This window comes from Candoia aspera, chromosome 2 (assembly GCF_035149785.1).
Source record: "Candoia aspera isolate rCanAsp1 chromosome 2, rCanAsp1.hap2, whole genome shotgun sequence".
Taxonomy (NCBI): Eukaryota; Metazoa; Chordata; class Lepidosauria; order Squamata; family Boidae; genus Candoia; species Candoia aspera.
In genome coordinates, this window is record NC_086154.1 from 228,124,711 (window position 1) to 228,268,889 (window position 144,179).

Genomic DNA, 144,179 nt, shown 5'->3' on the forward strand with positions numbered 1-144,179 from the left:
TTCATGATCCAAAAAACAATGTCAGGCATATGCAGAGGATTTTGGTGTGCCAGTGGTATATTTAGTTGAACAGCAAATTTCACCAACTTCCATTCTCCATGTCAGATCACAAGGTGGTTTTGGCATGTGCTGTATTTTGAAACAGTTCTGCCATGTGACCCCAAAATTGCACAGAAACATGATGACTCAGATGTGGCAATCCAGGTTTTCTGAACCACAATTTGCAGCATTTTTCACCATTGAACAAGCTGGCTGAGGCTGACAGAATCTGGAGAGCCCCAAATCCTTCAAACAAAACTTAAACCAATGATGATTCTATATCTGGAGAAGACCATAGGTATAATATGTAGATAGTAGGAGACTATCAATAAGAGTGAATCTGAGGAGGTGGGCTAGAAAGATGGGCTAAGGAGAGCAAAAGACTCTGAGGAGAAGCCAGGAGGATGGTGAAGAGCATTTCTAACATTTGGAGCAAAGATGCATTTATAGTTCCAGTGAATTATTGTGAACAAGAGAAATTTTATTCAGATTTTCTTAGGAGCATCTGGGGGTACATCCACACTGCACTATTAAGCTGCTGCTGTCCTGTTCTTATGCTGGCTTGACTAAGACAGCAGAATAAAATCCTGTCCAGACTGAGACAGCTTGGTAGCAGCTTTCAGGGTATTCAGTCCAGACAGCAGGCTACCATGTCCTCCCCCTGGACAATTCCTCTGCTGCTGGGCCCTCCCACCTTTTTGTTTCAGGGAAGCAATTGCCAGTCACTGCCTTTCCCATGGGCGAGTCTTACTGGACATACATACATTCATATGCATGTGTGTACACGTGTGTACATTATAAACACACACACATAACGATTACATTATATACACTGATTTAGAGGATTAAAATGCACATACATGCAGTCACAACAGCCAACTTTAAAATAAAAATCCTTTCTCACTGCCCTGTTGGTCTATAGTGTCTTCTAGAGCTACCTTTACTAGCACAGTAATGCTACCATACCCTTCAAACATAAGGTTGCTGGTTCAAACCCTGCCATAAACCCTTTTTTTAAATTACACTTTTCTTATTTAAATTATGCTTTTCTTACTACCTATTTTTCCCTGGGCTAAAAATGTCCAGTGGTACACCAGTTCATTATTTTTTCACCCACTTGAGGTAAAAGATTGCTGGAGACAAAACGCTTCCACCTGAAGTGACTAGAAAAGTGATGACATGGTGCACCACTGGATTTAGTAAAACACACACCCAGGGAAATGTCAGTAGCTCATAGAGATGATTTTTTTTAAAATTCTGCCAGATTTCAAACCAGCAATTTTCCACTTCAAGGCAAGTGTTATAAACATTGTGCTATTATAACAGTCCTAGTCAAAGTAGCTCTAGAAGATATTAGAGATCATGGCAACCATTGACTCAATTAAGGAAGCATTCCTGCTTCTGTGTAGTAACCAATGAACTGTTGGGCTTAACTTCTAATGAAATGAAGCACACCAGCCAAAAGGGACAGGAACACTCAAAAGAATGGAGAGAGGAATAGAGTACTTTAAAACTGCAGTAGGAAAATGAGTCCAGAGGTTGTATTTGTGATGGTAGGAGCGTGCACACAGAGTCACACTGTCCATTCCTGCCTTCCAAAAATGGTTGCTGTCTAATTTGGGAAACAGGGCAATTGACAGTGAGCATAAGCTCTGAGACTAGGTTTCTACATGTACCATAATTAAGCAATTAAATTTTAAGGTCATCAAACAGACTGCATCAACTTGAAGGCAAGTGAGATGTCTTTTTTTCTTTAATGCTGTATATGTGCGTAGTGCACTTAATCTCAGGCACAGATTGAGAGCTGTTCATTAATAAACTCTTGGCAGTGTTACAAGAAATGCAAATACTGCACATTCCATTTGTCATTCTATGCTGCAGAAATAGCTTGCTAGCTATTAATAGTGCAGAATCAAGGGTACTACTTTTTCAGAGGTCAGCTGATCATATTTTCACATATATTCTTGGTTTAGGCCAGCAACGAGCCTGATCCATTGCAATAATTTTTGTATCTACATGTTCTGTGAAATCTATGTATGTAGCATCTCTAGACAATCAAAACTAAAAAAATATTATTAAAAACAGTTTAATAGAGCTCCTTGGAGGAAGCCAAGAATCTTAAGTTGGACCTATTCTTTCCATATTGAAGATAAGGAATCAAAGAACAATCTTCTCCAGACCAGAACCGGCAAAGAAATATCTACTATTTTCATAACTTTTATGATAATTGCATATGTTTCAAATACTGAAAATCTACCTGGCAAACATACCTGACATTTTTTTAAAGGTCACCAGAGTCATTAGAGTCATAAGCCTGAGGAAGTCTGATTAAAGTAATAATGAATTTTGAAATGTAGATTTACACATCATGGTAATATTATCCCTCTGTTAACAGGCTGCTGATGTTTTTTCAGTAGAATAATTGACTTTATTTCTAATTTTCTCAGGAAGGCTGAGTCAGGGGACACCTGCTATGAGGTTGTGGGGGGGGGGGGGGAGGAGAGCATGATCATGATCCAGCACACTAGTCTTTCCCAATGGGGTACTCTTGAACTACAGTCTCCAGGGAATTCTGAGTCTTGCAGTTACAACACACCTGAAGGAAGGAAGACTGTGTTAGCTGCAGTATGCTGTGCTGCTGGGTAGCCTGCTTCAATTCATGTCCATCTTGGATGGGTTGTGTGACAATAGTGCTTAAATAATCAATCCTGGATCTCCAAATAACTACAAGAAGGACTTCAAACCCACCTAGATATTTTTTTTTTCCTAATGGAAGTCACTCTAGCCCATTGCTTCCAGAAATCTTTAATCATAAACCTGGATTTTTATCATTACTTTCTATGCTTTTCAGGGTCAAGCATTTGAGACTGATCCGGACAACTTCCCCAAATCCCAGTGATCCCATAAGGAAAAGACTATCTGTACAAAGTTGGTCAAAGCTAATGGAAATGCCTGGCCTGGCCATCTCTACAGTTAAATTGATTTTTGAACAGAAAGCCTCCTCTCTTCCCATCTCCATTGGACTCAATATTGGCCCAGATGTAGCTTCGATATGCCTCTGAATATTAACAGATTAGAATGAGACTTTTTCATACTAACTGTTGGGGTCGAGTCAGGACAAATAACTCTATCGTTTTGGAAATGTTCAGTCTAGGTCACCTGCCAAGTCAACCAATATTGTTTCCATCCCAAGCAAGCTCTAAAGTCAGTTTTAAAAGATAGGATCTAATTTCTAGAAATAATCCAGAAAAATCTGAGATCCTGACATCCCCCTCCCCCAATGTTCTTGGAATATGAATTCAATAGATACAATTGATTTTTTGTTCAATTCAGTTGTATCTATTTGTAATAGTCCAGTGTTTTCTATACCTGGAATTGATTTATTCAAATATGATTTATTAATATATTTGTAATATCATGGTATTTCAGAACTGATTAGGTTGCTGTGTATGCTCAATTGGAAATTGATTTTTTAATTGAAAATTTTAAAAAGAATTTAATTTTTTTAATTGATTTTTAAAAAAATTTTGCTAATCCAAATAATCCAAATGCTTTTCTGTGGCAGCACTGGTATTTCAGAATAGCCTCCTGATGGAGATCAGACTGTTCTCTTACTTGCTGCTATTCCATAAACTTCTAAAAACTGTGGTTTTCAAGGGCTTTTACTTGAATGCATACCTGATGCCATCTGGCTTTCTGTTTTTAATTTTATTCTTTGTTCCTTGTTGTTTTTGTGCCTTTGTCTTTATCTTGGAGCTGATGTGGTTGTCATTATCATTGTTATGATTGCAAGGATTGGTTTTAAGTTCAACGTGGATGTTTTAATTTTGGTTTATATAGCCTCTAAACCACCGAGAGTCATTTGATTTGCGGCAGAGTATAAGTATTATATATAGTATCTCGAATAAAGTTTAAAAGTTCAAATTGTGCCTCATTGAAATCTAAATTGCTATTTTATTGTTGAAGCTATATCTCTATTTTCTCTGCTAACACTTTCTGATATTTCTCATGCATAGCTTTGGATTTCCATGTTCACATTTTTTCCTTGCAGAGGCAGGCTGGAGTGATATATCACTAAATGAAACAAATTGTTTCAGTCTGGAAGAACCTTACTTGAAAAATTAGGTGGCTAGGGGCTAATCTAACTAGCATTTTATCCTAGTACTGTGACATCTGGCTTATTTATGCAACATATGATATACTCCCTAACCCTCTACACAACTCTCTGTTCTGGATTTTCCCAAAGTATTTTTATAGAGGCTCTTCTCATGATCAAAATTTCCATGCATTTTTCAGTTCTGTCTATTTCTGTTAAGTAATATTACAACTCTTACCACTGATTTTAAAGCTATAGAATCAATTTTCCAAGGTTTACCCCTATGTTTCGATTTTATTTCCAGGTGGAAATTGCTCAGAAGTTTTCCTCTATCCCCAAGATTGTTTTAACATTGTGCAACTATATAATAGTGTGGTTGTGAGTAACCACCCATTATCTACATTTTATTTTGAAACCTGCATTCTTGCATAGCTATGGAAATGTATCTGCAGTTACCACATTTTTAGAAGTATCCTGAAATGATAGCACAAATGAAGAGGAAATAAAACTGTTTGGAATCTGCTGTACATTAATTAATTAATAAAAAACTCAGTTTGGAAGTTGAGCTATCTGTGGAAAACCTCCTGCATAGCTCCAGAGAAACTAGATTTTTTTTCCTCCAAAGAAACCAACCTCAAATTGCAGTTTATTATCTTGGAATTCTACAGTTGCCATGGTACTATTTCTGGTTTATGACAGTGCTTGTGCTGCTTCTGTTACCTATTTTTCCTATTCGAACACTATGCATTTACATATGGCATTGAATTGCATCAAAATATAATAAACACTGGACTACTTTCATTAATGTGTCCACCTAGGAGCAAGGGCAACTGAACAAAAGAAATGTGCACTAATGTCTCAGAAACAAAAGGGTCCCCATAGTAGATCTTCCTCAGATTCCTGAAATAATTTCCCACTTTTGAAATCTGATATTTGCAGAGTTCAGGTAGTATTAATCCATTATTCCTTTAGCTCTTGGGATATATAGGATTTCCACTGAATTATTTGGGTGATGTGTTCTGAACGACATTGCCAAGTGTATTCATTTCAGCACAAGACCATGTAATTATCAGATTTTCAGTCTGAGTGGGCCTTCAAATTGTCCTAACTGATCCTCTGGATATTGTAGGTAGCCTTGCTATGAAATACAAGTAGCATACTAAGGTTTACCCAGTCCTCATATTTTGAAGGATCTTTGCTCAGTCTTTTATTTTGTGGAAGGATGTCTATTTTTCAAGATAAAATCTATGTCTCTGCTGAATTGAGCAGTCTTTCTCAACTTAGGCTATCCATGTTATTGTATTCCAGTTCCCCTAACATCCAATCAGAATGGCCAATGATCTCAATGATGAATGGTAGGCAAACAGCCTCTATGACCTAATGCTAGGAAATATGGCATAATCATCTTTTGGTCTGATTCCACTTCATTTATGGCATAATGATGCTGCAATGCATTTCAGGAGTATCTGCAAGGAGTGATCAAAAAGTCAAGATGGTGCCCGTGACCATGCATGCAATCAAAGCCCCGTCCCTTTTTATGTCTGTTGCAACACAGTATAAACAGGGGCAGACTTTGATTGCATGTCCATCTTTTTTTTACTTCCTCCATGGATACCCCCAGTGCATTTGTTAACTTTTAAAGTGCAACAAGACTCAGTTCTGCTTGTTTCAACAACTGAGCTTGCTGTCTGTCTGGACTGGATTGCTGTGAGGATTTCAAGTCCATGTGGAGGTCCAATTCATGCTTTTATGTAATCTAAATTTTAAAAATGGATAATTCTAGTTCTTTCACTTTGCTTTTTAAACTTAGAGTATTCCCATTTAACAGAGCTAAAAAACAGCACAAAAACTGAATAAAACCATACTAAGATCACTACTCTCACTAATATGTGTTTTTTCTTGATCTGAATATAATTTATATTTATGTTATGACTAAGACACTCCTAATTGCTCACACATACTCACACTCTTACGCACTGCTCACAAACCTGCCATGAGACACTTGCCTGCCACCAAGACTGTGTTATGGCAAGAAGATGAAATAGCACATCCCTGGTTGCCCAGGCAACCATGTCACAAACAGCAAATTTCCATCTCCAAATTAAAAGAACACAGTGGCCCAGGTGACAGCACTGAGAACATTGGTTCTCTATGAAGCAATGGATGCCCCTTGCAAAGAAATATTTCTCTATGATTTTGATATTTTACAGGCAAAAATTATGGCCAAGGGAAATGTATCCCACAATTCAGTCAAACATTAAGGAGACATAGATTGGATGAGAAGGACATGTGCCTATGCCAAACATACTCTCGCTCACATTTGCGATTATGGGAGAAACAGGATGGAAGGCATTGCTACTACATCTGAGATTTAAAAAAATCCAGATAACTATTAGATAGATGCAGAGAGCTTTTGATTCTCTTTCTTGCCATCTAGTGGTTGTCTGGATTTTTGCAGGCCAGATATAGTAGCCCTAATTGAAGGGAACTTACCCACATCTTTGTTGGCTGTGCAGCAACCTGGGGCTGGCACCTATTGCTTCATTTTATATTATTATTGTATCCTTTCTTTGTTCTTTCTAGCAATGCTATAATAATAGAATTCACTTTGTACTCTTCCAGCAGAGCACAGAATTGCAATATTTCCCATAATCAGTCTGTGCTATTGACAAACAGTAATTTCCTAAATTGTGTGTACCTCAAGATAATCCTCCATCTGGAGCCCTTTAATATTTATTCAGATTTGGATTGGAATTGTAACAAGGACAAGAATTAACCCTTTCTACTCCCCTATGCCATTCTTCTTATTCAGTTTGCTACCCCCTACTACTATTGTTTGAAAAAATCAATAGGCTGAAGGGCTAAACTAATGAATAAGCTCCAAGTACTTAGCTGGAAGGAGGTAACTACCCAGCGTGCCAGAAAGAGCCACCTGAGGAACTGAGTGGCTCATCATGGGGAAAAGACTGGGTGGGCAAACCTGAAGCCAGTGGATTTAGCTTTGATCCACCTCAAGCCTACTTAAATAGAGCCTTCACATGGCCCCTCCTTGTGAAGCATGCAACCTCCTATCCATCTGTCCATCATGGAGCTTAGGTTAATGCATGTATCTTTCTACAGATCATTTTTGTTGCAAATTGATGGGTCAACATTTGCATTTGAGTCTTAGGGCCCATATGGTCCTGAGAGGCAGGTAGAAAATGGCCTGTATCCATGAAACATGGACCTCTGCAAAGGGGCAGAAGCCAGGAAAGGCTTTAAGACTCAGCTGCTCAGGGGCTCAAAGATTGTGCTTCCCATGCCTATTCCAAGAATATTCCCCATCTGGCTAAAGATTAGGCAGTTCTGTGTCATGCCCAGAATTTGAATGCAGATCCTATGCTGCACTAAACCTCATATCAGCTGTTATTGCCCTCAGTATTTTTCGACCTAAGATAGATAAGCTTCTTATATATCTATAAAGGTAAAGGTTTCCCCTGCAGAGTTATGTCTGACTCTAGGCGGTGGTGTTCATCTCTGTTTCTTAGCCAAAAAGCCAGCACTGTCTGAAGACGCTTCTGCGGTCATGTGGCCAGCATGACAGGCACGGAACGCTGTTACCATCCCACTGAAGTGGTACCTATTTATCTACTTGCATTTGCATGCTTTTGCATTTACATGCATTTAGATTATTTACATTGTTTTGTTATTATTATTATTACATTATTTGCATGTATTTGCATGTTATATATCTATAAAATTTCAGATCTTCATCACGATTTATTTTTAAATATTTGTATTTTAAAATGTTTTTATTATTTTGATTTATACAATGTCTTTTGCTCATAACACCTCAAGATAGCTAACAATTAGAAAGAAAATATGAATAATTAGAAACAAAATAAGCAAAATTTTTCATTCATTCAATTTAAAAGGCCTGACTGAAGGGGAATTAATAGAAATTAGAGATATTGATTTTCTAAAATGCTATAGTTCCTATCTTTAGGAAGTAAAAACTTGTATACATTAATCTGTTTTCCCAACAACATAGCTTGCTGCTTTGCGAATTATTACAACAAGTTTTCTGTATGATGGACTAAACTTGCTGTTCTTAGCTGCCTTCCAAAGACCCTTGGTATTTATAACTTGTTGCCAGATTTCACCTTAGGATTCACAAATCTGACTTTTGCAGTCTCAGAAAACACACAAATCTTCCTTCTATTGCATCAGAACATCTTCTAGTGAATCTTTGGCTGGCAGTTATCTCTCCATTTCACAAAATAAACTCTCCATTTTTTTTAATGGCTATTTATTGGAACGTGTCAAAAACATCCCATTTAATAAAAGTGTTTTCCAAATAAGCCACCTGTTCCTAATCATTTCAGGTCAACAGAATGTCCAAGACAACCATTAAATTTTGGAGGTGCCAATTTGTAAGGAACTTGCAAAATCACAAAAGAGTATGTGCAAAATTTTGAGTTGAATGCCATATTTGAGGTAGATGTCATCTTTTGGGTAGGACAGAAACTCAGAGATTCATATCCCTAATCAAGAAGAAGAACAATTATCTCACAAACTCCAGCAAAGATCTCCAGATCTTTCCCCTCATGAGAAAAATGCAGTTATGAGTACAAAGTGGACTTCAGCGTGTGGACATAAATCCTCCAAAAACGTTGTGACTAGAAAGTCTTTGGGAAACTATTGCTTGTGAGTAGAAGGTAGTCATTCAAATCCTCTCATTCCTACCAACTCTTAAATCTAATGAAATAATATAGCAGATTTTTTTAAAAAACAGTAATCTACTTTTCTACAGCTTTTCAAAAAAAAAATGTGTCAAATGTACATATGTATCAAATACTCAAAAGCTTCAAGAAAGTCCAGATTCAGTTATAGTTACTATGAACGAATTGCTGCTTCATGTCAGAGAGCCACAAGATCTCTTAAAAGCAACCCAATGGGATTCCAGATTTAACCAAATCCAATGTATAGTCCCTGTTGCTATCTTTGCTAAATCAGGATCACTCCCATTGTCTAGACTGGTGTAGGAAAACAGTGAATACATGTGTCTACAGTCACATATGAACATTATAGAACCTCATTGGTATGAACTCATCATTAGCATTATTTATGTTAATATGTTTTCTACTACAGATTAAGGTTACTATGGTAACTAATCATTTTGGCCAGGTGAAGAGGTTGAATTTAATTGTTCCCTTTTTATGTGTTAAGGGGAAGAACTTGCCTGGACTTGTTTTAGTTTCAGTTTCCCTTCTGTGTAGACTTGCAGAGAATATGCAGCTGAGAGAAATCTCTCCTCTCAGCAAACAGCCTTTAAATGTGTTTGTTTTCTGTAAATAAAATTATTTTTATAGAAATGCCTGCTGTGTGACTTTTCTGATCTCTCCTGGGCCAAATGCTTTCTAGCACTCTGCCAACAATTTATCATTACAGTATTACTTTTGTTAATCAAGCTTTACCATGCAGATTACGAAGTTATTGATGGCATTACATAAAAATAATAAAATACTAATATGTAGGACAGGAAATATAGAAGAATGAAAACATAAAAACCAATATCCTAGTAAAATTTTATTTAAACCAAAACTAAGAAAATGCTTATGAGATGAGGAATGTCATAGCTTCATAACAAAAAAAAAACTTTAATTGGGTTTCAGGCTTATATTCCAAGGGGTGGTCCTCTGCAATTGAGAGGTAGTCCTGCAAAATATAGATTTCTTTATTTAAAGAATTCTAAATTATCTTTATATTTCCAGTCAGCTGGGAAACCACTAACAATGATGTTCTGAATCAGGATTCTCCTGGGTAAATGTCCATTTTTTCCATTCATAGTAGACCCCAATGGGTATTTCCTAGTATGATTCTCAAACCCCATATCCTATTCCATGCCCATTAATGCAAGGAGATTCTCTCATGCCTAACTGAGCTTTTAGCAATTCTGCCTTAACTTAAAAGAAAATAATGAAAAAGAAAGAGGAAAAGGAAAAGGAAAAGGAAAAGGAAAATCATGATAAATATAAAATACATGGAACATAAATAGCATGGAATTAGATTAGTATCCAGGCAGTTCTTGAAAGAAAGTGGTTCAGCTCATAAAAATCCCACACAGTTTCCCAATAGAACAGGATAAGCTTAGTATTCTTGAAGTAACAGATTCATATGAGAAACAGTGCCCCAGCAGACACACACACACGCTGTGTTCCTCTGGAGTAGTGTCCTACTAATCTAGAGCTATTTTTCGAATCAAATGACTTACGTAGTAGGCTCTCTGTCACTCTAACACCCTTTATCCTATTCTGCGTGTGCAAACTTCATTATTCACAGAGTTGACCAGGAATTGTATGTAATTTAACATATGATCTTCAAGCTTTTTTCTGGGATGTTGCCATTAAGTCTTTAAAGATCAACATTTAAGTTTTTCTTCTGTAAAGATTAAGCAGACTCAGCAGTTTCATTTTTTAAAAAATGAGTATGTCAAACAAATTAGTGATTCATTAACTAGGTGCTCCTGACATTTTCCAAGGCCTTGTTCGATATTACATTGTATTTCTGCTTGTAAGGAAAACTTCAGCTTTTTCTTCTCTCCTCCAGGATCTGAAGAAGTTTGTTTCTGGCTGAATTGCTGGACTGGACACAGCCTGCCACATGACAATAGGGGACCAACCTCCTCACCTTTATCCCACTACATGTTCCATGTTAAACTGCAGTTTTAGGAGACTGCAGTTTTATCTGCTGAGAGTTGCTGTGTGGCTCAGAGCAATATTACATTTCTTTTTTTAAAAAAAGTGGGAGACTCGCTTCCTGATTTTTCCCTTTTGTCACAGATCACTTGCTGTTTTTAAAATATGCAAAATCTCTACTCAATTCTTCATAACAAACCTTTTCTTACAGCACTGGCGGCATTCTGAAAAGGAGGAGGCTTGGTATGAACATGAGGGGAGTTCCGGCTCCCTGGGTTTTATCATATGCTTAGCTACAGCCCTGGTGACAGTAGGCAGGGTTTTAGAAGGAAGACAATAAGACCCTAAATGCACAGATGAGCCTTGAGCTGCCATCCAAATGCTGCACAGGCATAGACAGGGACTAATTTGTCTCAAGCCCCATTGAAACAGATGCAAACACAGCAATATGATTAAACAAGCGTTTCCTGCCAACACTTCCAAGCCAGCACAAATATAAGGTCCTTAAAACATGCTGGTGTCTTTATGGAGCAGATCTCCTGATGAGAGTTTAGCACAAAGGTAACAGGTAAGAAAGCACAGCACCATGCTCAGTTCCCTGTTTCCCTGTTCCCTTCTTACTCCTACTCTCCCCTGAAGGATGCCTGGCTTTTGTAAAGAGCTTTTAGCCCAGTATACACTGGAAACAGCATTTACTGAACAAGAGATTACACCCTGCGCATGGTTGAAGACTTAACTTTATGCTGCCATTTGGCCATGGAAGCACACTTTGGCAACAGTAATTGGCTCTACTCTGCCAGCAGGCACCACGTACAAAAATGCATGTCACACTGACCCAATGTCAACTTCAAAAAGAAAAACAGCTTTGCTGTGTGGGGGGCGGGAGGATGTCAAAATGAAGGGGATGCTTAACTCTTTCTCTACTTACCACATTTCTACTCTACCTCACCTTTTCACCATGTTTCCAAATGATAGTTTGGCAGCCACAAATTCTCCTTTGCCTGGAGTTTTTTTGTTTTTAAAGTAAGTGCCCATAAGAAAAATACATGAATTTAACAGAGTTAGCTGCCAAGGAGATGGAAGTTAACAGGCACGGTATAAAGACACTCTCAGCAATGCCCTAATTTAGCTATAAATAGGGATAGCTGCCTTTATCAAACTGACTAACATTTGAGATGTTGAAAGCAAGGTCATTTGGTTTTACCTCCCTCTCCTTCTTTCTTAGTCAGAACATAATTGGTAACAAAATTCCTATTTATAATAATTTTGGTCCTATGTAGAGGCATCTTCATTTTACTTTTATCAACTATACAGTACATCAAAAGTGTTATAGTACACTTTGTAGCCTAATCATGTTTCCATTTATTTGATATAGTACAGGTATCATTTGAGTGGTTGTGGACTATTAACTAGAAATAAGAACAGTATAATTACTTGGCTTTCTCCATCCTTCTTTAAAGCATTCACTTTGACTCACAGGGATGAAAACAGCTGTGCTATATTAAGCCAGACCATTGGTCCATCTGCCAGTTTTGTTAGCAGTGATTTGCTGGTGCCAATTCTCCAGGCTTCCTTGTTGAAGTTAAGAAATTCCATGGATTTTCTGCAGACAATGCATATTTCCACTAAGCTATAACTTTCTTTAAATGTCATTTGCATGGCTTCATCTCAGAATGTTTCCTCAGATTATTCTCCATGGACTATTTGTGGCCTGCATGTTAGAAGTTGGTCTGTCCAAGAGTTAATGGATAGATCATAGATGCAAAGCAGTTTATTGATGAATTACCTACCTTTTTCATGGAGACTGAGAAGCAGTTACCAAATAAAAATCCTAAAGAACATAAAAACCTAACCTGATTTTCAAAGGATGATTTACATTATTTCATTGATCAATCATGTACATCTTCATTCACTAAATGCTTGCCCAGTTAAAAAACAAATAACCCATTCACTAAACATCTGCCCAACCACCAGTAATCTATATAGCCATCAATTCCTATAATATTCTTGGGTTGCTTTTGAGAATTTATAACCTTTCCTTTAGCTTAGCATTGTAGAAATTCACTAGGTAAGCAAACTTAGTTGGGAGACTATTTGCTCCAGCTTAATCAATGGGACTCAGTGACTACATAGCAACAAAAGCTATAGAATACTTAAATGTATTTGAAGAATATTGGTGTATTTAAATTCAGTTCTGCCAGCTTCCAGACTTTGTGTCTACTCAACCGCCAATTTGACTATAATGTGGCATAAGGTAAAACAAAATATTCAGACACTGCTTAGATCCTTGTGTTAGCCCCCAAGTTAGGTGTCTTTAGAAAAATGTAGAAGTGCAGTCAATTAAATAAAGAAAATATATTCCAGTTCCTATTTATGAATATAGCTGATTTATAAGAAAAGTAGGTGGCCTGAAAACAATAAACCAAAATACTGGTTCAAACTTTTACATTTTCTGTCAGCATTATCATGATAGGCAGTATTTGAGTCAAAAGTCAAGAGTTGTTTTTGGTTCATTTAGCTGTCTTCAGTTAAAGTCTAGAGATCTTTTACAAAAAATGCTGGATTGCACATTTATGGAATTTTTCCATGAAGTTCGTGAGCTATGTACAGCTATCATGCTATGTACATACATACCCATAATAATTCCTTTTGGGATAAGTAGTGTTATGAAAAAATACAGAAAAAATAAGTAGCAGTAAGCAAAATAAGTTAAGACAGGAGGTAAGAAGAAAGAGGAGGAAAAATAACTTAATCCAGTTTAACTAATTTTATTCACTATACTTCTCTATAACTTTCTATCCTTGCAGAACATTCTTACTTCTAACAAATCTATACACCAATTCATACATTACCTTTTGTTCTTTAAACTAGTTGCCTTCTTTTTCTGAAGAGCTAATCAACCGAACCCTGTTGTAACTTCTGAATAAAAATTGTAAATGTCCTAACTAAATTTTTAAAGCTCAAAATAAAAAAGCTCAACAAATCACATGACTCATATCCTCTTAACTAAAGAGGCTGAGTCAGGTGATTTGTTGAGCTTTTTTATTGAGCTTTAAAAAATTAGTTAGGACATTTACAATTGTTTTCATTAGCCATTAATTTGGTGCAAAAGTGAGATACAAATAAATAAATGAAACAGCAAAATAAGGCAGCATAGCACAAACCCACAATAACTAAAACATCTAATAACAATATTATTTATTGATCAAATAGATTATGGTCTTCCTTCCAGAATTTGAAGGTTCGGCATTTAGAACCTTCATCATAGCTTATCAAGAAAAATAAACAACAATAAAAAAACAATGGCATGAACAACAGGGGTTAAACAAAGTAAGTCTTGATTTATTTATTTATGTACTTCTTTGCCTTTCATTAACACCCCAAGTGGTCCAATAAAATAATGAAAAAGACAATATATGTATGTGTAATCTTTTCAGAAATTTTCCTCTGGCTATGCTTGGCAAATGAAACTTAGGAAAGTGGAAAACTGTTCAGGATCCCACAAAAAGGTGAAGCTGCTTTAAGGTTGACAGCTACTACATTGTGAAGGATCCTCTGAAGGACCTTTTGGAGATCAAATCCAAAGTGCTGCACAGTCCCAGTAGTTACAACGGAGCAATCATCCTAAATCATGGGACTTTGCTTCTTAAGCAAACATGCCTAGAACCTGTCTTGTCCTTTGGGTATGAGATAGAGAGATTTATCTTCTCCCAGGTATTTGAGATTTAGATAATTTAGTTTGGCTTCTAAATGATCCACATAATAGGTTATTGGCTTCTCTGTATTTCATTGAATTTATTTTTTCTGCTCATTTATACGAACAAAATATAATCAATAAATACGTACTAATAATTAATACATAGAATATATAATTCTAAATAAATAGCTAATAACATGTACTGCATAGACTGCCCAAGGAAACAGCTAAGTGATTACCAGAAGGAAAACTTCATACTGGAGGCTTATCTTATCTCATTGGGGTGATAGCCTGTAAATATCCATAGTTCCTTTTCGGCAGCTAACCTGTCTTTTTACTCCACACCATAGCTCCCTCTGCCTGTAATCAGAGCAATAGTGGCATCCCCACCTGGCTCCTATTATGCTCTGAATTTCGCTATATTCTGCCTAAGCTCTCCATCAATATCAAATGCTCATACCCTCTACATCTCACAGCCACTCAAAACAATACAACCAGTTAAAATTATCCACAGCTGCCAAGCAAAATTAACCACATATATGGATAACTCCAGCAACCTCACATACAGAGGCCAGAATTAAGCTGGTGCATATAGGTGGGGTTCATATCGTATGGTTAACTGCTACCCCAAGATAAAGGAGTACATGACAATCAGTGAAAAGCAAAGATGCCTTGGTTGCATTGGGAGCAGTCACCTTTGCCAGCATCCCAGCTTTCTTTGCTAGCCGGTTTCTTTTAAATAGATAAATAAGGTGGGCCAATCAGGGTCAGAGCCACCACAAAGAAGCTGGGGGAGAAGACTTACCTTCTCCTGTTTGCCCCATTCACACAGGCTTGTACCCCTATGCAGGGAGGGGAGGAATTAAAAGCCCCCAAAATAGTACTGCTGTACCTAAAGAAGCCTCGGTTTGCAGGTCACATTAGACTTTCATCTGAAAGTCTGGCTTGCAGAAGACAGAAATAACCCTTTTAAAGTCTTCTGTGTTGTACTGCCGACTGGAGGAGAATAGTTCAGCCCAAAACAAGCCTGGGATTGTTTCCAGTTAAAACTGACCCCCTCTGACCCTAACACTAAATAAACATTTTTGTTTCTGTGCACACTAATCTCATTCTTGACCCAGTTATATATGAACAGGGCCATATTGTAAAAGAAGTTCTATGTAAGCCACCACTATCCCACCCTTCCAAACATTCTTAGTATGTCATCAAGGATTTCATCCTAGCCTTTCCTCCCCATACTTGAACTCTATCTTGGAGACTAGTCAGGTAGCAACCGGACAAGCTGCACAGACAGATTTAGGGCTGAGGCCTGCTTCAGACTGGATCTCTAAGAAGTGTTTTGAGCCCACAGGAATCCAGAGATAGCCCCGATCAGCAGCACCTTAAAGCAGGTGCACCTTGTCCTAGGATTCCTGTCCTCCTTTATAATTGCATGGATGGCAGCCAATTTTGCTATAGAAAATCAATAGGAGGCTGAGTTGCCAATTCCCAATGAGACTGAGAGGGTAGTTTGAACTTTGTAGAGCAAATGTTTATATCCTGCTCTTCTAATTATAAATAAAAGTTCTCCAAGTGGGGATGAGGAAAAATGAACTATATCCTTTTCCCCTTCAGGAAAGAAGGCAAGCTAAGAGTTAGTGTGAGGCTTTGTTTACTAGATGAAAAGGTTAAACACAGGCTTAACAATTATCTAAGACATCAGCATCATAACCACTTAAATGCCTGTGCCTTTAAAATGTGATATTATGGGATGGGTCATTAGTCCTATGTAAGAGAGCTGCACCTTGCCTCAATGAGGTGGGTCATATGATAGAGGTGATACACTTTGCCTCTTTGAGGGATAGTGATGAGGTTATTCAAACTGTCGGGTTATTTATTTGTTTGTTTATTTTTCATTTCCAAGGCCTCCTCTTGTACTTCCAGCAACTAGAAAGGCTTATGCGCAGAAGCTTTTTGGGGGCTATTGGACATGCTAGAGCAGTGTTTCTCAACCTTGGAAACTTAAAGACGGGTGGATTTCAACTCTCAGAATTTCTCAGCCAGCCATGCTGGCTGGAGAATTCTGAAGTTGAAGTCCACACGTCTTAAAGTTGCTAAGGCTGAGAAACACTGTGCTAGAGGACGCCCAGAGGGGATGTGGGGCAATGTCCCAACTTTGTTTGTTAGAAGTGGGCAGGCTCTTCATTATTTTTCCAAGTAGTTTCAAAGAGGAGTTGGGCTTGAAATGATCTCCATGACCATCATAGAGAAACTCTACCTACATGGTCAGTAAGAGTCAACAACAACTTGATGGCACATAATCAAACAATCAAGGGACCCTTTGAAGATCTGCACAATCCTGTGGTTCTTGCCTTCTCACCTGAGGACCTTAAGTTGGTCCTTGTTGAATGGGCAAGCCAGAAAATTAATTTATAGATGCAGGCAAAGACCTAATTTCTACATTCTTCTTAACTGTAATGTAACAGAAGAATCTATCAAATAAGGCTCCAGCTTGTACATATTTGCCACAAGATAATAAACCAAGGGAAAAAACTGGTTTGGTTGCCAAATAGGGGAACAGAGGAATAGTCCCTTTATTTACTGAGGACAGTCCTTTATCAAAGCATTCTCCATTTGAAAGCCTGGTTAGTCCAAGTCTAATTTAAAGATAAAGATCTATAGGAAGGGAGAATATGAACTCTAAAATCAAGAATTAGCTGGACAGCAAAACAAGCAACCACACAGGTTAGCTGGCTACTGGCTTGCCGGCTTCTATAATGTATTTCTATTAAATTATAATTATTACTATATTTGCATCAATTGTACATAGCAATTTTCTACAGATTTGTATTTCTGATTTTCTTTTTTTATAGTCAGTAAATGGACACCATTTTATCTTTTAGCAAAAAAAGAAAAGCAAACTGTTGTTCATGCCCACATAGGACTGCAACTCTGGGTTACTGTGCCAGAAGAATCATGCACCAAATGCATGAAGAATCTTTCTTTTTTGCATCTCTGTTGCAAACAAAACTGGAGATGCTGAAGCTTGGATACCTAATTTGCTTCTGGGAAAAATTCAAAGTGCTAATAAATATCTATTAAACCATGAAAGGCTTGGACCAGAATCAGTTAATAGAGTGTCTTCAACTGCCTGATCCCAGCTGTTCAGTAAAGTCACCTGGAGAATCCAGTCGCATCTACCACCAGATCATTGGATGGTGGTTTAGTTTTCTGTAGCTACTCATTATTTAGATAAGTGGACTAACACCTCTGGTTGTCTTTATGATGGTTGTTAAAATTATTTTTTGTTTCCAGGCTGTCAGATGATGTTCTAATTGTTTTTAGTGCTTTGACAAACTGATCTGTTGTATGCATGCATGTCACATTTACAGTTTGCTTTTGAGTCACCTAAAAATAAGTGAGATGAGGAATAATAGAAAAAATACATAATAAACATTTGTTTATATATTATATAAAGTTAAGAAAACCATTCTAAACAGAACGATTGTTTGGATCAAAAGCCAAGGCATATACCCAAATTTAGATACGACAGTTCTATTGCTTGCTAAAACTAACCTTCTAAAATAATAACAAGATTGCCATAATATTGAGAGCTCGAGAGATCGGGAAAAATTAAAACTCTCTGGGGGGAGATATTTTGAAACCTGTCCCCAAAACTTTCTACATTCTAAAAGTTGAGTTATCTCAGTATTTCTACCAGTCCTTCTTATAATGGCTTGCTGCTTTCACTTTAATTGAGAGGCTTGAAGAAATCTGATGGTTCTTTATTTATTTATAGCTTGTGCTCACGTTTATGCAAATAAGGAACAAATCCTGTGGCAAGCTTAAAAAAAAGAAAAAAAAAAAAACCCCAGAGATCTGACTGACTGAATGCACAAAAGAGCAATTGCAGATCTTTTAATGCATTCTTTTGGGGGGGGGGGGGAGAAACAACAATCACAAGGCAAAAACTTTGCAATACAATTGCCTTGAAAAGGCAACAAATATTTCTCACAAAATAAATATTGTCCATTCTTGTCAGCCTTTTTCCCACCTCCTTTGTGTTCCAAGAAATTGCCAGTAATGAAAACAGAGCAGAGCCAATCAAATTGTTGTGTATAATACTGCACTGTGGAAGCTGGAAACCCTGCATTTCAAGTAAGTGTTATGCATTATTCATAGCCTATGCATGTTTATGTAAATTAACAAAGGCGGAAGTGTATGGTGAAGCAGCATTAGTAGGTGAAATAATGATGGGGAAAAGTACTGTGCTTAAAATATATGTTAACGAAGATGCTGTCCTTAACTTACTTCATTAACATACACACATGCACATACATATATATTCAAGAGATTACATCCTATGAAAAAATTGAAATACATGATCTTTTGCTTAAGAAGCTTGCATTTTTCATCCTTTCTCCAGATTACAGCTATAAGATAGAGCTTCATAAACAGTAAGAAAAGAAAGGTTTGTATGCATCAACATTATTGTCAAATGTGTGCCACCCTAAAATATGAGAATGCCTCAAGTGAGAGCCTAAAATGTGATAAAAATAAAAAAGGGGCATTGAACTTTGGGATGTAGTTAAAGAAGAGGTAAACTTATGTCTTGGTAGGATCACGAGACAAGGTGTAATTCAAACCGCATCCCCCCACCCTGAAACAGAGTGATTGGGTTAAGATAAATATTCTACAGACACAAAGAAAAGCTGTTTTCTCTTTCTGTCTATCTCTTCCTTTCCACAGTCAGTGATAGGAGGAGCAAGGAGGAGAAAGGGGAGGAGAAGACAGACTTGATTGCAATGTTCATTTGCAGGAGCTCTGTGCTTTGGAATTGAATGTGTGGCCTTCTGCAGCTTACTGACATATACAGTATAATTTTGCGTAGGTTTTCTATGCATACTGCATTGTGATTTGATAGAGGAAAACAGGATTTTTCAGCTATCTCTTTCCACTTGCTTTAAATTTGCTTGAAGCTTAGCATTTGAAATGTTGCCTCTCTTGATTTTTCACTCAAATTAAATACAATAATCTTCCAAAATGCAACTATTGATATGTATATATTTAGTTGTTTAGATATTATTCTTGGCCTGACTTCCTACTAAACTCATTATATCTCTGTGTGTAATATATGAGGGAGAGACTGAGAGACCATAATACATAGTACTGAAAAGCTTCTCCAACAAAGGAAGATTTTGCACTGCATCTGAATATTCTCAGGACTAGATCTGATCATACCCATAGGCTATACAGGAACTTGGATGTTTCTTTTTCATCTCTGATATGCATTGATCTAATGCCTACTAGAACCTGAATAGGGTTTCTTTAAGGGAGGGAGGATGGATGAGATAGCTGTGATAAAAAATTTTGGGATTTTCCAAATTGGATTTTAACATGTATTGCTTCTAGATGAATATCAAACTTGAATTTATAAAGGTACTTCACCACAAGACACTATGCTCTTCACCATATTCTTTTCATGCTGCCATTTCAATAGTAAGCGTCCCATTGCTCCTCAGCATGCTCAGTCTGAGTTTGAGCAGGGTTTCTTTGTTTTCTCCTAGAAACTTCTGTGCTTCAGTAAATGTTGTGTTCCTGCCAATTCTGTGGATGGATAATGCCATTTTGGCTAGATAAGATGGTGAAAGAATATTAACATAGATGTGGGACTTCTAAAATAATTCAACCACTTCTTCAGTGGAACTATCCTTTCAACTCCCACTCCACTCCAACCATTTACACTTACCCAAATCTGCTCCAAAAGTCTTGCCAATCCTTGAGGGAAGTCAGGTAATTGTAGTAACTTGAACCAAAGGCAATAAATGCTGGGTAGACATTGCCAATGGGGAAGGCACATTTCATGCTGATATTCAAGGAGAGGTGAGCAGCACTACAACTCAGTGTTACTGAAAGGCCTAGAAGAATTATATTTGTTTTCCTTCATTTGGGGCCAGTACCTTACTGTATTTCACTGTTATTAATTAAAAGGTGTGGAGTTTATGTCACAACACTTTCATCAGTCTGCCTGCCCCCCTTTCTGACCCTCAGGATGCTGCTGAATGCATGGTCATTATTATTATTATTATTATTATTATTATTCAAATTTTGTTACCGCCCATCTCCCCCAAAAGAGGGACTCTGGCGGTTTACAACAAAACTAATACTATAACAATAAAAATCCCATAAAAAATAAAAACAAGTTACAAATATAAAATACAATATAAATAATTATAGAATCCAAGTGGCTATAAAAATTCCAGTCTGGTGGGAGGGGCTCTAAGTTGAGAGCCACCCCCAAGAATGGCTACCCACCTTCCTGCCCCAAGTGAGACGGCAGAACCAGTTTTCAGGGCATTCCGGAAGGTCAGGAGTGAAGGGGCCTGCCTCACCTCTGGGGGCAAGATGTTCCAAAGAACAGGGGCCACTGCAGAGAAGGCCCGCTTCCTGAACCCTGCCAGATGAAATTCTCTTACAGACGGGATCCATAACATGCCCTCTCTGCACGATTAGGTGGGGCGGGTCAATGTTATGGGGATGAGACGGTCCCTCAGGTAACCTGGCCCCATGCCATATAGGGCTTCAAAGGTGATAAGCAACACCTTGAATTGGACCCGGAAGCAAACTGGCACCCAGTGCAGCTCGCTCAGTAAAGGTGTTCTATGTGCCGAACTAGGGGCACCAAGAATAGCCCGCGTGGCTGCATTATGGACGAGCTGAAGCTTCCAGATACTCTTCAAGGGTAGCCCCATGTAGAGCGCATTGCAATAGTCTATATGGGAGATGACCAGGGCATGAATGACTGTTCGGAGGGCTTCTCGCTCCAGGAACAGGCATAACTAGTGCACAACCCGAAGTTGAGCAAGGGCCCTTCTGGCCACGACTGCCACCTGCTCTTTGAGCAGGAGTCGTGAATCCAGAAGAACCCCCGGATTATACACCGGGTCTGTCTGGGACAGTGCAACCCCATCCAGAACTAAAGATGACAATTTCCCGGAAACAGAGGAGCCGTCAACCCACAGCCACTCCATCTTACCAGGGTTCAGCTGAAGCCTGTTGTTCCCCATCCAGACCCCTACAGCTCCCAGACACCAAGAAAGGGCAGTCACCACATCACTTACCTCACCTGGGATGGAGATATATAACTGAGTATCATCAGCATATTGATGATACCTCATCCCATGGTGACGGATGATCTCACCCAGTGGTTTCATGTAGATGTTGAATAAGAGAGGAGAGAGAACCGAACCCTGTGGCACCCCACAACGGAGGGGGTCAAGGGTCGGATCTCTCACCCCATATCACCAATGATTGGGACCAGCCCTGGAGGAAGAAGATGAACCAGTGCAAAACCATGCCACCCACCCCCAACTCCCTGAGCCGCCCCAAAAGTATACCATGGTTGTTGGTATTGAAAGCTGCTGAGAGGTCAAGAAGAGCTTCTGTCATGCCTACTGTTTTGATGTTGCTGACATCCTCAAAAGGACAAGCATCACCCTGGCCCTTTTTAGCATGCATCACATGCAAACAAAAAGGGTTGGGCTTCAATTGCCCTGTTGACCCGCTATTTTGATGTTGTTGAACACCGCCCCCCCAACCCACTGATCAGTAATACTTTATCCCTTTGTTCTTTGCTACAGAATAGGAAAGAGGGACATTCTGAGAATGGCCATGGTCCAGCCCTGAAGCAGGCATCTTTCATCTGGAACACCAAAAATCACTTTTTGTTTTGTTGACTTCTGAAAAACTAGCAAGCCACTCCAACAATGGCTGTATTGGCATGAATTGGAGAACATTTGTTTCTTTACATCTTTAATATCTGGGCATTTCTGATTAATCTTGTTCAAAAAAAGCAGCCATTTGGTGAGAACAGACATAACATGGTGTCTAAATTCCAAAAGTGGCCATGGACCAAAAAGAGTTGATCATCCTGATCTATCTGTGAGGGGAAATTGCGAGTTACAGTCCTTTGCATTGTTCATAAGATATCGGCTCTGCTCTCATTACCCCCTTTTTAGTGAATAGATTAGTCAGTATGGTGACTTTTACTATATACCTAATAACATCTGATGGATCTGAAGCTATCAGTTATTCTCAACAGGATAAAACTCTATGCTGCTGCTTGCAAAGTTAGGCAAATATTGTCCCAGACTATGGCTCATTTATATCATATAAGTAACTGTGCCATTTGATAGATGCAACCAGTAAGCTTGCTATTGATTTTCCCATGTGGATCAGTCCAATGCTGTGAAACTACATACTATGAAGAACGTTGCTGTACATATACTGATATGCTGGGTTGTTTACTTGTTTGATGAGGGATTGTAATATATATACAGTGTATCTAATTGATCTATTCCACTTTTCTTTTTTTTTAATTAATTTTTCAAGATATAATTAAGACACATAATGCAGAATATAAGACCAATAGAATACAAGTCTAAGGACACTTTTCTTGACTTTGGTCCCCACAAGATGCTGATGCCTGCATGAGTAATCTGTGTTACAGATACTATTGATCAAGGGTGCTGCTTTCACCTAGCAGTTTTTCCTCTTTTTACCCCGCTCCCCAATCCCTTATAAACCACTTTGAAGCTAATCTTCAATCATCTTCATTTATGATGGGCTAAAATATTGAGAATAAGCATGAACAAACATAAAAGAGCCAATCCGTTCTCCTTCCAGCTGACCTATAAAATAAAGTAAAGATGCTCCAAGTGAAGCTGAACTGCTAGTGATTACATGACAGTCTTCCTGGCAACAATGGAAATGGTTTGCTTTTGCCTTCTTGCAGGGTGATTTTTTTTTTTACTTCCTAGACTACACTCTGGTATTCCATGGTATCTCATCCATGTACCAACCCAGACTGACTCTGCTTAGCTTTGGAGTCCAGACAAAATTTGCCAGTTGCTGTGGCTATTAAGACAGCTGGTTTACAGTATATAGGAGAGTTGAAGTGATTTGGAATAACAAACCCACCCTATCCCTGGTTTTGGTACATATATTAATTTGTATGGCTGTTTGTATTTAGCTGATTGTGTACACACACACACACACACAGAGATTGTTATGATGGAAAATCTTCCTGCTGTGAAAGTGCTATTCCTTCACTTCCTATTAAAAAGCTTTTGCTAGGTCTGATGCTAGAGGGATAACATGCCAACATTTGCTGAAACAGGTGTTGAGAACAGCTGGAGATTGCAGTATAGAGTATCTATGGCCCTTTCTCCACTGCTGAGTTAAAGTGATCTCCATCCATCCTTGAATCAGGAGAAAAGTCTAGCTCAGTGTTTCTCAGCCTTGGCAACTTTAAGATGCGTGGAGTTCAACTCCCAGAATTCTCCAGCCAGCCATGCTGGCTGGGGAATTCTGGGAGTTGAACTCCACGCATCTTAAAGTTGCCAAGGCTGAGAAACACTGAGCTAGTGACATGAAATTTCACTAGTCCCTTTGCTAGTCTCTTTCCTGCCCATCCTGCCTCTCTTCTGCCTCAGCCCTGAATGATGCTGTCCTGATTATGTGTGCACATGATAAGCCAAGTGACTGATGGACTCCTCCACCTTAGCTCCCTTCCCTCTTTTGGACATCACCAGCTCGTGGGAACAATAGCTGCCGGTCACAGCATCGTGGCAGAAATGAAGCAGGGCTGACAGCAGAACTCTCTGTTGCCTCTTGGTTATTCCCTGTGCCCCTCTACCCTCAACTGTTGTAACCTGAATGAGATAATTAAAAAAAAAATCCTCAACAAAGCAGGTTAAGTCATAAAAGCACGTTTATTTGGTGTTTCTCTCCAATTCCTTTTCTTATCTCATGACAGCAACAGATACTGATTTCCATATTTCTCTGTTGCTTTGTTTGGGAAGCAGTTCTGTGTATAGGTGGAATGGTTGGTCTCTTGGTTCCATTTTGATACTATTTGCACTACACTGGTAAGGTTCATAGAGTTACAGCATTCACAGCAGTGCTGGCTGAACAGTCAAACATTATTTAGCAGTTTAATAGGCCACCACCCCAACACTGGTGTGTCCTGCTCATTAGGGCAAAAATAACAGAATGGTGACAGAAGGGGTTGTCTGTGGACCAAAGATGAGGCAGCGTTCTCACATCAGTTTGAAGCACTCAGTGGGTGACGCTCTGATCCCACATAATGGGTGGTGAACCTAACAGATTTTACATACCTCATGACTGTCTTTGGATGCTGTCAGCTTATGGGGAAAACTGACTTTAACCTGAGTACAGCTAAGGATGACCTGAGCTTTTCTCACTCAAGGTCTGGGGATCAGAAGAAGGGGACATTGCAAAAATAAGACATTGCCAGACGTATTTGTGCTGTTGTTAGGCACGGGGAAATGGGTTGGGAGTGGGGCAGGGAAGAGAAAGAGAAGGGAACATAGTAGCTCCTTTGAGTTGGGAAGCTGGAAGATGGGTGAAGCAAATCCAGGTAACTGGCAGTGATGGTGGATTTTACAGGGAATGAGAAACTGGTCAGAAACTGACCAGGAGGAGTAAGATCAGATAAGATCACCCATAAACCTGTATGTTTGTATGTATGTATGTATTCATTTTTCAAATTTCTATCACTGCCCATTGCCCACTGCCTATCTGGAGTAGACAGCTATAACAAATTTACATACAACAGGACATTGTATGTAAATTTGTTATAACTGTCCACTTCAGAAGACTCTGGGTGGCTGTGAGGTTTCAGCCCGAGTCTGACTCCGAAAATGAAACTTATCCGGAGTCAGAGGGGGAAACAGAAACTGATCAGGAGAGGTTTGAAAAAGCAGAACCAGGAAGTGACTCAGCAGAGTGGGAGAAATGGCAAATGGAGATTGGACAAGCTCCAGGGGGGGGATTTGAACTGTCCAATCAGCGCGCGAGACAGGAGACCAAAGAAGTGCATGAATCAGAAAGCAGCTCAATTGGCTGCAGGAGAGAAAAGACACAGAAAGGATCAGCATAAAAGGCAGATGTGTGAACACCAAGCGGCTGGAGACAACCGACCCGTCGAGCTCACAGCCCATGCGGAAGAGTCCTTACCTGCGTCAGAAGCCTTGCCTGTAGCCAGAGTGGAACCAGTGCCAGCATCTTCTACCTATGTAAAATTGCCTTCTGCACAAGCTGCTCCAGAGGATCCTCCTGCCAGTCCTGCCGAGCACAGCCTTGCATCTAGCTCCAGACCTCGTCACGATGTTCCAGCATGATCCAGGTGTGCACCCCACCTCGCTCCTAGCTCCCAGCTATGCCTAGGATCTCCAGTCCAGTCCAGTCGTGCTTCAAGCTCTCAGCCTTGCCCAGAATCTCCAGTTCAGTCCAGTCCAGTCCAGTTGTGCTTCAAGCTCTCAGCCTTGCCCAGAATCTCCAGTTCAGTCCAGTCTAGTCTGGTCATGCTTCAAGCTCTCAGCCTTGCCCAGAACCTCCAGTCCAGTCTAGCCTTGCTTCAAGCTCTCAGCCTTGCCTAGGATCTCCAGTCCAGTCTAATCATGCCTCAAGCCCTCAGCCTTGCCTCAAGTCTCCAGTCCAGTTCAGCCTTGCTTCCAGTTCCAGTTCTTGCCTAGAATGTCCAGTCCAGCCCAGCCCAGCCTAGCCTCCAGAACCAAGCCTTGCCCACTGGTTCCAGTTCAGTCTTGAGGGACTGGCAGGGACAGGAGGAAGAGCCACCACCAAGATAATGGTCAGATAAAAGATTTGGGGCAGAAATGTAACCTGAGAAATCTTCTCAGACAAGACTCTCCCTAGTTCTCATGAAGAAAAAGGGAGGGAGGGGGGAAGTGCATTCAGACTTGCAAGATTCTGTTACTATATCTTTAAAATAAAAGTAGTATTGGCCTTCATGACTTTGGTTTCCTAGTTGGGTTTACCTTGAAGGGCTCACAGGGCCATGACAGAGAAGACACACTTCCTTGGTCCCACAAGGTGACAACATTTAATAGAGGGGACATCGAGCACACCCTCTCTCTTTCCTCCTGGCTGAACTAACAGACAGGAGGACCTTGTCCACTTCTTCAGGTATCACAGAATTAAATTCAGTCCAGATAACCTAACTTGGACTTCCCCAGTCAGAATCCAGCTCAGAGCAAATGTGAGGGACTTTATCCTCCAGATAGTATGAAAATGCCTAACTGTGGCCCTGAAGATGATCCTGCAGCCTGGGCCCCCCAACAGGCAGAGGCTAAGTCTACATAGGGCTGCTGGGCTGCTATTGGCAGATGCAAAAAGGGCAGAGAAATAATGTTTTCCTGCTGTTATTACCATGATGTAGGCCCAAATATGGGCTCCCACTCATGTTTGGTTGGATCAGGGCCGCAACTAGGGTCTGTGTCACCCAGGGCAAACATGGATTCCATGCCCATTTTGGTGCCCCCCCAGCATGGTGCCCAGGGCGCGTGCCCCACTTGCCCCCCCCCCCCCCGGGTTGGATTCATTCTTTGGCCTTCTCCAATAGCACTTCTGGTACTTCATCTCATGGAACTCCTTGGAGAACCAAAGAGCACCCCACAGCTGGTGCACAGAGAGGGACTGCATAGGATTAATCTGGTCCAAAGCCTCAGTCGCTTACTTATTCCAGGCTGCAACCAAGGCCTTGGCTGAAATGCCAAATAATTCCTCAGGGAAAGCCCCAAGCTCCCTCTGGAACCTAGTAAGGTCCATCAGTCATCTGGGGTGGGCCAACCTAACAGGCCCTGTCTGGGCAAAACAGTCCCAGCTTTGCTCTAGATCAGCTGGTGCTTATTCAGCCTTCAAAATGGAGAATGTAGATATATCCCAAATCTTTTAGTTCTGGGGGTGCTAAATTCTTCCTGGGGAAAATAAGTTGCTTACTGCATCCTAATATGCTTGACAACAATGCTTATATCTGTCCGGTGGATGAAGACAATGGGATTTTCAAGCAGCAATAGGTGTACAGTAATACCCTGCTGTCCTCCCTAGATGGGCTGATACCAAGAAAGGTGGCTTTATATTCAACTATATCACATATTGTCCACTTTAAAATATTGATTCAGAGCCATGGCTAAGTGTTGTTGTTTTTTTTAATTGTATGGCATAGCAGTTTGGTGTTCATGCTGCTTTTTCTTGCTGAGAAATCCTTGTGAGGTCCAGCAGCCAGATGTGTAGACTATTTAGCCGTGACAAGTCATGTTGCCCGGGGTGCACCACAAGGAGGCTAGTCTACATTGCACTGAGTTGGGCTGAGACAAAGTGACTGGCCCAGGGTCACCCAGCTAGCTTTCATGCCTAAAGTGGGACTAGAACTCACAGACTCCTGGTTTCTAGCCCAGTGCCTTAACCACTAGACCAAATTGGCTCTAAAGTGGATAAGTGGTGAATTGTGCATTTCATATATACAGTTCTAGTTCTTTTCTCCACTATGCCTAACTTGTCAATAGAATTCAGAAGGAAATCCTTCTTAGAGATCTGAGAAGATGAGTTACCACTAGTCAAAATAGACTCTACATATTGGATGGATCCACTGTTTGATTTGGCATAAGCTTCATGTATTCAAAAACACCAGTAGGAACAAAAGTCAGTTTGTACATTTTGATCCAGCCATCTTACATGTCTTTCAAGCAAGCTGGATAAAATAGCAACATGTTTTCCCATTTTAATTTGTTGCTAACATATTTCCATATAAGAAGGAAGGGAGGGGGGAGTGCAGTTGTCAACTGTCTTTTGAGTAATGCAAGGATTTATTTATAGGTGTAATTTTTCAAAAGACTGTTCCATGTGTAAGGATGGAATTGCTGGAAAATGTTGGCAATTATTTTGCAAGCTGTGGTTTCTCCCTTGCATGATGCTACAGCTTATTTGCATACAGTATGATTGAAAATGAAACTCTGACACACAGGATTTCACAAATATCAAGCGGGGTTGGGGGGAAAGCCAACTTACAACAAATAAATGCTGCCACTTATAGATCACAGACAGTGTTGCAACTGCTAAGTCTTTCAGCCATTTGCTTTGTTAATACACATTTATGAATATTTTATTAAAATAAATGTATCAATTTTTAACACTTAGGTAGCAGACAAAAGAATATCTTGGCAAAGTCCACAGTTGGTTGATTTGAAAGCTGTCCTATAGATGGAAGATGTCTTTTGCAAACTAAATAAAATAGAACAATGAAAAAAAATGTTTGTTTTTCAACTTGTGCATGGATTTATTGATCCCATGCTAAATCAGAAACTGAAAACTGCTATGGAACCATTATACTAGCCTTGAACATGTGTTCTCCAAATTGTTCCCTAGAACTCACCAAGAATGAAATGTTATTCTATGTTATGTTCACATAGATCACTTACAGAATTCTGAAATTATCTTACCGATATTGTAAAATTTTCAGGATTTCTGTGAGAAGCAGTATAGAAATACCTCTTATAGAGAATAAATAACAAGGGTCACAATCCAATGGTCTGATGCTTATTTCCTTCTCTTCCATGCACCCAGAATACTCCTATCCACAGTATCTTGCCCTCATCCCAGTAGCAGGCAGCCACTGAGCAGAAAGTTATATTCATACGGTAGGTAGGTATGTCTAAGAGCCAAACAAGATGCAATGCCAATTGTATGAAAGTAATTAATGTGTGTATTGTTATCTCTTTTATTTTTTTTTAGAGAAACATGTGGGGGAGCTAAGAGAAACTCACAGCTACTGTGATAAATGAGGAGACATGGTTAATTCTCTCCTATTATATAATTCTGTACCTCTTATTTAATGTTTAGAGGAAGCCCCTATAGGTTGCAGTGCAGGCTTTTTCTTGAAATGCAAATAGCAACTTCAAAGGGATATTTTTTATCAGATGGTGCCAGGGTGCAAAATAGTTCAACTTATGTAAACCATTCTTGTTGATGCAATTGCAAAAAAGGATGTTTAAAGGAAGCTGGTTGCCAATGCAACACTTGGTGGCTCCCTACATGCAGCCCTAGGTTCCTGCAAAAAGAGGTGTTAAAACAAGAAAATGAAATCCTACAGAACCTGAATTAAAACTTGAATATGTATCTGGAATAAACACACTGAATACAAAAGTCACCACACAGTAAAATCTTGCTTGGCAGAATGACCCTGTTGGCCTGACACAAAGCTGCACTATTAATAGGTAGCTTGGCTTGCTCAAAAACTCTGTTGGACTCATCTGCTGGGTGGCTCACACGGAGATATGTCAGCCTATGTGTGGACCTGCCTGCCCAAACATCTCCCTGCCTGAGGTGTGCACAGGATGCTCTCTTCTGGGGAGGCAACTGTAGCCTCTTTGCTTCCCTGAAGCCCAATCCAGCTACATACACACCTGGCAATTATGATAATACCTACTTGTCTGAGAAAATGAGACCCCTAGACTTCATCTGTATTCAATTTTTTTTAATGATCATTCCATTTTTGAGCTCAGTTTATTCAACTTTTAAATATATATCTTATTGAAAGTTTTAACAGCAATAATAAGAAGTAATACAAACTAAAATAGAACAGAGAAAAAAGAAAAGGAAAGAGAGAAATAAAAGAAAAAGCTAAAGTGCAATAAGAAAAAAAGAGAAAGATAAAAAGAAAGATATAAAGTTATAAAGGTATAAAGAAGTGGCTTCTGATATTCGTCACAGCAATTATAAGTACAATTTTAACCCCTCTCTCTAAAATTATATCATGAGTCTCTTCTCTCAGCAAGTTCTGTCAATTTCACCCACCATTCCTCCATGGTGGGTAATGCCAAACCTTGCCATCTTTGTACATATAGTGATCTCACCTCAGGAACTAAAATGATCAAGAGTGGAGACAGCAGGCATCCTTGTCTTGTCCCTTTTTGAATCTCACAAGCTTTTGTTAGTTCTCCATTAACAATTATTTGTGCTTTCTGTGAAGTATAAATTGATCTTACCTATTTAATAAAATTATCTCCAATGTTCATATGTTCCAGAACTCTAAACAAGAAAATCCAATTCAAATTGTCAAAGGCCTTCTCTGCATCTAAGCAGATAAAGCAGCTTGTTTTTTGTTGTGTTGCTCCAAATACTCCAGAACATCTAAAACATTTCTAATATTATCTCATAATTGTGTTTTAGGTATTGATCTTCATGAATAAAGTCCTGTAAAATTATTTTCAACCTAATCAAAGAGAATGTTGTAGCTCAGGGTTGAACGGTGGAGTCCTTGGTGCTCTCTGAGCCTTGTTGTTTTCTTGCAGACGTTTTCTTGCCAGACTAGGCAACATCTTCAGTGTGAGTAACTGAAGATGTTGCCTAGTCTGGCAATGAGACATCTGCAAGAAAACAAGGCTCAGAGAGCACCAAGGACTCCACAGTATTTTCAACCTTTCAGCCAAAATTGTGTATACAATTTGTAGACATTATTCAATAAACATATTGGTCAATAATTTCTTGTTAAAGTCAGGCCTTGGGCTTCTTTAGGTATTAATGCTATATTAGCCTCTTTCCAGCTATCAGGGATCTTTCCGTTCTGTAAAATAATATTCATCATTTGTTGTAAAATTTATAAAAGCTCATTCTTATAACATTTATAGTAAGAGGCTGGCAGCCCAACTGGACCAGGTGCCTTTCCTGTTTTAGTCTTTTTAATAGCTTTACACAATTCTCTTAACGTTATAGGTCCATTCAAAACTTGTCTCTGATTTTCTGTGATTTTCGATAAATGCTTTTTATATAGATATTCATCTACTTTTTCTGAGGAATTTTCTTGACCTTTATATAAAGTAGAATAATACTGATGAAACACTTTTCACATATTTGCATTATCTTTTATTACAGTATTTCCTTCTTGTAACTTTAGTATCACTTTTTCTTTTTGCAATTTATTTGCTAATCATTTCCTCAGTTTATTTGCAAATTTAAAATTTGGGTGGGAACATTCTACCATCTTTGGTGGACATGTCGGAAGGCGAAAAATTTTTGGAATCAGATTCATAATTCAGAAAATATTAAAAATTAGAATAATAAAGAAACCAGAACTGTTCCTACTAGGTATTATGGATGAAGAATTGGAAAAAAATCATGGAAATCTGCTTCTATACATGACTACGGCTGCTAGAATGCTATATGCTCAATATTGGAAAGACTCAGGAATACCATCAGAAGAGGAATGGACAATTAAACTATTGGACTTAGCCCAAATGGCAAAATTAATGGACCTGATGAGAGACAAGAACACTGTCAGTTTTATGGAATTATGGCAACCATTTGTGGACTATTTATTAGAGGCTGAAAAAGATGAAGTTATGATTATGGGATTTTCACAATAAGGATATTATGGAATAGAAATAATAGAAATTTATATATATAATCAGTAACAAGAGAATAAAGTATTATAATCTAGATATTTCTATAACTGGGTTAGGCAGAAGTCACTTTTTTTCCCTTTTTCCCTTTTTCCCCTTATTTCTGGTATGTATATATTAATGTATAAGTTGTATGTACACATGTTGTTACTCTTTTCTTTCCTTTTTCCTTTTTTTTTCTTTTTTTCCCCTCTAGGGTCTACTTATGTTTGGGGTATTTGTTATTAAGGTTGGTTACTATAGTGTTGATTGGTCTGTATCTAGAAATCTGTTTGTGTTTGTCATTTTTTTCTTTGTTTTGCATAGGTAATCTTTATTTCCATCTCTCTCATTGTTAACACAGATAGATGCCTCTGTAGAAGCTTAAGTTGGTAGGTAATAGTTGTCCTACCTGGGGATTTTTTAAATTCATCTTCCTTTTTTTAAAATCTCATTTGTATTTCCTCTTGTCTTTTCTTTTTAAATTCACTATTATGTTGTATAAAATATCCTTTTACAAAAGCTTTACTTGCATCCCAAATCATTCCTACTTCTATACCTTTATTAAGATTATTCTCAAAAAAATGTTTTAACTTCTTTTTTGCAGTCCTCCACTACTGTTTCCTTTTGTAACAACATCTCATTCAATCTCCAGCAAAAAGAACCATTTTTCCTTTTAAAAGTTAAAGTCACCGGGTTGTGGTCTGAGAAAGTCTTTGGTAATATCTCCACTTTATGAACATATCCAAAGTCTTAGAGATCCAAATCTTATCTATTCTTGAAAAAGATCTATGTCTTTCAGAAAAATAAGTATATTCTTTTGAGTCACCATTTTTATATATCTATACATCAACAAGCTCCAAATTATCCATTAAATTAAAAAAAATGGCCTTGTGTATTTTTAATATTTTTCTCAGAAGTTCTATCTTTTTGTGGGGAAACCACCCCATTCCAATCTCCCAGGAGACACCAATTTTTCATAGGGAAAGTCCAATCGTTTATCCATAAGTCCTTTATAAAATGCTGTTTTATCTTCATTTGGGGCATACATTCCCAATATCAAAGTCTTAGCCCCCTGTAGGTTAACTTCTACCCCAACACATCTGCTATTATCATCAGTCAGTATAAATTTTGGATATACAGTAGTTGAGGATTTATATACAAACAACTCAATTTCTTTTCTTTTTTCATTCCTGCTGAAATAAATTCTTCACCCAAATTATTTTGACTCAAATATTTTATATATTTTTTCCTAATATGTGTTCCTTGTAAGCAAATCACATCTTGTTTTAACTTTTTCCAATAATGAAAACGTTTTTCCTCTTTTGAGGAGCATCGGCCATAGTTACGCCAAGATTTTAGAAAAGTCAGTTTATTCAACTTTTAATATGGTGCGAGCAATTAAAATTTCATCCCAAAAACACTAGCAATCAAAATGGAATTGTCTATTGCTTTAGGATTGAGGAATGCCACCAGTATTTCTAGTAGGTCTCTTAATGTTTGCCAGACCTGTAGTATGTGAAAGAATCAATTGATTCTGATATCAGTTATTGCAGGAACATAAGATTTAAATTTGGGGGTTGGCTTTCATCTGTAATTTACCTATCATCTACCTTTATAATATTATTTGCATGTATAGAGAATATGGGAAAAACATGACATTAGATTTCACGTTTCAGACTTATCAGACTATCATGACCCCTTGCTGAAATGGAAAAAAATCAGGCTATACTGCTTGGTGAAACATTTCAATTTCAGTCACTAGATGAATGATAATACGCAACAATGGGGTATAGCCTATAGATTCAGCCCTGCTTCTCCCTTGAATGTGTTTCATATATATGCACTGGAAGCAAAATCTGGGGTTGGATTTACACATGACCAAGAAGTATAATCAAAAAGAAGAAATGGTATCTTGGGACAAGAACTGGGAGCAAAGAGCTGGAATAGTCTAGATATTTTGATGTAGCTTTGTTCCCCCCAATTTTTTGCAGGGTTATAGGTGGAGATGAGAAATTTTCCCTTTTCAACCTGGTACAAATTCCATGATTAGCCATTTCTTGGGAAGAAACAAGCTTGGATAATCTTGATTTTTTTTAAATTTATATCCTGCTTTCCTACTCAAGTGAGTAATAAAGGCAGCTAACAAAAGAAAACAAAATACCACTGAAAGTTTAAAAAGTGCAAACTGAATTATTAACATCTTAATGAACAGAATTGTTTTTTAGGCCATGGTTTATTCTGTGGTCTCAATAACTAAGAATCTGGTACCCAAGTTTCCTTTTTTTCCCCTTCTCCTCTCAATGTTTGTTTTAGCACCATACCTTTTAGACTATAACCCACAGGGATTGTCAGTGTTCTGGTTTTTGTAAGTCTCATACTGCAGTCTCTAGAGAAGAAAAGACCAGGGAGCATAGGGGAAAAGGTGCTTTTTTGTTGTTGTTACTTATAAGGGAAAACAAGCATGTATTTCCCCATCTCAGAATAGTTAAATTTTCTCCAGGCCTTATCTGATGAGCGCGTAAGATTTGCAATGAAGTACTGTACATACTTCCATTTTCTTTATGGGATGTTTACTTCATAACAAATTATCCGACAAAACTTTTCATAGAGCTTAGATGCATGTAAGCAGGCTCATAACCTTTAGATAACAGCCAAAGTTCTCTGGGCACATGCCTTCTGAAGAACTGCTGTGCATGGATACCAGAGCCATTTTCCTACAGGAGCATGCTGAAGCTCACTCACCTCCACAAAAGGTAGAAAAGAAAGGAAGTGATATAACTAGGTTATATAAATATAGCAATCTCTTTCTCCCCCCTTCTCTTAAGGGCTATCCCAAGGAAATAGGGATAACCCATTCCCAAATTACATTTATCACACTTTGAGAACCTGCAAGGAGTGTCATTATGTTTTTAACCATCTTGTTAGTTAACTTAAATCTTTTCCCAGGACAATTGGAATCACTAGGTAAGCAACATAATTTAGGAACTATAAAAGTGATGGTGGTGTATACATTTTTCAGAGTTATTGATATTAATTGTGGTATTTTACTTAAGTTGGCTACAATGAGATGCAAAGCCTCATTTAGCTCTTGCCCAGAAACAAAATACCACTGAAAGTCATTCATGCAAAGACTAAAGACAAACATGTTATAATCAGCAAAATAGTAAGAAACTCATCAGAACCAATTACAGAAATTGTAATGCTTTCTGTCTTGCTAACTAAACAAACTGCATAGATCAGTGGTTTCCCAATGGTGAACCATTTGCCCCTTCCCTCCGCTCCCCCCAGACACTGATAATTGGTGATATACTGCATTGGTTCCCACAGCAGTTGGAAGAAGTACACTAATATATGTAGCTGCTATTTTCAGAATGTAGACCTTTCTGCTGGTTTGTGATGAACAGCAGACTAGAGTTTCACAAAGACACCACGTATTTCCTTTTTTCTATATCTCTATTTACATTTTTGCATAGCTCTGAGAGATGAACTCATTTAGGAAACTGAAAATAGTAGTCATAGTAGCAGTAGCAGTAGCAGTAGCAGTAGCAGTAGCAGTAGTAGTAGTAGTAGGTTTTAAATCATGATTTCTTACAAATATTCATTACAAGCTGGAGGATAACATTTGAGATTAGGCTCCTTTGTTTTGGTACAATTAAGGTATTTATTATTCCGTAAGTCATTCATCTTGGAAAATATGGACTATTCTTTAAAGGAGGTAACTATGAGTTGGCCTTTGACAAATTTTCTATAAACCATATGATTCTGGCAAGCAATTGTACATAGGATGCAAATCTCTCTCTTTCAAGCAATAAGGCAGAATGAGTTGTGACACCCCAGAACCATCCACTGCAGCATTTTATAACTGATCACCCACTTGTGATGGTATTCCCAACACATTCTCCTTGCACTTTTTCCAAAAGAAGAGGCCACAATGGATTGTGCATGTCATATCTCTCCACCCCTCCCTTTTTTATTATTCTTGTCATCCCATAAACATGGAAGGCAACTGTTTGCCAAGAAGAACATTGATGGAGGCTCCTTTTGTGATTTGTGAATCTTGGCTTTTGAATTTTTAGGGAAAATCTCCATAGACAGAGGATAGGAAGGATTTTCCTGTGCACACATTCTACCTCAGCATATAGTAGAAGCCCCCTGGATTCTTTCAGACTGTTTAGGGTAAGTTTTTGGAATACTGTAATCAGGTGATTCCAGTCTCATTCTTGCACATTAGTTTCAACAGGTAGTTCTGGGGGACTTCTCCTTGGAACATTGATGCTATAGAGTTCCACAAATCTTTATATAATTCTTCCATTTATTAACATTTGGACAAGGCAAATTGGGAGAGGTTTTTGAAGGTTAGAACTGACCTATTTGAATGGTACCACTGAAGGTTATACAGCCAGGGGTGGGAAAGCTGTGGCCCTAAGTTGAATGCAGCTCTTAGCTCCTTTTGAGGAACATCTGACAATGATAAGCACATGATTTTCTATGCTTTCCAATAAAAATAAATAGATTTAACATATCCATTTCACTTAATCTTCCCAATGAAAAAGGGGTGAAAATCCCTCCACAGAATAGCCAAAGTAACTTGAAGTTCAGAATCTACTAAACCATAATAATAAAACTGGCCACTTCAAATAATCATGCCTTTTATCTTCTAGAAAATTTGGGCGGGGGGGAGTTGAAAACAGAAATATTTAATATATCCTGTGGATATGTGACTGAAACAATATATAATTGTTATACATTTTACACTTGATTCATATGAATTGGCTAAGTCTGGTGATTTAATGATCTTAGTAATTGTGATTTTTTCCCCATTCCTGCAAATGTAACACCCATCATAACCAGAACTGGGACAAAGGGATATCTAGAGTCAGTTTGAGTTTGGGTGTAGACAAGAACAATACAGCTGAATCTTTAGATAAATGATTAGCTGAAAGCAAAAGGTGTTGCATTCCTATGGTTTCTGAATTCCAGCTTTTGTGAATAAAAGACAACATGGCCAATGGTCAAAACTTATGGGAGAGGTTATTCAGTAGCCTCTGGAGAGCCATTCAGTTTCTCTACGTCTGGTCTACACTCTTGCTGCCTGGATTCAGGGGTAAGATCAGTGACTGCCACATCTGTTTTAAGGGTTTACTTACTCCAAGCAAGCAACAGTACACTATACCTTACAGCTTGTGTGTTTTGTTTCTCACCCCAAGGAAACAAAACAGGCAGTATCACACCATTCATAGTAGTGGTAGCCCTCAACAATAGCTTCCTTTATGCCATTCTGTTTCTTCCTATGCAATCTCTTGAACAACAACAGAAAAAATAATAATCTTATTCCTATTTAATACATTATACAGGCAAGCAGGGTAGGGGGAGATTCCTGTTGAGAAAACATAACCATGGCAACAACAGAGCCAGGGAGGGTGGCTACTTGTGAATTTCAATGTAATCAAGGCTACGGGAAAATGAGAAGAGTTTTTCTTTTACTCCAGAACAGACCTGTTTTTCAAGTGGAGGAGAAGGAAAACACTTATCAGTAAGGCAGCTGGTCTGATTCATGTTGGTGCTTTATTATGAATCTGAAAAACAGGCAGTTGAGTCATATTTAGTATTTATTAGGGAAATCCTCTCATGCATGTCACAGGATTTGGAAGTGAAACATTTTTAATGCATAGGCTGGTTGGGAATTCTTGGAGCTTCTGTTCCAGTACATGTGGAGGGCAACATTCATTTAAATGTAAATAATTTGACATCAATCTTTGCTTTAATCTGGTCCAACCACTACTTTTTGGAGTGAGGTCCTTGGCTTGCTTCTCAAAGGCCAAGTACTATCCTTGCCTCAGGGGAAAAAAAAAAGTATCTCTGACTTAGCATTAAATCATGTCTTTAACAGGAGTTATTACAGCAGCATCTATCCATTTTACTTCTAGATGATGTAGAATATGGCACTAGGCACTCAGTTTTGCATGCAAAGGATCTCAACCTGCATCACGTATTTTAATACATTTACTTCCCAGCGGACAACTTATTCTCAAAACTGTTCCAGAAGGTAGGTTAGCTTGACAAAGAGTAACTGGCCCAAGATTAGTTATCATCAGAGACAAAGGGATTTGAACTGGGTCTCCCTAGCCCCAATCCAACATTCAAAGGAATACCTGTGAAACCAGTAGAATGGCAGGGAGAATGAGGGACCCTCTTTTGTATCCAGTAACAGCAGTAGGGCTTCTTACCTGTCCCTTAACTGTCAGAAGTGGAAACAAATAAAATACTGTGTATGTAAACTAGCCTGTATGAACCAAATATAGTTTTTAATAGAAGAGTAAGCAACCTGAAGCCATAAAGCATGGAATCTGGAGAACCACAGTAAGTACCACCCACAGGCATCCATAAGGGACAGGGGCAGTGATTAAATGTTGCATGATATCATGACTCAAATGCTGTGATTTATGTACTTGTACCTGACATCAGGACACAAATATGAAAGGATGGGCTTTGCATCTTGATATCCCCATATATCATCATTGTAGCTAAGAGCAGATGCCTATGGCACCACCTGTTTTTAATGTCAACCAGTCTTAACTGCCACCTGCCAGGGACAAAGCACAGCAATCCTGAGCAGGACTGCCAGAAGAAAGAGTCTAAGTATTTCACTACTCTCTGCCTCACACATTGCCAGTGTCTCAGAGAGATCCTGCTGAAGATTACCAAGGATGAATGCACATATGGGTGTTAAGTGTATACATGAATGGACCGCAGCCTTTGAGAAACCCAAGGACGGAGCATCTTTTGAATTCCCCACACAAGTCTTTTCTCATTGATCCTATGTTAATATCATTCTTTTTTTTCCCCAGTGTTTCTGGCTAACAGAGGTCCAAGGCTGTGTAAAACAGCAGTATATGGGGAAACCCAAAATACCAAATTAATTCTTGGGACTGATTAGCTTTACCACCGTGAATGGAACAGATCAACCCACCTATTTCAAATACTAAACTTAGATTGAGTGGAACCCCTTCCATCTCTGAGGCCTGGAATTTTTATTCCAATTCCTCTGTCTAAAAAATGCCCCTGGTATGGGCATAAAGGTGAATGGGTGCACACACATGTGGAACTCCAGATTGAGCAACTAATGATAGCTTTGGAGCTGAAGGGATCACCTTATCCATGTCTTAAAGCCCTTTCTTGGTATAAAGTAGAATATTTACTTTAGGTGCAGAGTGCATGCTGCATCAGATATATCAAGTACAAAATGTTTTGATACTGGTTCTCTTTAAAGAGCCAGTTTAATGTAATGGTTAACACTGCTAACCTAGGAATGGGGATACCTAAGTTCTAGTCTTCCCTTAGGCACGAAAACCAGTTAGGTGACGTTGGGTCAGTCATTCTCTCTCAGCCCTAGACTGGGAAGTTGAAAAACATCCTGAAAGAAAGTACTGGCAAACCACTTCCAAAAAGTGCATGGATGCATAGTCATCAGGAGTCAAGATTGACTCAGAGACCCATAACAACAGCATATTTAATTTACCACATTTGTTTAAATCTGCAATGAAGTAAGTTTTTTTTTGAAACACATTTGTAGAAGGTAGATGGCTGAATTGGCTGATTCCTGAATTCCAGCTTTCGTTAATAAAAGACAACATGGGCAATGGCCAAAATTGATGGAAGAGATTATTCGGCAGTCTCTGGGTAGCCATTTGGTTTCTGGTCTACAATCCTGCTGCAAGGAAAACAAGACATTATTATTTAAGAAATAAATAAGAAACAAGGAAGCACAGACATTCTTATTTAAGAAATACCTCAGCAAAATTCTGGTAGATCTTGATATAGCTCAGGTAGCACATTCTTAAAGGCATAAGTAATTGGACAATTTTCATTAACTTCCAAATTTGCTTTGCTGTTCCACCATTCTCATAATTCTGATCAAATATTCTAGGACATGTAATGCTTAATGGCAAAATAAAACATCTTCATAGATTAAGAACGTTACACATGATTGGCCAGAGCAACTGATTAATAACTTTTACAGCTAGTTATGAAAATGAGATTACAATACTGGTAAAATTAACACTGCATTTCTAATTCTCTAGCCTGTGGACAATTTGCACAACAGGCAATTGAGCCATTGATAATTAACTAGCACATTTCAGTTTCCAGTTTTAATTTTCAGTGGTGCATCTTTCTGAGTCATCCATTAAAGCTGTACCATTAAACAAGTACTGAGGTTTTATTTATTTGCATTATTCCCTCCTACCATTAATGGCTTGGTAAAGTTTATAAAATAATTTTTGCTACTGCTGCCTTCAAAACATTGAACAAGATCAGTATTGCTTTTTACAACACCTTGAATAAATCATCCACACTGATATGCTATTTCTAAAAACACAAAGCATACAAATGACTTCTACCTGCGTTAGGAATCTGCAGCGTAAGATATGTCACGTGTTTGATATACTGTAAGTGTGAAGAACCTGTGACTACTTGCTTTCTTAATTACACCTAGAGCTTTCCCATCTCTGGCATACTTTACCCAATAAATGTTATCCAGCTTATCTTAACTTGCACCCTTTAAAGGTGTTGGGGCAAAAGCTCTTTGACATATGCTGACAATTGGTGTAACTGTGGTGCTATCATTTCCATATTCCAGAAAAGTGGAAGGTGCCTTTGCCAATATTGTTTCTGTACTGCAGAACTATTACAGTATTATTAGTGATATCGTATTGTACCTATTTTTGTCAGACAACCCAAACCTTTTTCATGTGCCCCTATTTATCCCTTCCTAACTGGCAAAATGTGACATACTAATATACAAAACCAAGCCAAAAGTTAAAACTTGGAAGCAAGAATTTTTTTCTTGGCAGTTAGGAGGCACAATAACTGCGGAAAGTGTAGACACAAATAACCCTTTCATTACCTTTAAACATTTGCTTTGGGGAAAATGGACAGCTTAAGGCTGAAGCTCTTCTGTATTTTCACAAAATATTAGTTATTCCAGCCGCTGAGATCAGTATGATCACATCATCTGAAAGCTGCATCCTCTGCCATTTGAAGTTACGGTTATTGTGTTTCCTTCCTTTATAATAAAGAGATGAGTCCATAAAGATTTTTTATTGCTCGTCTAATTTGCCCAAATTGCCTATCATAGATCTATGGGGGAGTGTGTGGATATTATCCTGCTCTAATAAAGGCGGTAAGTGAAACCTGTTCCGCCGGAGGCATCTTCTAATGAAGTCCCCTTTATGCCTCCATAGACAGGACATTAGAGCATCGCAAAATTTTGCTTTAGAAGGATCAAATCTGCAAATTCCTCAAAGATCCATCTATGGCAGAGCTACCCACCCGGAGGGAGCCTACTATTAGCTTTGATAATAGATAGCTGGTAGCCCAGCTGCGCAGTTTTCCTCTTATAAAAGGGGGGCTATGGAACCGCTTTTGGAGACAGGAAGTCCTTTTTGGAGCCGCCTCCCCGGGAATTGCGTCCATCGGAAAAACTAGGAACCAATCGCTGGCGGCGCTGAAGAAGACGAGGAGAAAAAATCCACTTCGAGTTGCGCCTCACTGTAAAACCCTCTTCTTTCCGCAGCGCCTCATCCAGTAGAAGGAGGAAAGCCTTCCTATTCTGGGACCCACCTGATCTTTGCACTTCAACTCCCACAATTCCCGGGCTGGCCTCGGGCATTATGGGAAATGAAGTCCAACCTGTCCAGAAGACGACAGGTTAGGGACGCCGTTGTTCAGAGCTGCACACCTTCCCACACAGAGAATGGGGTTTATTCTCTGCAGGCTGCGCCCTGGGAGTCACATGTTGTTGTAGTACTGCCGGGCACTTCCGAAGCTTCCTTGGCGAGGACGTCTGCAGTATAACGGAATTTCCATCCCAGCCATGCCCGGCGCACCGCCGAGGTCGTGCGCCACTGGACCGGCGGAGGCGCTCACGGTCAAAGCTGCGCGGATTGTCCACGCGGGGTCTCCGCTGACCCAGCCTGCGCATATCCTCGTGGGCTACAACTCTCATCCCTCGAAACCAGCAAGGCTCTACTTGGATGTGATCGCGGTGCCTTCTATTCTTCGACTTTCCAAAATGCGAATTGCGACCACCCCGGAGAACCAAACGGACCACCTTTCGAACTGAGCGGGTCTGGTTATTGTCCTGTTTCGACCCTGGACTTGAACGTGCAGGCAACTGAGACAAGGAATCCGGGAAGAATGTACGGGCGAAGAAAGCTAAGCGGGGATCCAGCTTCCCAGCAGCCCTTTTCTCGCCCGCAGCGCAGCGGTCAAGTCCTGAATCACGCGGTGTGCTTTAGCTCTTGACTTTTTATCTCTATCTCTCCACTCGACGACGTCCCTCGGCTCCTATTCTAGAGTTAAGGACCAAAATTTTATCCTGACACTGGCGGGATTCCCGTGCTGTCAGTTGATTGAACTGAGACGCAGGCGAGGCAAATCAGAACATGCAGCAGGTTAGATTGAGGCTGCAATCCTGCGGATAGTTAATTGAGAGAAATTCGCACGATATGACAATCCAGGGTGAACTAAAGATGATACATCGAATTAGCCCAAATTTCGGGAGCACTGGATCATACATTCACTACGCGGGCTCGGTTTGTAAACCACGATAAACTGAAATAGCGGGTTTGCTAATAAGTATGCAGTGCGCACCCGCGAATTTTTTTCCCTCTTTGCTCATATGTAAGGCTCCCTTTCCCGCTGGATCTCCACTTTGAGTAAAGATGCCTAGGCTGCCCAACAGAGACACGTTGCTCTGTATTGCCGCATACAATTTTCCGGAAGTGCGAGCTTAAAAAGCGACTCTTCTTTTTCTTATCTCTTGGAACGTCTCAGCGAGAAACCCGCACGATTTCAGGGCGTGCCGGGGAAAGCCCACCTCGCTTTGGCGCAGGGCACGCCGGGAACTTGAGGCGGGCTCGTGGCGACAGTGACGACAGCGGGGGCGGGGCGGGAGGCGGCCATTCCCGTCGCGGGGCGTTTGGCCGTTTCCGGGTTGAGGAAGGCGGTTCGTCTGAAAGGCAGCAGTTGGGCGAAGTTTGGGTTTGGAGGTGGGGGTCGTTGCGATGTACCACAGCAGCACGCAGAGGCGCTACTGGACTTTCCGTAGCGAGGAGGAGTTGGGCCGCCGGCGCTCGGACGCCAACCGCAAGTTCAGATGCAAAGCGGTGGCCAATGGCAAGGTAGGAGCGGGGGAGGCCAGGCCGAAGTGCCAAGGAGCTCTCGAGCTTGCTTTCCTCGGGTCTCTTGGATCACGCTCTGTAAGATTTCTCAGAATGGCACTGTATGTACTAACCCTAACCCAGCATGCTGGTTGGGGAATTCGGGAAGTTGAAGTCCACGCATCTTAAAGTTGCCAAGTTTGAAAAACGCTGGTACGTAGGTTCCACTTTCCCTTAAGAGCGGGAGAAACAGATGTTACAGTATACCATGCCCCCATGAATGGAGTTTTACTAGACTTCCACCCCACTCTTGGCGGGAGGGGATTTTTTCTTTACACAGTGCATATCCTGGGCGTATTTTTCAGTTATGTTGATCACCAGGAGGATAAACGCTGTAGGGTTGTATTCTAAGGACTGCCCTATATGGCAAACTTTTCCAAAGTTAGATGCAACTATGTGGAGTTATAACTCCCATTGCCTTTAGCTACAGTACCTGGGGATAATGGGAGTTGTAGTCTTGCACATGTTGACAGCACCAGGTTGGGGAAGGCTGATGTAGAGGATTATGCCTTAAATGGTTCCACCTAATAGCTGTAGCCTCTGTTAGTGAATAGTGATCTCCCTTTTAAGATGCATGTTATTCTTTCATAAGGTTCAACAGACAGACTCCTTTCTTCTTGACCCACATGAAGAGCTGATAATTTGTAAATATTATGAAAAAAGATTAGCAGATTTTTGCTCTGTATTTAAACCAGCAATGCCCAGATCTGTTGTGGTAAGTTGTTGAACTTTTTACACCTGTTTTAACTTTTCTGTTCCAGAGAAACCAGTATCTGCTTGTGCTTACATGAAATGTTTCTGTTGTTGTTGTTTATTCATTTAGTTGCTTCCGACTCTTTGTGACTTCATGGACCAGCTCACGCCAGAGCTTCCTGTCGGTCGTTGACACCCCCAGCTCCCCCAGGGACAAGTCCATCACCTCTAGAATATCATCCATCCACCTTGCCCTTGATCGGCCCCTCTTCCTTTTGCCCTCCACTCTCCCTAGCATCAGCATCTTCTCCAGGGTTCCTGTCTTCTCATTATGTGGCCAAAGTATTTCAGTTTTGCCTTTAATATCATTCCCTCAAGTGAGCAGTCTGGCTTTATTTCCTGGAGGATGGACTGGTTTGATCTTCTTGCAGTCCAAGGCACTCTCAGAATTTTCCTCCAACAGCACAGTTCAAAAGCATCGATCTTCCTTCTCTCAGTCCTCCTTATGGTCCAGCTCTCGCAGCCATATGTTACTACGGGGAACACCATTGCTTTAACTATGCGGACTTTTGTTGTCAGTGTGATGTCTCTGCTCTTAAGTATTTTATCGAGATTTGTCATTGCTCTTCTCCCAAGGATTAAGCGTCTTCTGATTTCCTGACTGCAGTCAGCATCTGCAGTAATCTTCGCACCTAGAAATACATTCTATCGTTTTTTGGATTGTATCCAAGCACTGCTTTAGCTACTTTACTATTAATTACGAAGGCTACTCCATTTCTTCTGTGGTCTTCTTGTCCACAGTAGTAGATCTGGTGGTCATTTGATGTGAAGTGGCCCATTGCAGTCCATTTCAGTTCACTGACGCCCAAAATGTCTATCTTTAATCTTGACATCTCACCAATAACCAACGGTTATTCACGGTTTAGCTCATGGCATCATTGAGGTGCTCAAGCTCCAGCACCACGACAAGGTAACGATCCTTTGCTGAAGAATGTTTCTGTTAAGTATGATTTAAATAGAACCCACTTTTTAATGTTCATGACACACACAAGTATAAGTTAACCACACAGTCTGGGTACATATAATAAACTGTGGTAAAACATTGGCTAGTAAATAGTTGAGGGTGTACATAGCCAATTAATTCTTATTCTTTGTAAGATTTAATCTGTCCCTTTCTCAATTTTCTAAGTTTAGTGTGGTTTGAAAAAGTTGTCTTTTCCCAATGCAGAATATTTTATTTTGTGCATTATCATTAGTTAATAATTAGTAATGTTTATTTGGAATGCTGAAAAGTTTCTAAGAATATGCAGAATAGTTCCCCTTCCCAGTGATTACTACTGCCTTTCTTCAGTCATGCATAATCAGAGGTCATGGTTGGCTGTTCTGCAGTTGATGGCTTCATTCCCATGAATTCTGGTCCACCATTATTTGTCCTTTAAGTACTTTCTTGTAAAATAAAGGTTCTTTTGAGTTGAACTTGATTCCTGGTGACTTCTTCTATTGGCTGCTCTCCTTCAGCTAAAAATAGCTTGGTAAATTTTGTTAGGTGAGAAGAGAAAGGAAAGACTATGCATCAAATGTCAGAGCAGCAGTTTTTCCATCAATTTGCAGTATTGTCACAAAGGGGCTACTGCTATAGTTTGTGCAGCAGATGCCCAGCAGAGATGCACTGAAGATCATGACACTGTCAAATAAGCTAATTATCCTGCCATACTGCTAAATTCCACCATAAGAGACCACACCTCAGCTTTGTCAGGAGTCAGTAGTAGTAGTATTCTGGAAAAACTACAGCTATGAAGAATCTAAACTTACCTGAGATCATAGGCATGTGGGCTTTACTGTATTTGTGAAGTATGCTGCTTTTGACTCGGAGCAGAATCACTGATCTAATGTGCTCTTTAGAAGGGAATTCTAGTGTCAGTTTTGCGCATTGTACTCTTTAATACTTCAGCAAAGGATCGTTACCTTGTTGTGGTGCTGGAGCTTGAGCACCTTAATGATGCCATGAGCTAAACCGTGAAGGGCCACCCAAGACGGGAAGGTCATGACAGAGAGGTCAGACTAAGTGCGATCCCTGGGGAAGGTAATGGCAACTCACCCCAGTATTCTTGCCGTGAAAACTAAATGGATCAGTACAACCAGATATATGTCGGTATACCATCGGAACATGAGACCCCCAGGTCGGAAGATGGTCAAAATGCTACTGGGGAGGAACAGAGGATGAGTTCAACTAGCCCCAGACGTGATGACGCAGCTAGCTCAAAGCCAAAAGGATGGCTAGCGGCCGACGGTGCTGGTGGTGAATGGCGAACCCGATGTTCTAAGGATCAACACACCATTGGAACCTGGAATGTAACATCTATGAGCCAGGGCAAATTGGATGTGGTTATTGGTGAGATGTCAAGATTAAAGATAGACATTCTGGGCATCAGTGAACTGAAATGGACTGCAATGGGCCACTTCACATCAAATGACCACCAGATCTACTACTGTGGACAAGAGGACCACAGAAGAAATGGAGTAGCCTTCGTAATTAATAGTCAAGTGGCTAAAGCAGTGCTTGGATACAATCCAAAAAAAGATAGAATGATCTCAATTCGAATTCAGGGCAAGCCATCTAACATCACAGTGATCCAAATATACGCCCCAACCACAGATGCTGAAGAAGCTGAAGTAGAGCAGTTCTATGAGGATCTGCAGCACCTCCTGGACAACACGCCTAAAAGAGATGTTATTTTCATCACGGGAGACTGGAACGCTAAGGTGGACAGTCAAATGACACCTGGAATTACAGGTAAGCATGGCCTGGGAGAACAAAACGAAGCAGGACACAGGCTGATAGAATTTTGCCAAGACAACTCAATGTGCATAACAAACACCCTCTTCCAGCAACCTAAGAGACGGCTTTATACATGGACTTCACCAGATGGACAACACCGAAATCAGATTGACTACATCCTTTGCAGCCAAAGGTGGCGGACATCTATACAGTCGGTAAAAACAAGACCTGGAGCTGACTGTAGTTCTGATCACGAACTTCTTCTTGCACAATTTAGGATCAGACTAAAGAGATTAGGGAAGACCCACAGATCAGCTAGATATGAGCTCACTAATATTCCTAAGGAATATGCAGTGGAGGTGACGAATCGATTCAAGGGATTGGACTTAGTAGATAGGATCCCGGAAGAACTATGGACAGAAGTCCGCAACATTGTTCAGGAGGCGGCAACAAAATACCTCCCAAAGAAAGAGAAAACCAAGAAGGCAAAATGGCTGTCTGCTGAGACACTAGAAGTAGCCCAAGAAAGAAGGAAAGCAAAAGGCAACAGTGATAGGGGGAGATATGCCCAATGAAATGCAAAATTCCAGAGGTTAGCCAGAAGAGATAAGGAATTATTTTTAAACAAGCAATGCACGGAAGTGGAAGAAGACATTAGAATAGGAAGGACAAGAGACCTCTTCCAGAAAATTAGAAACATCGGAGGTAAATTCCAGGCCAAAATGGGTATGATCAAAAACAAAGATGGCAAGGACCTAACAGAAGAAGAAGAGATCAAGAAAAGGTGGCAAGAATATATAGAAGACCTGTATAGGAAGGATAACAATATCGGGGATAGCTTTGACAGTGTGGTCAGTGAGCTACAGCCAGACATCCTGAAGAGTGAGGTTGAATGGGCCTTAAGAAGCATTGCTAATAACAAGGCAGCAGGAGGCGATGGCATCCCAGCTGAACTGTTCAAAATCTTGCAAGATGATGCGGTCAAGGTAATGCATGCTATATGCCAGCAAATTTGGAAAACACAAGAATGGCCATCAGACTGGAAAAAATCAACTTATATCCCCATACCAAAAAAGGGAAACACTAAAGACTGTTCAAACTATCGAACAGTGGCACTCATTTCACATGCCAGTAAGGTAATGCTCAAGATCCTGCAAGGTAGACTTCAGCAGTTCATGGAGCGAGAATTGCCAGATGTACAAGCTGGGTTTAGAAAAGGCAGAGGAACTAGGGACCAAATTGCCAATATCCGCTGGATAATGGAAAAGGCCAGGGAGTTTCAGAAAAACATCTATTTCTGTTTGATTGCCTATTCTAAAGCCTTTGACTGTGTGGACCATAACAAATTGTGGCAAGTTCTTAGCAGTATGGGGATACCAAGTCATCTTGTCTGCCTCCTGAGAAATCTGTATAATAACCAAGTAGCAACAGTAAGAACAGACCACGGAACAACGGACTGGTTTAAGATTGGGAAAGGAGTACGGCAGGGCTGTATACTCTCACCCTACCTACCCTACACATCATGCGCCAAGCTGGGCTTGAGGAATCCAAGGCTGGAGTTAAAATCGCTGGAAGAAACATTAACAATCTCAGATATGCAGATGATACCACTTTGATGGCTGAAAGCGAGGAACTGAGGAGCCTTATGATGAAGGTGAAAGAAGAAAGTGCAAAAGCTGGCTTGCAGCTAAACCTGAAAAAAACCAAGATTATGGCAACCAGCTTGATTGATAACTGGCAAATAGAGGGAGAAAATGTAGAAGCAGTGAAAGACTTTGTATTTCTAGGTGCGAAGATTACTGCAGATGCTGACTGCAGTCAGGAAATCGGAGCAATGACAAATCTCGATAAAATAGTCAAGAGCAGAGACATCACACTGACAACAAAGGTCCGCATAGTTAAAGCAATGGTGTTCCCCGTAGTAACATATGGCTGCGAGAGCTGGACCATAAGGAAGGCTGAGAGAAGGAAGATAGATGCTTTTGAACTGTGGTATTGGAAGAAAATTCTGAGAGTGCCTTGGACTGCAAGAAGATCAAACAAGTCCATCCTTCAGGAAATAAAGCCAGACTGCTCACTTGAGGGAATGATACTAAAGGCAAACTGAAATACTTTGGCCACATAATGAGAAGACAGACACCCTGGAGAAGATGCTGATGCTACGGAGAGTGGAGGGCAAAAGGAAGAGGGGCCGACCAAGGGCAAGGTGGATGGATGATATTCTAGAGGTGACGGACTCGTCCCTGGGGGAGCTGGGGGTGTTGACGACCGACAGGAAGCTCTGGCGTGGGGTGGTCCATGAAGTCACGAAGAGTCAGAAGCGACTAAACGAATAAACAACAACTCTTTAATAAATGAAGTTTTCAGTATCTCCAAGTAGATTAGCAAACATACTATTTTTCAGTGATCCAAATCAGACATCTATATGAAATAACAGATAAAACATAAAACAGATATAACAAAAGTTAAGAGCACAACTAGAATCAAAAGATTTAGTCTTAAATATCTGTATCTACAGTATAAACATAAAAGTTTATAAATATTTGATTATGTACCATCAAGTTGTTTTCGACTCCTAGTGACCACATACATTTTCTTCATGAGGATCTATCTTTAATCTGTTCTTTCAAGTCTCCCAATGGTGCACTCATTGCCACTGTAACTGAGTCCATCTACCTTGCTGCTGGCTGTCCTGTTCTCTTTCCTTCCACCTTTCCCAGCATTACAGCCTTTTCCGGAGTGCTGGGTTTTCGCATCATGTGTTCAGAGTAGGATAATTTGAGCCTGGTCATTTGTGTCTGAGTGAGAACTTTGGGTTGATTTGTTTGATGATCTGTTGGTTTGTTTTCTTGGTTGTTCACGGTATTCTCTGGAGTCTTCTCCAACACCAAAGTTGAAAGACGTCAATACTCTTCCTATCCTGCTTCTTTAAAGTCCAAGTTTTGCTTCCATAGAGTGTCACAGGGAATACCATGGCTTGCACAATTCTGATCTTTGTGTGTATAATAAATGGTTTGCACATCTCTAGCGATTACTTTGAACTTTTGCTCCAATAATATTGAGGCCTTTGATTTTGTATAGAAATATTGGACTTCAGATGATAATATAATTACTGCATTTAGAAAGTGATGCCTAGATCATTAAATTCTTTGTTTACTATGTACATACTTTTCTATAAGTTACCTGCATGCCTGTATGCCATTTAAGCCATTATTCTTATAAACCCCAGAAAAAAACATGTAGCATATGCCATTTATGCCATTATTATTCTCAGGGAGGGCATGCTATGGACCCTGTCAGCAAAGGAATTTCATCTAGCAGGGTCCAGGAGGCGAGCCTTCTCTGCAGTGGCGCCCGCCCTTTGGAACATCTTGCCCCCGGAGTTGAGACAGGTTTCCTCGTGCTCGGACTTCCAGAAGAAACTTAAGACCTGGTTCTGCCAGCTTTCTTGGGAGGGGGAGAGTGATAGCTCCACCTGGGGATGGCTGGCGCCATAGCACCGCTTAGTGATTGTGTTCCATCTCCACTTGGATTTTACATTTGTTTTTAATGTATATTTTAATGTAATTTTTACGTGGCTATGTTTTTAATGCTATTTATTGTAAACCACCCAGTCCCCCACTGGGGGAGATGGGCAGTGATATAAATTAAATAAATAAATAAATAAAATATAAACCCCCAGAAAAAAGCAGTATATATCACTCAATTTCTTTGTGTATGGTATTTATCACTGTTATCATCTTACACAAGCCAATATGGTTTTATGATGACAGTCAAGTAGACTCTTAATTTTATTAACTAAAGCAGAATATCCATTAAATGGTAATGGGATTTTATGAAGGTGTATTTTATGTGTTTTACACATGCATAAATGATTAACAGGATTTTATAAATGTGCAGAAGGATATAGTATTGTACATGGACAGATTTTATCCATTGCATCTGAAGTCCATCAAAGACCTGAGATCTGTTAAATCAAGTGTTTATTGTAGCAGATCATCAGTTTACAGTGAATTTTATTCTTAGCCAAATAATTTATATATAAAATAAAGAACTTGATTGCTGACAGATGCTCTTATCATTGGTACAATAGCAAATAGTAAATAAGCCTATTTCAGGACTGCATCTTTTGTTTCATAAATTTCCTTCCTGGCTCTACTGAACTGATTTTTTTTTTTTCTGAAGAGATGTATCTAGCAGTATGTTATTTAGTTTTCCACTGGCATTTTAAAATGTGTCTTGCATTTATTTTTATATTTATAAAAAGTAGCCTCTGTGGTCTAATATGAATGAACTTTCCAACTTTTGTGTGCTTTTAGGGTACAGCCTGCATGTATTTCAAACGTTTTTACCTCAATAACTCAGTAATGGAGTATCATCCCCGCATAATTATGTGAGTAACTCTTACCATTTATATTTTGAAATTGATACAGATATGTTTATTAACTTTTGAAGCTTTAACTATTTTTTTTAATCTGTTCAATCATTTCTGATTCTTAGAGAGTGCCTGGACAAGTCCCTGCAGTTTTCTTTTCAAGGTTTTGCCATTGCCTTCTTCCTAGGGCTGAGAGAGTGACTGGCCCAAGGTCACCCAGCTGGCTTTGTGCCTAAGGCAGGACTAGGAGGACTAGTCATGGTCTTCCATTTTCTAGCCTGATGCCTTAACCACTGCACCAAACTGGCTCTCCTTTAACTAATAGGAAACAAGAAATATTCAGGGCTCATTTTCATATTCCAAGATGAAAACTCCATGTTTTTCAGGAAAATGCTTTTGGTCTGGAAATTATTTATATCATCTCACATACATGGATAAGCACTTTTGTTACAACCAAATGATTGTGTTTGTTTTGTTTTTAAGGTTAACCTGTGCATTCTTGGCTTGTAAAGTAGATGAATTTAATGTATCTAGTACACAGTTTGTTGGTAACCTTCGTGAGAGCCCAGCAGGACAGGAGAAGACTTTAGAACAGATCTTGGAATATGAATTACTACTTATTCAGCAGCTGAACTTCCACCTTATAGTACATAACCCTTACAGACCATTTGAAGGCTTCTTGATTGATTTGAAGGTATTAGACTTTTTTTTTTTTTTGCTTACCAAGTTAAGCTTTGACTGCAATAACTGCATTAAAATGTTACATGAATCATACGGAAATAGTTAAATTTTTACAGCGGTACTGCTAAGTTCCTTTTTCTAAGCTAATGTATTTTGAGAATAGCCATACTATGAAACATAAACACTAATGTTAATTCAGTAAGCCCATCTTTAGTACCTAACATTTTCTTTGTTTTGCATGTTTCAAAAACTTTCTTCAGTTTAGAAAAAGGTAACTAAGCACTGCATTTAGATCTGAGTGCCAGAGCGATGTTGGAAATGTCGAACTGTTTGTCCTGGTGTGTGTGTGTGTGTGTGTTTGTGTGTGTGTGTGTGTGTTGGAAATGTCGAACTGTGTGTGTGTGTTGTGTGTGTTGTGTGTGTGTAAGGAGAGCATTCTTAATTCCTCTAACACCAAAGTAAAATCAGAGTTATGTGTAATGTATAGAAAAAATAGTTGTTGCAAGTTTTATGCCACCCTTAAACAAGTATCAGGTAAATGTTGGTAAGGGATTGGATGTCATAATCAGCTTCAAAATCTAACGGCTTTTTTTTTAAATCTTGAAGAACAAGGTAGACGACTTTTTGGTTTGACTTTGTAAGCTCAAAATTTTGTCAACTATGCCAAATCAGTTCATGGAAACCTTGGTATTATATATGATGATTCTGAAGTGGGTCAAAAAAGCCAAAGGGATAGATAAGCTTTTCAGTTTCTTTTCTTTTTATTCTTGTGCTTGAAAACAGGGAAATGCTTTAGTTCCTCCCTTTCATTTGAAATGTTCCTTGAACATGGGATTGGAGGAAATTGTAGCAACAGATTATTCCAAAGTGTTATCGTCTTTATTTTCTAGACCCGTTATCTATTGCTTGAGAATCCTGAGACGTTGAGGAAGACAGCAGATGACTTTCTTAATCGGGTATCTTTGACAGATGCATGCCTTCTCTTTACACCTTCTCAGATAGCTCTCACTGCTTTGGTATCAAGTGCATCCAGGGCAGGATTTAATATGGAAAGGTAAGTAGTTTCTGAATATTTAAGCAATCACGTAAACATCTGCTGCCTATGTGGGAAAAATACAGTCATTCTGATAGGCTATGAAGAGAGGTATGGATAATGATAACTGCTGCAACAATTCGGTCAGAAGTATAGCCTAAATTCCAGGATTTGATTTGATTATCTGAACAGTTTTATATAAGAGATTGGCAGTGCTAAATAATTTTTTAATTCTGGTGTGCTGTATGTAGAATTCTGCGTGTGGAATGATTACTTTTACAGCTTTTAAAAAAGTTTTTTTGACTTGTCGAAATAAGTGACTGTGTACATTTACTATTTTGTGTCTAAATGTTGTTGTTTTGCTTGTGGAAGATTATATCTAATTTCTTGAGTACCTTAGGTTGTGGAAATACTTTTCTGATATTTTAAAAAATTACATTATCACTTGTGCATAAATTGTATTTTAAATACTGTTAAAATATCTTCCATTGCCTATCATGAAATGTTAGCAAAATGCCATTCTCTTTATGATCTATAATTTAAATGGTTCTTTTTAGTTATTGTTCGTTTATTTTTGCTAATTTTCTGAATTTTTTTATAGTTACTTGTCAGGAAACCTAATGCTTAAAGAGAACAAAGCATCCCTTTCGCAGCTGCTAGATGGAATGAAATGTAAGTTATGATGCTGACAATGAGAGAGTACCTAAATACTTATTTTAAATATCCTTGATTCTTTAGAAGGGAAAAGGTAAAGGGCTTGATATGATTTTAAGAGTTGTAAATGTTTATTTTTGATGTTTCTAACTGAACAAAAGGACCCATGTTTTTAGAACAAAAATATACCAGGTTTGCTTGTCTGTTTTGATACTGAGTTTTATGTTGCATGATTCCAGAGTGAGTTTCTTTAAGTACTATCAATTCTGTAGTCCAGGAGGCATTAAAATGCCAACATCAATCAAAGATAAAATGGGTTATCTTTCCTTCCGTGCAAGAGGCATTAGCCATGTGCCACAATAGAGGTGGGCAACCTTTTGCTAGCCAAGGACCACAACCTGGAGGGGGGGCACATCACTCAAGATAGGATTAGGTTTGGGAGAGGAGCTCTGCAAGGTTCTTTTTTTTTTTTTTTTTTACTGGGATCACCTGTTACCCACCTCAAGATGGTGAGAAGCTGTACTTTGGTGACCACTGTCCATTATTGCTGAAAGCAAACAGGGACCAGGTCCATGGTCACCAAACAGGGACTTGGGGGCCACTCTAACCCATTCCTGTGCCAGAGGAAGGTATTTTTCCTCAGCTAACAACTTTGTCACCTATATAGTACCATGCATCAATGATGAAAAGGTGCTTCAAATAATGCATGGGTGCCTATATAGAGTGTCAGCAATGTGTCTTTTCATGGGAACTTAGTGCAACTCTAGAGGCAGCTGTGCAGTCCAGGGAAATAATGGAACCCTCTTAAGGAGTTGCCACCAAGTACTTTGTGAATGTATTGAATGCTCTGAAGCATCTTGTTTGTTTGAATCCAACGTGCTGCGTAGCCCTATGCCCCAGGATGGAGCAACATTATATCAAGAGAGCCACTGTTGTCTTTATTTCTTTTAGTGATTGTGAGGGCTGCATTGGTTAAATATACTATGGCTTGAAGAAATGAGATGGAGAGGAAGAATTTGATAGCACTCTTCAGATACTGGAGTATTGTTTATGAAGAGAGTCAGGACTTGCTGTCCATCATCCTAAATGTGGGACTTTAAATAATATTCTTAACCTATAGGAAGGCGGATTCCAACTGTTTTTTTAAAGAAACTTCTGAACTCTTAAACACTAGAACCAAATATTTAGGTACATGGTGGCTTCTACTTGCATGTATTCAGGTAAAGTCTGGATACGTACTGAGAAAAGAATTGGGTTTACCTTCCCTAATATGAATGTCCTCCAAATGCTTGAACTTGGAATTAGAGAATTCCCTAGTTTGCATCTGGAGCATGCCCATTTGGATAAGGTTGCAATAACCTAAAGTTCATCAAATTTAGCCTCATTTGGATCATATAAAGCCTGCCTACAGCTATTCTGTCACAATCCCTCCCCCCCACAAATCCCTTGGTCAGTTTTGTAGGAGCAAATAGGCTAAATACAAATGCCACTTTGATAGAATTTGTGACCAGCATGTTTGTTTCCTTAGAATTTTCTTGATCTGCTTTTGGTGTTGGTAAGTGACATAATAATTCATACATACATTGTATAGTATTTTGATAAGTGTTTATTTCATTTGTTTAGGCATGAAAAATCTGGTAAAAAAATATGAGCTACCACATTCTGAAGAGGTTGCTGTTCTAAAACAGAAGCTAGAAAAATGTCACAGTCCAGAACTTGCTCTTAATACAAATACGTAAGTAGCAATTTAAACCTTTGTTAACTTCCTTGTATGTTCTGATGACCTGATTTCTGGACAGCTTGTCATCTCTTAGGAGCAACAGAATATGAGATTTGATAGTTTTATTTTGTCTTTTGGAAATGTGATATATACAGTTGTAATCAAAATTATTCAACCCCCATTGCACATCAGGTTGTCTGTCAAAGTGTACAGACTTTCAGCTGTTTGCAATAAACAAATCAAACAAAAGCAATTGAAATAGCTCAACACAACGAATGCTTCAAGTGGTGTCCCCACATTCAACTGAAAATGCACCTTATAATGACTTTTCCAGTCTCAAAAATTGTTTAACCCCCTGAATAGAATCCATCATAACAACACACAGACAGGTGTTGTCTCAGGCACACCTGATGCAACTAATCAAGGGCTTCATTAGTTGTACTAGGTGTGCTTGAGCTGGAACACAAAAAATACCTGAACTGGCTAGGGGTTTGTTGAGTGTCACGGTTGACTGCATGTTAGAAATGCAGTATGGCTAAGTCAAAAGAATGGTCCAAAAAGGTAAGAGAAGAGATCATCGCCCTTCACAAACAAGGAACGGGATACAAAAAGATAGCGAAGGCACTGAACGTTCCTAGAGACACCATTGGAAGCATAGTTCACGAGTTGAAAGTTAAAGGAACAGTGGTTACACTACCTGGACGGGGCAGAAAAAGGAAGCTGTCAATGGATGCAACCAGATTTCTGAGAAGGCAGGTGGAGAGAAACCCTTGAGTGACTGCAAAAGACCTGCAGCAAGACTTGGTGGCAACAGGCACTGAGGTTTCAGTGAGCACAGTAAGGCATGTACTAGACACAGAAGTTTTCCATGCCAGAACTCCAAGACATACACCACTACTGACCCAAAAGCACAAGAAAAGTCGGCTCCAATATGCTCAAAATCATATAAATAAGCCACATAGGTTTTGGGATTCTGTTCTGTGAAGCGATGAAACAAAACTGGAACTTTTTGGCCCGATGGATCAGCAGTATGTTTGGAGGAAGAATAATGAAGCATATGGTGAAAAGAACACTCTGCCTGCAGTTAAGCATGGTGGTGGCTGGGTGATGCTCTGGGGCTGCTTTGCATCCTCTGGCACTGGAAACCTGCAGTGTGTGGATGGCAAGATGGATTCATTGAAGGATCAGGAAATCCTAGGAGAAAATGTTATGCTGTCTGTAAGGAAGCTGAAGCTTGGGCGTCATTGGACCTTCCAACAGGACAATGATCCCAAGCATACCTCAAATTCCACTAAGGCTTGGATGCAGAAGAAGTCCTGGAAGATTCTACAGTGACCATCACAGTCACCTGATTTGAACCCCATAGAAAATCTCTGGTGAGATTTGAAGGTGGTGGTTGCAGCACACAAACCCAAAATATGACTGAACTGGAGGCCACTGCTCATGAGGAATGGGCTAAGATTCCTCAGGAATGCTGCCAGAAGCTGGTGTCTGGCTATGCATGTCATTTGCAGCAGGTCATAACAGCTAAAGGGTGCTCTACTAAGTACTGAAGATGCTTGCCATGAAGGGGTTAAATAATTTTGAGACTGGCGAAGTCATTATAAGTTGCATTTTCAGTTGAATTTGGGGACACCACTTGAAGAATTCATTATGTTGAGCTATTTCAATTGCTTTTGTTTGATTTGTTCATTGCAAACAGCTGTAAGTCTGTACATTTTGACAATCAACCTGATTTGCAATGGGGGTTGAATGATTTCAATTACAACTGTAATCCTTTAATAGCCTCTTGCTGTATCAAATTAAAAACCCAGGCTCTTTTCCTGGTTTTTGTCAGTATTCACTCCTGAACAAGTTCAGGCTTAAACGTATAGAATGATGAGGGTGGTTAGCAAAAGATTTCTTGTAGCACAGTTGTAGAGGACTTTAGAACATTAGTTTGCCCCATTTAACAGTAACATTAGAACTTGCTTGGATGTGTAGGTATTTTTTCATGCAACATTCCTCTACTAAGTCTGAACCATTATTTCTATAAATGGGAAAAGTTTATTTTCAGAAGAACACTTGGATTAAATTGGGGTAGGCTTTATTCTACCGAGGGTTGTACTCTCTCAAGGTAGTCTGTTGGAGGCTGCATGATAGGGGAAATGAAACAAGCAGTAGATGGGACAAGAGATAGAAATGGGTGGGGATGCTCACTCTCACACTCTTGCCCCCCCCTTTTTCCCTAAGTAGCAGCCTGTAGGAAATAGTTGGATACCAAAGGCCCAAGATGATCTCTTTCAGAAGGCCTCATAAAAGTAGTAGAAACAAGTTGTCAAGATGTATTTCTGTCAATCTGAAGGTTAATTTATTGATCTTATTTTTTTCCAACTTCGTTAGCATCAGTCCTCTTTGCATTATTTTGTAATTCCATAGAGTATCAATGGAAAACATTTTCTGTATCTTATGGAGGTAGATTCCAGTCTACAAAAGTATATGCCTAATGAACTGCTAGCACTTTTCAATTACCTCAGAGATGTTTTTAATTTATATTTTTAAGGGATTTATAGTATTAGACATGCTCTACCTGCAGCGGGGAAGTATCCAGAGCCTGGTGTGCTTCTTTTGCTGCTCTCAGTAACTGTCCTGGTTGCCATCTGCCTGCAGAAGATTGCTATGGATTTTCCAGGGTCCCTAATCCCTGGGATAGCTGGACTCCGTCAGTCCCCCTCTCTCTTCACCTTTCAGAATGGCTGAATAGAGCTAGAATCAGTTGGGGTTGAACAAACCTTCTGCTCAGTTGTTAAAATGTTGTATTCTTTTTAATACCAAAAAGTGGGATTGAAGAAAATAAGTTTAATAGTGGAATATATCCTCTTAACATTTTCCTGCTATGGAACTGTTGATAGGAAAAAGAGGAAAGGCTACGAAGATGATGAATTCATCATAAAAAGATCCAGAATGGAGGAGGTTAGTAGATTTTATACCATCTGATTAAATGTGCATTTAAGCTGTATTTTTAAAGCAAAAAGAACACTACTTGTTTTTAGATGGTAACTGTATCATGTCAGAGGTAACTTTTTCTCATGCCAATTTGAGTTTTTTTAAAACTAAAACAAATCAAATAATGCCACATTTTATTCCTCTTATCAGAGCAAATCTCTGATCAATTTTTGTTGGTTTCATTGTCTCATAAGAAATGAAGCAAGGGCTGAATTTATAAGTGTCTCTGGATTCTTTACTAACATTTCTACCTGACAGCTCAGGGCACTAACCTATAATATTTGCTGCCATTTTTTAATCTTGTTTTTATTTTAATTTAAATTGTGGTTTTAACAGGTTTTATGTATTTTGTTTTATTATGTAGGCTGCCCAGAGTCACTATGTGAGATGGGTGGCTATACAAATGTGATAATAAAAAATGAAATATCATGGATTCAAATGGACAGGGCCAGCTTCCAGATACCTTGCACAGCAACTTACGGGTTTATAGATATTAATTTTATTAAATTAAGAAAGGTATACCTCACTTTTCCCCACCAAAACCAGAATTGTTTAAAGCAACTTAACTAAATATTACAAAGTCATTAAAATAATTTTGCCTTATTTACAAAAAAGCTAAAAGTAGCAGAAAACATGTAGATAATTAAAACTCACACACATTAAATTAGCACTTCAGCTGTTAACAAGTGCACATTTGTATGTTACACAACTAAATGATTTCTACATTCAGCACACAATGCTAAACTAGAATATTTAAGGGAAAAAAACCTACAGTTCATGTTTGTTCTACCTTGAATCCAACTCTCTGTGAAAGAAATCTGAAATTAAATTTCAAGCATAATAACAAGGTCAAACTTAGAAGCTGATACTGTAGTATATATTCAATTGCTGGGTAAAAATTAGTGATGTATATATTGTACTTTTGGTTTTGAAATGAATGTGACATTAAATACCAAATGTCTTGGAAGAATATGAGCTAAAACAAATCATGGTTTAAACTAAGCAATCAGAAACGTCTCAATATACCACACCCACCTTTTGAGAAGATGAAGTTGCCTTGCACTGAATTCTATCATCTGCTCTGGTCTTTCTGGCTCAGGTGAAACTCTTTTCATGTCCTCTTTCAGTTGGACATCTGGACATGTTGAAACTGAATTTATGTGTACAGTGATTCTCCTACCCTTAAGTGCTTAGTGTTGAAGTTCTGTGATACTAGTTGTTATTTGAAAATACTAAAGATAGGCATGTCACATTTGCTTTACATGAATAGTGACATGCATAGAATTTGCTTTTTGATATTAAAAACATCAGATTTGTTAGTGTGGTTCTTTGATAAATTAAGGAAAGTTTTTCAAAGCTGATGTAGTTCACTCCCTTTTTCTAACTGCTTATTTCTAAGGCTGCTTATTCTTGTTTTGACAAATGTTCATGCAGGAAAAAAATCCTTACATAAATATGATTTAGGGGTATGTTGGACACTATTCTTTTGCAATAAAGGCTTAATTTGATTTTTTTTTTTACTTAGGATGAATGGACAGATGATGATTTCATGGACTAATCTATCTGCATTCCTAATAGAAAATAGAATCTGAATCCTAATTAATATACTTCATTGAAAATAAAACCAGGCAACATGTTGTACTTCTCACTCAGCAGAAAATTATATATTTCTAATATAATAAATCTTTTTTTTTTTTAACAAAGTGACTGGAATACTTGAACTTATTTAAATGGCATTAGTATGACCAGGGGGCTTCACACTGGACAGGGCTCATCACTACTTCTTTTCATTGGGAATTGGCCATCAATCAAGCAACTGTAATAACCATGTTCAAACAAGGTATGAACATAGCTACATTCAAAGTACCTATACAAGTATCTTATAGCATCATAACCCATAATTATTTCTTAAGGAAGCATTAATAATGCATGAAATACTCTTAAGAATGATGCCATGCAGTAATTTTAGACTGCTTTTAGTTTTTTAAAACAGCTTTCATTTTTATAAAAATACACACCTAAATACACACCTCAGAAAGTCTGACACACCAGATTTTGAAAGGTACTTAACTACTCTAGTACAACCCTTACTTGAGGCAGAAAATGTGGGCTATGTTTAGCAAAACTTTTAGGTACCATTCTGGGAGAACTTTCTCATGTTCTAAGGGCTGCAAATGAAGTATCCTGCTTATTGTGTGTAATTTCAAAGCAGCTATGGAAATGTGTCAGTGTGTGTGAACTCTGAACTTTTTTACAAGGCACGCATGGAGTCGGACAATATGCTGTAATTCAGCTGATTTGGAGAATAGATCAAATTGAATCTCCAAATCAAAGCTTTGCATTGACCTAGTAATTAAGTCAGCATGTTGTGCTTAATGCAAAGCATATATAGCTGTGGGAACAGAGAGAAATAGTATACATATAGTCCAGCTTTGATCTACTGGGCAATTTACCCAGGACCACTTTACCCAAGGAGTATGAGAAATGTTTCAATTAAAAAAAAAACCCAATTAGAAATACTGATGCAATTACTTTTTTCCAATTAGTGATTGGAGATACATTTACAAGAACACATAAATCTCAGCTGTACAGAATATTCTGAGCTGATGCTTAATGTCTTACACTAAAGTTGAACTTTTGATACAGATAAGGATGTTCTTTTACAACTAAGATCCTTCCCTACTATGACTGCATAGTCTGTCTTAATCAACATAATGCATTTTATCAGACATAACTATCAAATATAGATCCATGAAGAATGCAGAGCCGTGAATAGGTTTGAATGGAGAGCTTAGCGTAATATGACTTGTTAGCCACAACAGATGATACATCTCTCCAAAAGGATCTGCATTATTAGCTTGCAAACCAAATATTCCTTCTGTAACAAGACCTCAAAATTTTGCTAAGTGGAGAGGGGATTACTTCCCTCTAAGTAACCCCCAGAGTTAGAAATACCCTGCTTTATATTTCAGACTGTTGAAAATCAGTTTGGATAAACAACCCCAGTCCAAGGTTTCCCAACATTTGAGAGCTAGTGGGAATATTTTGGGATTCTAAGATGTTATGGCCACACTCACAAAATGTTCCCTATCCCACTCTTTAATCAGTTCAGTTTACTTGGTTTTTCTGGGAAGGTAGGCAAGGTTCCAAAGAAAGCATTGAGGTGTATCCCTTGCCCCATCATGCTTTTTAAAGAATGCCTCCAGTATATATGCCAAGCTCAGAACACTAGGGATTGGGGTGGGAGAACTTCTATTTCAGGATACCATTTTGCAGATAGCTTTGTTTTAATTAAAATAAACAGGCATGACTGCTGGGGGAGCATCAAGGCAACCCAGGTCCTAATCTGCTTGAGAGCAAGTCTGGCTTTTTGCAAAAGCCATTCTCTATGCTGCTTCAGAAGGCAAGGGGACTTGCCTTCTGAAGCAGGTAAGGTATAACTCCTGCATAACTCCTACTGTCCTAGCACTGGTGATTATGGAGAGCTTGTACTTTCTATTTTTTCCCATTATTCTTCCTTTATGTATCGTGTCTAAAGATGTGAAGTAGCTTATGTTGCAAGATGACTTAAATGTATAGATAGAGAACACACACACACACGGGAAAGAAATAGCCACTCACCTCATCAATATTTTTGTTCATTCAGAATCTAAACTTGAATTCAATAATTATCACAATTTTTGTAAGAACTGTTTTGAAATGGATTCAAACTTATAATTACATACAGATATTAAAGCTTGCCCTGCTTCAGCCGTTTGGAACTGTAACTTAATTTCAGAGTAGATGTTCACTAAGTATTTCAATGTACAGTTAGTTTGTCCTTTGCTTTTCTGTTTTATTTCTACCTTTTGAGTTGCAAGAAGAACAGAGACTTCAAAATTCAGTAATGCAGTGGATCACAGCATATTTTTGAGCCAACAATGGCAGCATGGTATGTAGATGACTTAAAAGTGGCCACCTGGTCTTCCTTAGCCTTCGTAATATGTTACATACCCACTCCAGGTGACAGGAGAGGAGTTTGCATCATGATTCTCTTTCAATGATGGTGTTTTTAGCAGTTCCCGTAGTAGGCAGGAATAGCCTTTCCAAAAAAGAAAGGTCCTAGTTCAGCCTTCTCCTTATACTCTTCCATAAAAGACTAATGGCAAAGGAGGGTTACTACGGCTAAGTGAGAAAAATTATTTTTTTCAGTCAACACTTACGAATGTACACATAAACATATACATGCACATATATCACTAAATTCTGAATTATTAGACAGAAAAATTGAATGTATGCTATAAAACTGTTTAATGAATGCATGCATGCCTGATACAATAATCAATAAATTTACTGAATTCAAATTTACTGTTGTAAACATTTTACAAAAAGCATTGCAATTTATCTGGATACAGTCATTGATGGAAAAATTACTCAAAATGATAAATGGCACATTAAAAAAAAATAAATGTGACAAAACCCAGTCTGCATCTTCTTTCAGCACAACTCTGAACAAACAAAATAGAATGGTATAAAAAGTGTACAGCAAAGATTTCCTCTCAAGCTCTGGAAGCTGTAAATACAAAGTGGTTGAACAATTGTAATATGGTTACAGTAACCAGGTAAATTACAGTAAAAGGTGATCTATCCAGTTATACTTCGCTGTTGAAACAATTTATTGGCAGTTGACTGTAAGTATGTTTTCTGAAAAACAGCTAGACTTTGGCAGCCGGAGGTTTGAAATAACATTAAAGTTCAAAGAGACAGTCACAGCATTTTCTTTGTGGAAGGTGATTTGTACACCAAGGCTCAGAAGTTCTGAAAATTGGTTCCAAAAGTGCAAGTGTCCTGCACGGATAGCTTAAAGCTGCTGGTACAGTCAGTCACCAACAGGTTTGTTGTTTTTTGCATAGTTCACACATCACTGGAAACGTGAAACGTGTGCTATTTTTGGCAAGAGCAAGAGGAAGTGATAATGGTGAAAGTTGTCATATTGGTCATGCTAACTCATTGCAGAAAGCTGCTAGCTACCTAACGTTGTTAGACACTGAATACTGATTCTGCTTTTGTTGAAGCAGCTCTGTAATTGCCAGCAACTTCTTTAGCACATGCTGTTAAAAAAAAAAAGGTAAATGAATAAATTTACTAAATTATCCATAATCTTCCTGGAAGTTTTAAAGGATGAAAGAAATGATGTATACTTTAAATCTCTTTAGAATACTTTTGGATTTTAAGCAAGGAAATTACACTCTAAAACCCTTCTAGCTTGACTAGGCACATCAAAATAACTTGCCCCACAGCTTTAACATATTTAAAGAAAGCAAGTGATAATATGCAATGAATATAAAAATGTAATGATATGTCTTGCAACATCACTATGTAATCATGGATATAACTGAAATATAGAACTGCATTTGAAACATAGATAAAATCAAGACAGCTGCTCTGCTAACAAAAGGCTCACTCATTTCACAGAAGTTAGTTGCATTTGATGATGCTTTGCTAATCCACTTTCTATAGTCCATAAGTGCCACCTCTCAAAGCTGCTCAAGACTTTCCAAAGCCAGAGCAGACTTTCAGAGGGGCAGGAAAAAAGACATTTGGTTTGCTTCCTCTCAATTTCACCCATAAAAGCTTGCAGAGAGTGGAATTCCACCCTAGGCGAACAGGAATTCATCCCACTGACTACAACATGACTTTCAGTAAACTGTTTTACTGATGCTTTCACAAGTCTGTATTTCTGTTTGCATCTTCAGTTTATTCATTTCAGATGCATTCAACTATGCTTCTTTAACTTACACAATAGTTTCTTAAATACTTTAGAAATACAAGTCTATATGAATTCTATATGAATATTAAAAACTCCTGATCCAAGATTCCAAAAAGGATAGCTGTATCATACTTAATTTGTCTATAACACACTTTCAATACAAATACTTAGGAGAACACCAAGTTTGCTAAGTATCACACTGCTTTGGTATTTGGCACATAGAAAAGCAAAAGGCAAGATCAATGCATAATGCTATTTAAAAGGCTGCCCAAAGCAAATTTTCTGATCCAGATTCCAAAAACGTCTGCTCTAAATACAGACCATCAAGAAATAAGGATTTCTCAGAAACCAGGAATTCTCACTTCAGAGATCCACAAGCAGAATTTATTTTATTCTGCTATGCTTCAGCTTTATGATTTGAGGTTCTGATATATTTATAGTTCAGTAATGTACTATGGTTTCTCTCTAAATGAAGGCTATAAAAAAACTTAAGAGGTAATCATATAAACTTTTCAAATGTGCGAAGTTGTAATGGGAAGACAGAATAGCTTTGAGGAACAGCAGGAAGAGCCACAACCAAGACAATGGTCAGATAAAAGAAACCTGAGTCCAGGATAGAACCGTAATCTGAGAAAACACCTCAGACAAGACCCTCCCATGTTCTCACACAGATGAATGGAGGGAGGGGGCAAACACATTCAGACTTGCAAAATTCTGTTGCCATAACCTTATAATAAAAGTAATACTGGCCTGAATAACTTTGGTTTCCTGGTCTGGTCTACCTTGAAGGGCTAATGTCAATACTTCACATATTTCAGTACCAAGCTACGTATGGTACCAGCTCTTACCTGCATTGCCCCTCGCTCATTACTGAGTGTTCGAAGTTCATCTGAATGTGCCACACAGATCTCATGGAGGGCTGCTAGATCACGTGATAAGTCAGTTCTAGAGGATTCTGTAGTGTCTGGAAGCTCAGGTATATTCTTGAACAAAAATAAAACAAAAGCTTATCAACTTTCATAAAACAATACAAAAGTCATCATGCTTTTCTCACTTTCTACTATTATTTGGCAATGTTTGTCCATATAGAGAATGACTACAGTCACTGTCACTCTTTTCCTACAGGCCGCTTAAAGCTTAAATGGCATAATGAGCACTTTTTAAAAATTGTGTAACTTAACACAAAGGTATCACTTTGTTGTTGAATGATGCAGGGACCTCAAGTAAGGACTGATATGCAATGTTGCATTTTAGAAATTACATCATATTGGGCCTTGCTTGAGAAGTTGAATCTTCTATTTTTAATAACTATAGGATGAACTAGGAGTCTACCCTACTTTAGTTAAAATAAGTATGGAAACAGCTACACTGAATTAATATGCTCCATGATCCATACAAGAAAAATACATCCCATGAACGAAGATGGTAATGGGAATATATAAAATAGTTAGGCAGGAATAAGCAGAGAGAGGAACAATTTAAAATAGAGGGATAATATTATTTGAAGATAAAATAATTCCATTAAAATTACTTTAACATACATAAAAACACAACCACATAAAGAAAATCCACATCTGAAGGCACAGCTGATGCCTTTGAGAATAAACAATTAATACTCTGAAGTACATTTCTGGAATACAGGGAAATATTCTTCTTTTCCTATTCTTCAGTAAGAAGATAATAGAGCACATGCTTACAAAACTAAGCACTGTGTTAAGTGTTCTTACCCCAAGTTCATCCAAAAACATGATCATCCTGTGTTTGTTACTCTTGATAAATGGATTTACTCCTTCCATATAAGGTTCCTAAAATTAAATGAGTTGCTATCTTTATTCATCATAAATATATTGTAAAGCATGCAATAGTTCTAAATTTTGATTTCTACATGAACTCCCAGAGCTGCTTAACTACCTTGTTAAAATATTTTAATATCCCTTTTCTATATTATTTAATGTAAATCACATCAAAAGGTTCACATGAGAAAAGGCTAAGTCACAAGTTTTAGAAGCTTTCTAAAATGGTAACTGATAATGATGAGGTTCCTTTCTGAGACTTACTAAACATCTGAGCTCATCCTATTTATTATATAGGAGGAACAGCAAGAGGAATTCATAATAGAAGAGATGGTCTTTAAAAGGAAGCAGTTTTTAAATTGTGAAAAGATATACAGATTAAGGCTATTTCTAAATTGGACAGAAAAGCAAAATGGTAACCAACGTAGCCAGTGCATGGTTACTTTCCAAGACCCGTTACAAGGCATATGTATTGGCATTCTGCATCAGTTCAAATTACCAAGCTGCTTCCATGTGGAACATAGGCAACAATCAAAACTGGAAATAGAATCACAGTTCTGTTTCGCTGGATTTTGTTTTTATATTTGATGAGATTTGAGATAATATAAAGAAGGTTTTCAAAATTCACATATTCAATCAAAATTCAGATTCTTACAATTTAAAAGTATGATTAATGATGTGATTTTTGTCACATTAACTGTTCTCCTTAATGGTTGAGACTTGGTGATCAAGAAAAAATCAACATGATCAAGAACAAGATCTGATACTTAAACTAGTTGTCTCGGTGTTTTTTAATTTCCTGGCTAGGAATGAGGTTAAGTTATGGGCTCATCCATTTCCAGTGATGTTTCTCTGAAATGGCTACAGTACACTAAAAAAAAAAAAAAGCCAATGGGCATGAACATATGATTTATCAGACAATTGGCTAAAGCTAGATTCACACATCAGCCTAATCCATGAAGTGACTTATTTGCTTTTGGCTAGTCTCAGGGTCATAAACTATGGTTTACTGTTTGTTTACTAACTGCAACTAGTTTGATGTGCAAACCATAACAAACCCTTGGTTTGATATTTCAATCTTATTTCAGTTTTGTTACTGTGTCCTGCCCAATCTACAGAGACACAAACACCTTTAAAAGGAAGGAAAATGAACGGGAATACTCAGAACAAGTTATATTTTCTTTATTCATTTATAATATGACTGACTTGTTTTTAGAGTGTCCAACAACTCATAGTTTAATATGATATGTGAACATAGGATATAAGGCAGAGCTGCGCAAATTCTTTTCCCTGATGACTAACTATTGGACTATCTGCATACAAAGTATATGGCAACAAGGATAGGCTGCTTCCTTGTACTCTCTTACTGAGAGTATAATGCACAAATCTTGTTTACCTTAGCTCCAAACTCAACAAGATTTGCCAAATTCTGCACAGACTTGGCGACCAGCGTCAGTGTTCTTGCTGCAGTTGGAGAAGGAGAATCTGTAATGAACAGTTTGAAAATTACAACTGTTATTACAGTAAGGTATAGCAAGCCAACCTAAGTCAAAGTACTTCCTTTCTAAGCCAAGCTAAATCAACTAAGCTGCTTCTGATTCAAGTGGTTAACTGATAGCTCTTTGAAGAGGAAATCCACAAACCACAACACTTCCTTTCCTAGGAGACTGATAATATGACAATAGAAATCTTAAGGATGGTAAACTTTGGCAGATTCCCCTTCCCTAAAATTTCTTTAAAGAAAAAAAAAACACATAAATTTCAAACTAATTGTTTATGAAATATACCAAAATACTGTAATTATGCAACTGCATATTTTTCATTTTCTAATATCTAAGTCCCCATATCAAAACAATTCAAACTGAATGATTGAGTAGCAGCACAAACTTACTATATTTAAAGAAATAAGATGCTGAAAACAAAGGTCTTAGGGAAGTTTAGCAGCAATTTGAGGTATAATGATGATGAACCATGTGAGGTGCAGCAGATCCATATACTCTCATTCTATTACTGACTTTTCTAATAAGAATTATATCAAAAAAACAGCACTTAACCCTATTTAACCAAGCAATAGAATTTTTTTTCAGCACTGTATCAGGAGCTAAATAGACACTGTTGTCCTAATGCTAAATATGAGTTTATTAACATCTAATGCACTCACCTGAGATGATATTAAACATTCTTGGATTTAGAATGGCAGGGCAGATCAGCCGAAGGAAAACAAAGCCACTGAATTACAAAAACAAGAACATGTAGGTGTTTGAAATAAACAAACAAAACATTGTGAAATTACTAAGGTACAAATGGTAACAATAGTAATAGATCATAACATTTCAACCGTTATTCCAAAGCAGACAATTATCCTTTCATTATTTACACCTAATACCTTGTAAAATGTTCCTTACTGCTTAGCAGAAAGATAGAAAAGATCTTCAAAAGCCCTAAAAGTTTTTCAAGCTACAATAATAGCCTATATCACCTTACCAATGTAAAATTTTATCAGTATGAATAAAATTATATAATATGTAGGCATCCAGGCAGTCATTTCATATATGCACTATAGTAATTTACTGTTTAACAAGTAGTTAAATATATTCATCCAGATTCTCAATAGATAAGAAAGACAAAATCTGGTGTATTAGTCTCTCTCTCTCATAGTTTTCTGATGAGGTCCTGTTCCGTAAGTCATATTATATTATAGAAAGGATAGATGAACCTCCACCAGTAATAGGGCTTTCCTTCTGTAGCCTTGTTACAGTAAATTCATGCTTGAGAGTCCCCCTCTTTGGGGGGAGATGGGCAGTAATAGAAATTTAAATAATACATACATACATACATACTGTACCAGCTTCTTTACCCACTAAAGCAGTTACAAAGTCGAATTTCCTAGCTGGAATGTAGGAGCTACTTTCCTAGTTATCCAACCAGTATTTTTCTCTCAAGTTTTTTTTTCTGCCTTTTTATTTTTTCATGTAAACATTTTACATTGTTGTGTTATTTATGAAAAGTGATTTTGTACGTTTTCAATTATATTTCAAAAATCAAACATGAAGCTGAACTTCTCAGTTATAGCATATAACAAACATAGCAAAAAAAAAAAAAAAAACTTACCTAACCACTCTTGTCCTCATGGTTGTGTTGGCTGGCCACTTGCTCTGAACAGATTTTTGTAAACAACCATAAATATACCTTAGTGTCCTATCAAAATAATACAATTAGGATAATATATTTTTTTTAATTTTATCATAGTCAGGAAAACATCTCCAATTCCAAAATTATAGATGACTGATATCCAGGTATTTCACATTCTATCTATAAAATCACAGTAGTATTAGAAAAATATTTTATGAAATATTAGGAAAGTTGAAATAAATAAAATACCAGATCTGACTCAATAAATATATTACACAAAAGCTTTAGCAACATAGAACTCTTCAGAAATTCTACTTTTGGGTAACAGACCACTAACTGAAAGATATAGTATTTCTAAACAAACGTAAGAGATTTCTACTGTTCATTTAAGTTTATAGTAGAGATTTAAAAGTGACTTCAGCCTGTAATAACACTTCCAGCTCGATAGGTCATAATCAAGATGCAGGTGAAAACCAGGGAAATTTATTTTTCCAATGTTACAGATGTTCTACTTATACATATACACTCTTACCCACAAACACATTCTGCTAGCGAACAGAATCTAAGAACCTGGCCAAGGAATAACTTTTTTAGAAAGAATTGTATAAGAACAAAAGATGAACAGAGTGTGTTCTAATACATGTGAAATTGAAACAATCAAATTTCAACAGATTTTCCCAAAAAATATTGATGAACTTACGGAGGCAGTATTTCTGCAGCCATGAATATTTTTTCGACTAGCTCTGAAAGAATACTTAGTAGATGTGCTAAGTTAGTATTTACATCTTCATTTTTTTCTAACTTTGAAGGATTCAGCTGAAATACAGGACCAGATATTGAACATTAATTCTTATTCAGAATGAAATCAGAAGCAACAGGAACTTCTTTAAGATTAGAATTACTAAGTACACAGAAATCTTAAAATCACAGAATAAGCAGCATATGGGTTGTAAAGCCATAAAACCAGGGGTTCTTGGCCTTCTTGTGCCATGGACCCCTTTGAGAATTTGGTGAAACCTACAAGCCTTTCTCAGAAAAATGTCTTAAAATGCATCAAATAAAATAAAAAGACACAGACTGTATTACAAAGGAAACCAATTCATATGCAGGTCACATACAATTATAAAAATACTTTAAAGATAACAAATATGTAATATAGTTAATACATGAGCTTCTTTAGTAATCCATTAAAGGAATAATAAGATTATGCCCTTTTTGGGTACAATAATTTTATAGTAAATTTTACTAGGTTTCAAGAGAAGAATAAAAGTATAAAAAAAACAAAAGAACTACAAAAAAAAAAAGTGCAGAAACACAAGAATAAAAATAGACATTAGGTTAGCCCCAACCCTGCTGGCCTTTTCCAAGACCCTAAAAACTTGGTTTTGTGCATGGGCCTGTGGCCCCATATGTGCAATAGAGACCATCTCTTGGCTTTGTTGATGATTGTTTTATAATGCACAGCTGTTTTTATTTTCTATTATGTATTTTATTTGTTTTATCTATTTTAGTGTAAGCTGCCTAGTCACATATGTGAGATGGGTAGCTATATAAATCTAATTAATTAATTAATTTTTGAGTCTGGAGGCCATATTTACTTTGTTGCCTACATGTATCACTGAATGCAAAACTCTATTTCAGTTGGGGGTAGTGAAAATAAAGTAGTAGTATTTTTTCTTCCCACCCAAATTAATAGATTCCTTGAAATCTATGCAAGGGTTCTTAAGGAATCTGTGGACCCCAGGTTAAGAACCCCTGCTCTAAACTATCAATACAGTGGAATAATATTGGAAACAGATGGGGTTTTTTTTACTATCAGTATAACCAAGTACTAATTAGGCCAGTATATGACTTTTTTTGTAGTTCTAGTGTAATCTTTCTAAGATTAATGTACTTGGAAAGTTGACAATGGTACAAAATCATATTGTTAAAAGCCTAAATGATACAACAGAATGGAGATTAATTTTGTAAGGATAAATATCAGTTTTTAGCCATAAAACCTCCTGCAAAAACACTTGGCTTAACTATCTTCATCCCAGAGGCTTATGGTGTCTAAAATTGCTCTACATGAAACAAATGTGCATTAAAAAAGAGGTGTTTCCCAAAGAAAATACATGTATTCATTAGGTAGTAATATTAAATGAAGCTTCTTACCTCACAAGATTGTTTACTCTCCATTATCTTTAAAATAGAGTCCTTTAGAGCATGATGCACAAACTGTGTAGCTGTGGCTTTCATATACTGCTCCATAAGTGTACTTGCCAGTGTGGTGGCACGGAATAAGGTAGTGGCTTCATCTGAACAAAAATATGTGTTCATATACTGGATTCAAATATTACATTTGGCATTTTTTAAAAAACCTGAGTGAGGTTAATGGTACAAAACACATTCTAAAAGGAAAAGATTGGGAATCTTGGAAATAGAGAAATGTCATAGAAAATTACTATTAAAAGATTCAAATGTACCTTCCATGCATATTTCTCTGTCATTTAGAGTTCGCAATAATAATGCTTCCAGTTTTTCATGGAGAAAAATTTTCAGTAAAATGCTAGCCAGCAATGTTCGATCTTGTCCACACACATGGGATAAGGCATAGACCACGTGCAACTCTTTTTGCAGTACCAACTGAAAAAAAAAGGTAAATGCTTTAATATTTTAATATAAAACCATAATGTCATTGTTTTCCATTTTAAAAAAAAGAAAGAAAAAAATGAACAAGCAAAGCAAAATATAGTAGATGCAGAAATAGAGTATCAGTAAGTAGAAAGAAGCTACCAAAGTTCTACAGTTAGTCTCAGTATATCATTGATGGAAATTTAACCATAAAGGAAAAAATATTTTTGACAATAAGGAAAACTATTTTAAAGATGTTTTCGTGTCTCTGAGTCATAGTTTCCACTATTTTGTTTTTTAAAGGAGGAGGAGGAGGATGAGGAGGATATATTTTAAAACATTAAAGGTAAATATTTAGTTTATTACTTCCCCTTTGTTGTACTCTGACTGATACACAATATTTCTAAACATTTACAATTTTCCTGTAGTTCTGATTCCAGTTCTTTGGCCAATTTTTTTCCCCTTAAAAACCATATTTTAAATACTTAAATTTCCTTCCTTTGTAATATGTAATATATATGGAATCCATTTTTGTTTAAATTTGGTCAAATTAAATTAATTATGCTGTTAATTCTGCCATTATTGCATATTCTCCAATATCGTCAGTAACATATGTCATAACATAACATAGTGTTAAGTTTATCTTTGAGGCTGTGAACATGTATCTTTGTAAATTGTGGTATTTTTTGTTAATATGACTTGGAATTACACCTAGTTAAAAAAATGGTTTTATTTCAGATCTGAGTTCTAAAGTTCTCTGAACAGTGCTATATTTCTTTATACCAGTTTTGAGGTTTTTTATGTCTACCACATATGGTAAAATGTTCCTTCTGTCTCATGGCATTTCCAGCATTTATTACAATATGATTTGTCTATCTTGGCAATTATTAATCGAGTTGTATACCATCTATAAACATTTTATATGAGTTTTCTTTTAAGTTACAGCTAGGGGTAATTTTATAGATTTGTTCCATGGTTCTTCCCATTGTGGTCTGGTGACTGTTTCTTTTAAGTTTTGCATCCAGTTTATCATACAATTTTAATTTGTTCTGTCTCTGTATCATATTTAAGTGACACTTTATATATATACCCTAGTATGTGGTCTTGATTCTGTATGAGCACTTCAAATGCTGTCATATTTCTTAGAAAAATTTCTTCCCTAACTTTTGAGGCCAGTTTTTATTCTTCTAACACTTTATAGGTACATAAACCATGGTCATGTTTGAGCTTTCACCAAGTAATTCTTGTGTCTTTAATCTATTCAAGGAATCTGAGTGGACCATATCTGCATATATATTTTTCTTACTCTAATTATCTCCAACATAAAAAGCATTTAAACAAGAGGCTAGCTATGAAATGGTTGGGCTTACTATGTTTCTCATAAGGTCCCATCCAAGCTTTGTCTTATAATATGTCCTTTTAAATTTTTGTCCTATTTCATGTCCCTCTTCCATATATATTTATGAAGTCCAAGAGCTAGGCTCCTTCCAATAATGATGCTCTACAGTTTCGGGATTTTACCCATTATGTCAGCCATCAAAGACAGCTTGTTCTATAATATAGTTTGAAGTCTGGAAGAGCAAGACCACTTCTATCTTTTAAGTTTTGTAAAATGCCACTGTTTTCTGAAACATATCAGTATACAGCTTAAACAAATCTGTGCATCTTCTGTGCAAATTGAGAGCTACACAAAAACAAAAACACTTTGAAAAACCAAAAAAACTTTAGCTTTCTTATATTGACAAGAAACTCTTTAACACCTTTTTCAAAATGCTGTTTAAATTACACTAATTAAATACCTCTTTAAATTCACTGTATTCTTCTTCAGGCATTATTTTCTCCATAGAAAATCGTGCTCGGACACGCAAAGAGCCAGGTTCAATACCTTTCAGAGGTACATGTGAACTGAGCTGAAACCATTCATCTGTTGCCTGTCCTTTCTGCAGTCGGTTCAACTGGCATCGCATAAATACTTGAAATAAAACAGTTCAGGTTATAGTTAGCTTTCTGCAATTCTGTTATAATTAACTGACTTTTCAGAAGGTGCAGTCCCTGGCCAACCTTATCTGGGCTAGAAGGTTAAGCAGGACTTAGATAGACCAGGAAATTCCAGTGAAAAGTGATAATTTTCCAATAATATAGCTACTAACTTAGATCAATCTGTTTAAAAAAACAAGCTTCTGCTACTATTACTATCATAATCATATTTATATGAAAGGTGAACATCAGACACACACACCCAATAGGTTTTTCTTAATCTTTAAGTGTGATTTCAAATTCACATATATTCTTCTGCTGTGCTTACTTATATTTTGGTTATTGTCAGCCCTTCAAGGTTAGGGTTAGGGTTGGTATCCTTCTGGACCAGCTTGGGGGGTTGGGGTGTGTGGCACAGTGTTGTGCTGGGTCCAGTTGGTGTTGATGGGGGAAGAGAGGTCTAGTCTATGGCCCCTATTTTTTGGAGTGCCACAGGGCTCGGTCCTTTCTCCCCTCCTGTTTAATATCTACATGAGGGCATCTGACAGTTTGGGGTGTGATAGACTTTAGTAACACTGCTGGTTCTCAGGAATGAGGGAGCACATTCCAAGGAGGAGAAAGATTTATATGATCTGAAGAGCAAATTCCAAGGAGGGGAGCAAGATAGAACACAGTCCAGAGCTGGAATGTGGGAAGACTAAGAGGTTCATAGTAGTCCTGCCCTAGAGCGTCCCTGGTTATTTCCCCTTAAGTTAGGTAGAGTAACTCTAGTCTGGCAAGATTCTGTCTATACAGTGTGAGCAAATAAAGAACTGAAGTTTGGCTGGATTGATTCCTTGTTGTTCTTGGGCTGGGCCTGACAGGGGGCTGTGAAAGCCTGGATGGGGTGCAACAGGCTTCAGCTCAACCTAAGGAAGACTAAATGGCTTTGGGTGTTTGGACCTTCTTGTGCTGGGAACCTTCCATTGTTGGTCTTTGATGGGGTGTCACTGCCCAAAACAGACCAGGTGCATAATCTGGGATCGTCCGAGACTCCTGCTCCTGCCCTTTGGGTTGTGTGATGGTATGCTCACTGTCACTCATGCCCTTGTGACCTCTCATCTGGACTATTGCAATGAACTCTACATAAGGCTGCCCTTGAAGAAGATTCAAGCTTCAACTGGTGCAGAATGCGGCAGCACTTGGTGAGCTACATTGGTTGCCAGTGTGCTTCTGGGTGCAATTCAAGGTGCTGGTTATCACTTTTAAAGGCCTTCATTGCTTAGGGCCATGTTGCTTGAGGCACCATCTGTCCCCAGTTATTTCTACCCATGAAATCTGGTCAGGAATGCTTTGGGTCCTGTCGGCCAAAGAATGTTGGTTGGCAGAGTCTGGAAGACACGACTTTTCTGCCGTAGTGCCCACCTTGTGGAACATTCTATCTCCAGAGATCAGGATGGCCCCGACCCTGTTGGCCTTTCATAAGGCCCTAAAAACCTAGCTCTGGGCCTGGGGCCCTGAGGGAGCGTAGGGACCATTTCTTGGTTATGCCAGTGATTTGATTATTTATTTATTTATCAAATTTGTCACCGCCCATCTCCGAGCAAAGGTGGTTTACAATATAAAACAATAAATGTACAATAAAATTTCAATATAAAACACATTATAAAACAATTTCAACTCAATTATGAGTTGTTTATGCTAATGATTTGAGTTGGCCGCTATGTATTTTAACTTTTGTAATTGTTTTTATTTTATTTTAACCCTGTTTGCTGCCCAGAGTCACTTGTTGAGATGGGTGGCCTTATAAATTGGAAAATAAATAAATAACTTGTTTCTCCTTTCTTATCACCACAGAGTAGGCCCAAAGTTGGGAACGTACCCATGCTTGGTTAAAATCAGTATTTGTTGTCCTCCACCTGCATTCCAGGCATTGCCTCTGTTGCTTCATCTCCCAAAGCTCCTCAGAGAACCAAGAAGCCAACTGGGATCAGCCAACCAACAGAGGCCACTTGGGAACAATTTTGCCAAGTGCCCAAGATGCTGCCTTATGCCAGCAGCAAACTAGGCCTTCAGCTGACCTGCCTGTAGGATTGTTGGAAAACTCCCCAAATGCCTGTTGGAAACCAGATAGATATGTAAGGCATTTGGAAAAGACCATTCGAAACTGCTCTCTCTTGTTTTCAAACTGTGTCTATGAATCTTGTAAGAGGATTGTGAAATTGCAACTGAGAGAAATGAGTAAAAAAGGTAAAGACCCAACAACTTAATGAGAATTTACAATGAACTATGTGCTAAGAATGATACTATAGGAAGGAGAAAAAAAGCAGCACTAGGTAGGGTGAAAGTAGAAGCTTTTTTATTTAACTTGGGGCAAGAGTCATCTTCCTTTTTGATAAATGCAATATTTTTGAAATAAACTTTTTTTTAAAAAATCAAACAACTTACATATATCTGGATCTTTACTCTTCTTTGTTTTGTTATTAAGACTTATTTCAAACCTGTTGATATCAGAAGAAAGATCACTAGGGAGAAAAAAAGAAAAATCTGATTCATATTTGTATTCCACCTTCACACTGAACATTAAAACACCAGAAAGTTGTTGGCATTTTCTTTAGAATGTCATCAGTTAACAAATGAAAGGAAGCTGCATACTATAAAACTATGATTTCCAATTCCATTTCAAAATAGTTGTTTTTAAAAAATCTATTCAGTTTGTTGGCAAGAAGAAACATGTAACAGAATCTGCATGAAACTTACTCAAACACAAACTCCTCTGACCACACAGGGTTCTGACCTTCTCGTACATGGGTTTTTGCTACTTGTACGCAGTTCAGGTATATATTACAGTAAGGATTAGTAAAATGCTTTGCTGGAAGTGTATGGGCTTCTTCAACATGCAGTATAAGACTGCTGACCTAGAAAAATTGCAATAAGATTTTAAAATTTATTTTACACGAAGTACAAAGTATTAAAAAATTGTACATAAATAATTACATTTACTTTACTGATATATCACGTAAATATATATCTAGAAATACATTAAGAAATCGGGCACAAATGGATTTAATTTGAATGCTATTGTATATTCTTTTGTCTCTATCCAATGTTTGTAAAGAAAGCAGAAAAATGTCTGGATAGTTTTTTGTTTTTTAAATGTGTTCAATTGTGTCAGCTTCTCGAAGACTGCCTGGACAAGTCTCTGCAGTTTTCCTGGCAAGCTTTTTCGGAAGTAGTTTGCCATTGCCTTCTTCCTAGGGCTGAGAGAAAGTGACTGGCCCAAGGTCACCCAGCTGGCTTCATGTCCAAGGTGGGACTAGAACTTATGGTCTCCTGGTTTCTAGCCCAGTGCCTTAATCACTTCACCATACTGGCTCTCAGACAGTATTTAAATACTACTAAAATAAGAACATAGTGCAACATTCAGATGGTGTTTTTCAGCTGTGGGTTCATGTCTGCACAGAGCAAATTCTGAGTAATTGTTGAATGATATTACTGCCCAAAAGGTATATGAATAAAGACAAATAGAACCCAGAACAACAATAAAAGGGAAAAATGCTCAGTTATTGAAAGGGATGGAGTGAGGGAAAGCCCCTACATGCAAAATAAATTTAAAACCATCAAGCTCCTTGGAATGTAACAATCTTCTACAAGATTTTTTTTAAAGTTGTTTCTCCCATCTTTATTATTTTTACAAATAACTCAAGGTGGGGAACATACCAAGTACTCCTTCCTCCTCCTATTTTCCCCACAACAACCACCCTGTGAGATGAGTTGAGTTGAGAGTGAGTGACTGGCCCAAAGTCATCCAGCTGGCTTTCATGCCTAAGGAGGCACTAGAACTCACAGTCTCCTGGTTTCTAGCCTGGAGCCTTAACCACTAGACCTACATACATTGATACTAATACAGGAATCAGTAGAAAGCTGAAGAGGAATATCACCATGCTACTTCTTCAAGCATGAAGAAACTTCCAATGAAAAAATTTCCAAAAGTCTTTCATGGAAAGTGGAAGGCATAAGTACCAGTCCCTATCCAAGCCTGTCTGTAATTCACAAGAGCTCGCTCTGTGCAGATACAGTCTTTTGAGGGAATGTACAGCAACCCTGAATCCCAATGTTTTTATGATTAAAAGAATTTATAGTGACTGATTATATCATATACAGAATTGGGAGAAAGAGAGTAATATCTAAATGCTAGTTGTTCTACCAGATATCAAGAGGCAATCAGTACAATTTGCCATTTATTATTTATAATTACATTGTCAAGAATTTTTGGAAGAAAAAAGCAACCCAATAATACATGTCTAATTACTACAATAATGCTATATACACTTTCTGGGTTAACTTCTCCAGTAAAAATGTCTCATTTATGCTGAATAACTAGCTTTTAGAGGAAAATATACTTAGTCCTCAGATTATACTTTATACATACATATATAGGATGACATCCCACATAATGATGTCCCACTATAATCAGAGACACAGAACACACAGACATGACATCCCATATTACCACAGATATGTGTTGCTCCTTAGCCATGATTATAGAGCAAGAAATAATTTGCTTTCTAGATTTGAATTGGTTCAGTTTCAAATTTAAGTCTAGGTCTTTGACAAATGCAGGTAGTCCTCACTTAACAACCACTCGTTCAGCAACCCAAGTCATGACAGCACTGACTGAGGAGACTTACGACTCATAATAGTGGCCATCGCAGCATCCCTGTGGTCACGTGATTGTGATCTGGGCACTTGGCAACTGGCTCACTATTATGACAGTCACAGTGTCCTGCGGTCACATGATCACCATTTTTGACCTTCACTGCTAGCTTCTGACAAGTTAATGGGGAAGCTGGCAGGAGGTTGTTGTCAGCACTAGACTATTCGAGCATTCACACAATGATAGTCAGGAGACCAGGATCCTTTAACTGTTTAATGAAGCGAAATGACTAGGACAGAGGTAAAGCTGCGAATGGAGAATTCCCACTAAAACATACATTTAAAACTACATTCCCTTGATTGCCTTCCTTTCCCATGAAAGCATGTCACCCCCCTTCCCATCCAGGTGGTGTTGCTGGTGTATCTGGCCTTGATGTGAACCATCATAAATCTGTAGCCATAATAATGCAATTCACACTCGAACCCAACACCCCCTCCCATCTGGCGACAGAGAGTCTACCCCATTGATAAGGAAGTAATGGAAGATGCTCCGATAAGGGGTTCTGTGAACCTTTTGATCGGAGGAATCTGACAGTTGTGCTTTATGACCACATCACTTAGCAATGGAGTTCCCACTCTGAATTACTGTTAAGCAAGGACTACATGTAAGACAGTTAAAAGTACCTATCTTCTTTCTAAAAAAATCAGCAAATTTCAGTGGACAAAGTTCTTCAGTGGAAATATCTAAGGAGAATGGTTTTTTTTTATTTTTCTCTTCGGAAAAAAGTTTAAAGCCTTAATTCCCACTAAGATAACTCTATGTACCATAATTAACTTAGTAATTAACAATGAAGGTTTTGTCTTTTAAAGTAAGAATCAATATAATTAGTGCAATGTTTTCTATTTCTGTTTGTATTATAATATACATCATATTTAAATGCTGCTTCAAGAAAAATGCCAATTAGCATCATAATTACTTATATAACTGCTTTTTCTTAGAATTTGGTTAGTAGGCTAGTTCATGACTTTCATATTGGCTTCGACTTCATTATTAAAAAAGCAATTTAGTAATTGTATGCACTAAAATTGTTAACTCCATCTAATTTCATGCCTTATTTTAACCTTTAAATTGTTTAAAATACATGGTAAAGAAGTCTCTATCATTATTCTGAGAAAAAATGTTACAATCATCTTTATGCAAGTAATACATTAGTTCAACCAAGAACATTTCAATTTCAGTGAGAATACGTTACCTGACGCAGGCGCTTATTAGATGTTCCTGAACTTGTTTTTCGTAAATTGCAAAATGTTTGCAAAACTTTCATCCAGTCCTGCAAGTAAAAGTATCTCAGATCATCAGTTTCCACCCATACAGTGCAATCCTTTATATGTCCATAGATGGGTACAGGATTACAGACAAAACTGCACTTATGTTTAAACTTTTAACAAATATCTAAGTGTTTTAGTTAAGTTTAATTTGTTATAACAGTTCTCTGTTTATTTCTCCTAATGCAGAAAAACAGAGTGATCATAATCAATTAATCATTTAATTACCAGGAGGAAAAGTATGAAGGCAACTGAAGACACTTCTTTCTGACTGCCCTGTTTCTGTAAGTATCTGCTCTTGTTCACTCATAAACTGAACTCTTCAGTCACAACTCTCCCCTTTTTAATAAACTGCTTCTCTAAGCTATATGTCAATCTCATTACAAGGGAAAAGTCCTTTTTTGTACACACACACACACACACACTCTAAACTGAAAAATATAAGAAAATGATACTAACCTTATTAGGAAAGGTTAGCACTGCTATAACCAAAAACCTTGACCACAAAAATTATAAGTCCAAATCACTATATCAAGCTTATTATTACAATATAGTCTAATGATTTTTACCACAGCACATAAAAACATGTCATATATTGCCATCTTAATCATATTACTTCAATAAGTTTCTTTTTTAAAAAACTTACCTGTGCTTGTTCTGGCGTTTCTCCTGCAAAGTAAAAGATGTAATGCTCTTCACTAAAGTGCTGAACTACTATCTGAAAACAGTTTGGCCTATTTAAAGGAAAAACAAACAAACAGAGTTCTATTAACAGAATGCTGATGTCACTCCTGGGAAATGCAGTGTTTTTCACTCTCATATATGTTCACCATTATTACTCTCCTGTTGCAATACATTAAATTCCCTCTTTATTTTCCCAATATACCTATATTTTTAATGGATAATTCATATGCACAATCTCTTCTGAATGTACATTAATAGCAGCATTTAAGGATAAGTGAATATGGACCCCAAAAACTGTATTATTTGTAGAGTGAATTCTGAATGGTCAGTTTTAACTTGTTACAGTCTTTCCCAATCTAAAATGACATTTCATATTAATTTGTTTTTTGGGAAATCAAAATGCACCTACTATCAGGCTTGATGTTGGTATGTTTATGTTCAAGAACTAAGAAACTGAAAAATAATTTTGAAAGATAGAAAAAGAACATAATGTTTTAAGATAATCTAATATTTCAACTGAATGTTACAAAAAATGCACAGCAGAATTTTAATCCAACAATTTAAAACAAATTATTTTCTGTGACTTTTCCACATCCTAAGTATAACAAACACCATCCATACATAGTACCTGTGTTGTAAATAAACACAAGTTACAGGTTTTTTGGGACACTGGCTTCTGTTCTAGCAACTCCTAGAAAGTCTGTTTCATGTCATACACATTATAATACTATCTTTTCCTTAAAGGTAGTCAAAATCCTTAATTCAATTATTCAAGTCCTATCCTCTGGAATAGAGATGGGCAATCCATAGGCCATATGCAATCCCAATGCTAGCAAATTATGAACTTTTGGAAGTGTGCTTTTTCCACTATTTAAAATAAATAGATAAATCACTAAATGGCATGTTAAAACATCTGGTAGTTTTAATGTTCTTTCAGTGACTCAGCCCCTCTCCCACTAAAAAAGCACAAACAAAAATAAAAAATGGGTCATTTTCCTTCTAGTAACATTCATCATTTTCTGGTCCTTGTAAGATTTAAAAATCAATAAAGTGTACAACTCCTGAAAACAAAAAGGCTACTTACGCTGGCTCTAACATGTATCAAGATTTATAACAACACTAAATAAAAAGGAGAAAAAGATAATGAGGCAAATGTATTTTCTATTGTTCAAGAGCCAGCGTAAGTAGCCTTTTTGTTTTCAAGAGTTGTATACTTTACTGATTGTTAAGATCATTGACATTCTATTATTTAAATAAGTTAGCGTACTGGAAACAGAGAAGAGAAAATATAAGGTATTCTATCAATATTAATTACAATATAGAATATCAATATTACAAGCATTAACATTATTTGGCTTTTTCATTCAAAGTTGAGTATAACATTAAAAAAACCATTGCGTCTTGCATCAAATAATTTGTTATGTAATAAAGATTTTGGTCTTAAGCTAATTACTTAATATTAAAATTTCCACTATATTGTTAATACACACACATATTAATGAAAGGGGGAAAAAAGATGAATAGAGCAAATTTAGCAAGAATTAAAATACCAAAAAAAATAGAAAAAGAGGAAAAAGGAAAAAAAATACTATTAGGTTTCTGACTTCCCCCTTTTTGAACATTTGCTAATTTGCAATATTTGTAGACATTTAGGCCACCTTAGAAGCCAAACTGTAAGTGATTATGTTTGCCATGCTGTGTGATGTATTGTATGTATGGGAACCATTCTTGCTTCAATTTAGTTAAACTTCTATTGTGTGTCTGTGTGTATTGTTAGTTTTGCCATTGCTGTGTATACTCTAAGTTTAAGTTCCCAATCAGATATCGTCAGAGCTGTGTCTTTCTATTTGCCTCATTATCGATGAAACCATCCCTAAAATATTTGAAAATGGTGGTTATCAAAAATGAATATAGTATCTTACCTGCCAAACAGACTATCATGTACCCCATAGACAGAACATACACTAAGATCTATCAGTCCTTTGGGTTTAGTGGCTCGCTTTTCACTTTCAAAATAAATAAGTTGAGCATCATTTCCCTCTAAAATAAAGTACAAGTTCTTCCACCGCTTTCCTTTACCTGTAAACAAAAGGCAGGATAAAGCATGTGGACTTCCTTCCATCAAATCCCTGACAGTCTGTCTTGTAAAATATATCTTTGTCAATCCTGTACTCATTTGTTTAAGGTACCCCCCCACCCCCCAAAAAAATCTAAATGGAGCTTTAACAATTTAGGAATGTTACATAAAGTAAATGTTTACCCAATCTCAAATTTTGATTGATTACATGGAAGATCTCCCACAGATTGGATATGAATTAATTCATACATTTCTGGACCTTTTCTTTTTTTTATACCGTAACTCTGATTTGTAAAGCTTCAAGTTCTATACATCAGTAAGTAGAAGAGAAAGGCAACTGCAGAAGAATATTAATGTATAAATATAAGCTAAAACACAGTAATATTCAGTTACAATCTGTATACAGTATACAGGCTGAGTAAGTAAGATTACATTATGTATCTACTACACAATATGTATGAACAATTACAAGATTCTGGTCATTGTCAGTGGATGCACAAGTAATAGAGAGCCAGTCTGGTCTAGTGGTTAAGGCAACAGGCTAGAAACCAGGAGACTGAGAGTTCTAGTCCTGCCTTAGGCCTGAAAGCTGGCTGGGTGACTTTGGGCCAGTCATGCTCTCTCAGCCCAACTCACCTTACAGGGTTGTTGTTGTGGGGAAAATAGGAGGAGGAAGGAGTATTTGGTATGTTCGCCGCCTTGAGTTATTTATAAAATAATAAAGGTGGGATATAAAATTAAATAAATAAATAATCCTTGCTTAATGACCACAATTGGGACTGGAATTTAGGTCACTGAGCGATGCAGCCATTAAGCAAAATGTCACGTGACTGCTTTGCTTAGCGACCACGATACCGTCTTTCCCCATTGTGGCTGTTAACCAAGAACTGCAGGTCGGTTATTATTATTATTGCCCCTTTGCAAGCCACTTCTCCAGGAACCGATTCCTACACAGGAACAGATTCCTACAGATTCCTACACCAATTCCTACACAGCCCTGCCCCTTTCCCAAACTGCAAAGGGGCAATAATAATAATTATTTTTTGCACGAAGCCAGTTCCTGGAGAAGCAAACTTTCCAAAGCAAGCTGAAGTGTTTTTTCGAAGGCATTCCTAAGATAGTGCAGGTTTAAGAAGACAATGTAGCTTTAAAGGCTCAAGGAGCCACGTGTTTGCTGGAGAAGCTGGGTCTGAAAAGGAAGACAGAAAAAGGAACCAGGCGCCTCAGCTTAGTCACAGCAACTGGGTGCAAAAGGAGAAAGGTCAGAGCAGGGAACTAGGAAAGAAGGTAGTTGGGGAGCGAATGAACACTGGGCGGTGAGCAATTGCTGCCGCTTGAGGGAGAGAATGAATGCTGGGACACAAGCGCTTGCTGGCACTTGTTGAGGCTTGCCATTCTTAACACAAAAAACTGTGACTACTTACTTTTTTTCAGAAGGTATCCTTTTTTAACAATATTTTTATAGAATGCATCTTTAGTTTTTCGCCGAATTGTATTGTAGATTTCTTTTCCATCTACAACATCGTTAAGCACTTGTCCTTGATGCTGGGAAGAAAAAACGTATGTTAATTTTCCAACCTGAAACACTAGAATTCTACAGTGCATACTATGGCCTACTGATTAGTTTATGCTGCTGCAAGACACTAATTAAGATATGGTATCTTAAATTCCTGGTATAACTTTTGTCAGCAATTTCTATACTTCCCCCTCTCCCTTCCTCTCTGTATGTATTTTTAATCCATTTTCCCATATCCAATGAGGCCAAATTAACAATAGAAGGAAACAGTAAGAATCAGATGAAGTTTTTTCTTAACATTTTAGAAATGTTTATGCTTTAACAAATTGGTTTAAACTTTCACTTACTCTACTTTTATTATTTAATTTTACAAGTAGGATCAGCAGCAAGCGGCTATGTTTCATATTCCGGTTTGGAAGTCCAGCCATTCTTATTCCTTTACTCTTCTCCTAACCTTCTATTCCATTCCTTCCGATTATCATTAGGTATTCTGTATGCACTAACTGTGTTTCCTGGCCTATTTTGGTTTGTTGTCATTTCATAGTTCTGCAAACCAAGGGATCTCTTTGAGATTGATTTCTTTTCCATGTATAACAGTAAATATATTAATAATGAGTGTGATGATTAATGTTTTGCTTTTTATATTTGTTGAGGATTTTATTATGAGTCATATTCTGATGCATGACAATAAAACAATGTGAACTTCGAAAGATGATCAAATAAAAATAAAGTTATAAATGATAAGCATTTAAGTGACCCACAAAATAGAATAAGCTTTTTGGACCAAAAAGCAATTTTCTCACTACTAACATTAATATCAATTACGACTCTGTCGAAAACTAAAGAACAAAGCCAAATATACCTCCTCAAGAATAAATGATAAAGAATAATGACCTATCTTTTCCTCATGACACTGTCTCTTTTTTGCAACTACTGGAACCTTTAACTACAATTAAGCTTTCATGTACTGACTTACCTGCATTGGAACAGGATCTTTAAGATAATAGCCTTCAACAATCTGTTCTTTTTTGTAGTGATCTATGATGTCTGCAATACTGTTAAAAACAAAACAAAACAGGAGTCTCTGAAGAAATTAATGCAATTTTATAAAACTAAAATAGAACGACTATAAAATATAGTTGGGTGCCAAAGTTTAGGCATTTCTGCTCAAATTGTATGTTTTAATGAATCCCTAAGTGAACAGAAGTTGTTCTTTAAATTTAAATGCATTCTTACTATTAATGTGCAGTTGTTTACAGATTCAAAATGAGAAAACACTGAATATGGCAGGTGCAAAAGTTTGGACACTCTTCCAGTTAGCAATCCGTAATGCCTTTCTTGGCAGAAATCACAGGTTCCAAAGATTTCCTGTATTTAGCTAAGACGTTCTATTCCTGCTTTTGTGGAGTTTTCCCACTCTTCCTTGAAGAACTCTTTTAGTTCAAAAATATTCGTGCATGTTTGAGATCTCTTGACATATTTTCACTACCATTCAAGTCGGAAGACCTGACTTTATTTTTATTTATTTTCCCTGTAAGTACTTCATGGCTTATTTTTCTTCCCTGAAAGTACTTCATGGTTAATTTGGAGGTACATTTCAGGTTGTCTTTCTGAAATATCCAACTTTTTTTCAACTTCATCACTGACTGTGGGACATTAGCTATAAATGCTTCATCCTTTTTGTTTTCCCTACAAATGTACCTTGTGTAGTTGTGGCTGAACAGTTCAATTACGTTCTATCATTTCAAAGCACTTTGTTCGAAAATGTGCCAGACTTATCAAGGTTTTCTTTTGTGTACTTTAGATAATGTCTTTTGTGACGAGGTCAGAGAAAATGTTTTCTTCAGACAACTCACCCATGCAGATCATTACTGCCTAACCAACACTGTACAACTACTCCAGTGTCAGCTAATTTTTTCAGCACATTACTCGTGATCTCTGGGTTCTGTTTTGCAGATAAGAGTTGTTTTCAGGCAAGTGCAGAAGAGGTTTTCCTTTGTGTTTCAGATCATGTCTTCACTTCAACAGCTCCATGTGACTTCCATTTGTTAACTTTTCTCACAGCTGAAATTGCTAGCTGGAAGTGTTCATAGATTTTTAAAAATTATCTTCATTTTCAAATGCTCAGATAATTACTTAGAGATGTCTATGGTTACAGAACAACAATCACATCCTGAGAAGTTAGAAAGATCAGAATATTTGTTCATCTGTAGAATTACCTCTAATTCCTTGCAGACTTAATGAGTCAACCACCTGCAGGGAGGGAGGGGCACTCAGCAACAACTTTACAGTAAAAAGAAAGTAGCACTGAATTAACTCGGTGTCTGAATTTCTCCATCTGCCATATTTCCATATTTACTGCTTTTCTTATTTTGAACAATTGAGCATAAACAAGTATGTAGAACACTTGTGTCAGCTTCTGTTCACTTAAGGATTCACTGAAATATTTTGCATGCAACTGTATCCTCTTAGAACTATATTTAATAACACATAATTAATACAATTTATTTCTAGGTATATGAATTTTTAGACTGAAAAGTAAACCACATTTTAAATTTTGCAAAAAAAAAAAAATCTAGTGAGTTTATATATTTTAATGTATTCAATATTTGAAAGGTGAAAGGTCCCCTGTGCAAGCATCAAGTGATGTCTGACCCTTTGGGGGGACACCACTTTCTCAACGTTTTACTGGCAGACTATAACGGGGTGGTTTGCCATTGCCTTCTCCAGCAAGCTGGGTACTCATTTTACCAACCTCAGAAGGATGGAAGGCTGAGTCGACCTGAGCTGGCTACCCGAGAATCCAGCTTCTGCTGGGATTGAACTCGGGTCATGGGAAGAGTTTCGGTTGCAATACTGCCGCCTACCACTCTGTGCCACACAAGGCTGTATATTCAATATTTAGGACCATACAAATAATACTGAACTCTTCAACATGAAACATAGGCCTAAAATAAAAGAAAAAGTTATAAGCCACAAAATTCTAATTAAAATAAATGGTCCGGGACCAAGTTATATGGCAATCTTCACCTGTAGCAGCCTCTCCATACATTAATATCAGGAACAGAAGATGTCTCTTACTGCTCTCCTTTGAGAACAGGTAAGTGGGCTCACACCAGGAACAGTATGTTTTCTACTGTATTCCCACTTTCCTATGGAACGGTTTTCTATCTGGCATTATTCAGTCTCATCTGGCATTATTCAGTCTCATTGAGTACCTGTACTTTTCAAAAGTACAGGTACTCAAGCATAAATACAATTTCTTTCTCCATTTTATTAACTGATTATATTGCTTTGAAATGTCTGATTTTAGTATGAGGTTGAGGGATATTTTAAATGCTGCTTTTATTAGCTGTTGGTTTATTATTAATCTATTCTTATTCTTCTTATTTTTTATGAACTGCCTTGAGAGGGGTTTTCCTCTAAAAGAGAAAACAGAAATATCATATCCAATCTTAATCATATTTACACTGAAAAGTTTGCAGAGTAATTGTAATAGAGAGTCAGGGTAAAATTACATTTGAAGGCCAATATTTGAACAGTTATGGAAAAAAAAACTTGCAGGTCACATCATTTACAAGTCTTTACACCGTGCTTACTGAAATGCACTTGAATACAATCATTCTGCATAGACAATATCAACACAGCATTTTCCTCTTTTTGGCATTCTCAATTATAATGTAAACGTGCAATGACATCAGCACAAAAGAAAAACTGAATTTAAATATCCTAAGTACATAAAACCAATGGTAAAATGTATGATTTAAGTTACATTTTCAGAAGTATACTGCTCATATGCTTAAAGGATTTATTATATATCAAGCTTTATACAAAAAACTGCTTCCCATATTTTTAGAGACTTAGCCCAATAAAACCAACACATTCTACTTTATGAAATCTGATATTTACCAAATCTTTGCTCTCTTATACTATATCTACAAGTGAAGAGGGCTGGGGAGAGGGAAGTAGTATTTTCTGTAGTGGCTGATCTATATTTGAAGAGGTCATCTGTAAAATGTTCTTATGCTCCTCTTTCCTATAGCCTAGTGTTTTTCTCAGAGCGTTAGCAGGCAGCTACAAAGAAGTCTGATTGGAAATTTCTAAATATCAGGTTGACATATATATTGTGGGGAATTAAGAAGGGTACATCCAGCCAATTAGTCCTGCTCAAATCAAAAGGCCAGGAAAAAAAAAAGACAGTGGACCAGGAGCAGGCTCTGGGAGCTGCTAAAGATACCAACACCAGTTCGTTTCCCTACTCTTCTCCTACCCCACCCCCCAGTGGCCTATAATAACTCCATTTTGGTCCATGCTTCACATCACAAATATAGATTTCAGTTCAGGTTTGGGTTGTCAGAAAAAAGCTGTTCTGTGCACATAAGAGATCGTGTATGAAATATTTTGCATACCCCTTCCTTTCCCTAATGGCAATGCATAGTGCATACTTTTTGCATTCAGCAACTGGTTTTTAAAACCTAGCAATTAAAGCAACACATTAATAAAACGTTTGGACAAAAAAATTAAATCTGGTAAAATACTGAATATTTTTAGGTTAAGACTCCTTTGAGCTGAGTTTGTCTCCTGTTAATTATATAAGCACATTTTTAGCAAAAGTATGGAAGCAGTTGGTTTGTTATTACCCTTCTTTTCTGATTTCTCAGTCTAGCCTACAAAGCCTAGATGTCCCTGCGGTCTTTCAGACAAGTGCTAACCAGGTCTGACTATTTAGCTTTTCAAGAGCAGCAGAGATTGGCTAGGTGCTGTTACCTGATGTAGGCAGAACTACCTGCAAACACAGCCAAACATCAACAGAAATATATCATCTGTCACAGAGCAACTGAAATAAGATATATTAAAGAGTTACATAAGACATACTCAAAAGTGTGCCAGTGCCAATTGACCTACTAAATTCTCCTACTATATACTCCAGAACAATTATAATAGAGAGGCAGGATAAAACTGCATTTGAAGGCCAGTGTCTGAACAGTTATGGAAAAAATCTTGCAGGCCACATCATTACAAGTCTGTACATCATGCTTACCAAAATGCACTTGAATACAATCATTGTGCATAGACAATATTGACACAGCATTCTTCCTCTTTTCGGCATTCTCAATTATAATGTAAACATGCAATGACATCAGCACAAAAGAAAAAACTGAATTTAAATATCCTAAGTACATAAAACCAATGGTAAAATTCAGAGCTCTCTGTCTGGATCCTTATAAGCAACTATACATTTATAGTTTTAATAAAACATGTTCCCATCAAATATGTCAAATACTGTAATTATTTAAAATAATATTCAGTTTAGATTTTATGCTCATATTTTTATCAGTCTGCCAATGAAGCTTAGATCTGTCTGTGCATGCTCAGATTGTGTGGGGAGGCCTTCAAGTTGCTCATAATGAATCTCCAAGAGGATCTACTGCTTTGATAATTTGAGTGCTGGATTCGGAAGAGTTAAATACTACTTCAGAAAGCATCCCTTACAGCTTTAACACTCAGACACATCAACTGTTTTCTATTTCTGCAAAAGGTATTTTCATTTTGAAAATTTCATAATGATCTATCTCTCTCTCATACACACACACACACACACGTATATGTAGAATCTGTCCAATAATGAAACCATAACTTGCAACAAGAAATTAAAAACCTTATATGAATGAAACTCTATCATGAACAATACCTGCAGTTTAAAGGTATTAATTTTAACTAACAATATACACAGTAAACCCCACCCCCAAAACCACAACTAATTAATACAAGAGTGTTTTTTGGGGAAGTTGACGTAAAAATAATGGGTTAGGTTCAGAGAAACTTGACTTTTGTAATGGGCTTCTTCTCTTCCCTTTGCAGCTTCCCATGTTTTTCAGGATCAGACCAGGAAAAAGAATAAACAGCTGCTGCAGTAGGAAACAGTTGCTGAGATCCAGCAGGATGCTTTGCATAAGTACATTTCCACTCATACAGTGTACCACAGATTAAATCAGACTGCAGTTTCAGTATCTAAACAATGAGGGTACAAACACAAACTTAAGGTTGAACTATTTTACTTGTAACAGCCACTAAGAATAGCTGCATATTTGTAAAAAGTGGAATATACAGTGTTCTACAGTATAATTCAAGATGGCTTCAGATGAGAATGTTTTCTAAAAAAACCTCTATTTAGTTTTCCCTCATTGTCAAGTTACACAAATCAGATCCTGCAGAAATGGGATGTTTATTGCTTAATTCAGGACTGTGGATTCCTGTTTCATACATGCCAAAGTTTTCAAATGGGAGGCTTCTACTGCCATACCCTTAAGAACTAGACAACTAGACAATGGGCAAAAGATAGTTTACCTTCAAAAAGGCTGACTCTGCTGCTAGCTTGATTTTCAATGAGGATGTCTGGAAGCCAGACAGATTTAATGAAGATACTCAAGTAGCTTGTATGTGGGATATGCAAAAGGATCCAATTGTTTAGCCTCATAACATCTTCCACTTGAAGTTCTATGACAGTCCAATGACCTTCTCAGCTAGGAGAACTTGATACTTTCTCAGTCACACCAGCTGCAGGATTTCTAACCACTCAGAAGTCAAGCTGGAAGCGAGAGAAATTCTCGGTTGGGATGGATATCAATTCCCTGGTTCACGTTTGGCATGTCCAAGTCCCATTATCTGGGTTAGGGCAAATCTTCTTTGGAAGGGAGAACTAAACTTAGCACTACTAAAAGTTATTCAAACACAGTCTTGATTAACATACTTTTAAGAACTTGAAAAATAAGAATGAAAGGTACTCAGTATCAGTGCAGTTTTATGTCCTAAATTTTCTTTCATGTGGAAATTAAGTTCAGTGTCTAGTGATGAAGCAATGATGCTTTAAAAGAAATATAGCACAATCTGCTCTTATGCCCCAATGGCCAAGCCTTTTTTATTTGTTAAGAATAAATTTATTTGTCTGAGAATTGACACATATTCTTACTCATTTTAATACATGTACACAATGTCTATTTCATCTATTATACACATTTTAAATTCTACATCTTTCAAATCATAAATTCTACATCTTTCAAATCATGTTATGATTTTGGTAATTATAATACCCCCCACAAAAAAGCCAAAACCCACAAAAGCACCAAAACCCACCAAATAAACCAACCCTGAAAGAATTCATTATATACCATTAATAGCAATTAACAGAACACGCAACATAACACAAGTTGTAGAATATGTTTGCAACATACCTGTTATAGTATCTGCCCCCCATCATAAACTGATTGTTTGGTGTTGGGCATATTTTGAAACGCTGTATATTTTCACTGGTACGAAAGTAGAGAGAGTAATCCCCAGGTGTATTATCAGAAGGTCTCACAAGAAAGCTTGATACTTGACCAACTAATTATAAAGAAGGAGGAAGAAAAGGTACAGCTCTTAATAAATCTATCAGCTTTATTTCATTAGCCTGGAATTTAGCGTGCAGCAGAGAAAAATTCAATCAGTTGCAAAAAGACTATTGTCATTTTTTTCCTAGGGTACTCTTATTCATTAAGCAATGATAAAGGAGTAAGGAATGTCTAAAAAAAAAAAAAAGAAAGAGAAAAGTCAAGCCCATATGATATATCTTGCCTTGCAAATAAATCCCTCTATACCCTGAAGTATTCTCTAATTCACGAGCAGAACCCTGGCTGAAAGAACATACTTTTATAGTAGACAATTTAAGCAATTACTACAGTGAATAATTTTTAAATGTTATCTTAGACATGAGATGAGAAACTGCAATCCCAGAGCCATATGCACTCCCTCAACTGCTCCTTTGCAAACTATGCTGTAGAACCCTCCAATGAATTTTAGTACTAATTGTGGGAAACTGGCAATTAATTTCCTTGCCATATTGAAACACATAAATAATGTATTAGAAGCCCTAAAATAGGTTTAACCGTTTTTTTTTAAAAAAAGGGAAAATCCCCCATCCCACCCAAACTCCTAAAAAACAGGAAAAATCCTGACCTAAGCATGTATGTGACACTTTGCAGTCCCCATTCTACCAAATATGTTACATGTGTATTACACAACTGTGTTTTATATAGTCTATAATGAAACCTTTTTTTTCTTTCTTTTTTAAAGAAGTCTTAATTCAATCACAGCACTCAGTACAAAAGATATTCATACATTTAGGACTGTGCACTGCTTTGGACTCAATTTCCAAAAAAAATTTGGTTCATGATGAATGTGAACGTTACACAAGTCTGCAGCTGTGTCATGTCCTGAGGTTGTGCCACTGCCTTTTCCAGTTTCTGGAGATCCTAGAAAAGGTACGACTGCTCTAAGGTGTTGCAGACAGATGCTACATTCTGACTTTCATGCTCCAACATTTGGAGATAGAGCCAAAGTGTCATACAGTCCTACATTTCATATTAACAGAAATTCAATTAATTAAAATTCACAAGTACCTGTCATCAGCAAACTGTAAGCCTCTTGTTTTGAAATCTTTCCATGGAACCATCTTAAAGAATACAAAAAAACCCCAGGAAATATTAGTAGCAAATTCTTTGGTTTGCGTTAGGAAACATATCTATAAATGATAGAAGAATGAGCCTATTTTTTAGATGAAAATGCATTTATAAAAACCCAGAAATATAATATTAAAAATATTCAGATTCTTTTATATCAGTTGGATTAAATATCAACAAGATCTTATAAATAATAATTTTAAAACTGTTACTCTTTCCCAAATCAAATATCATATAAATCAGCAACTTCGTTTATATCATGAATTTGAATAATAAATAAATAAATAAAAGACCATCTGGAAGCTATAGGTGGTCCAGAATGTAATGGGGAGTGTTGGGAGCCAGTTAGGTCTAGTGGTTAAGGCAATGAGCTAGAAACCAGGAGGCTGTGAGTTCTAGGCCTGCCTTAGGCATGAAAGCCAGCCGGGTGATCTTGGGCCAGTCACTCTCTCTCAGCCCAACCCACCTCACAGGGTTGTTGCTGTTGTGGGGAAAATAGGAGGAGGAAGGAGTATTAGGTATATTTGCCGCCTTGAGTTATTTGTAAAAATAATAAAGGCAGGATAAAAATAAAATAAATAAAAATAAAATGTTATGACCACATATGACCTCACTGTTTTGCAAACTGCACTGGTTGCCAGTTGGTTTCCGAGTGCAATTCCAGGTGTTGGTTAAACCTTTAAAACCTTTCATGGCACAGAGCCTGGCTATCTGAGGGATTGCCTATCTCCAATTGTTTCTGCTTCTCTGGTACAATCAAAACGACCAGGTATGCTCTGGATCCCCTTGCTTAAACAGTGTTATCTTGTGAGACCCAGGAAGCAGGCCTTCTCTGTTGCAGCTCCTGCCCTCTGCAACAATGTCCGTCGAGAGATTCTTGTGGCTCCCACCCTTGTGACATTTAGGCAACTGTTAAAAATGTGGTTGTTCTCCCAGATCTTGGGATAGGGTGGTTGGAGTAGCACCTTTTTGTTACATTTACGATGTCTGCTGAATGGCCTGTGTATTGTTTTTCAGTCAGCTAGGGTTCTTTTTTACTAGTATCTGGAAATGTTTTCTTTTTTCATTTGTAAGTTGCCCAGAGTCATCAAGCAGTTGGTGGCCTCTAAATTTGGAAATTAAATTAAAATTAAATGTTCACAAAACATTTCAAAGCCAGCCTTATTTCCATTGTTGTTCTTTTATCCAGATGAATATACTTCATTCCTTCCGTCCTATACCTTGTTGTTCAAGCATCTGAACTTCTCCATTGTACTAATTAATCCTCTCAGTGCTAAAATATTGTGACTAATACTGAACAAAGCAATCCAGATATGACTTAAAGAGTCAAAATTGACATATAGGTTTTTTTTCAAGAGTCCTAAAGTTTCACATTATACACTTTAAAATAGCACTAATTCAGCACTCAGCTTCAGTATCTTGCTTTATTTGTATTGCACAACTGTTAATAATTAGGATCAATATGCATCTGGGCATACTTTTTTTCTGGGATTTTGCCTCTGGCATATAAAAAATCAAGAATCAGCATTCTAAAAGAACATATATTTACATTATGTATAATAATTTTACACTTACATTTTGCCTTCATGTGGATCTTCCTCTCTTCCCTTAGGAAAATATGTTACAAAAAGTATGAACACAAAATGATTTTAGTGACCCATGTTATTTTTTCTTTAGGAAAAAAAATAATTAGTGCAATTTTAAAACTTTAAACATTAGGTTGTTCTGAAACTAAGAGAGTCTATCATGCTTCTTCAGAATTAAATGATACTTTAGACAATAAAGCTTTCTGCAAATAAAGTTTACGAAGGATTATAGTCTATGATACTTAAAGAGATCTAAATATTTTTAGGTCTGCCCCGGGAAATATATCTCACCTGAGATATTTTGCCCTTATATTCTGGAGACAATTATTGACTGATAGTATAGCTTCAATTTGGTAAGCTTCCTACATATGTTGCCAATATTCCTGTGCTAGGGAAAAACACTCAGTTGGCTCATCTACAAAAACTAAAATGAAAAATGTACCATTTCACTATTTAAAAGATATTGGGATAGTCAAATGCAACCTTTCTTCCCCTCAAACTAGCCCTCTGCATTTGTTCCTATCATGCAGGAAATTTAAAAAACTACTTCATTTTCATTTTGGAAATCTCTTTACACAGCTTTTATTTTAATTATACTCCAAATGCCACTGGTAGGTACCCTTACCGAAGACTGTTTTTCGTTTTCTTTCAAGTTCAGTCACTTAGGACATATAAACCAAATGCCAAATTTTCAGCATTTCTGTCCCACACTGCTGCAATGAATACAGTGCTACTTAACAAATGTTTCAGAGGCAATCTAAAATATAGTATTTTGTTGTTGTTGTTGTTATACTGCTACGCAGTTCATATGCAGTGTCAATCCATGGTTTATCACCAGGAATATGTTCTCTGCTAGCATACTTTCCCTTCCCAGGCACTTAGTTATATGATTAGTATCAGTCATCTATTATGTCTGAACCAAATGTAGTTTCCATTTGCCCTTCAAACAACAATAAACAGCTAGTTTGCACAGCAAACAGAAACTCAGTTATTGTCGGCCTCACAGGGTAAACCAGACAGGAATCACAACAGATGAGCTAATTCTACTTTATTGTATTGCTACATTGACAGAATCTTGCAAGTCTGAAAGTACAATTCTCACCCCCCCATCTCTTTCTGCCTGAGAAACTATGGAGCCTCTTGCCCCACCCACTATCAAGTTGTAGGCTATACTGTCTCTTATCTGACTGTTCCCTTAGCAGCATCTCTTCGCCCAGTCTCCCAAGGTCTTTCCCACTTTCTATTACAGTTATTTACATGCAATGAAGTAACACTAGGCAGAGTATGTGATGGAAGGAGATAATTCGTGAACACATGGTTTGCTGTTACTACCTGAACAGACATATTAAGAAAACAAGATACAATGATAATATCCTCTCCATACACAGTATTAATGAACAATTACAAAAACAGCTGTAGTTGTTCAGTACTCTGAATAGTCAATTACTATTTTAGTATATTTTATGAAAAGGAGAACATAAAATAACACACTTTTATAATGGGGATCAGCTTGTTGAAAAACCCTAGTAAAAGAGATAGGTAAGATCCAACAAAAAGCAGGTGGCAGCTATGGCCAGGGGGTTCCCTGCACAACTCCCAGTGTGCTAACTGCACCCATTCCTGGACCAGGAGGCCCTGCTCACAGTTGCTCATGTTTAAGTCACCTCTTAGCTGGGCTACAGCAATATGCTCTATATGGGGCTGCCCTTGAAGACCATTTAGAAGCTCCAACTGGTCCAGAATGCAGCAGTGCAGGTAGTTATGGGGCATCTTGGTACACCCAAGTAAATCCACAAGCTGCATTGGCTCCCAAGTGTAATTCAAGGTGCTGGTTATCACCTATAGATCATGGCACAGGATTGTGTTATCTGCAGTTCTTTCTGCCTGTTCCACATACTCCAAGAAAGTGGGCACACTCCAGGTCCCTTTCTTGAAACAGTACCATCTGACATGACCTAGGAGGTGTGCCTTTTAGGTTGTAGTACCTGCCCTGTGGAACAAACTACTCCCCACCCCCCCACAGAGAGTCAACTGTCCCTGTTAGCCTTCAGGAAGACTTTAAAGATCTGGCTGTTCCCTCAGACATTGGGGTCAAGGTGTCAGGAGACCTAGTCCTCGGAAGTGAAATACAAGTTGGTACAGCCCTGACTGTATGTTTTTCTTTTGTTGTTAATTTTTGTTGTTGTTGGGGATACTGTGATTTTGTTTTTATTGCTGTATACCACTTGGAGTAACATTTCTGCACAGTGGACAGTCATATAATTAAATAAACAAAATCCCTGTGCCTAATCTTCCTTCTGACTCTATTTCCCATCAAAAGGAAGGATAGGGTAAAAAATTCAAATATACTTGTAAGTGTGGTATTTGTTTTCTGTTAATTTAAAATTATTTGAATAATTAAATGCTTCTTGTATAACATTACTTACCACTTCCTCTACTAAGTCTTCTACAATAAGGCCTTGTTCATCCGTACGTAAGTTTGTAACCCACATCCATCCATCTTCTAATTCATTGTGGACAATAAACATGTCTCCTTTAAGGAAACTACAGGTAGTTAAGGTAAAATTATTAATTATTTAAATCAACACTCAAGCAAGCAAAGTTACACTTTTATCAACTTGACCTAACTTCTGATCTGTCTTCGCAAATTAAACGAACTTCTTATAATTTTGCCCCCAAACCACAGCCTACCAGTTATTCAATAAGAAACTCTGATGATTTGTTGTAACGTTATTTTATTTTAAATATGTTTTATGTTATAGTTTATTTATTTATTTGGAGGATTTATATTCTAAAATACTGATATGGAGAAATACATTGTGCAACTGTACTAATGTATTATCTTCAGGGAAGCTGATACTCATGGATTTAAAGAAGGCAGTGGAATACATTTCACTCTGATTATTATTTTATATGTTGTTTATGTTTCATTTTTAATCCTGATCATTGATCCTAGCAATAAAGGCTCTCAAGACCTACCATATCAAGCTGCAATGAACTTCTTCCTGGGAAAATTGTAGGAATTTTTAAGAACAAAATGAGAGCATGGCATCTGTAGTTCAAGTGCTTGACATGGCAGAAAAACAAAGTATTTATATGGTTACCAATATTCCTAAAAACAATTCTACCTTTCAAATAGGGATGTTCTATTTCCCTTCCAGACCATGCCATTTCAGGGAAGGTTATGCAGTTTTTAAAAGTAAGTTCTCTAAGCCAGAAGTGGTCATTGTGTCCAGAACAAGGTATTCAGGGACAGCTGGCACTGCTTCCAGAACAGCATGGTGGCAACAGGAACAGAATGTTACTGAGTTCTCCAGAAATTTCCTGCAATTGCCAAATTTTACACATCCCTACTTTCAACATTATTACAATTGGTAACATGCAACTCCACATTGTTTACTAAGAAGTACATCTGCTTGAATTCAGTGGGACTAACTCTTGGGTATCTACATATAGATGTGGATGGTGCTTAAAACAAATGTATTTTAAATAGAAACCTGGAGTATTTATGTGTTTTCCTTAAATCTAAACTTATACTACATTAACTGCATGCATCATTTCAACAAATTTGGCTGACTTCACTATTAATTTAATGATCAATTATTTTGGTAATTTTTGTTACATTCTTTATTTTTATCTCGTACAAGCAGGCTTCACATTGAAAGAAAAGAATTATTAAAGCCATTATATCAAACCAGTTTTCAATTATTTTAAATCAGTAAATACGGTGTAACACCATCTTAACTGAAATATTAAGGGCAAATGTACATGCATTATTTATCATTCTAAATTATACCTTATTTCATCTGTTTCTGGCACTTTAGTATATGGCAGAATGGCTCGGACTCTCCTGCGGTCCTCTACTGGCTGTAAAAAAAGAACAATATTCTGTTTTAAAGAAAAACTTCAAAACTGGCGTACAATGCAGCAATACTTAGTCAAGACAAAGTCTCCAGCACATTCAGATCCATTGCCTATTTTACAGCCAGCTTTCTTTTCTCTCAATTCCTTCAGTAATAAAGCTCCAAGTGGCCAGAACCTAATATGGTTTCAAAAGTTAAAGATTTTTTATCCAGGTGTAGATAAAGCATCAGAAATAAATATAATTCAAGTTAACAGTAAAATAATTGAGATGGATTTTTTTTTGGATTTGGACATAATCATATTTTTAATTAAGACTACTATAACTCAAATATAAAATACTGGCATTACGTCTGTTAGATGTTTGTATTAATTTATTTTGTACAATTTAAATAGGTTGGCACAAATACTAGACTTACAGCAAAATTATTGTGCTTTATAAAAATAAGTAGATTGTATTACATTTAGCTATTGTCCTATTATTATTATTATTATTTTGTTGTTCAAAATCTATGGCTGGATCTTTATTAGACCCAACCAAATTGACTCAAAAGAGTATGCAAGCTTTTAGATACTCCAGAACAGCCTTTCTCAACCTTCTGACCCTGGAGGAACCCTTGAAATATTTTTCAGGCCTTGGGGAACCCCTGCACATTCAGGCTCAAATATAGGCCAGAAGTCACAAAATTACTATATTCATTTCATGTGTAGGCACGTACATATGCATTAACAGTGTTCTTAAACTAAAAATAAAGAATGAAATTTACCTCTTTAATGTGAAGTTGCCCGCATTTGAAACACTTTTTTTTAAATAAATCGTGATCTCTCAGGGAAACCCTAGTGACCCCTCACGGAACCCTAGGGTTCCACACAACCATGGTTGAGAAACCCTGCTGCAGAACATTTCATCAGGCAATGTTTATAATAGCAGGGAATAGAGAAGCAAGGAAATCCAAAAATAGTGTTGGGTTTTTTAGCTCTCAAGGTAGAGACAGTTGGCTGATTACAGAATCAGTGTCAGGTGTTATTGGTATCAGATTACACTGTCTCTTTTCTCCTGAAAACAGTGTAACTCTGCATTCGGTCTTATCACAACTTCTATTTTGGGACTGACTTTAATGAAGAGTTCTGGAGAACTTCAAAACTTGTAATTCTTCTGTGTCAATCTAGTTAGCCTCCTTAAAGAGACTATATAGGCTTAGTTGGCTATGGCATTTAGATCTCCACCCTCCCCTCCAAAACAGAGCAACAGAGCTGTGAAGCCTGAAACAACAATTTCCAGTTATTTATTTATTTATTTATTTAGTGCCTTTGAATCAGTGTTGACTCCTGGCAACTGTCTGGACTGGTCCCTGTAGTTTTCTTGGCAAGACTTTCAGAAGCGGCTTAGCAGTGCCTTCTTCCTAGAGCTGAAAGGGAGTGACTGCCCAAGGTCACCCAGCTGGCTTTGTGCCTAAGTGTAACTCACCATCTCCTGATTTCTAGTCAGGTGCCTTAACCACAATACCAAACTGTCTCATTCCCAGTTAAATGCAAATATATAAAAAATGCACATTCCTATATAAAAAATACTTACCTCTGGAGGTGCTACAGGAAACAATAATTTTTCCCCTTTAAGCAAACAAGATACATGGCTGTAATATCCAATTAGGTCAGAAAGTGAAGAAAATCGTCGCCCACCAATGTAATAATCGCCACACATTGCAATAATCCTATCAGAAAGAATAATAACCAGTATTAATAGAATGTCCTTTTCTATTAAAAAAAAAGGCTGCATGTAAAAAGAAACTACAGGGAGTCTTTGCTTAATGTACATTTGTTTAGTGATTGTTCAAAGGTATGATGGCGCTGAATGAGAGGGACTTACAACGGGTCCTCATAGTCATGGCTGTCACAGCATCCCTGAGGTCACTGCTGGTTTCCAACACACAAAGTCAATGGGGAAGCTGGCAGAAGGTTGCAAATGGTGATCACGTGACTGAAGGACGCTGTGATCACACAGGATTCGCCTAACGGTGGCAACAGGGACTGGTGGAATTGCTGTCATAGGTCAGCGCAGTCATATGATGTCATGCCTTATGACCACATTGCTTAGCAATAGGGTTCCCAGTCCCAATTACTATCAGTAAATGAGGACTACCTGTACTTCATTCTTTGAAAATATAAAGGTTGCTTAGTATTTAAATATCACAGCATTTAAAAAATGCTGAAATTTTGAATTTATTACTAGCTACAAATGCATTCACAATTCTAGGTAATGATGTCAAAAGATGCAGAGGTTTACTGTCATAAATTCAGACTGTAACTACTTTTAGTATTATATGTCCCTCACAATTAGATATGAGTTACAGATTTAAACCCAAGAACCCAATTCAAACAATAGAATTATCTAAAATAATCTGATGTTTAAATATATAGATGAGGCATACAAGAACTGCACTAAATCAGTGTTTCTTAGATATCCTTGATCTTCCATCTACAATCTGCAGTTGCAGGGTAATTTGGGTGTTTCAGGCTTCCAAACAGCCTGGTTATTGGTTACCTATGGCAAATAAGAATTTTAATTATTTATTTGATTTATATCCCGCCTTTCTATTCAAGTGAGTCCTCAAGGTGCTAATAGTTTTTTTTTTAAAGGATATAGAAGGATAAAAGGCTTAAATTAAAATTATTATTACAATTAATAAGTAATATTTATAAAGTCGACCTTATAAAGTCGACCTCATTTATAAATTCGACCTTATTTCCTTTTAGCAAATCCAGGATAATTTAGGTTTGGTCTAGTGGTTAAGGTGCTGGGCTAGAAACCAGGAGTCTGGTTGTTCTAGTCCTACCTTAGGCATGAAAGCCGGCTGGGTGACCTTGGGCCAGTCACACTCTCTCAGCCCAACTCACCTCACAGAGTTGTTGTTGTGGGGAAAACAGGAGGAGGAAGGAGTACTAGGTATGTTCGCCACCTTTATTATAAAAATAATAAAGGCACGATAAAAATTAAATAAATAAATAAATAAATAATTTTTCCAAGTCCTGGAAAGACAGAACTTTTTGAGAGTTGTGTCCAGAGCACAGTCCTACATTAAACAAAGATGCTTTTTAGAAAATGACAGCTGTAGAACATGTGGCCAAACTCTTAACAGTTGCCAGTCTTCAAGCAAAAGAGGCAACCCTGCCTGACTCTTTCTATTACTTACAACTAGCCCTCCTTGATTTGAAACTAGGGATTGTATCAAGCATAGATGCTAGTTACTATGTGTTTTGTTGTACACTTCACAAATATTTACAAAGTTCACAGCACAGCTATTAGCCAAAGCAAGCTCATATTACCACAATATTTTACAAATGAATAGGTTTTAATGCACTCCACAACTTTATCTTCTACACCCAGTTTGTCAACAGAAGAATGATGATGGAATGAATGAAAAATTAGGGGTTTTAAAATAAGAATAAGGGATGGAGTGGAAGTGGCCAACACCTTATTAAACATAATGTGAAAGCGACTAACATTTGCAGCCTGCTTGAATTGCTGGTGTATTTTCCAGGTCACATTCCGATACTTGCAAAGAGACATTGATCACAATGTCTACCAGTACTCCTTATTAACTGAATATATAACTTGAGCCTACTACAGAATTCTCCATCAGCCAAAGTAATTTGTCAGCAATCAGTTTTGAAAGTAACTTGTGAAAGAAGAATATGTGAAGTACATTCCACTTTGCGTATTCCACCCCCCTCCATTGTCTCCTAACTATTCTACTGGCTTCCCACAATTACAATTACTCTGCCTTCCACCTATCTCTATTGCAGCCATCGCTGAACATCTTTTGAAAACTCAGGTAAGGAAGAACAAGTCCATCCTGTTCAAGTTCAAACATAGTCAGACATATACTGTCAGAATCCACAATCAAATGATTGATGAATTGTTTGACCATGTTCATCTGACATGAGGAGTCAACATGTGTGAAGAACCAGTGGGGAGGGAACCATCAAGGAGTGTGAAAGTATACTGTTTGGGCTAATAGGGAAAGTCAAGGTCGTACCATCATAAGGTATCTGTGCTTGGCATGCATGGCCGTTGGAATTAGGGAGAAAGAGTGAAAGGGAGGAGTGGGGTGGTTGCTTGCTTTCAAGTAGGTTGTTTAGCAGGTAATCTTCAATCGTGGCTTTTTCCTTGATCTGTACACATTCTCAATAAATCTGAATTCTGCATATTTTACTTGTGCATGAGTCAGGTCATTACTGGGATTCAAAGTGTCAGTTTTTTTACATATACACATAAGCTGCTACAGTTAAAACTTATACACATAAGCTGCTACAGTTAAAAGACCCACTTGTCATATTTGTAGGAGCACAGTTATCAATTTCAAAAACAATCATTCACTCACCTAAAGTGATTAACAACATTGGTTTTGCTCAGAAATGAAAGCACAAATGATCCAGGCCTTCGATCACTCTCTCGAATAAGGTAACTTCCAGGTTTTCCTGCCTGTCGAAGACGTTCTTCTGCAATTGTTCTGTCAAGCTTTCCATGATACCATCTGGAAAGAAAAGCATAATGACGTAATATATTAACTTCAGTCCATTTGGCAAAGCATGTGGACCTGAAAATCCTGGATAAAATCTCCTATATCTATGCTATACCACAGACTAGTTCCAAGCATTTAGACTCTTAACTTTTAAAAAAAGACTAAAAGTTTAAAGTATATAGAGAAGGAGTTGCTATTTAATTACTTCTGGCAATTAAAGGCATAATAGTTTTAGATGTAGTTTCTGTGCAGCTCTTTGAATAGATCTGCAATATCCTGTCCAAAGAGCTGCATAGAAGCTACAGTTCTGTAAAATGTAATAGCTATTTGTGTATGCATACAAATCATTGCTATATTTTAACTTGATTGGATTTGTAGGCAAAGTACTGTATACTTAGCTTTGGTTGATAGACAGGATTTTCCTGGTAGTATAGAAAAAGTCTAAAACAAAAAGCTGCAAATAATAATAGAGCACAAATCACAGCTAAGTGTATAGCTATTCTGGAGAAGACCCAAATGTCTCCTATGGAAAATAATTTACTTACAAACTTTTTGTATTCTACCAGTCCATCAACTGGCTGTTAACAATAGAAAAATAAAATCAACAATCCATAAATGAAAGCTCAACTACCTTGAACCAGCATAGTATAACTAACAAATGGCTATTCAGGCACTACCAAATTAATGACCCCTTTGGGCAGTGACAGAAATTTGATAGATAGATAGAGAGATAGAGAGATAGAGAGATAGAGAGATAGAGAGATAGAGAGATAGAGATAGAGATAGAGATAGAGATAGAGATAGAGATAGAGATAGATAGATAGATAGATAGATAGATAGATAGATAGATAGATAGATAGATAGATAGATAGATAGATAGATAGATAGATAGATAGATGAGTCTTCAGAGCCTTCCAGGATGCCACGAACAAAAAAACCCTGATGTATCTCTGGGGCCATGGTGTTCCACAGTCTCAGAATTACCACAAAGAAGGCTTGTGTACCCAACACTTCTTTCACCTTTCTTACTTATGGGAACTTTAAGTAAATCCCCCTTTACTGGTCTTACAGGGCAGGCAAAACCATTCTGGCTAAGGCAGTCCCTGATGTAACCCTGATATTTTCCTGTTTCCTAACTTTATGTCGACTGCTGTTAGGATGAAACAATGTGGCTATTCCCTTTTTAAAAACTTCAAAAGTTGAATCAATATGAAATTCACCGTTTTAGAAAGTTCATTAATAGAACTTACAGTTAAATGCTGCATCAGCTAAAAAAAGGTCTTTATATACTACAACCAAAAGTCATTCTGTTTATAGACATTTCCATGTATCCAAGATTATAAACAGGAAACTGTTATCACTACTTGAAATAAATGTACAAGATAACAAAAGAACAATGGATATGAATGGATTTACAGTATATAAACTTCTTAGAATATAATTTGTAAGGGAGTCCCCTGAGTTCTTAATGCTTTTCCCCTCACATCAGATTTCTCTAACCATTACTCCAGTCAATTTCTCACAACCATAAATAAATGCCCTCCTTCTCTTCCTCATGATTTATTCTCGCTTCCATTATTTTGTGAGGTTCTTCCCATCAGACATCTACCTGAAGCTCTTAACAACTAACTTGAAGCTTCACGGTGATCTAAAAGCATATCTTCCTTCCCTCAGCTGCAGCCTTCAAACATTCTCTCACCAAGGTTCTCTTGCCTATTCTTATTTGGATTATTTCTTTCAGTCTCCTTCAGTCCTCCCACTCTCACCTGCATTTGACAAACAAGTATCTAATATTTTTAAAACATCAACCTGTGGGCTGGCAAAATAATTATGATACAAGGAGAAATCTACACCTGATTTCCAGCAACAGATTGTTGGTATCTGCTGCCTGACAACATTTGAATTATACCATTATTATTGACGAAGGGGCAAGGAATATTTCTGAGCAATATGTCAACGTTTTTGGAGTTGGACAGTATTGGGCTTCAGGATTTAGCAGCTGTGGTCTAGACAACAGATTTCCTGATGTTTCACCAGCAACTGTGGCTGGCATCTTCAGAGGCCAGGTGGTCTGCTATGTAGACCACAGGCAATTGAGCAGGGACTGACTTTATAACCAGCTGTCCTGGTTATTAGCATGCAGATAATACCCAGTTGTCTATCTCCACCACCTAAAAGCAGGATACAGTAAATGTGCTGACTCTGTATCTGGAGATTATTAGAGTATGGATAAGAGGAAACTGGCTCAGACTCAACTCAAGCAAGATTGATTCTGGAACTATATTATCTTTGGCTCTTGATGGGTTGTAGTTCCATCATGGACAGGAGGATCACAATTTGGGGGTCTCCTGGATCCATGGCTCCTGATGGAAACCAAGTGGAAACCATGGCCAGAAGGGCTTTTACTCACCATCTGGTGGTGTGCCAATTGTGACCACATTTAAAAGATGGTTATTCACACCCTTGCCATGTCCTGTAAAGATTATTGTAATTCACTTTAAATGAGGCTGCCCTTGAGCACTGCCAGAAACTTGCAATGGTTCATACGAGTATGGGACAGTCTCATTACTGTCACATATACCTTTGCTACAGGACTTATATTGGAGAGCTGATTGTTTCTCAGTCAAATTCATTGTCTGGTTATTATCGATGAAGCCCAATGCAGCTCAGACCTGGTATCTGTGAGACTGCTCATCCCAAACCCATTCTGCCTGCCCAATCTAAGTGAACAAAGAGTACCTACTAAAAATCCCCACCTACCAAAAGTATGGCAAAAGGAAGCCAAAAATGGGGATTGTCTATTGGAGGAACCCTCCTATGGAACAGCTTGTCCCCACCCCCACAAAGGTGACTCTCATTCTTTATGGTGTTACAAAAACTAGTAAAAACATGGCTGTTCTGTAACGTCTTTGGGATGCCAATGGTGAAACCATCAGCACAGATGTGTTCATATGAAATTATTAACATATTTAATTTTGATATTACATTTATCACATGTATTTATTACTGCATTGATTCACTGCTGTTGGTCTGTGTGCCCTGTTTTAAAAAATGAGGCAGGTTTTTTAAAATTATAAATAAATAAATCGAAACTGAACTTTCAAACCTAAATTTTTATTACGTGCAAGTAAACCTGGCTACATTATGCACCCAGGAATTCAACTGATTTTGTACATATTAACAAAAGCATTACTGAAAAGCTTTTTTTTCTGTGACATATTAACATATGATACAATCAAAACTATGTATTTGTAGGAGCAGAAATCATCCTACAATGCATCAAGGAAACTGCCATGTACAAAATAAAGGTGACCTATAAATCTAATACAGGTAGTCCTTGCTTACCAACCATTTGTTCAGCAATCGTTCATAGTTACAACAGGGATAAAAAAGGAGACTTTAGTCCTCGAAGTTCAGGCTGTCACAGCACCTCCGCAGTCATGCAATCGCTATCTGGGCGCTTGGCAGCTGCCTTGCACTTACAACAGTTGCAGGGTCCCATGGTCACCTGATTGCCATTTGCAACTTTCCCTGCCAGCTTCCCACAAGCAAAGTCAATGGGTAAGCCGGCAGGGAAGGTGGTAAGTCACTTGTACCCTCCCCCACCCAGCAGCAGCCACCCCCGGCCCCACCACACTCACGCTGGCCACTCACATCCCCTCCCCAAACTGGAAGCAGCCACCCTGGCCCCCACCACATTCGTATCACACCTTGCAGCCATTCTCAGCCCTGCCGGCTCACAGGCCACTCACACACCCTCCTCTACCCAGCGCAGCCACCCCAGGCCCACCACACTCGCACCACGTGGGCCATTCACGTAGCGTCCCCCACCCGGCAACAACCACTTCTGGCCCCACCACAATCATGCCACATGGGCCATTCATACACACTCCCCCACACAGCAACAGCTACCCCTGGCCCTGCCATGCTCGCACCATACCTTGCCTGCCTGCCTGCCTGCAAGCCATCTGGGACTCACTTAATGACCAATGATCCTCACTTAACCACAGCAATGGGGAGTGCCAGGTTGCTGTCACTAAGCAAAAAAAATAACATGACGTTGCACTTTCTGATTGCATCATTAGCAACAGAAATTCCGGTCCTAATTCCCATCATTAACTGAGGACTACCTGTATGAAGAAATCCGTGTGTCTTATTTTGATGATACAGCAACATACAACTCTCCACGTAATGAAGTTTCATATACTGCATAGTTGACGGAATAGAATCTATATCAGAGTAACAAAACAGCAAGAACTTAGGCAAAAACTTCTAATATGAGCTAAAGGACGGCTAGAGGCCGACGGTGCTGGTGGTGAACGGCGAATCCGATGTTCTAAGGATCAACACACCACTGGAACCTGGAATGTAAGATCTATGAGCCAGGGCAAATTGGATGTGGTTATTGGTGAGATGTCAAGATTAAAGATAGACATTCTGGGCATCAGTGAACTGAAATGGACTGGAATGGGCCACTTCACATCAAATGACCACCAGATCTACTACTGTGGACAAGAGGACCACAGAAGAAATGGAGTAGCCTTCGTAATTAATAGTCAAGTGGCTAAAGCAGTGCTTGGATACAATCCAAAAAAAGATAGAATGATCTCAATTCGAATTCAGGGCAAGCCATCTAACATCCCAGTGATCCAAATATACGCCCCAACCACAAATGCTGAAGAAGCTGAAGTAGAGCAGTTCTATGAGGATCTGCAGCACCTCCTGGACAACACGCCTAAAAGAGATGTTATTTTCATCACAGGACACTGGAACGCTATGGTGGACAATCAAATGACACCTGGAATTACAGGTAAGCATGGCCTGGGAGAACAAAATGAAGCAGGACACAGGCTGATAGAATTTTGCCAAGACAACTCAATGTGCATAACAAACACCCTCTTCCAGCAACCTAAGAGACGGCTTTATACATGGACTTCACCAGATGGACAACACCGAAATCAGATTGACTACATCCTTTGCAGCCAAAGGTGGCGGACATCTATACAGTCGGTAAAAACAAGACCTGGAGCTGACTGTAGTTCAGATCACGAACTTCTTCTTGCACAAGTTAGGATCAGACTAAAGAGATTAGGGAAGATCCACAGATCAGCTAGATATGAGCTCACTAATATTCCTAAGGAATATGCAGTGGAGGTGAAGAATAGATTTAAGGGATTGGATTTAGTAGATAGGGTCCTGGAAGAACTATGGACAGAAGTCCACAACACTGTTCAGGAGGCGGCAACAAAATACCTCCCAAAGAAAGAGAAAACCAAGAAGGCAAAATGGCTGTCTGCTGAGACACTAGAAGTAGCCCAAGAAAGAAGGAAAGCAAAAGGCAACAGTGATAGGGGGAGATATGCCCAATTAAATGCAAAATTCCAGAGGTTAGCCAGAAGAGATAACGAATTATTCCTACTTGATCACATTATATAAGATTTTTTAAAAAACATATTTCTAAAAATTTTATACATACACAATTAACAAAACTATCTTTTTTGACCCAAACTACCCTTAGGCATGTAAGCCAGCTGGGTGACTTTGGGTTGGTCACTCTCTCAGCCCTAGAATGGGAAGTCAAAAATGTCCATCTACTGATATGCACTAGCCCAGCTTGGTAGATTACAGTCCATTACAGTTAACAAGGAGGACTTCATCCTGCAGTGATTTGATTTGGGCTGCTAATATTATAATCATATAACATACTTATATAATACAGGTAGTCCTCACTTAACAACAGTAATTGGGACCAGAATTTCCATCGCTAAGCGATGCAGTCATAAAGTGAGATGTCATGTGACTGCATCGCTTAGCAACAGCAATCCTGGCAATACCCCTTGCCGTTGTTAAGTGAATTCTACCAGTTGTTAGCTGAGCACCCACCCCAATCCAAGCCATTCCGGGCTTGGTTCCTCCCAGTCCTGAACCTCAGTTAGGTAATGTCAGGGTAGCCTTACTTCGAATAAGACACAGACTCACTTAGAGGGTCTAAGGATTTCCGGGTTTATTGAAGCAGAATGCATACGGAGAAAAAGACGGGAATGCGGGTGTGGTAGCAGGGTACCCCGTTTATACCCTGGTGGCGGACCTTGTCCTCCTCCACTCCCCATTGTTCCCCAAGCTGGGTCCGGATGGGTGATTTGAATTGGTATGGGTCTGACGATGGGCGATTCGGGTGATCTCCGATGGTTTCCTTTGTGTCTTTGCCTTCGTCCGGTGCAGTTGCGTCCCCCGGGGTAATGTGTGGGAGTTCCCCTGATCTGTTAATGGTTTCCATGTCCTGTCCGAGGTGCGATTCTATTGTCCTGGTGATTGTTTTAGGAGTTTGGGTGCTTAAGGGATGATGTGTGTGTTTAAAGGATAATGGTATCCCTTCCTCTTTCCTGATGGGCATGTTCCCCGTTGTGATGCACTTATGCCTTGCAACGGGGAACATGACAGGTAAGAAACTGCCTTCAACTCCCCCTGCCTACCTATCTCCCCCACATCTCTGCCCTTTTGGCCACCCAGCACCCTGCCATGCAGGGTGGCAAGCAGACCCAGAACGGAGGTTAGCTCAGTGGGCTAGGGCGGTTGCAGTTTCGTGCTGTGCTGCAGTTCAGGAGCTTCTTGCAGCCCCAGAGCCACACAGTTCTGGGACTGCTTGCCATCCCACAAGGCAGGGTGCAGGGCTTCCAAAAGGTCAGAGATTTGGGGAGGGGAGACAGGCAAGTGGGGGTTGTTGAAGCACCCCTGCAGTCATAAGTGTCGGCAGGCTGCCAAGTGGCCAGATTTTGATCATGTGACTGCAGGAGCGCTGTAATGGTCGTAATTTTGGGCACAGATCCTAAGTCCATTTTTTCAGCACCGTCGTAATTTCGAACAGTCGCTGAACAAATAGTCGTTAAGTGAGAACTACCTGTAAACTTATTATTATTATTATTATTATTATTATTATTATTATTATTATTATTATTATATTTTATCTGTTTTTTATATATAACTCGAAGTGGCAAACATATCAATATGTTTGGTAAAAATTCCTATCTCCCATTTTCCCAACAACAACCCTGTGAGGTGGGCTGGACTGAGAGAGTGACTGGCCCAAAGTCACCCAGCCAGCTTTCATTCCTAAGAGAGGGCTAGAACTGAAGCCTCCTGGTTTCTAGGCCAGCACCTTAATCATTAAACCCACCTGGCTCTCTATTAGCATATTTTTTCCTAACATTTACTAGAAAGGTAGGTCAGATCACAAAAGCAAGTCACAGTTTGCAAACATGGTAGTAAACTGTTCCAGCAAATATTTATTCTGTAAATAATGAGATATATGCTGACATGCTAAACTTCAAAATGGTATTGTATTTTTCTTACAGATTGATGCAAGTGAATGAATGACAACTTCATTCCTAATCTGATACTGATAACAAAAATCTGAAAATAAGAACTGTGTAATTGTTTTCCCTTTTTATATTCTTATTTAAATGCATTTTATTTTAAAATGGGATTTAAAGCTTCACTGGTACTTATGCCCACACAAGAATGAATGAATGAATGAATGAATGAATGAATGAATCAATTTATTTATTTATTTATTTATTTATTTCCTCGATTTATATAGCTGCCCATCTCACTTTTATGTGACTCTAGGTGGCTTACAATAAATGAAATAAAAACACAAAATACATAATAGAAAACAAAAATAAATACACATAACAGTCGGGCACGATCTAACCTATAATCCATACAACCAGGACACGGGCTCTAATCCACGCCCAGGGTCCCAGACCTGAATAGAAAGCCAAGTTTTCAAGGCCTTACAAAAAGCCAACAGGGACAGGGCCAATCTAATCTCAGGGGGAATGATGTCCCAAACAGCAGGTGCCATGGCAGAAAAGGCTCTCCTGATCTCCGCCAGCCGACCCTCCCTAGCTTATGGTATCTGGAGCATACCCTTCCTGCCAGATCAGATAGGACAGGTAGAAACAATTGGGAAGAGACAGTCTCATAAGTAATCCGGTCCTAAGCCGTGAATGCTACAGAACACAAATTTCCTTCTTTGCAAGAATGCAATGAATTCTGTCTCTAATAGATAATCAGAATAAAATTCCACATAAGCATATATATTTGACAGGTCTAAAATGTTCACATATAGTATGTTAATGAAAATATTTTTGTTGATTTTTTTTCAAAGTTGTTCTTAACTTTTACACATAACCACACTGTCTTCACCCATGCCTCTTCCCCATCTCATCCCAATTTAAATTCTACATCAGTTTTGCCACTCCGTGCCTTTTAATAAAATGTGTTAGTCTGAAAAGATGCTACCAGACTCCTCTTGCTTTTAGGCTACCATAGACTAACACAGGGCTCCTACTACAACATTAATATCCATTATCATACCTAACTTCATATATAAAATACTGTATTCAAACCAGTTTGGTCTAGTGGTTAAGGCAACAGGCTAGAAACCAGGAGACTGTGAGTTCTGGTCCCACCTTAGGCATGAAAGCCAGCTGGGTGACCTTGGACCAGTTACTCTCTCTCAGCCCAACTCACCTCACAGGGTTGTTGTGTTGGGGAAAACAGGAGGATGAAGGAGTATTAGGTATGTTCGCCGCCTTGAGTTATTTATAAAAAATAATAAAGGCAGGATAGTAAGTAAGTAAGTAAGTAAGTAAGTAAGTAAATAAATAAAATTTGGTATGTGGTATTTTATTTAAGTTTCCCAGAGTTTTAAAAGCCAATTTTAACTGTATCGCATCAAGCACCAAACCAATATTGTACCAAACCATATGATACACGCTAGGTATTCCATCAAGCCCACTAATCCCGGGATGCCATTTGCAATAGTTAAAACTACAAACCAAAAGTCTAACATACATCAGATAATTTGGGAAGGAAATACACACTTTTATTCAGTGTTTAGAAAAAAAGATTTAAATATCTAGCACAACTTTTGTGTGTGTCTTTGTATAATACATACGTACATACATATATATATACATAGCTGGGGTCCATTCATCACAGGCACTTATTAGAGTTTTCTACAGCTGTGTCTTATTTGAGGAAGTATAATTATTTCAGTTGTAGAAAATCATGACAAGTTTTACATGTTACTAGCATATATCACTCACCCAAATGTTGTGCTGCTTTCTCACACTGCTCGGCAAAACCACTGCTTGAAAAAGGTCTATAGGATCATCTATAAAAAACATGTGTTTTTTAAAATTCCCCATCGAGTTACAATTCCTGGTGTGATTGCAAGGAGAGAAATCCTGCAGGCTTGTAACGCTTGCATGTTTTCTCATAGTACAACTATAAAACAAATTATTAGAGCTGCAATCCAGTTCGGCAAAAAGCCCTGAATACAATAGAGCAATTCAGAGTTTAGTAAAACTCAAGAATTAAGAGGAATGTCATTAACTTGTCCTGTTTCTAATTCAAAATTTTCCTCAGAATTCTGCCTCTTATACACTAGCAGGGAACACTGGCCACAACAAAAAGGAGTCAGTGTGCTCTATGGCAAAAAGAGTAATTTTTTAAAAGGAAGAATGCCATTTGGTACTTGCTCATGTCACACCTTGGTGAGGAGGAGAAGCAGGAGAGTATCAATTAACAAGTCTCTGAGTCAGGCAACCGTTGCAATCAGTCTCCCTTACCACAACCTTTTAGGCAGATGCCAAAACCATTATGGCTACGGTAGGCAGACACACAAAGATGATGTGCACTGTACTATTTATAAAATCTATCACTGTAATCACACCATGCTCTTAGTGAGATCCTCTTCTGAGTGGGTAATGCTTTTTGCTCCAAATGACCTATCTAGTGATTGTTATTCCAATTTGTCATCTTAATTCCTATCCCTTGATTCATTTCCACTTAAAGCTCATTTATGCAACTTTCTATTCCTTTCCTTTTCTATCTCTTCTCTTCTACCCATCAATTTATAAAATATTCCAATCTTTCATTTTAAAAAAAGTTTTTTTTTTTGCTTTAGTTAATGGAGCCCAGTCTCTTTGTTCAATAATTAAGTTTATTGATTTTTCTTTTTTCTTTTTACTGTGTAAGTAAAAAGAAAAAAAAAATGTATATTGTGTTGCACCATCTTGTCTTTTGTAATTGGGAGTGGAAAATTACCCTGCAAAAATTATTCTTTCTTCTCTTAGCCAGCTGTTAGGCCCTCACTATGGGGATGAGGTTGAAAAGAAGTATTTTTTCTTTGCCCTAAATATATAAAGAAATTGGAATAGTTAAGATTTGCAGCAACTTTAACTTAATATTCCATGTGAATTAAGAAAACTGTAGTCTGCCATAAGCCTAAAACAGATTCTGCACTTAAGCCCAAGGCTTGCACCTAATGATCAAATCATGGGTTCTCATATTAGATCTCTGGAACAGCTGGATAGCTATATACAAAATTCATTAAAAGATCTGTGTATTTAAAATTATTTGTGTTGTTATACAATACATGGTTGCCAAATGCAAAGATTTACTACCAATCTGTCTCCTAGGAATTTTTTACTTCTGCAGCTCCCGAACTAAATATTAAGTTTCATCCAAAGCTATATACGGTAAAGTATAAGTTAAGTACAAGTAGTCCCCAAGTTACAATGGCAATTGGGACCAGAATTTCTGTTGTAAGCAATGCAGTCGTAAATATGAAATGGTATGTGACCTCACTGCTTAGCGACAGCAATTCCAGCTGCTGTCGTAACCCCAGGACTATGCGGGTTGTTAAGCAGGAAGATCCAGGAGTCCCAGGCAAGGACAGAGGGGTGTGTGGGGGTGCCGCAGGGAGGTGGGTGGGTGCTGTGGACAGGTGCTACAAAATGTGGGGGCTGGGGAGTGCCACGGGCAGGTGCTAGGGAACGTGGATGAGCTGGTGAGGGCTGTGGGCAGGCTGGCAAGGGCTGCAGGCAGGCACTAGGGAACACGGGCAGACCAGCGGGTCCAAGTGTGGGCCAGCGAGGGGTGCTGCAGAGTACAAGTTCCCTGGGATCTCATACTCTATAATGGGGCTCCTGAGGAGAAAAAGTGCTGGGAGTGACTTACGGGAGTGACTTACAACCTTCCCTGCCAGCTTCCCCGTTGACTTTGCTTGTGGGAAGCTGGCAGGGAAGGTCGCAAATGGCGATCCTGTGACTACAGCTCACTGCAACATCATAATCACGAGCCAGGCACCTGAGTGCCTGGATTGTGATAACATGACTGCGCGGACGCTGCACTGGCTGCAACTTTGTGGACCAGTCCTAAGCCTCCTTGTTCAGTGACATCATAATTTTGAACAGTCGCTGAACAAGAGGTCATAACTCAAGGACTACCTGTAGATCCTCCAACATTAAGGTAAACTGATTTGGAAAAAATAGAATTTCTTTCATGCATCATGCACTTTTGGCCTGGTAATGACTTCATTTCAACCTATCTCACAGGGTGGCTATTATGTAGATCTATGTTCACTGTCTTAGCTTTTCTAGTGATGCCATGCTAACTTTAGGGCTAGATCAATACTAAGGCAAAGGATCTTAGACATAGAAGGCCAAACAGAAATTTCTCCTTTCTCTCACAACGTATTTGTAAATAACCAAATTTTAGCTCCTATACCAGCTTCAAATTTGTATCACATTAGTTCCCAAATTCAGGAGAGCTTTATCTTTAGCTCAATTTAATGCTCTCTCCACAGCTGTTTTAGAAGGGAAACACAGGAAAACCCTTTATGAAACTCAGCACTGCCCCTGTGACACAGATGCCATAGAAACCATAGCCCATATTCTTTTGAACTGCCAGTTCTACAGGGACATTCCATACCAGCTGATTACCCCTTTTTTATTTTATAATTCTGGGGCACTCTGATAATTTTTATTTGCATTATTTATTGAATAACCAGGATAAGTCTATCTCTCTAAAAGTAGCAAAATTTTGCAACACTATGTGTAAGCTTCACCTACAAATGGATGCCAGTAGTCATTGATGTCAGGGGTTAACTTTGTTTTGTTTGTTTTACTGAATGAATTTTTATTGGTCAATGACCAAAATAAAGTGTCTGTCTGTCTTGAGCTTCTGAAGGAAAAACAGAATATAAATTTGCCAAAATAAAATTTATATAATTCATTTATTTTATAATATTTATATACTATACCAATTTTTAGACCCTGGGCAGTATACAAAACAATTAAGAAATTATTAAAAGGAAATACATAAGCATACAGAAAACTAGACAGGCTGCTGAAAATATTGATTCTTGGCTAAAGGCCTGCTGAAAAAGAATGTCAGAAGGCACTGTGCATACTAGGTAAAGATATAGGTTTCTCTTGACATTAAGTCCAGTCGTGTCTGACTCTAGGGGGCGGTGCTCATCTCCGTTTCAAAGCCGAAGAGCCGGCGTTTGTCCATAGACACTTCCGTGGTCATGTGGCCGGCATGACTGAATGGAATGCCGTTACCTTCCCACCGAAGTGATACCTATTAATCTACTCACATTTGCATGTTTTCGAACTGCTAGGTTGGCAGGAGCTGGGACTAGCAACGGGAGCTCACCCCGTCATGCGGATTCCAACTGCCGACCTTTCGATTGGCAAGCTCAGCAGCTCAGCGGTTTAATCCACAGCGCCACCACGTCCCTTTCACTGTGCATACCACCAGGACACATTTTGCAATGTAGGGGCTGCTATGGAAAAGGTTTTCCTTCTGGTCCACAGACCTCTTACTTCATACAGGGGTGGGACCTTCAGCAAACGCTCTGTTGATGACCAGACTAGAAACGCACAGTCATGTTAGTGAGGTAGCCCCAATCTAACCCAGTGCCATGGGATATAGGGCTTTACAGGGAACTGCCAGCACTCTGTATTGGGCCAAGGTCTAGTGATAGCCAGTGCAGCAACCATAAAATTGGTGTAACTCTGTTACATCTTGGTAATCAGGTTTCAGGCCAGGGTACAGCATGAAAACGGTACTGGTTGCAGTTCTGGATAAACTTTCACCTTTCAACAGACTGGGATCCAGACACCGCAAGCCTTCTATCCTTCTGGACTGCCTCTGGGATTAGAGGCGTACTGTTCTACAGTGGTTCTCTTCCTTCCTGAGGTGGTGGTTGCAATCGTGGGGGGTGGGGTGGGAAAAAGAGACCTCTACTTTGTTAAGTTCTCTTTTCTCTCCACTTCTTCTTAACATCTACATTAAACCATGGGGGAGTCACCTGTTGGCAAGCAATATGGTAAGCAGTTATACATCTTGGCTCTGGATCAAACAGGTGATGTAGCATAAGTGTTGACCCAGTGCCTGGAGGCTGTCAGGGCCTAGATGAGAACCTGAATGAATACCTCCAAGATGGACTGAATTTGTTTTTTGTGGATCAACCAATTCCATGAGAATATCATCTCTGACTCTGAAAGGAATTCTATTCCCCATTCAGAGGTAGTTTGCAAACTGAGGGTCCCCTTGGACTACAACTCCTGATCAATTACAAGGTGGCAGCTGCTGCCAGGAGGGCTTTTGTACAGCTATGTCTTATGTGCCAATTCTGGCCATTTCTGGACTGGGAAACCCTGCTCAATCACTTGTGCCTGAGTCACTTCCTGCTTAGATTACTGTAATATGTTCTACATGGGGCTATCCTTAGAAAGAATTTTGAAGGTACAGTTAATACAAAATGCAACAGCCTGCACAGTGATAGATGTACCCCAATATAGTCACATGACCTTACTGTTTCAGGAGCTACATTGGTTGTTGATTGGCTTCTGGGTGTAATTCAAGGTGCTGCTTGTCACCTTTAAGGCCCTCCATGCCTCCAGTTATCTGGGAAACTGCTTTCCGCCATATCTATCTGCCCATCTGATCAAGTAATATACTGTCAACTTCTTCCAGGTCCCAATTATACAAGAATGCCATCTCACAGTGCCTCAGAAGCAGGCATTTTGGTCACTGTTTCCATTCTCTGGAATCCTCTCCTTATGGAGATCCAGTCTTCTCCTTACCATCTGTGGACAATAGTTAAGACTTGGTTATTCCATCGAGCTAAGGAGGAGGAAGTGCTATGATTGAAGATCTGAATTTAGTGGAGACATGTTTTTGTATATTTTCTTTTTTGTATAATTTTGATAACTGCATTTGGTTATTTTATTAGTAGGTTTATTTATTATTTTGGGAGAGAGTTGACTTGGTGGTGGTTCTGATCGTTAGCTACCCAGAGCCTTCAAGAATGGATAGCATACAGATAAAGCAAATAAATGAATATTCCAATGAGTTTGAAAGTGCTTATTCCCACTCAAATGCATATGGGACTGCAACCCACAGTTCCATATACTGCTGCAGGATACAAAAATATAAATATTCAATGGGGAAAGAAATCACAATTCCTTAATGCATTATCAATTTGCTTGCATCCTGAAATCTCAAATGCACATACTGGAAAACAGCTTTTAGTTTTAAATCATCCTCTGTAATTGTATTTATAACTGCATTGAAGTATTATAATCACTTAAACATTTTTTATGCATAGGGCTTAGAAAGTTAACTTTCACATTTCTTTACTTATTTTACTTCTTTACTTTATTATTTCTTTACTAAGCATAGGGCTTAGAAAGTTACTTTCACATTTCTTTACAAACACTATTCTACAGCTTGGAAATATATATATATAATATCTAGTTCTACCAAATAGCAAAAACAATTTTCTTAGGAGTTTTATTAATATATTATTACATCCAAAATTCCCAGATACTCTGTTGTAGTATCAACTCTAAACATAAATATCTGTTTCCTAAATGTCTGTACAACTCATCCTGAATCACATCTGCAAAAGAAAAGTATACAAAATATCACTTCAAAATTTTACACTATTAAGACAAAATCAATTAAATTTTGGAAGTGGGAATCTTTCTCTGTATGTTGGTGTGTGTATAAATAATTATTAATATGTTAACAAAAGTGTTTAATTTTTCCTTTTTAAAAAATCAAAACCCAAATAAACCCCATCTACAACTCTGCTTACCAAAAGGAAAATCTTGCCCTGCAAAGAAAGAACTTGTATTCAACTCCATAGATGTTTCAATAATTTTGTTAGAACTGATTCAGTTTAAAAAGGTGGTGGACAGAATTTATTGTTTTGATATTTAATTTCAATATTGTATTAATTTCCTACCCTTTACATAGGATATTTATATTTTACCCTTTTATATATAATAAAGCAATAAAAAGCTTATTTAGAACAGTGTGTCAATGGACTTGGTATATACAACAGCTCTTTTCAAAATGCTACTTCAAATGTATTTTTCAGATTATACAATAACTAGAATCATTTATGAAGCTCTCTGCAAACAGTTTAATAATTTCCTAGTGATTCTATAAGTTGACTTGAAAGCCAAGCTCCACTGCGTTAGCACTGTATGCAGTATAGCAGCCAGACAGAGCTCTCCCATGGAAGCAGAGGAAAAAGAATCTGCCGTGAAGGATCCACCAAATCTAAATTCCAACTGATGCCAACTGGGTGGTGGCAGGGAAAGGGCACAGCTTTCCACTTTATTATTATGCAATTTCCAGGGCTAGAATATTTACCTTATGTATCAGGGATTTGTCTAGGGAAGACATGAGTTTTGGATTTCCCAATCATCCCCCAAATTACCCCTTTTCATTTCATATCACAGTACCAGACTTATCAGCAACCAGTGCAGAAAGACTTTGTGAGCAGACCTCCCACAATGGCTGCAAAGAGGTAAAGCTTGGCCGGTGTGTAGTACCTCCATCTGGTATGGGCACTTGCTGTACCTATCGGCAGTTAAAGGGGCCACATCTTTCCTCAATTCAGAAAAACAGGCATCTCGGTCAAGGAGGTGGAAATGAAGTAGTTATATCCTACTGCCACCTCCTTAACTCTAAAAGGTATTTTCCTGTCCCTGCACAATTAACAGTCCAGGAAACTGAATGGTTCCTTTAAGGAGCAGCCTGTACAGCTAAGGTGTCTGTTTCAGATCCAAATACTGCACATCTTTATGAAGCTGCTATAACTTACAGTTCCAGAAATACTACCGCTGGGAACACAGCCTTAAGACTTTGCTCGTTACAATTATATTTACTCATCCTGTTAGCAAGGCAACTGAGCACATGATATTTAAAATCCAAAAGAGCATACAGTTAACCCTTGATTTAATGGACTAATTGGGCAGAGGGGTTATCCATTAATAAAAATAATTTCATTAAACTTGCACGCCACCCAACTCAATGACTTTTGTATGCTGCCTGACTCTCAGCAATCAAATAATTACATTAAAATCAATAAAAGATACAGGCATTACTCCCAAATGTCCATTTAATCTAAATTCACAGCAATTAGCAATGACATTATGCGAATGACAGAAATTATCTCATTTTTGTCAATTCATATCATTTGTATAAAATAAATGTAACTTAAATTAACATACTGAAATACTCTGGATGAAACAGAGTTTTCAAAGAGAAGTCTTCTCGTGAATAATCTTTTTTAAAAAGTGATTATAAGGCTACTACTGGAAAAACACAACACGTGACCTCAAACAGTTATACTAATTTGTCACCAACAGGCCCTTTTCAGGGAAGGAATACAGTAGGGGGCTGGATATATCCAAATGCTCCAGAAAAGCACTAAATCATTTCAATTTTGCATCTAGTCTGGGTTTGTTATGAGATCTGCTTTGCTTATCCTACGCAAGCAAGCAAGCAAGCTAGCTAGCTTTTACTAATTATTTTGAAGCCTTTGATGGCATTTAATACCATTTCAGCATAAGACAAATCTCAACAACTACAATACTACGCTTTAATTTCATAATAGTTTTGACCTTATACTTAGAAACCCAACTAGTCTTCAGGGTTCAAATTTCATTTTAGCAAATGACAACTATACGCCACCTCAATAAACTCAACTGTTAATAGATGAACAATTTTTATCTAGTTTTGTGCAATGTCTCTCCATAAAAGGGCCTCTGAAGTCTCTTTGGAAATAAGAAGTCACTGGATTTTGCACTAGTTGCAGTGTATGATGTGAAACATATTTTGCCTTCTTTGAAAAGCTAAAGCAGTTCCCACTCTGCTTTTAAGTACATTGCAGAGAGCTGGTTTAAAGCTTTGCAGCTGTAAATACCTAAAGCTTCTCAGTCCTCACATGAACCTGCTCTGTGTCAGAATCACTACCTATGCCCCTTTTCAAAGTTAATCCATTATCAGAATACATAACATCACTTCTTTTATTCATCAGAAAATATCTATATTTAAAAATTTTTTGCCCAGACTCAATAGACACAGTCATTTTTAATGTCAGAGACAGGTGACAAGATGCAAAGGATGACAAGGTTTGTTTATATTAGTTATTTCAGAGAAATGTTACTACAATTTTTGTTATTTTACATCTTATATGACAAGCTTTGCATACAAAGTACAGTATGCATTAGTTCATGGTAAGATAGCAACCTTTTTATGCAGAAAATTCTCTTGACATTTCAACATAGGACTGGGAAAAGAAAGAAAAGGAATACCAGGAGAATCAAGTAATACTAATCTATAAGAACTAACAATCTGAGACAGCTACTTAAGTTCTAAAGAAAAGGGTCCTACAGAAAAATATAGGGGGAGAGCAGACAGAAACAAACCTGTCTAGTTATAGAAATATAGTTAAAAAGAGAAGCAAGCTTCATACAGCATCTTGGGTTTCAAGCTTGGATTCCTTACGGGAAAATGTTAATTACTGCTAAAGATATGGTTAAGCTTTCCGAAAATGCCCTTCTAGGAAAGCTTTAGACAGAAGCGAAGGAAAACTGTCAAATGTGCGCCTTGGTGCTTCTTTTTATGTTCAAGTGGAGGGGCGGGGAAAAGACTTAGTCTCAGGTTTTCAGTTTTTCCAGGCAAGCAGGCAGTTGACTAAGCGAGGCAGCTTCCAACGGGATGCGGGAAGAGAAAGAGGCGGCGCAAAGAAACTTTCAGGAGTTGCCCAGAGTTTGACATACACAACACACTTCCACTGGGTGCGGTGCTGGAAACCGAGACGTTTAGGAAGGTTCCCCATCTCAATCATTAGACTGGACGGACGGGGGGGGGGGCAATACTCACTGGTTAGTGGGGGGCGCGTTCAGTGGGATGGCCACCTCCTCTTCTTCGTACTCGGGCCCGTCGAGAGAGTCGCCTTCATCCACGGTGCTGAGTCCCCCTGCCGGAAGCGGCGGCTGCGGAGGCGGCGGCAGCGGAGGGAAGCCCCCAGCAGTATTGACGGCGCCGCCGCCACTCTCAGGAAGCGGCAATGCCGCCGGCGGCGGCCCCTTGGACATCTCCGCAGGGGCAGGCCTGGAGCCCACTGCGAGCGAGCTCGAGGCGGGAAAGACGTTCAGGCCGGAGCCCCCCAGAAGAACCGCAGCCGCGCTCTTGCTGCACCCACTGCGGGGGACAGCGTTGGCGGCTGGTGGGCAGTGTCCCACCGGCTCTCCGGCCGCTCCCGAGCTCCCCTCTTCGCCACCAGCCTCGGCCGCCGCCATCATGCTGCTCCGGCTCCTCCCACCCCTTCCCCGCCTCTGCCGGGGCAGCCCGCGGCCGGGAGGAGGCGGCCAAGAGCCGCAGGGGAAGAGAGGGGTGTCCCCCGCCTTCGCCTCAGCGGGGAAGGGAAGAACTGGCGGAGCTGTGCTGCCTAAGGCGCGGAATGGGAACAATGGGAGAGCCGCCCGGCTAGCGAAGGACTCGAGTCAGTTCCCGGGGGTGAGGGGGGCGTGACATTCTCTGCCTCTGGCACCTAAGTGGGCTGCGGCGGCGTTTGTTCAGCTTCTCACGCGCTCCCTCAGCCAGCCTCCCTTGTTGGACTCGGGTGGGCTGCTCTTGAAGCGGCAGAGCGTCTCCTCTTTTCAGTTGCCGCTCCTTTCCTCCCCCCCCCGGCTTTTTCCAAGGCGCATGCGCTTGCTATCGGTCACCACTGTTTGCCACGAGGAAAAGCGCGAAGAGAGAACTCCTGCAGGAGCGGTTGTGCCTGGCGAAGGCCGTTCTCAGGGCGAGCTGGACTTGCTGCGGACGGCAGGAGGTGCCCCTGGTGCTCTTGGAAATGGAGGACGCGATGAGTAACTAAGATAGCGTCTCGTTTCCGAGTGTCAGAACTTGAAGGAGGCTAGTAGTGTAGAGGAAAGAGCGCAGTCTGCCAGCCTAATCGAATTGCGGAGACGTAGATTAAGAGTTCGTGGGGTATAAAGGCTTCCTAAGAAACGTGAAACGGTCTCTGGTCCACGAAAGTCTCTGCCATATTTTAAATACATTAACTTTTGAAGTGCGAATCCCACATGTGACTGTCATTAAGGCGGAGCAAAGGAAGGGGCCATCGTCGCCCACGCAATCGGTATGATCGATGAATCAGTGCGTGTGGCAAGGGCTTTTGTGGACTGATCTTATGGATCACAAAATTGAAGCCAAATTAAATGTGATAATATGACTCAAGATTGTGCGTTAATGTTTTCTTGCTTGCTGCAACATACAAATAGGATTATTGCTGGTCTTAGTTCCCTCAGCCCAGGCTCCTTGGACATAACCCCAGTAAGATGTCATCGAAGACAACAAGCACAGATCTGTAAATATTTATCTGAGCATAAACCTCTCTGACCAACGAGGCCCTTATCTCAAGGACATCTTGGCTATAACTGGGTTGCAAATGTGTTCTGGAAACATTTATTCATTTTTCAGTTTTTATACCCTGCCCAACTCAAAAGGCTGGGCAGGTTACAGCATGTTGAAACTGTAAAAGCAACCATAAAATAAAAATATAAAAACAGTAACAATAAATATTAATATATTGACCCTTCCCCCAAATGGACATCAATAGGGTTGGCAGAAGTTGCGGAGTTCCGCTCATTAGGGCCGGAGCATTCTGGGGAATTCTGGGAGTTGAAGTCCACCCATCTTAAAGTTGCTGAGGTTGGAAAACACTGCTCTAAAGCCAAAGATAGAAGTTGCATTACTGTATTATAGTTGTTTTCAAAATAATTTGATCTACATTTCTAAGTTAATGTGCTAATGTATTATCTGGTATTTCAGAAATGCATTTTGCTAGAAATGTTTTTTTTTCACATAGAACAGGCCTGTTAATGGGGCTTAGTGAAGGACTCATCCAAAACCCATAGGTGATAAAGAAGATTCTCCCCACCCCAACCCACCGCTTCCTTTTGTTTTTCCAAGCTTCTTTTTCTCCATCTTTTGGGGGGAAAAGTGCATATTCTGTTGCCTCTCTATTTAGAGAACAGGAAGACTTTGGGTTCTGCATTTCCAAAATTGTGTCCATTCAGCCACAGTACACTTTTCAATCTCCACCTCTCCCAATTTTGTTGTTGGCTTTACCCACCTTGGATTTCTGGCATAGGAGTTGCAAAAGCCTTGGATGTTTCCATAGGGGATATAGAGGGGTTTCTGAGTACAGGCCTCTTCCCAGCTGCAGTGTAGGAACTGTAATCTGTCCTGTGGTCCTTCAAATTCCACAATCCTCTGGTCCAGGGATCCTGGCATTAACTGAATGAAAACAGGTATTTTGCCATTTCAGACCTGGAGTTCTGGAAAATAATTTTCCATTCAATCAAAGATGACACCCTTTTTGAAAGCAGAAGAGTTTTTTATGTCAGTTTGTTCAACTGGGGATTCAGACAAGTAAGAAATGTTATGGGGCATTTTTGCTATTTGATCCATAGGGATTCAATAGCAATATTTGGCTGTCTGAATCAAGTTAGCAGAGAACTTTGGCAACTTAGCGTGATGGGCTGTATTGATAAAAACCCTGGTTTGAGCCTCTGATTATATAATGTAGAAATGTATGATTTGACACTATTTATTTATTTAATTATTGGATTGAGCAAAGAAATAATCCAGTTTACCCATTTATCCATTTTGAGCTAGGGGAATCGAAGAAATGTTGTTTACTTGTTGTTATAACAATAAGCCAGTTTTGGAATCAAGCTGGGGAATGCTACCTAAGCACTCCCATTTATTTATTTTTTCTCTGTCAGCAGTAAGAATTAAATCAGTAAACTTCTAAGCACCTAAAGTGTTAGAACAAATATTTAGATCTCACTTTGGATCCAGTACTACACAGACTACAGTTTGTTTATTCATTCAATTTATATGAATAACCATCTCAGAAAAGTGACTCTGGTAGCTAACAACAATTAAAAAAAACCCTGAGCAATGAATGAATGAATGAATGGACAATTGGCAGATAAGATAAAAACAGCAACAACAAAAGATTCCTTAGTTTATTTATCCATTCCCACTGCTTACAGGAACCAAGCAGGAAAAATAGGTCAGTATCCACTAGCATGCTTGTTCATTCCAAATAACCCATAATTTTGAAGAATTCTGCCTTACATTATATTGGAACCTACCTAATCTAGTCTTGTCAATAAAGGGCTGAACTTCAGGGTGATTGTGATAAGGCTGGGTAATATTTTTATTTATTTTTATCCTGTAGAAAAATGGGAGTCGATGAAGAAAAGAAGGTACAAAGAAAGGAAGGCACAAAGGAGCTAATGAGCACTGTCCCCTCCTTCACATCCTGGTACTTCAGTGTATTAGAAAAATAAATTTGATTTCTTCTATATTTAATGTTTTGTAGTTTAGGATGCTAGTTGTCACAGGAAAGGGGAAAAAAGATTATCAGTGTATTGGTATACTTGCATGAAGAAAAAAGTGTTCAGTAGCAGCAGCAAAACCCTTTAATGTTCTGAGATAATAATAAAAATAAGCTTTATTCCAAAATTAATTTAGGAATCAAGAAAAAAAAGGAAATTAGTGAAAGGAAAAATTTGAGGCACTCTAAAACTTTAATTTTATCCAAATACTTCAAGAAAATAGAATTTCAGGAGTTAAATTAACTACAGAAGAACATAAATTGAAACTTTGCAAATGTTAATTGTACTTATTTATTCAACCCAGAGACTGTTTAATACTGTTGATGGAATAAATAGAACTATATGGTTTTGTGTCAGATTACCACATTAATAAATATAAAACTCAAATGTTGACATGAAATTTGGCAGAGGTTAAAAAGTGATGTGCCCATCAAATGTCAGGCTTTAACATTTTTGCTAAGAAGATAAAATATTTGGGATTTTATATTTTTGATAAAATAAAAGGTTTGTTAAGAATATTTACTGACCAACCTGGAAAAATATATGAACAGATATTTCCAGATGGAAAAAAAATTAAATTTGTCTTGGTTAGTTTTGGCCCTTCAGGGTAGTCCATACAAGAAGCACAACAATGAATACTAGCTCTGTCTTTATTGTAAGGTCTTGCAAGTCTGAAAGGACCCCTCCTGTCCCTCACTTTTACTCTCCTGGGAAGTAGGGAGAGTCCCTTCTGAGACTATTTGTCCACAACTCCTCCTTTGGACTTAAATTTCGTTTATCAGGCCATTGTCTAGGCTGTGGCTTTTCATCCTGTGTCCCAAGATCATTCCCCATGTACCATTACAGTTAGGGAGAATTACAGCTCCCACAGTGAATATTCTACTAAGATTAAATTTTCTTTTCAAAACAATTCCAGCATGTATTGAGTACAAGGTATTAAGTACAGGTAGTCCACATTTAACAACCACAATAGGGACTGAAAGACTGGTTGTTAAGTGGTGCGGTTCTTAAGTGAGTCACCACGTGACTGGACCCAATTTCACGACCATTTTACAATGCTCATTAAGGGAATCACTGTGGTCATTAAGCGAATCTAGCTTCCCCAATGGATGTTTTTTGCCGGAAACTGCCAAAAGTCACGAATCGTGATCACGTGACTGCAGGATGCAGCAACTGATCTTAAATGTGAGCCTGCTGCCAAGTGCCCGAATTGCGATCAAGTGACTTCGAGGGTGGTGCAACATTTTGCAACAGTTGTAAATATCAGTACAGGTCATAAAGCACTTTTCCACGGCCGTTGTAACTTCAGACCATCATTAAACGAATGGTCCTTAAGCAAGGACAACCTGTAATATCACAGGCAAGTAATGAATTCTATGTGGTTCAATAAAAATCCAAGGATTAGATATTTGTTTCTTTTACAGCATTTATAATCCACTCTAATCCCAAAGGACTCTGGGTGGCATTCAACATCAAAACAAAGGGAAAAAAAATGTAAAAATGATAAAATAGCAGAACCAAAATCAAATCCCAAGATAAGATACCTGTATTCAATCAGCTGGGGTATTCTGAAATAAAACAGAACATAAACACAAGAAATAAAACACAACATACCGTGTTTATAGAACTACAGTAACATGAAGGCTGCATATGCTTCTGGTGGGAAAAGTATACCAATTGGGAAGTATTACTGCCTTCTTATCCATATGCCATATACCTTGCAAAGAAGGGAGGTTTTCAGCAGCTCTCTGTAAATGACTGGATAGACAGATTCAATTCTGGTAATATGTTGCCTGATATAAGCCAGTGCTTCACCATTTAGAACTGTAAAATTAACAACTAGCACTTTGAATTGTGCTGGGAAGCCTATTAGCAACCAAAGCAGCAACTTTACTAATTCTGCATTATATAATTTTACACTGGTGGGTTGTACTGACAGTAATCATGCTGTTCTGTTCTGCTCCAGCTGCAACTTCCTATATGTCTCCAAAGGCAGCCCCACCTACAGCATGTTGCAATTATCCAATCCATGAATTAGAACAAGTCAATTTTGTTTCATTTTTTCTTTGTATTTCTTTTTATATGACTGTTCTAAGCAGTTGCACAAAGAAAATGGTCACGTAAACTAAACTATATAAAACAAACAAAAAAATATCAATTTTAATGAAGTTGGACGTAATACACTAACACAATTACATACTACCTCCTTATGATCTAGGAGTGTTAGAATTTATGACAGATGTCTGAGTAAGTAAATTGGCACCTTGCTTTATCCATAAAGTAGTTTCAGTCATAACAGAAGAAGTGAGTCCAGCAGGTGAGAGGATTCAGATTAGTAAGATGCATAGGATGGCAAGTTGCAAATACATCTAGTATTACAGCTATGCAACTTGTAACCCAAGTTGACATTGGTAATGTTTTTTTCATGTCAACAGATTTATTAGGTATTACAAAGGAGATGGAACTGTGTATGGAATAAATAATGCCATCTAGGGATGCCTCACTTCTTCAGAACCTCACCTCATTGGAGACCAGCACAGAAATACTGTATTATTGCTAGAACAATGTTTAGAAGATAGTTACTAAAGCAAATAGCTACTTAATGAATGCATTTCATTTCCAGGCTTCTTCTTTGCATTGATCTAATTAGCTTAGCAAACATCTTTCCATTAAAAAAATGCAGTATATACTGATTTAAGTGGTCTGAAAAAATGTTTATTAGAAGCTCTTAGTATTACTACAAAAATGACCTGTTCTATAGGCCAACAGCAGTGTGCATATTCCCTGTTGTACCTTTTTGCTACGGTGTAATAGCTCAGCCACCTATCCTAGGAAACTTGGCACAATATGAAAAATAACTTATGGGTTCAGTAGAAAGGGACGTGGAAGGAAATACTCTGAAGATACTGGTACAGACTTGGTATGTGCTAATGTTCATGCCTGTACAGCAGTGTTTCTCAACCTTGGCAACTTTTAAGATATGTGGACTTCAACTTCCAGAATTCCCTAGCCAATCATGTATACAGTATACATAATTGCTGGGAATCCACAGCCTTCTCAACAAGATTATGGCCAATAAAGTGTCTGACTGCAACCTTTCTGAAAATTCATGTTGCCTTTTTGCAATGCCTTACCAAACCTTTAAGGGAAAACTGCCCTTTTCAAATAAGTTCAGCATTCTGAAATTGGATTGAAAAATAAACTTGGCAATTTCCCTTGAGAACTGCATTTAGAATATGTAAAATATCTTTGAGTTACCTGTTAAACCATGCCTTGATCTTCAACAATATAACCAGTCTGATTTGCAGGATGCATTATTTGCCTTTGGGCTTTTCCCCTGCTTTGGTTTCATGTAAAATATTAATGCACATGCCATTATATTTAATCATACTCCTATGGAACCATTAAACTTTCAAAGCACTGAACAGTTGTGAGATATTATTAATTATATTACAGTTAAGTTGTTGTCCATTTACTGTTCTCTAGAGAACCAAAGGGCTATTGTCACATGACCTCAATTCAGGTGGTGTAGAAATATAGCATAGCAAGGAATAAATTCTTCATGATGTACTATTTTGGGATACAATATGCAGTAGTCTTCTAAATATGTAATTTGAGTTTGGAAGAGAAAGATAGTGCATAACTAAATATAATTCAACAAAAGAAGTGCTGTTAGATGTAAAATACTATAATACTACAGTAGAATATGAGGAGCTTAATGTAAATAACTTACTGAAATATATGACTAATATATGCATTCACTTTCTTAACAGGTCACATATTGCATAGTTTTTAAGTTACTAGCCTTCTCTAACATAGTGACAGCTAGGTGTATGCAGATTACACCTCGGAATTCATAACCAATGCATTCCTAACTGAGAATTTTGAAAGTGGATTTCCAGTGGGGACATGGCAGACTGAACAGCTTTGCCTGCAGGCTCAGCAGGCAGAACTGACAACGGGGCAGTTTTTTGGGGCTCAGGCATGTTTTTCCTGAAGTCCAGGAGTGTTCTTCCAGAAAAAGGAAAACACCTGGAATCACCCCATTTGTCCTCTGGATGGCTGCTTGCAGCCAGTAGATCACAAACAGCATTCACGTTTGACTGGTAAGAGCTAGCCAGGAGGCTGGGACATCACCATTTCCAAGCCGTGCTGTAGCCTTAAAGGGACATTAAGACTGGCCACCCCATTTCTAAATCACCCAATTTATATTTCTTTTAAGTACACGTACCCTAAGAGAGGCTTTCTGCAGCAAGGAGAAGTGGGTTCTCTTGGTGCTTATTGTTATTTTTGGGATCAATTTTTTTATTTTGTCTCCCTGTCACTATTTTTGTATTCAGTTTGAAGATATTAGCATTTTCTTACATGTTGAATCAGCTGTTTTGAATGTTGAGTTTTCTGCTTCTACTTTCCCTGGGGAACTATCTGCATATCTCACTTTCACTTATGTAAACACATTCTGGAATTCTTTCATATCTTTGACCTTCGCTGGTTAAGCTCCTAGGGGATGCCATAATCTACTGCGTGAGACATGGAGGATTTTAAACAGACTTTCTCTGACTTCCAACAGGATTTTAAACAGATTCTTTCTGATTCCTACTGTCATGTTCATCGTTTCAATGTTCTGTATACATCGTAACATTTCACATGTCACTTTTCTAACCCGTGTTTGCGGGTTGGAAATTTCCAGCCGTGCCAGGCTGTAATCTTCTTACTGCAACTGTGGAATGTATGTTTGGGTTAGTGACTCTGTTCAAGGTTACTTTCTCAGGCCGATGTGGGTAACGGTTGCTAACACCTGGGAGGGGGTGGTTGCTAGGAGGGAGGAAGGGCAGGGCTGGTTTTGAAGCGAGGGTTTTTAGTTTGTATTTGGCGCGCTTTTGCTCATTCTCAGCTTTCTTCGTATTTGCATACTATTCTTTCAAAAAATCAGTTTTCATTAAGAACCTGCTTGTGAGGCTGAGTATGTCAGAATAGGCAATCATTACACCTACCAAGTTTTTCTGCAAGGCATTCAGGACATTGTGGAAAATATTAGGTCTAAATGTGTCATCTGGTTGTGGAAGTTGTGGAGGAAACTGAGGAATTTAACAGCGACAAATGTTTTTTCTAAGAGTGAGATTGGGACTTCTGCTGAAATGCTGGATGAAGATTGGATAGTCGAGTTGGAGAAATTTAAGGGAGAGATCAAGTTGCAAGCCACAAGTGAAATTGATCTTCTGGTGGAACGCCATGGAAAAGAAGGGGTTACTATGTATGGGAGTTATCCTGAAGCGAAGGAGTTTTTGAGGGGGGCAGTTGGGCCATTTGATTTTTTTAAGAAAACTCTGTGTACATTGTGGGGATATGTAAATGCTCTGGTTTATTTTGAAGTGGGATAAGGGTTAAAGAATATTTTTCTAAATAGTTTTTAAGGCTTGGCTGATTTCATTTATCTTTAATTATTTGGATTAAGATTAATAAGGTATAAAAATGTCTACTTGGAGGATTTTGGGTTTATTAAGATCATTAAAATTGTATTACTAAGTATAATGGCAGACAATTTATGTACTTTTTAGTTTGATCTTTAATATGGTAGACAGAAATATATAGAATAGTAGTAGGAAGGAAATAAATAAATGTTATCTTGGAGAAGTTGATTAGGAGATTTATATTTTTTTTCTTTCTTTTTTTTAATATAAGGGGAGGGAATAACTGTATGTAGTGATTTTTACAATGTGCCAATGGAATGATTTATAGAAATAATGTGATTTTGGTTAAATATAGAGTAAGGGATTGATTATGGAAATTTTTGTATATCCTTGCTGTTAAAAAGTCGGAAGTCACCTCTTTTTGTAACTTTGAAAAAAAATTGTCTTGCGTTTCTACACTTTTTTAGTTTTTTTGTCCTTTGTAGGTTTTTGTTTTTCTGTAGCTTTTATCTTTACTTGAAACTTAATACTTTTTTTGAAAAAATGAGAATTTTGAAAGTGAAAACCCCAATGTATCCAATAGTCAGCAGATCAGGTTGGGATATACTGGATCGTAAAAAGCTTTCTTAGTTTTCTCTGACAAAAGCCCTTTCTCTATGCCACCATGATATTTTATTTTTGTAAGTGAGAAGAATTCCATTCACATGTTGTTATGGTATGGAGTTTATGCTGTAAGAAAAATAAAAGGAGAAATAACTCAAAATGTGCTCAAAGCACTTTCTAGATTTCCATGACAAAAGTTTATTTTTTCTTGAGTAACTCTCACTCAGATATTATGCAATATGTAAGTAATTTCCCATGTTTTTTGTCACTCTCTCTTTCTGCCACTCCCCTCAACCTTTCAGGTAGTTGTGGTTATTTGTCTTTTGTGCTGTGCAAATGAACATATATGGATTCCAAGGAGAAGAGAAGCTGAATCAGACATAAACATGCTATTCTTATTATCTTGGCACATAAGCAAAGGGGAAATTTTCCTTTCAAATACCACTGTGTGGCAGCTGTGACTGTCCTTAATGAGTGTTTTACTTAAAATAGACAGAAACTGGGAAGACTTAAAACAGGAATGATACCAAGAAAACAGACCAACCAGCCAGATGGTGAGTGCTTGGAGGGGTGGAGGGAGAGGCGGACTGTGAAAGAGTCAAATCACAGCAATTAACAGAGAATAAAGGGACACGTGGGAGCACTTACACTTTTGTGAAACACTCTTGTTTTTCAGCATCCCCTACACATTTCTATGTGAGCATATGTAATTATATCTGACAGACAGGTTGAGTGTTTTCTTTTGGTATGCAACAGCTACATTTTTTAAATTATTCCCAGCTAAGTTACATCTTCCATTTGAAACTAGATGCACTTCTCCCCAATGTAATTCCTAAATGGTGATATTAATTGAAGCTGTTCAACAATTTTTATCAACCAAGTTATTAGCAATATTTGAACTAAAAACAACTTTGAAACGGCTTTCTAGTTGTGTCTTACATTTCCCAGAATATTTCTCTAATATTGCTATACTTAACCACTCTCATCCTATTTATCCTCCATCCAAAGTTATCCTTGCTCAGAATTGATTTTTTAATTAAAATGTTTCTTCATACATATGTACTTTCAATGTATACTTTGATACTTACATCACAAATTAATCTTCTGTAGCATGAGGCAAATATACAGGTAAAATGCCAACATTAGGAGGATAGGGAAAGACATTCCAATACAGAATACATAAAAATCCAGTGACTTACCATTTGGTGAAAATTTGGCCTTCAGTTTTTATAATCACATGGACAAATCCATTCGGCCTTTAGGTGACCAAATCCATGAATGGTGAACAGTACTTGAAATGATCAATTCTCCATGCAATGAGTATGAAAGTAATGACCAAGAAAGCATTCGTTCTCCCTTTCCATGTTTTTGCAGAGAATATTTGGAAATTAAACATGCATTAATCATTTGCCTTGGAAGGATAGGAAATAAATCCTTGTAAATGAATAAATGCATATCTAGTATCACCCTATCAACAACAAGCATGCTAAAAGTGAACGATAGAAAACACCTTAAATCAATTATCAAGGTTTACAGATCTGAGTTCTTAAACACTTGTTCGCTGTGAGAAACCATTGTACAGCCTTCCCAATCAAGTTTTCGAGATACGTTGGACAGCAGCTCTTACAATTCTCAGCTAGCTTAGTCCTTACAGTAAGAATTATAGGATAACAAGTCTAAAACATTATGAAGGCACGTAGTTTCCAAATTAAGGATAAAACTTTATTGAACAACTTTTCTTAATGACTGAATTCACATAGCATGCTATACCATGATGCGGTTGATGTGGTTGGATTTGTCTTACTGTGATACATAAACTTAACCGATTACAATTTGTTCACCTGTTACCCAAGCAGAGTTTTATATAATATATGGACTTAGCCAATGCTTCAATCTCAAGTCAAGATTAATGATGTGAGAACTTTTCAAATTTCAGTGAGTTTTCCAACCTTGATTTTCTCTCAGTTGCTGGCAAGGAATTATCAAGTTCCCTATTGTGTTGTATTCAGCAAAAACACTTGCCATGATGATTCATTCTTCTGCATGGACTCTTAGATACCCAGTTGCACAATCTACACAGTTCCACTCTTGATGTAGATTCAGATCCAGATCTAGATATTTTGCCACAAACAAAATGACCTTTTTTAAAAATCTAATTTAACATCTTGAACAGAAGTGAAATACACCCACCAAGTCATTCAAAGGAAAAAATTGAACTGAGGGCAACTTCATATTACTCAATACGCTATCTGCAAATGTGGCAATTCCATAAAATTAGGGCAAAAATGAAGAAGCTGATATAAATCAACATTCAGTATGAAGTTGAAATAGGCAGCAAATTTCTGCCTCAGGTAAGGTTTTCAGAGAGAGTGTCTGAAGTAACTCAGTTAAGGTCTCTGAAATAAACTTGCAGTTCTTTTTCTTTACTCATCTTGGAGTAAATCAGCTCAGTGTTCTTTGCTCCTACAGGATTTCAGTCAATTCCAACATTTACCACTTCACTCATTTTTGCTTTCTCTCCCAATGTTTTTATCATTTTCCAACTGCCTCACAGTATTTCAAGTTGTGAAATTCATGCCAAATTCTATGATTGAGAAATGTTATGACCTGTTTTTCTGCTGATTGAAGAAAAGGAGATACTGAAATGGTATCTCATTCGTTGGCAGACTCATGGAGGCAGCACATTTTTTAAAAAAATAGTCAACTGCCTCACACTTAAAAATAACATTAATTACGTCTGACGTTTAAATTGCAATTCCCAAACACATTTTGTATTGTATCTTAAATTACTTGGCTTGCCAGTTTGTGGCTGGAACAAACTTTCACTTGTTTTCAGAATTCTATTTTACAAGAATATCTCTACAGATTAGAAACTTTCCTGAAATTATAAGCTCAAGTACTAAATATTTCATGCTTTATGTCAGTGACAAAAGTACATATGGATAACCTACAGAATTTCATTTTGCATTTCCCAGCTGTGAAATGAATACAAACAGCTTTGTTGTAAGCAAAGGCAGTAGCAGGATCCATTCCTTTAAACTAATGATGACAGCAGAATCACATCATTGTGGCTATGACATTGTACACATATTACTTTACTAATAAATGATTTTGCTTATATTATTTTAAAAAAACTGTTGCCATATTCAGCGAACTTAGAAATTAGATTTTGGTATTGCTGGCCTTGTTGCTAAGAAGTATGAAAACTGTAATTTGAACACAAGGTTCAGCAATATTGGTTCTAAAGTGCAAACTGGATAAACTGGAGCAAATCTGTGTGTTTTTAAAATATATTCTTTTCATTATCGTTATCAATCACACAAATATATATCATCGCTTACCCAAGCCAAACATCTCATCCCTTCTCAAAGAACTATGTTACAAGTTAGATAAAATTTATATAAATTTATAAGGGTGCTAAAAGGTCACCAATAGAATAAAAGAACCCTCCAAGGATAACTTTAAAAAGTGAATAATCAGTAATGCACAATGTATACCTAAATGAAAACTTAAAAACTAATAAAAGACAAACAGCAGGACTAACCCCTACCAGATCAAACTGATCATATACTATTCTACGTATCCATATCTTTACAATGTTGTTGCTGTTCTGCTTTTTCAGTAAATAGAGACCAAAACTGTTTGTAACAAATCAAAATAAAAAGCAAGTATAAAAATATTTATTCATTTTTACTTTATTTTATTTTATTTATTTTATATCCTGCCTTTTTTATTTTTTTATAAATAACTCAAGGCAGCAAACAAAGCAAATATTCCTTCCTCCTCCTATTTTCCCCACAACAATCACCCTGTGAGGTGGGTTGGGCTGAGAGAGAGGGACTGGCCCAGGGTCACCCAGCCGGCTTTCATGCCTAAGGCGGGCCTAGAACTCTCAGTCTCCTGGTTTCTAGCCCAGCACCTTAACCACTAGACCAAATATAAATATCAAAATATAAATATCAGTAGTAAAAAAAACCCACCATTTTTATTTCAGGAAAAGAATAAAAAGAACACATTTTTGTTATATATAATAACATCAAGATTTATACTTGTACCAGTTATCTGTGTGTATTTTTCAAGTCTTGTCTTCTGAGCTAAACTACGAATAATGTAAGAGAGATCCATAACAGGATCCCCTAATGAAAGAGGAAGTTTTTTATTGTTACATTAATGAGGGATAGATTCTAAATTTGAATGGAGTAAGAGCATGGGGATACATTCATATGACATAGCCACTATCAAACATGGTTACAAACACACCCAGATGGTTCTCCTCTGAGAACTGTGGTTCAGTTCAGAATTAAAATTAGTCTAGAATATCACCACTGCAGGAAAATCAAAACTGCAGAGGAAATGACAGTCCTACAGAACAGCCACCGGTTGTTATATTTACCATTACTTCAATGCTACTAGAAGTATTATATTAGAGCCTATACAGTAGCATACAACAGGGCTACCAAGTTTCAGCTGCATAAACCCATACAGCCACCAGATAGTAGCAGAAAGATACAGAACATTCTAACAGGTTGCTGACATGCGGTTGGGTTTATTTTGTGGATCAGTAACCCTACGTGCAAGGAGCCTCCAATATAAAAATACAACACAAAAGGAGAATTAATTAGGTGAGAAGAGGGGGAAAGAAGCAAACCAAATACTCTTCTGTTTTGTCTGGGAGTACAGTAGCAGGTTGAAAGCCACCTATTCATGGGTTATTTTCCATTGTTTTTTGTGAACCTGGTGTGAGGACATTTCTGGTCACTATTGAGTTTATTCTTTGGCATCTACTGATTAAAAATAATCATTGTATTTGGTTAGCATGAGAAAGAGACAAATAAGCCATGGGTGGATATTTTTCAACAGGATCACAGGGCAAGGAGCCAGCAGATACATTTCTGCTAAATTGTCACTGGTTGTGGCTCCATTGTGCAAACATGCCCCCGAGGCCACATAGTCCCTCTTTTGGGGGATATGGGCAGTAATTAAATTTGAATAATAAATAAATAAATAATAAGAAATGTGCCTGTGACATGTTCTTGTTTGAAATAAAGTCGTCTCCCAAAATGGAAAATTTTGCAGGCCTGGCAATATCCTAGGATACTCAGAGCTTTATCACACTTCAACTTACTGAGTTTGTAATTCATCTGTATCACACTGCTACAGTTGGCAGTGTATGGGTTGGGAGGTGAGGACATGTTGGGAAACTTTCTCTCCCACTGGAAAACAAAGGTTGTGCAATGTGCTTATGAATGCACATTCTTCCCAAAACAGAAGCACAAAAACCTGGCCTTTACTGAATAGACAGATTTTTAAAATATATCTTTTGATGTACCAGTTCCAAATTCCAAGCTTATCTCCAGAGATAGTGAAAGGTTGGAGAGAATTTTAAAAATCCCTTCCTCGGTACCATCACTATGATCAAATATTACAAGGTAATACAAAAGCAAAAACAAAATTTGGGGATGATTCAGTTGTCAATCTTCACCTAACATTTATTTGAATAACAACAGAATCAAGAGAAGTAAAACAAAAAACAAAAATTATATCCCAGTAATCTCTTGACCCCCACCCTTCCCCACATTGCTGTGTTTCCATGATGATATCTTCCTTGGGCAACTAAGCCAATTTTCATCCAGTTGAAAATTACATACAGCTGAAACTTCCAGTTTACAACTTGGGATGTTATACTTTCATGCTATTTAGGAACCTACTATTTTTCTATTGGAGATAATTCTTGGCTAACCCTGCCTTCCACCCCAGTCAGAACGCATAGCTTACAGCTTTCTAGTAGGTTTCACTAGCAGAAACCAGTCTGTGACATAGTTTTAACAATGCCAGTACAAATTGCCTGACTAGATGTTTCCTCTTTAAATGAACAGTACCAAATGCTGTTCATCCTGCTTCCAGTGTTTGATTTATTACATTATCTCCCTCCCCAAAGAGACCCTAAAGCCATGGTTGTAACATTTCAGAAAAGCACCTATTTGCAAAATATAGAATTGTATTATAATCACAGTTTTCAGTATGAATTTATATACAGGAAGAATAACATGTTGATAGGAATCTTTTGCCTTATATCAATATTTTTTTTTGGGGGGGGGGCAAAATAACCACACACATAGCATGGAGGAGTGGCATGGGGATTCTTTTTTGTTTTTACCCCTGGAGTGCTCATAGACCAGGAGTGTGGGCACTGTCTGAATCATAATTTTTGCACTCTTCAATTGATTGGCTGGAGGTAGCACTGGCTGAATCATGGTATCTCCTCTCTCTTCTGAGTGTGCTAAGATTGTTAGGAGTGAAAATTATCATGTGGTTAACTTCAGGACCTTTGGAGAGGTTGGGAGTTGGAAATTATTCTTTGTAAAAATGCCCATAAATGAAGAATGTTGGAGTTTTTAATCACTCCACAGATTTGATAGTTTGCTAATAGATTTGTAATGCATCACTAAACAAACACCTGAAAAGGTGAAAGGTCCCCTGTGCAAGCACCGAGTCATGCCTGACCCTTTGGGGGGATGCCGCTTTTGTGACGTTTTCTTGGCAGACTATCGCGGGGTGGTTTGCCCTTGCCTTCCCCAGTCGTCACCTTCCCCAGCTATGTATCCACATGCATAGGCTGATTATCCCAATCAAACTGTCCAGGGCATACACAAGTAGCAACTATGGAAGGAGAAAGTCCCCAAACCTAACATCTTCAAAAGTTGCCCAAGTCCTCCTCAGTGTTCATGTATCTTCTCCCTTTTTTGCACTGGACAAGAAATAAAGAAAATCCCTTTACCTAGTTATTTTAAGCAATCTTAAGTGAGGAGTGATAGGGCCTATAATTCATTGGACTAGGAAAAAAACGTGTTTCCTCTTTCTAAAATTCAAGGAATTGAATATTATTGATATATTCTTAGATACGGTATATCATTATATTTAATCATTTACCTGGCAGATCATGCCCCTTTTGATCAAACATCAGCCTGTTTTCCTCCCTGTAATCAAGAGGATGGTATAAGTCATATGAATTCTCAATTCAGGGAAATGAAAACGAGTAGAGCCTTGGGCATTTAATTCACATCCTACGTCTCTCATTCACACTCAACCATATAAGGTGACAATTGGTAATGTAATAATGTGTTATTTGAGCATGGCTACATAAATCTTGTCACCTACACAGGCTAAAGTTTCACTTCTCTAATCATTAGATAAAAAAGGGTACTTCAGAAATGAAAGAAAAAGACATTTCATATATTAACATCATTAAGTTGTTAAAACTTAACCTTTTTCAGACTGGTGATGTTTAATCTGCAAACACCAAATGTAGCGGTTAAAATATTGGACTTGGACTGGGGTGATCCAAGTTCAGTTCCTTGTTCAAGGATGGAAACTCATGCTCCTACTTGTAAAGCATGTTTAACTGGGTCAGTGGATGGGCTAGGGAATTAGTTTATTTAGAAATACCAAAAAGAGATTTTGGTACCCCCAGAGGGTATCAACTTCAGCAAAGGATCGTTACCTTGTCATGGTGCTGGAGCTTGAGCACCTCAATGATGCCATGAGCTAAACCGTGAAGGGCCACCCAAGACGGGAAGGTCATGACAGAGAGGTCAGACTAAACGCAATCCCTGGGGAAGGTAATGGTAACCCACCGAAGTATTCTTGCCGTGAAAACTAAATGGATCAGTACAACCAGAGATATGTCGGTATACCATCGGAAGATGAGACCCCCCAGGTCGGAAGATGGTCAAAATGCTACTGGGGAGGAACAGAGGATCCGTTCAACTAGCCCCAGACGTGATGACGCAGCTAGCTCAAAGCTGAAAGGACGGCTAGAGGCCGACGGTGCTGGTGGTGAACGGTGAATCCAATGTTCTAAGGATCAACACACCATTGGAACCTGGAATGTAAGATCTATGAGCCAGGGCAAATTGGATGTGGTTATTGGTGAGATGTCAAGATTAAAGATAGACATTTTGGGCATCAGTGAACTGAAATGGACTGGAATGGGCCACTTCACATCAAATGACCACCAAGAGGACCACAGAAGAAATGGAGTAGCCTTCATAATTAATAGTAAAGTGGCTAAAGCAGTGCTTGGATACAATCCAAAAAACAATAGAATGATCTCAATTCGAATTCAGGGCAAGCCATCTAACATCACAGTGATCCAAATATACGCCCCAACCACAGATGCTGAAGAAGTTGAAGTAGAGCAGTTCTATGAGGATCTGCAGCACCTACTGGACGACACGCCTAAAAGAGATGTTATTTTCATCACGGGAGACTGGAATGCTAAGGTGGGCAGTCAAATGACACCTGGAATTACAGGTAAGCATGGCCTGGGAGAACAAAACAAAGCAGGACACAGGCTGATAGAATTTTGCCAAGACAACTCAATGTGCATAACAAACACCCTCTTCCAGCAACCTAAGAGACAGCTTTATACATGGACTTCACCAGATGGACAACACCGAAATCAGATTGACTCCATCCTTTGAAGGTGGCGGACATCTATACAGTCAGTAAAAACAAGACTTGGAGCTGACTGTAGTTCCAATCACGAACTTCTTCTTGCACAATTTAGGATCAGACTAAAGAGATTAGGGAAGACCCACAGATCAGCTAGATATGAGCTCACTAATATTCCTAAGGAATATGCAGTGGAGGTGAAGAATAGATTTAAGGGATTGGACTTAGTAGATAGGGTCCCGGAAGAACTATGGACAGAAGTCCGCAACATTGTTCAGGAGGCAGCAACAAAATACCTCCCAAAGAAAGAGAAAACCAAGAAGGCAAAATGGCTGTCTGCTGAGACACTAGAAGTAGCCCAAGAAAGAAGGAAAGCAAAAGGCAATAGTGATAGGGGGAGATATGCCCAATTAAATGCAAAATTCCAGAGGTTAGCCAGAAGAGATAAGGAATTATTTTTAAACAAGCAATGCACGGAAGTGGAAGAAGACAATAGAATAGGAAGGACAAGAGACCTCTTCTAGAAAATTAGAACCATCGGAGGTAAATTCCAGGCCAAAATGGGTATGATCAAAAACAAAGATGGCAAGGACCTAACAGAAGAAGAAGAGATCAAGAAAAGGTGGCAAGAATATACAGAAGACCTGTATAGGAAGGATAACGATATCGGGGATAGCTTTGATGGTGTGGTCAGTGAGCTAGAGCCAGACATCCTGAAGAGTGAGGTTGAATGGTAATAACAAGGCAGCAGGAGACAATGACATCCCAGCTGAACTGTTCAAAATCTTGTGAGATGATGCGGTCAAGATAATGCATGCTATATGCCAGCAAATTTTGGAAACACAAGAATGGCCATCAGACTGGAAAAAATCAACTTATATCAAAAAAGGGAAACATACCAAAAAAGGGAAACACTAAAGAATGTTCAAACTATCGAACAATGGCACTCATTTCACATGCCAGTGTCCTAACAGCCAGGAACCACACTGAGACAAGGAATAGGTCTCTAGTGTTTTATTACTGCTACATAACAGAAAATCCTAACAAACTGAAGAAGCGTGGGAAAAACCCAGACATATAAACCCCAAAGGTTAAGGTGGGCCCGATCTGTGTCTCTTTGAATGGCTACCTAATTCCTCAGTACTACGCATGCGCTTTACAGACTGGATGGGAGCCCTCTGCTCACCATCCTTACTCATGACAGCCAGCAAGGTAATGCTCAAGATCCTGCAAGGTAGACTTCAGCAATTCATGGAGCGAGAATTGCCAGATGTACAAGTTGGGTTTAGAAAAGGCAGAGGAACTAGGGACCAAATTGCCAATATCCGATGGATAATGGAAAAGGCCAGGGAGTTTCAGAAAAACATCTATTTCTGTTTTATTGACTATTCTAAAGGCTTTGACTGTGTGGACCATAACAAACTGTGGCAAGTTCTTAGTGGTATGGGGATACCAAGTCATCTTGTCTGCCTCCTGAAGAATCTGTATAAGGACCAAGCAGCAACAGTAAGAACAGACCACGGAACAACGGACTGGTTTAAGATTGGGAAAGGAGTACGGCAGGGCTGTATACTCTCACCCTACCTATTCGACTTGTATGCAGAACACATCATGCGACATGCTGGGCTTGAGGAATCCAAGGCTGGAGTTCAAATCGCTGGAAGAAACATTAACAATCTCAGATATGCAGATGATACCACTTTGATGGCTGAAAGCAAAGAGGAACTGAGGAGCCTTATGATGAAGGTGAAAGAAGAAAGTGCAAAAGCTGGCTTGCAGCTAAACCTCAAAAAAACCAAGATTATTGCCACCAGCTTGATCGATAACTGGCAAATAGAGGGAGAAAATGTAGAAGCAGTGAAAGACTTTGTATTTCTAGGTGCGAAGATTACTGCAGATGCTGACTGCTGTCAGGAAATCAGAAGATGCTTAATCCTTAGGAGAAGAGCAATGACCAAAGGTCTGCATAGTTAAAGCAATGGTGTTCCCCATAGTAACATATGACTGCGAGAGCTGGACCATAAAGAAGGCTGAGAGAAGGAAGATCGATGCTTTGGAACTGTGGTGCTGGAGGGAAATTCTGAGAGTGCCTTGGACTGCAAGAAGATCAAACCAGTCCATCCTCCAGGAAATAAAGCCAGACTGCTCACTTGAGGGAATGATATTAAAGGCAAAACTGAAATACTTTGGCCACATAATGAGAAGACAGGACACTCTGGAGAAGATGTTGATGCTAGGGAGAGTGGAGGGCAAAAGGAAGAGGGGCCGACCAAGGGCAAGGTGGATGGATGATATTCTAGAGGTGACGGACTCATCCCTGGGGGAGCTGGGGGTGTTGACGACTGACAGGAAGCTCTGGCGTGGGGTGGTCCATGAAGTCACGAAGAGTCGGAAGTGACTGAACGAATACACAACAAGAGGGTACCAAACCCCTAGAGGTTAAAGTTAGCCTCAAGCAGACCCACTTAAGCCTAGCATTAGGTTAGCTCCACACAGTTAGCCATGGTTTAGAATATCTAATAGGAAGTCAATTAAGCTCAATTTGTCTATGTAGTTGCTCCCCCCGCTCAAAAAAAAAAAAAAAAGGGAGAGCAGCTCCAAAAGGAAAGCATCACATTATATAATTCACTGCTTGGGAGCAGAGAACATATCTTCCGAATACCGATTGGCTCCAGTAGTCAAGTTTGCCTTCTACTGCTTGCCAGGCTACTGGAGAAAGCACCGGTGATCTAATGAAGTCATAAAGACTCATGAGATATTAAGCAAATCCAAAGGGGAAAAAATGGGGAGTGGGGCAGCTCAAAAGCCAAAATTGGTGAAATTTGACCCAGTTACTATGATTGTGAGCTGCCAGAACCAAGGGTGAAAAAAAAAATGAGTTAGTATCTGACTAGTTTAATATGTTTTGTCACCAAGGCTATTGGCTGACTATAGGCCAGTCATTTTCTCTCGGATCAACTTTCCTTATAGCTGTTGTGGAGATAAATTTTGCTCATTGTCAACTCTTTTACCCTTTAAGTCAGAATTCTGTCAAACACCCTTCCAAGTGCAGTTGACAAATTGATCCTTCCATAGTTTTTGCAGTCACTATAGTTACATTTCCCTTTGTGTAAGCAATTAACACAACATTCTTCCAATTATCAGGTAGTCTTATGCAGTCTTCACACATATCTTAACCAAAGTGACATAGTCATTCCAAACCCACACCCAGGTTTTAATACTTTACCAGATCCACCTTAATGGAATCCAGGGAGAATATAAATAGCTCACTCGAAGGTGTAATGTTTATAAACAAGAATAAAAACAATACTGTTCAACTTAAAGAGGCCCCAGGAAATTGTATGTATTAAATTAAGATCTTTGTATTTGCCATCTTGGATTTTATATTTTATATTTATACTTTTATGAAGAATTTTGCTTTTATTGTATTTTAATCTGTAGTTATTTTAATTTTATTGTAAACTGTCCAGAGTTGCTCTTAGTGAGATGGGTGGTGATGATAAATAAATAAATAAATAAATAAATAGGTCAAATAAAGTTTGTATTTCTCCATATTGAAAGAAATAACAAGCGTTTTCTTGATAAAATAGTATTTCAACTTGAATATCAATCTTTACTACCTAGAAATATTGTTATCAGATAATGTTTTAGAAGATGCTCAGGTATGACTCTTCATTTTTTCAGGTTTTTTTTAAGCAATACAAATGAGAACAAAACATAAATTTCATTTTAAACTATTAAAGAAAAAACATATACTTGAAAATATTAACCAATGCAAATTCAAATAAAACAAAGGAAAAAAAAGAAAAACCAGTAAAAAGAAAAAAGCAACAATAAAAGACAAAGATGACTTTGTGAGAATTCGTCACGATCAAATTTGTTTAGGAACATGTTTTAAATTAACTTTCAGAAATTATTTTCCTGTTCAGGTTAGCTATTTGGCTCCTCAGAGTTAATCAGGTAATTCTTCTATTATTAGCTCTAAGTCCTCTTTATCAAAGTTTTTGTTATTTAAATTAGTCACTCTGGCTGCTGAAAGATATGCTTGGGTAAAGACCCAGAGCTTCACTCTGATACATCTTTCCACCAATCCCAATCCCCTCTCTTTTAGTGTACAGTTGGAGGCTGCTGGATCCTTTTATTCCTACTGAAATAAAATGACTGACTGAGTACACCCCAGGAATCCCTCCCAGAGGAGGTGTGCTGGTTTAAATTTCTTTGAGTGACAGGTCCCATTTATCCAGTCAGCACAGAGATGGACCAACATGGCCACTTTGCTTTATTCTAGGACACTGTTACTCAACTTTAGCAGCTTGCAGATGTGTGGACTTCAACTCTGAGAATTCCCCAACATGCATGCTGGCTGGGGAATTCTCGGAGTTGAAGTTCACACACTTTCAAACTGCCAAGGTTGAGAAACACTGCTCTAAACAAACTCAGAGCCATTTTTCCCTTAGATACTGTACATGTTTGTTTGTTTATTCGATTTCTATAGCAATCTCAGCAAGTGACTCTGGGCAGCTTACAACAATAAAACTATAAACAGTTAAAATAATTACAACTAAAACAATTAAAATACAAAATAAATGTACATGGCTGCCAAGTAAGCAATGTATGGATCTTAATATAACCAAGAAATGGGACCATTCACATGCCCAGGGCCCCAGGCCCAGGCACATAGCCAGGTCTTCATGGCCTTATGAAAGGCCAAGAGGGTTGGGGACATCCTAATTTCTGGAGGGAGAATGTTCCAGAGGGCAGGCGCTACGGAAGGGAAGGCACGCCTTCTAGTTCCCGCCAACCGACACTCCCTAGCTGATGGGACCCGTAGCATACCCAACCTGCCAGATCGAATTGGATGGGTAGAAACAATTGGGAGAAGACGGTCCCTTAGATAACCCGGTCCCAAGCCATGAAGGGCTTTAAAGGTGACAACCAGCACCTTGAATTGCACCCAGAAGCACACCGGCAACCAATGCAGCTCATACAGAAGTGGTGTTACATGTGTCAAATATCCAACACCATTTACTATCCATGCAGCTGCATTCTGCACCAGTTGAAGCTTCTGAATGCTCTTCAAGGATAGCCCCATGTAGAGTGCATTACAGTAGTCCAGACGGGAGGTCACGAGAGCATGAGTGACTGTGAGCAAAGCCTCTCAGTCTAGGAATGGATGCAGCTGGAGCATGACCCAAAGGTATGCAAAGGCCCTCCTAGCCACAGCTGCCACCTGCCCTTCAAAAAGGAGCCATGAGCCTACGAGGACCCCCAGATTGTGCACTGGGTCCATCTGGTGCAGTGCAGCCCCATCCAGGACCAAAGATGGAAAAACCTTGCCACCGGAAGGCTCACCAACCCAAAGCCACTCAGTCTTGCTTGGGTTGAGTCGAAGCCCATTGCACCCCATCCAGGTCCTTACAGCCTCCAGGCACTGTTCCTAACTTTAGCCCAAAATAATCTATTAAAACCATATTTTCCTCTGATGTATTTTCTTCATTTAGCCCAAATAATCCCTTGTAGCCAAATACAAATGCTATTTAGCATCTTTTTCTGTTTCATGCTTCTGCTTCCAGGATAAATCAGACAGCTTGAAAGAAAAGGTAGACAAGGTTCTAACATTGCCGATGAACATCAGTGTGTCTGAGAAACATCCTTTGATGCTCATCAGGCTCCTAGTTTTAAAAAGAGCCTAATATTTTAAAAATCAATTATTTTAAAACAAGACTGGAATGTTTAATTTTATTCACTCTGCTGGAGGTGCTTTGTTTACCCCTCTTCACTTACTTCAAAATTCATCAAATTGCTCTATTTTTCCTCTGCCTGATTTAATCTTGACCATTTGTTACTTTGTCTGGCTGTGTTCTAAGTTAACCAAAAATAAAGGTAGGATAAAAATCTAAAAAACCCGAATAATATGTACTCTCTTCTATCTTCATTTTTTGTATGGATAATTTTTTTCCATTTCCGCAGCCTTTTTCATTTCATCATTCCATCAAGCTTCCTTTCCGATACTTGGTATCCTCTTTAGAGCAACCTCAGTCAGTTCAATGGCACTCTGGGACATTGTTCTTTTCACTCTGCTACGAGCAGCTTCTGCATCTTTCCTTACATCCACTTTCTGTTCATTCTAAGCTTCATCTATCGTTTGTTTGTTTCTTTATACTTTGTGTGTACAGAACATGTATTTTCTCTTCCTGAAATCAAAATCATTTAATTTTCATTCCTGCTCCTTTCATATATTTTCTTCCATGTCAATTTTTTCTTCCTCT

General features: G+C 38.2%; 2 protein-coding genes across 2 annotated transcripts; one reads left to right on the forward strand and one right to left on the reverse strand.

The window, feature by feature from the left end:
• Positions 1 to 42,712: 42,712 nt before the first annotated feature.
• CCNH (cyclin H) lies at positions 42,713 to 59,533 on the forward strand. Its single transcript, XM_063295450.1, has 9 exons — positions 42,713 to 42,932; positions 43,564 to 43,686; positions 50,763 to 50,836; positions 51,302 to 51,512; positions 52,390 to 52,553; positions 53,134 to 53,204; positions 54,810 to 54,921; positions 57,798 to 57,858; positions 59,417 to 59,533. Exons 1-9 carry the CDS (start codon positions 42,816 to 42,818, stop codon positions 59,447 to 59,449), a joined length of 966 nt encoding a protein of 321 aa, XP_063151520.1. The 5' UTR covers positions 42,713 to 42,815; the 3' UTR covers positions 59,450 to 59,533.
• Positions 59,534 to 62,164: 2,631 nt separating this feature from the next.
• RASA1 (RAS p21 protein activator 1) lies at positions 62,165 to 120,361 on the reverse strand. Its single transcript, XM_063295447.1, has 25 exons — positions 119,910 to 120,361; positions 101,721 to 101,873; positions 98,915 to 99,050; positions 97,274 to 97,344; positions 95,904 to 96,021; positions 93,467 to 93,498; positions 91,832 to 91,884; positions 90,626 to 90,776; positions 84,370 to 84,448; positions 83,302 to 83,422; positions 81,723 to 81,879; positions 79,763 to 79,850; positions 79,044 to 79,121; positions 75,895 to 76,052; positions 75,583 to 75,659; positions 72,978 to 73,150; positions 71,031 to 71,190; positions 70,720 to 70,862; positions 69,266 to 69,381; positions 68,545 to 68,631; positions 67,595 to 67,662; positions 66,830 to 66,918; positions 65,368 to 65,445; positions 64,489 to 64,623; positions 62,165 to 62,981 (listed from the first exon to the last, which is right to left on the reverse strand). The coding sequence occupies exons 1-25, from the start codon at positions 120,329 to 120,331 to the stop codon at positions 62,898 to 62,900; spliced, it is 3,027 nt and encodes a 1,008-aa protein (XP_063151517.1). The 5' UTR covers positions 120,332 to 120,361; the 3' UTR covers positions 62,165 to 62,897.
• Between the last annotated feature and the right edge of the window lie 23,818 nt (positions 120,362 to 144,179).

Excerpts from the sequence above, each read along its gene's own strand:
- CCNH (XM_063295450.1), top strand. The coding sequence starts at position 42,816 with ATGTACCACAGCAGCACGCAGAGGCGCTACTGGACTTTCCGTAGCGAG. Across the intron at positions 43,687-50,762 it reads CAATGCCCAGATCTGTTGTG|GGTACAGCCTGCATGTATTT; the intron begins GTAAGTTGTTGA and ends GTGTGCTTTTAG. Across the intron at positions 51,513-52,389 it reads GCTTCTTGATTGATTTGAAG|ACCCGTTATCTATTGCTTGA; the intron begins GTATTAGACTTT and ends TTTATTTTCTAG.
- RASA1 (XM_063295447.1), bottom strand. The coding sequence starts at position 120,331 with ATGATGGCGGCGGCCGAGGCTGGTGGCGAAGAGGGGAGCTCGGGAGCG. Across the intron at positions 70,863-71,030 it reads CAGAGAAATATGCATGGAAG|ATGAAGCCACTACCTTATTC; the intron begins GTACATTTGAAT and ends ATTTTTGTTCAG. Across the intron at positions 66,919-67,594 it reads AATGTTTAATATCATCTCAG|ATTCTCCTTCTCCAACTGCA; the intron begins GTGAGTGCATTA and ends TGTTCATTACAG.